Here is a 144,179-nt window from a genome sequence, read left to right on the forward strand (position 1 = left end):
AAAATTCAGTCAGTTTACTAATTTGAAACCTTAAGTGCTTAGATTGAAGGAATGTATACTAAGAACTGAAGTCTGTGCATTTAAAAGCTGGAGACAGTCTATTTCCCCCTTATGTTAATTAAGTAGTGATTCATAAGACTATAATAGGAGTATATATTAACACCATTACTGCCACCAAAGTTCTGTGTCCCTACCCCCCACCCCAATACAGTGGAGCTGAAAATCTACCCTCACCGTCCACTCAGTTTTTTACTTTGATGCAATACTACAAATTCAGACAATTTCTGTTTTAAGGGAAAACCCTTTCTATTCTTCTTTCTCAACTTCTGTTTATGAGTGGGCTAGCCCATGCTCTTTCTCTCTCTGGCTTAACTCACTTAACATAATTCCTTCAAGCTCCATCCAAAATGGGTCAAAGAAGGTGAATTTGTTATTCTTTATAACATTGTGTATATATACTACAACTTTCTCAGCCACTCATCTGTTGTTGGACACCTGGGTTGCTTCCAGATTTTGGTTATTACCAATTGTGCTGCTATGAATGTAGGTGTCCACATACTTTTTTGAAAATTTGTCCAACCTCTGTGGAGAGCAGTCTGCAGAACCCTCACAAAACTAGAAATGGATTTTCCTTTTGACCCAGTAATTTATCTCCTAGGAATATATCCGAAGGAGTCAAACTGATCCAGAAACATCTTCTTTGAGTGAAATCATTTTCTGGATTAATCCGTATCCATGAACTCTTGTGAATTTTTTTGGTAATACAAATCATATATTTTGAAAAGTCATGCAATAAATATTATGGTTTAAAGCAACATAAAATAATATTTTTTTAAAAATGGCTATATTTCCTAGAAGGAGGAATGCTTTCTGAACACAGAAGATTATTATTTTATCATCCATGGGAAGATTGGCTTTAAAACAGAATTACTTATGTATTTTCTGATGAAAAAAATTGATTCCATATTCACTATGTTAAAATTCTTGTCTCTGGTATACATTCATTAATTTTCTTGGTCAAAATCAATGAACAAATCAGATCATTTAGTTATCTGAGGCTCATTTTTCCATTAACTCATCCTAGCTGGTACTATAGTTTTTCATTTAGCAAAAATTCCACTATTTTAAAAATTTTTAAAAAAATTTATTTTCCCTTTTGTTGCCCTTGTATTTTTTAAATTGTTGCAGTTATTATTGTTGTTGCTATTGATGTCGTCGTTGTGAGATGGGATAGAGAGAAATGGAGAGAGGAGGGGAAGACAGAGGGGGAGAGAAAGATAGACACCTGCAGACCTGCTTCACTGCCTGTGAAGCAACTCCTTTGGAGATGGGGAGCCAGGGTTCAAACCGGGATCCTTACTCTGGTCCTTGCGTTTGGCACCATGTGTGCTTAACCTGCTACACTACCGCCTGATTCCCAAATTCCACTATTTTATTGGACCATGATGGAAGCATTCCAATGCTCATAGTATTTGACCAATACTACTTAGGAGGGGTGTTTTTATTTCTCTCTCTCTCCATGTTATTAGTGATTAAATATTGATTTACAAAATTATGAGATAACTTTGCATTGTTTCCACTACCAGGGTTCTGGATCACCAATTGGAGGGGTATTTTCAGACCAACAAAAATGGCTATCTATCTCATGGTTTTGATGGACTCTACCAAGCCTTCATTAAGATGTTTGTTTTTAACATAAAACTAAGAGAAAAAAGCTTTCATGGTCTTGTTCTTTAATCCTCTTTTAGATAAAATTATTACTTTAACTATCTCAAGATCATTCTTTGACCTCTGACTCTCTAGGCTAAGAGTCACATATACAAGGCACATACCTGTTCATGGCTCTTGATAGAGAGGAATTTGATAGAACTTCAGTTTGCTAGATAATGCCAACATGACTGGCATCAGAATTACTGTCCCCTACTTTTTTTTTTAATTTATAAAAAGGAAACACTGACAAAACCATAGGATAAGAGGGGTACAACTCCGCACAATTCCCACCATCAGAACTCCATATTACCTCCCTTCCCCTGATAGCTTTCCTATTCTTTAACCCTCTGGGAGTATGGACCCAAAGTCATTGTGGGATGCAGAAGGTGGAAGGGCTGGCTTCTGTAATTGCTTCCCTGCTGAACATGGGCGTTGACAGGTCAATCCATACTCCCAGCCTGCCTCTCTCTTTCCCCAGTGGGGCGAGGTTCTGGGGAATCAGAGCTCCAGGACACATTGGTGGGGTTGTCTGTCCAGGGAAGTCTGATTGACATCATGCTAGCATCTGGAACCTGGTGGTTGAAAAGAGAGTTAACATATAAAGCCAAACAGATTGTGGACAAATCATGAACCTAAAGGCTGGAATAGTGCAAATGAAGAGTTGGGGGGGTTCTTCATTTTGTAGATAGCTAGTAGGCATATTTTAGTTATATTCCAAAAGGCCTGTGGCTATACTAGTTTTTTTCCCCCACCGAGCCTAAAATCTGATATGCAGGTGGATCCAAGTTATTGTCTAGGGAGATGATGTCATGGCTGGAAAAAGGACCAGATAACTTTCCCCTCCTTCTTTACCTCTTTTACCTCCGCCCCTTTTTTTAACCTTTTTTTAAGTGTTTGCATCAAAGGGTTAATTTGTAGTGATGTTGTGTAAGGAATATACTATTATTTATTACTGTAATTTATCATACTACTATATATTCATTTCATTTATATATAATATATTCATTATTTTACATTAAGCCAGTAATGTCTATAAAATTGAACTAGTTAGCTTCTTGTAGAGACATCTTGATGGAGTTATAATTTGAGGTTATGCCCTAAGATGTGGCTGAGACACTGCAAAATTTAATCTATTTTGGACTTGTTCTATGCATTACATCATTTTCTATCTTATATAGAAAGCTTCAGAAACATAGTCCTTTAGAAGTTATCAGAGGAAATGCTATTTTTTACATTAGTGCTTTCCTTTTTCAGTAATGATTTATTCACATTTCCAATAACGTAACTCATTATATTCCCATTTATTTTGCCTTGGTTGCTTGGAAGCTCAGAGAAAAATGTGGTTAAATATAACATTTGATATTCTAGTTTGTATAAAATATTTACTTTTTCCTCTTCCTATTAATTTTATATTAGCTATTTTGTGCATGCCAATCTCAAACCTGATTTTGAAAAATTCAGGATACTGTATGATTTCAAAATGTTTTTCTTAGTAGTTCTCTTTCTTAAGAAACATATAGTTGGGAGTCAGGTGGTAGTGCAGCGGGTTAAGTGCAGGTAGTGCAAAGTGCAGGGACTGGCATAAGGATCCCAGTTCGAGCCCCAGGCTCTCCACCTGCGGGGGGGGGGGTTGCTTCTTAGGCAGTGAAGCAGGTCTGCAGGTATCTATCTTTCTCTCCCCCTCTCTGTCTTCCCCTCCTCTCTCCATTTCTCTCTGTCCTATCTAACAACAACAACATCAATAACAACAACTATAATAACTACAACAACAATTAAACAACAAGGGCAACAAAAGGGAAAATAAATAAAATAAAAAAAAGAAAGAAACGTATAGTCTATGGGACTTACTACTGAAGTTTCCAGAGATTCCTTGAAGGATTCCATAATATTTGTTCCATTTTGAATTCTTGGATACTTACTTTGCACATGGCATGCTACTACATACTAACTCATGCCCCAAATAAATTAAAGAAAATAAAACACAGCTTCTTGTGTCTGGAAGGTATTATAGTGGCTATATCACTTCCTTTTCAATTATGCAGTCCTAAATTTAATCTCTGGTAGCACATACACCAGGGTTCTTTTCTCTCTGCCTCTCATGAATATATCTTAAACAAACAAACAAACAACCCCCAGCTTCTTTCCAGTTGTTGAAAAAAATACTCTGCACAAACAGTAAAGATTTTAGATCAAATAAGCATAGATAGACTTGTATAAGCCTGAAAAAAATACACAAAGAAGGGGCAGTAAATTCTCATGGAGAAATGGGTTCATCTTTATCTGAGATCTATAACATGGATGACTTTTGAGTACGTGATGTGGAGAGATGAGGGCAATAGTGTACTGGTAAAATAGCTACCCTTCACTTCCACAAAGCCCTGATTTGTAGTGTTTTTTTGTTTCCATGGTGAATGTATTTCTCCCATGACCAATTTCAAGCTATCAATGATTTAACAAGAATTTTGAAAAAATCCTAAATATTTAAAAGATAGCTGTCATGAGTCTATTAGGTCTCATATAAAACTGGATAAAGGGTTCAGAGAATTTGATGTTATGAGTAAAAGTTCAGATTTATGATGTCCAATTAAGATAGAAAATAATCCTGTGGTCCTGGAACGTGATGGCAGAGGAGGATCTAGTGGGAGTTGAATTGTTATGTGGAAAACTGAGAAATGTTAGGTATGTACAAACTATTGTATTTTACTGTCTACTGTAAACCATTAATCCTCCAGTAGAGAAATAAAAATAAATAAAAGAAAAGAATTCTAACTGGGGCCACCTGATGGTGCACCTGATTGATAACACATGTTACAATGCGAAGGACCCAGGTTTGAGCTCCCCGTCCGCACCTGCAGGGGGAAAACTTTACAAGTGGTGAAGCATGGCTACAGGTGTTTCTCTCTTTCTTCCCCTCTATTACCCCCTTCCCTCTAGATTTCTGCTGTCTTTATCCAAAAAATAAATACAAATAATTAAAAAATAAAGAAAAGAATCTTCACTGACTACATCAGGAGGTCCATATAGGAAAATGATGATCACAAGATGCAAGAAATAAGTTGGGGGAGAGCTTAGAGCATTTGATATGTAGTTTTACTTTATACTTTAGTTTCATTTATTTATTTATGTATATATGTATTTATTTATTTATTATTGGATAGAGACAGAGAAATTGAGAGGGAAGGGGAGACAGAAAGGGAGAGAGACAGAGATACCTACAGCCCTGCTTCAACACTTGTGAAGCTTTCCCCCTGCAAGTGGGGACCAGGGGCTTGAACCTGGGTGCTTGCTCACTGTAATGTGTGCACTTAACCAGATGTGCCACCACCTGGCCCCGGCTTGGCTTTATACTTTAGTATGTCAATAGCTCTTGAGTGTCTTTTAAATAGAAGAGTGACAGGATAAAAATAAATATTTTAGGAGAAATGTTTTGTTATTAGTTATGTGTTGGTTGGTTTCAGGGATTAAAGGAGATCAGAAGAGTTAATTAAAAATTTACTGGAAAACTATGGTTGTATTGATAATTTTTAGAGAAGGAGCTGCTTGAGTGGGAAAGAAAGAAGAAGAGAGCACAGGAAGATCAAGGGGACAATGTGTTTCTCCTTGACTTGGTTTTAAATCTTTTTTTTTTTTTTTTTGGCTCCAGGGTTATTGCTGAGGCTCTGTGCTAGTACTAGGAATCCACTGCTCCTGGTGGCATTTTTTTTTTGTTTGTTTGTTTGTTTTCATTTTTGAATAGGACCAAGAGAAATTGAGAGAGGACAAGGAAAATAGAGAGGAAGAGAGAAAAATAGAAAACTTGCAGACCTGCTTCGCTGCTTGTGAATCATCTCTCTTGCAGGTAGGGAACAGGGGCTGAAACCTGCATCTTTCTGCTTAGTACTGTGTGTGCTTAATGGGGTGTGCTACCACCAGGCCCTCAGTTTTAAATCTTTAAGTGTAATCAACTCAGAATCCTTTTACAGAATTTAATTTTTTTATTTATAAAAAGGAAACATTGACTAAACCATAGGGTAAGAGGGGTACAGTTCCACACAATTCCTATTACCAGAACTCTGTATCCCACCCCATCCCCTGATAGCTTTCCTATTCTTTAACCCTCTGGGAATATGGACCCAAAGTCATCATGGGATGCAGAAGGTGGAAGAGCTGGCTTCTTTAATTGCTTCCCTACTGAACATGGGCATTGACAGGTCTATCCATACTCCCAGCCTGCCTCTCTCTTTCCCCAGTGGAGCGAGGTTCTGGGGAATCAGAGCTCCAGGACACATTAGTGGGGTTGTCTGTCCAGGGAAGTCTGGTTGACATCATGCTAGCATCTGGAACCTGGTGGCTGAAAAGAGAGTTAACATATAATGCCAAACAAATTTTTGATTAATCATGAACCTAGATGCTGGAATAGTGCAGATAAAGAGTTGGGGGGTTCTCCATTTTGTAGATAGCTAGTAGGCATATTTTAGTTATATTCCAAAAGGCCTGTGGCTACACTAGTTTTTTTGTTGTTGTTCTTTTTTTTTTTTTTTCCCCTGAGCCCAAAATCTGATATGCAGGTGGATCCAAGTTGTTATTTGGGGAGATGATGTCATGGCAGGCAAAAGGACCAGAAAGCTGGATCAGGGAAGAGAGTAGCTCCCTAATATGGGAAAGGGGTATAAATATTGTTGACTGTAAACCCTATTGATTTGATTTAAAGACTTAGAAGCAATTGGTAATGACCAGTACTAGACATTCCACTGGGGTTATGGTAAAGACAACAGCACATAATATTCTCATGCCCTGATTGGCTTCATTCAGTATAGTAGTTGAGTTAATACAGTAAATATCCCAAGGGATACACACACCATTGCTAGGCACTTCACTGAGTGTTGTCTCTTTTCTTCAATGTATATGTTGGTTTTTTGTCTAATTGCAATGTCTTTGATTCATCTGAGTAGATTTTTCTGTTAAGTTCAGACATGGTGGTCCTATTTCAAGCTTCTACATATCTCAAACCAATTTTCCTAACATCATTTGTTAGAAAGAATACCCTCCATTTGATGCTCTGAAACTTCTTGTTAAAAATTAGTTGTCCATAGGTATGAGTGACTATTTATGAGCTTTCACTTTTTTTTGTAAAATTTTTTATATTTATTTATTTATTTTCCCTTGTTTAACATTGTTGTGGTTATTAATGTCGTTGCTGGTGGATAGGACAGAGAGAAATGGAGAGAGGAGGGGAAGACAGAGAGGGGGAGAGAAAGATAGACACCTGCAGACCTGCTTCACCGCCTGTGAAGTGATTCCCCTGCAGGTGGGGAGCCGGGTGGCTCAAACTGGGATCCTTATGCAGGTCTTTGTGCTTTGCGCCACATGCGCTTAACTCGCTGCACCACCGCCAGACTCCCCACTTTTTAAATTTTTAAATAATATATTTATGTATGAGAAAGATAGGAGGAGACAGAGAAAGAACCAGACATCACTCTGGTACATGTGTTGCCAGAGACTGAACTTGGTTCCTTGTGGTTGAGAATCCAATGCTTTAGCTGCTCCCCCACCTCCTGGACCATGATTTCTCACTTGTATTTCCCTGGTTCTTATGTCTCTTTTTATTTTAATACCATGTAGTTTTTATTATAATAGTCTTTTAATATAGTTTGAAGTCAGGATTATGATATTTAAATGCTTTTAAATACTCAAGTCCAACACCTAGAAAGAAAAAAGAAAAGAAAAACTAATGTAGTTACGTCAAACTGAAAAGCTAGATCATTACTCAAACAGAAGGGCACTTTATTGAATAGGGAAAGCTCTTTATATTCATACATCAAACAGAGGGTTAATAACCAGAAATATATAACAAACTCAAAAATCAGTAACAACTCTGCTAAAAGTGGAGAGAAGGTATGGACAGAATCTTCACCAAAGACGTCTAGATGATCAAAAGATGTGAACAAAATGCTATAAAACATTAATTATCAGAGACATGCAAATAAAGACAACAGTGAGATATCATACCTATGAAATGTCATACATCAGAAAGGACAGAAACAATAAATTCTGGTGGAGATATGGGTAACATTTCTACATTCCTGGTGGGAATGTAAATTGGTTCAACTCCTGTAGAAGAGAGTTTGGAGGTACCTCAGAACATTAGAAATGGACTTCCTCTATGTCCCCTATCTCTTTCCTAGGGATCTGACATGAAAAAACGCCTATCCAGATATCTTTGTACGCCTTATTCATAGCAGTTTGGAATAGCTCAAGCCTGGAAGCAACCCAGATATGCAATGACAGATGAGTGGTTAAGAGATTTGTGGTCTATATACACAATATTATTCAGCTGTAAGAAATGGTGGATTCTCATATTTTTGAAGGAACTTGAAATTATATTAAGTGAGATAAGATAGAAGAAGGAAAAATGTCAGTTCTCACATATAGGTGGTACTTAAGAAGCAAGTAATGAAAAGAGAAGCACCACATGTATCCTGGACTAGGTGTAGTGTATTTCAGCAAAACAAAGGACTGAACTATGGGAAGATGAGGTGGGACTCTGGGGAAAGAGGACATCCTGTAACGAGTTCATGATGGTGAAGAGGAATCACGGGGAGATAACAGATTGTACCCATGTGTCAACAACTATCCTGTAAACCATTATTTAGCTTAAAATGATTTGGAATAATAATAATAAAACATGACATTCCTTTTCATGGCCTAGCTTTGAGTGTCATGTGATGTTTCTTCTGCTGCGTTCAATTTTTTGAATCAGTCACAAGAGTGCAACCTTCTTCCCCTCTCCCTACCACTAGGGTTATTGCTTTGACTTCATGCCTGCTAGATGACTTTATTATACCTAGAGCTTCTTTCTTTTTCTTTGTTTTTTAAAAAATTTTTTGTTATCTTTATTGATTGAATAGAGACAGTCAAATTTAGAGGGAAGGAGGTGATAGAGAGGGAGAGGGACAGAGAGATACCTGCAGCCCTGCTTCACCACTCATGAAGCTTCCTCCTCTGCAGGTGGGGGCTGGGAGCTTGAACCTGGGTCCTTGCGCACTGTAACATGTGCGCTCAACCAGGTGCACTGCCACCCAGCCCTGCTTCTTTCTTTCTTTCTTTCTTTCTTGCTTTCTTTCTTTCTTTCTTTCTTTCTTTCTTTCTTTCTTTCTTTCTTTCTTTCTTTCTTTTTCCTTCTTTCTTTCTTTCTTTCTTTCTTTCTTTCTTTTTCTTTCTTTCCTTCCTTCTTTCCTTCCTTCCCTCCCTCCCTCCCTCCATCCCTTCTTTCTTTCTTTCTTTCTTCCTTCCTTCCTTCCTTTCTTTCTTTCTTTTCTTTCTTTTCCTCCTTTCTTTATCTCTCTTTCTTTCTTTCCTTTTCTGATAGAGAGGAAGAGGAGTAGAGGGGGAAGAAAAAGACTTTTTTAGCCCTTCTCCACTACTCATGACACTTCTGCCCACAGGTAGGTGTGGGGACTTGGATCCAGGTCCTTATCCATAGTAACATTATACTAGATGCCCCACTCCATAGCCCTGAGTGATGCTACTTTTAAGAGGAGAGGAAATAAAACTCAACTTCTTGATGAGATTAGAACAAGGTTTAGAGTGAACACAAGGGAATGCGCATAAGCATTTTTCAGTAAATCATATTATTTTTATTAAATGTAAGCATTTAATGTAATGTTTTATTGTTTGTAAATTCCTTCATATGAAATATTTTCCTTTGATATATTTCTGCTAAGTGTATGGTATGGATTAAACACCTTGAAGATATTAGTTCTGTAGCTCCTTTTAAGTAGCTAATATGGTTAGTGTTTGGTACTGTTGCGCTACACTGAAGATAATATTGTTCTTTGAGCTGAAGAGACAAAATCTTTACTTAAATGATAAGCCTAGGTTGACTTGCTGAGTGAAACAACAATAATAAAACTTCAGACTCTCTTGAAAGCTTATCTTTTGAGTACATAAGTAAATCATTTTTTATAAATTATCTCATTTAATCCTCAAAAAAAGCCTAAAAAATAATTATTTTTAACTCCACTTACAATTGACAAACAGGTTTAGAGGAGGGAGAAAAATTGCCTTGGGTCATATAATGAAATCTGGATTTAATTCCAGGTATATATTCTTATGAAATATTTATCAGTTTATTTTAAGTCAGAGAGAGAGAGAAAGAGAGAGAGAGAATGTGCTTAGTACCACTCTTGTCATATTAGGTGCCAAGGATTGAAATTGGAGTCCTTTCCTTTTTTATTTTACTTTTTGGTGCTTTTTAATCTAATGGAGTAGCAGAAAAACTTGTAGTAGTAACACAGAAACAGTGATATTTTTTTTTGAAACAGTACCAACTTTTAGAGATTTACTTAATTAACTTTCATTGTTCTTTAATAGTACTTTTAATCACTGCAGAAGACAATTATAGTAACATATTGTGATTCATGAAACTGTATAGAGATACAATTTTCATAGTCTGAACTTTGAAGCAAAAATACTAAAATATGAGAGGGTAAGACTTTCTGTTTTTTTAATTAATTAATTAATTAATTATTGAATAGATACAGAGAGAAATCAAGAGTGGAGGGGGGGTTAGAAAGGGAGAAAAAAGTTACATGTAGCTCTTCTTCACTGCTTATGAAGCTTTTATCCTGCAGATGGGGACTAGAGGCTTGAACCCACATCCCTGTGCATGGTTATATGTTCCCTCAACTAAATGGGCCACCTGGCCACAAATTTTCCATTTTCTTAAACTGTGTAGTAGAAATAAAAGCCAACTTTACTGCAGTCAAAATGTTGGTATATGAAAAGAGAAACTTGAACTACTTATCTCTCTGTCATACTTACAGGTATCAAACTTATGGCATACTTTCTTTGTAAACAACTATAAAATTTGTACATTCTTAAAAAAATCTATTGAGGGGTCAATGGCTTACAGTATAATCTTCACCACATAATCATAACTTCTTATCTTTCTCTCTCTCTCTCTCTCTTTTTTTTTTTGAGTTATTGCTGGGGCTTAGTGCCTGCACTTGAAGAAGTTTCTGGGAGTTCATTGATGTAAATATTAAATAGCATAGGAGCCAGAACAGAGCCCTGGGGGAAGCCACTTGAAACAAGTCTCCATCTGCTAGACTTGTCATCCAGATGCACCCGGAATCTTCTCTTTTGGAGAAGAAACGATATAGTGTTGGCCACTCATGGAGGCAGGCATCTTGAGATCTTGACTAGGAGACCACGGTGCCAGACCATGTCATAGGCTGCTGTGAGATCAACAAAGACAGCACCCATCTTTAAATTCTTCTGGAATCCATTCTCAATGTAAGTTGAGAGGGCCAGGGCTTGTTCGCATGTAGATCTTCCTGGGCGGAAACCAGCTTGGGCGAGTGATAGGAATTTCTCTGTAAGATGAGAAATACGTGACAGAAGCAGCCTTTCAAGGAGTTTGAAAGAGGAGAGAAATTGGTCTATAGCTGGTGGCCAGTGTTGGGCCTTTCTTTGGTTTCAAAACCGCTATAATCTTCACACGATGCCAAACTTTGGGCATAGACTCAGATTCCAAGATGTGGGACAGCAATGAAGCGAGCCACTTCTTTGCCGCGGGACCCAGGTTAAGAATGAGTTCTGGGGTGATGTTATCATAGCCAGCAGCTGTTCCCGGTTTAACCCTCTTCAAAGCGTCTTCCAGTTCAGACAGTGTAAAGGGAGAGAGTTTTGGAGATGGACAAGATAACCGGAAGTGGGATGACCACTCATGGGAAATTTCTCTTTTCCAGACTGGGTCGATCTTAGCACGTCCAACTTGAGTTAGGTGACTGGCCACTGAGTTTGGAGATACGGGAGGATGGGAGACGGGAGGGGGTTGGCTGCCGGCACCCAGTCTGTGAAGAAGCTTCCAGGCCTTCCTACTTGAGTGGGTGAAGTTCAGACTTTCCGTGAGTTGTTGCCAGCGGGCTTGGAGTGCTGCATCCAGGGAGGCAGTGAGATGGTCAGCCACATCTGGGTCGCCTGACTCATCATACTGCTTTAGTAGTTGCTCGCATTCAGCATCAAGACAAGGCATATAGATAGCATGTCTCCCACGAGGAATGGCTTGGGAAGCTGCTTTGAAGATGGCTTGGCGGAAGCATCTGTAGGAATCTTCAGAGGGGATAGAGTTAATTGAAATTGCAGGAATAGATTTGTTGGTAAGATCACTGAACAGACGCCAGTTTGCTTTCCGAAGGAAAGTTCAAGGAAGTTCATCTACGCCGATGACATCTGCTGTGCTACTCAGGCATCCAAGTTTGACATCCTCGAGGAAACACTCATGAAAGACATGTCTCTGATATCTGATTACTGTAAAAAATGGTGACTAATCCCTAGCACTGCAAAAACGGTATCATCTGTTTTCCATCTACACCATGCCTCGGCCTCGCGTGAGCTTAATGTGCAGCTTGGCGATACTAGAATCCGGCATGAAGCCCAGCCAGTCTATCTTGGCGTTACTCTCGATCGCACCCTGTCATTTCACGAACATCTCATAAAAACTGCAGCAAAGGTGGGTGTGAGGAATAACATCATTGCAAGACTGGCCAGCTCCTCATGGGGCGCGAGCGCTTCCACACTACGATCATCATCTCTGGCATTATGCTATTCCACTGCAGAATACTGTGTCCCAGTATGGTTCCGTAGCCCCCATGTCCACTTGGTCAATTCCAAATTATATTCCTCCATGAGGATAATTTCTGGAACCATCCGTTCCACCTGGTTCCATGGCTGCCAGTCCTTAGCAACATCGCCCCGCCAGATATTCGTCTGGATGCGGCATCATCTAAGTTCATTTCCCACGTCTATGCTCGACCGGACCTGCCAATATATGCGGATATCTTCGCCCACCCTGTCCAACGCTTGACGTCTCGTCACCCAGTCTGGTCTCCTATGCCTACACTGAACTTCTCTGTGCCAGACTCTTGGAAACAGAGTTGGCAGTCAGCTGAGGTAAAGAACAAACACCTCATCACAGACCCCTGCAAGCGTCAACCCAGCTTTGACCTAGCACATTATGATTGGGCCCTCCTCAATCGCTATCGAACAGGCCATGGCCGGTGCGCCACTATGTTCCATCGCTGGGGAGCGATGACCCGAACTGCCCCTGCGGCTACAGACAGACTATGACCCACATAGTCAAGGACTGCCACCTTTCCAGATTCAAAGGAGGTCTCGAAACTTTACATCAGGCTCAACCTGATGCTGTTGACCGGCTAAGGAAGAAGGGCAAACACTAGAAGAAGTGCCTGCACTATGAATCCACTGCCCCTGGAGGCCATTTTTTCCCATTTTGTTGCTCTTGTTGTTTTTATTGTTGTTGTTGTTGGATAGAACAGAGAGAAGTAAAGAGAGGAGGGGTTAGATAGAGAGGGGGAGAGAAAGATAGATACCTGCAGACCTCCTTCACCGCTTGTGAATCGACCCACCTACAGGTGCAGAGCTGGGTGCTCAAACCAAGATCCTTAAGCTGGTCTTTGAGCTTTGGGCCATGTGTGCTTAACCCACTGCACTACAGCCTGACCACCTAACCTCATTGCTGGGAAATTGTGCAAATGCAGTCACATCTGCCATGTTGTCCCCTCAGGCTATTGCTAGTTCCCTCGAGAGTTGGGACATTCTTGCTATGTTGTGCCCTCAGGGCATTGTCAATTCCCCTGCCATAGTTGGAGTGCTTTGGTTACTCCTCCCCTTCCCATTCCCGTGAAAGTTATTATCCTACCCTGGAGTGCTATGGTTACTCCTCCCCCTTCTCATTCTCAGGAGAGCTATTCCCATAAAAGCCCTTCTTCTTCCGCCCCTCACTCTCTTGCCTACTTTTCACCTCGGTGATGGAAGGGTGCTACGTGTAGCAGGAGGCGGCCCCAACTGCTGCGTTCCCACCCCCACCCTGAGGTCCCCGCGTGAATAAAGGATTGTGTTCCCTGTTGCTCCAAACCTCCTTTTTCTGCGTCCCACCGCCGCCACCATCGTAGCAAGCAACACCTCATCTTTCTTTGATTAGTGTCTAGGAGACCAGTGCCTCTTTCTCTCCTGCCCCAGAGTCCTATGCTTTGGTGCGATATGCCACATCCAGTTCAAACTTTATTTTAATTTCAAAGAAATAAGTTGAGGTATTGGATTGTTGAAGTTGTTCATGAAATGATACTTAAAATGCTTCAGGTGGATTGAATGTCAGAAATTGATAAGAGTTTAGCTAGTGCCTGTGAAATTTCAGCGCCTGAAATTAAAATGTTCAAATTGGAAGATAGCATGAGGTAAGGTTAAAGAATCTTGAAGCCTGCTTGAAGATGAGTTCAATCTCCACACATTTGTTTTAGTCCTGCAATTCAGTGTGCTTATTTGCTGTAATCAATAGTTCTGAGTGCTTGACAAAATGTATATAGGGCAGTAGATAGTCAATGCATGTCTGAGAAAAGTGAAATAGAAAATAATTTCTTTATTTAAACAGTTTATTCTGCTTTGACATTTTATTTTCATTATGTTCACCTGATTTTATTTTATAGCTTTTTTTCAAAGTCTCAGTGATTCTAAGTGATTATGGAATAGAGGACTTCTCTGTGTTTCTTTTTTTTATCATTATTTACTCAGTGGGTATAAGTGAGAGAGGTATATCCTGAATACCCATTTCTTGATTTTTGATGATACCAGTTGAAGAACCCTAAGAGGAAGATGGAGGCAGTGCTATTTATGATCCCTAGAAAGAGTCGTTATTCTTGTCCACAATACTATGTCTGCAATAAGAACACAGATAAAAAGTTCAGTCATTAATCTGGACTGTTAGGAACTACATGAATCTGTGTTCTTTAAGGTATCCAATTTACTGATTCTGAAATTCTATCAGTTCTTATGTTTTGACATGCTATTATCATCTCTAGTGATAGTTGAAATTGAACACAAACTGAAAAGATTCAGGCAGAAGAAAGATAATTTTCTTTTTTTTTAATTTAAGAGGGGAGACATTAACAAAACCATAGAATGAGAGGGGTACAGTTCTGCACAATTCCCATAACTCAATCTCCATATCCCATCCCCTCCCCTGATAGCCTTCCCATTCTCTACCTCTCTGGGAGTATGGATCCAGGGTCGTTGTAGGTTGCAGAGGGTGGAAGGTCTGGCTTCTTTAATTGCTTCCCCGCTGAACATGGGCATTGACTGGTAGATCCATACTCCCAGTCTGCCTCTCTCTTTCCCTAGTAGGGTGGGTCTCTGGGGAAGTGGAGCTTCAGTACATATTGATGGGGTTGTCTGTCCAGGTTGTCTGGCTGGCATCTAGAACCTGGTGGCTGAAAAGAGAGTTAACATACAAAGCCAAACAAATTGTTGAACAGTCATGGACCCAAAGACTGGAATAATGCAGATGAAGTGTTGGGGGTTATTCCCTGCATGGTCTTGTGTACTTTTGCTTTCAGGCATATATTTTTCCCTAGTTTATGGGAATGTGTGAACCTATGCTCTATCTCAGGGGACCTGGACTATATCTAGGTTTGGGGACTTTATTGGGGAGTGGAACACCTGGAATGGAATTAGAGAATACTATGAAAGGAAATGTCTCACCTGAGTGATGAAACTAATGGGTTGTCATTCCACACCTGAAGTCTCTGGTTACAGTCTGAAGTGAAGCATGTTGGGGTGGCACTCGTGTTGATTAGGTTGTGATCCGCGGATGCAGTATTATTTGATTTGGACTGAGAGCAGCATATAGGAAAGTGGGCCCCACTGTAAGGTTCCAGGACTGGGGGAAATATAGGCTTTATATTGGAAATGTGAGGTTCCTGCTGTCTTAGGGTTCAAGAAGACAATGGATAGTTATTGTTATCATCACATTATTTGGTGATTGGGTTAACCTTGGCAAGTCCCTTTGTCAGGGTTTGGGGTATAATACCCAGCATCTTGTATATAGCTGTGCTACTGGTTGCTTCTATTCTCCCTGGTCTAGGCTTTTGAGACAGTCAATATATCAAAGACAGCCTATGTACTAAAAAGACTCAGTCTGTGTTTTAAGAAGTTCAAGACATATGATCACTTTTCCCCTCTCATATTAATTAAATAGTGGTTTATATGTTTACACTTTAATAGGAATGTACATAAACACCATTCCCACCACCAAAAGCCCAATGGCCACCCTCCCCTTCACCACAAGGTTTTTACATTGGTGCTCTGCTCTTGATTTAATCAGATCCTGCTTTTAGTTTCCCTTTCTGTTCTTCTTTCTCAACTTCTGTTGATGAGTGGGGACATCCTATACTCATCTTTATCTTTCTGACTTAGCTTACTTAACATAATTCCTTCTAGCTCTGTCCAAGATGGGTCAGGTAAGATGGGCTCATTGTTCTTAATAGCTTCATAGTATTCCGTTGTGTGTTTGTACCACAGCTTTCTCAGCCACTCATAAGCTGCTGGGCAGCTGAGTTCCTTCAAGGTTTAAGCTATTATGAATTGTGCTGCTATGAACATAGATGTACACATATCTTTTCGGTTGGGCATTATGGAATCCTTGGAGGATATCCGCAGGAGAGGAATTACTAGGTCATATGGAAGGTCCATGTCTAGCCTTGTGAGAGTTCTCCAGACTGCTCTCCAGAGAGGCTGGACCCATTTACATTCTGACCAGCAGTGCAGAAGGGTTCCTATGTCCCCATAGCCTCTCCAACATTTGTTGTTGCTGTATTTTTTTAAAAATTTCTTTATTGGGGAATTAATGTTTTACATTCAAGAGTAAATACAATAGTTTGTACATGCATAATATTCCCCAGTTTCCCATATAACAATACAACCTCCACTAGGTCCTCTGTCATCCTTCTTGGACCTGTATTATCCACACCCACCTATCCTAGAGTCTTTTACTTTGGTGCCATATGCCAATTCCATTTCAGGTTCTACTTATGTTTTTTTTTTTTTTTCTGATCTTGTTTTTCAACTTCTTCCTGAGAGTGAGATCATCCCATATTCATCCTTCTAATTCTGACTTATTTCACTTAACATGAATTTTTGAAGGTCCATCCAAGATTGGCTGAAAATGGTGGAGTCACCATTTTTTAAAACTGAGTAGTATTCCATTGTGTATATATACCACAACTTGCTCAGCCACTCATCTATTGTTGGACACCTGGGTTGCTTCCAGGTTTTGGCTATTACAGATTGTGCTGCCAAGAACATATGTGTACAAAGATCTTTTTGGGTGGATGTGTTGGGTTCCTTAGGTTATATTCCCAGGAGAGGAATTGCAGGATCATAGGGTAGGTCCATTTCTAGCCTACTGAGAGTTCTCCAGACTGTTCTCCACAGAGGCTGGACCAGTTGACATTCCAACCAGCAGTGCATGAGGGTTCCTTTGACCCCACACCCTCTCCAGCATTTGCTGCTATTACCTTTTCTGATGTATGACATTCTCACAGGAGTGCAGTGGTATCTCATTGTTGTCTTTATTTGCATTTCTCTGACAATCAGAGACTTGGAGCATTTTTTCATGTTTCTCGGCCTTTTGGATCTCTTCTGTGGTGAATATTCTGTCCATGTCCTCCCCCCATTTTTGGATGGGGTTATTTGTTGTCTTGTTGCTGAGTTTGGCAAGCTCTTTATATATGTTGGTTATTAAACTTTTGTCTGATGTATGGCGTGTAAAGATCTTCTCCCATTTTGTGAGGGGTGTCTCTTGGTTTGGGTAGTGGTTTCTTTTGCTGTGAAGAAGCTTTTTAATTTGATGTAGTCCCATAGGTTTATACTTGCCTTAGTCTTCTTTGTAATTGGATTTGTTTCATTGAAGATGTCTTTAAAATTTTTGCGGAAAAGAGTTCTGCCAATATTTTCCTCTAAGTATCTGATAGTTTCTGGTCTAACATCCAAGTCCTTGATCCACGTGGAATTTATATTTGTATTTGGTGAAATACAGTGGTTCAGTTTCATTCTTGTGCATGTTTCAAACCATTGTTTCCAACACCATTTGTTGAAGAGACTCTGCTTTCCCCCTTTGAATAGTCTGGGCCCCTTTGTCAAAGATTAGATGTCCATAGGTGTGGGGGCTCACTTCTGGCCTCTCAATTCTATTCCACTGGTCAGTGTGTCTATTCATGTTCCAGTACCAAGCAGTTTTGATGACAACAGCCCTATAATACAATTTGAGAACTGGGAGTGTAATGCCTCTGGTTCTGTTTTTTTTTCTCAAGAATGTTTTGGCAATTTCTAGGTCTTTGTAGCATTTGTTCTATTCTCCTAAAAAATGTGCTTGGGATCTTGATGGGGATAGCATTAAAAATGTATATGGCTCTGGGTAGTATATTCATTTTGATGATGTTAATTCTTCTAACCCATGAACATGGAATATCTTTCCACTTCTTTGTGTTTTTTTCAATTTCCTTGAGTATTGACTCATAATTTTCAGTATACAAGTATTTCACTTCTTTGGTTAGGTTTACTCCTAGATATTTTTTTTGTTTTTGTTGCTATAGTAAAAGGAATTGATTTCTGTATTTCAATTTCTTCTTAGTGTTTGCATAGAGGAATGCCACTGACTTTTTTATGTTAATTTTATAGCCTGACACCTTACTGTATTGCCTGATAATTTCCAAAAGCTTCTTGCTGGATTCCTTAGGTTTTTCTGTATATACTATCATGTCATCTGCAAATAGGGAGAGTTTGACTTCTTCTCTTTCAATCTGTATCCCTTTAATTCCTTGCTCCTGCCTGATTGCTATGGCAAGAACTTCCAACACTATGTTGAATAGTAATGGTGATAGTGGGCAGCCTTGTCTAGTACCTGATCTGAGTGGAAATGCTTCCAGTTTTTCACCACTGAGTATGATGTTGGCTGTAGGTTTGCTATATATAGACTCCACTATCTTCAGCAATTTTCCATCTATTCCCATTTTTTGTAGTGTTTTGATCATAAAGGGATATTGGATTTTGTCAAAGGCTCTCTCTGCATCTATTAATATGACTATATGGTTTTTGGTCTTGATTTTGTTGATGTGGTGGATCACGTTGATTGATTTATGTATATTAAACCAACCTTGCATGCTTGGGATACATCCCACTTGGTCATGATGAACAATCTTATAATATACTGCTGTAACCGGTTGGCTAGAATTTTGATCAATATTTTAGCATCTATGTTCATCGGAGATAAAGGTCTGTAGTTTTTTCTTTTTTGGTTGTGTCCCTGTCTGCTTTTGATATCAGAGTGATGTTGGCTTCATAGAATCTGGCAGGGAGTATTCCAGTGTCTTCAATATTCTGGAAGACTTTTAAAAGTAGAGGTATTAGTTCTTCTCTGAAGGTTTTGTAGAATTCATTTGTAATACCATGTGGTCCAGGAGTTTTATTTTTGGCGAGATTTTTGATAACTGTTTCAATTTCATTAGCTGTCATGAGGCTGTTCATGTTATCCACTTCCTGTTTACTTAGTTTTGGAAGTTGATAGGTATGTAAGAAATTGCCCATTTCTTCCAGGTTCTCTATCTTGGTGGCATATAGTTGTTCATAGAAGCCTCGCATGATATGTTGAATTTCTGCGTTGTCTGTTGTGATATCTCCTCTTTCATTTAGTATCCAATTTATTTGGGTCTTCTCCCTTTTTTGTTTTGTGAGCCTGGCTAAAGGTTTGTCGATTTTGTTCACTCTTTCGAAGAACCAACATTTACTTTCATTGATCTTTTGTATAGTTTTCTTATTCTCAATGTTATTTATTTCTGCCCTAACTTTAGTGATTTTGTCTTTCTGGTTGCTATAGGGTTCCTTTGTTCTTCTTCTTCTAGGTCTTTAAGATGTGAAATCAGGCTTTTTCTTTGTGCTTTTTCTTGTTTCCTAATATGTGCTTGTATAGCTATGAACTTGCCTCTCATTACTGCTTTAGCTGTGTCCCAAATATTTTGATAGCTTGTGTCTTCATTTTCATAAAAGTCTCGAAACATTTTGATTTCTTCCTTGATTTCCTCTTTGACCCAGAAGTTGTTGAGAAGTGTACTGTTGAGCTTGATTCCACTGTGCTCTGAGAAGTTTCTTGGGATGATTTCAATGCTCTTGAATTGGCTGATGCTGTCTTTGTGGCCTAACATATCGTCTATTCTTGAGAATGACCCATGTGGATTTTAAAATGTGTATTCCAGTTTCTTGGGATGAATGACTCTGAAAATGTCCAATAGTTCTAGTTTATCTATCTCTCCATTTAGCTCCCTTATGTCTTTATTGATTTTCTGCCTGGATGGTCTGTCATGTTAAGAGAGTGGGGTGTTGAAGTCCCCTACTATGATGTGTTGCTGTTAATATATTGCTGTAGCTCTTTCTGTAGACGTTTGATATATTTAGATGGCTTCTTATTGGGTGCATAAATGTTAATAATTGTTAAGTCCTCTTGATTGACTGATCCTCTGAGCATTAAGCAGTGTCTATTCTTATCTTTTTAAATCTAATCTATTTTAAAGTCTATCATGTCAGATATGAGAATAGCTGTTCCTGCCCTTTTTTGTGGGCCATTGGCTTGTATGATAGTTTTCCATCCTTTCTCCTTAAGTCTGTTTTTGTCTTGTTAAGTTAGGTGAATTTCCTGTAGACAGCATATTGTTGGGTTGTATTTTCTCATCCAACTTCCTACTCTGTGTCTTTTAATAGGTGCATTCATGCCATTGACATTTATTGATATCAAAGTTTGAAGTTATTTTAACGCCATTCTTGTAGAGTTTTAGAGTGTTCTGATATATGTCCTATTTATGGTGTTCTGATTGTTTATAGGAGACTTTTCAGAACTTGTTTCAGCGCAGGCTTGGTGGTAGTTGATTCCCTTAACTGTTGCTTGTCTGAGAAGGTTTTGATGCCTCCATCTAGTCTGAATGACAGTCTAGCAGGATATAGTATTCTTGGTTGAAAGCCTTTCTCATTGAGCACTAGATAGATATTTTGCCATTCTCTTCTGGCCTGTAGTGTTTGTGTGGAGAAGTCTGCTGCTAATCTTATGGGTTTTCCTCTGTAGGTGACTCTGTTTTTTTTCTCTTGCAGCCTTCAGGATCCTTTCTTTATCCTTATTCCTTTCCATTCTAAGTTTGATGTGTCTTGGTGTCTTTAAGTCTGTGTTAATTCTGTTTGGGACCCTCTGGGCTTCTTGAATCTTTATGTCTTTGATGTTGTCTAGACTAGAGAAGTTTTCAGCTATTATGGCCTGAAGAATGCTTTCTTCCTCTCCCTCTCTTTCTTCCTCTGGTATAAATAATGCATAAATAAAGCCAATAATGCATATATTGTTTCTTTTGAAGTCATCCCATAGGACTCTGTTGTTGTTTTCAGCATCTCTTAATCTCTTTTTGAGATCTCTTACTTCTTTTTTAGTTGTCTCTAATATGTCCTCAATCTTGCTAATTCTGTCTTCAGCTTCATTGATTCTATTCTCTCTGCCCTCTCCTGTTTTCTGGAGTTCATCTATTTTGTTACCCTGTGCTGATACTGTTTTAGTTTGTTCAACTAGTTGTTTTCTTAGCTCAGCTATTTCAGCTTTCAGCTCTCTAATAACCTGGAGATAATTAGTGTTTTCTTCCAGAGTCTCATTTGTTGTTCCTGTATTTCTGATTATAATTCTTTCAGACTCTTTACTCACTCCTGTGATTATTTCCTTAGGTAGTGTTTGGATGTTGAACTTGTTATTTTGTGCTTCACCCTCTGGGGGGCTTTTAGCTGGACTTGTCCTGGTTCTTTCCTCCAGTATTTCTTCTTATTGGTTTAGCAGTTTTGAAACCAAAGAAAGACCCAACACTGGTCGCCAGCTATAGAGCAATTTCTTTCCTCTCCGTGTGTTACAAACTCTTTGAGAGGCTGCTTCTGTCACGAATTTCTCCTCTTACAGAGAAATTCCTATCACTCGCCCAAGCTGGTTTCCGCCCAGGAAGATCTACCTGCGAACAAGTCCTGGCCCTCTCAACTTACATTGAAAATGGATTCCAGAAGAATTTAAAGATGGGTGCTGTCTTTGTTGATCTCACAGCAGCCTATGACACGGTCTGGCACCGTGGTCTCCTAGTCAAGATCTCAAGATGCCTGCCTCCATGAGTGGCCAACACTATATCGTTTCTTCTCCAAAAGAGAAGATTCCGGTTGCATCTGGGTGACAAGTCTAGCAGATGGAGACTTGTCTCAAGTGACCTCCCCCAGGGCTCTGTTCTGGCTCCTATGCTATTGAATATTTACATCAATGACCTTCCAGAAACTTCTTTAAGGAAGTTCATCTACGCCGATGACATCTGCTGTGCTACTCAGGCATCCAAGTTTGACATCCTCGAGGAAACACTCATGAAAGACATGTCTCTGATATCTGATTACTGTAAAAAATGGTGACTAATCCCTAGCACTGCAAAAACGGTATCATCTGTTTTCCAACTACACCATGCCTCGGCCTCGCGTGAGCTTAATGTGCAGCTTGGCGATACTAGAATCCGGCATGAAGCCCAGCCAGTCTATCTTGGCGTTACTCTCGATCGCACCCTGTCATTTCACGAACATCTCATAAAAACTGCAGCAAAGGTGGGTGTGAGGAATAACATCATTGCAAGACTGGCCAGCTCCTCATGGGGCGCGAGCGCTTCCACACTACGATCATCATCTCTGGCATTATGCTATTCCACTGCAGAATACTGTGTCCCAGTATGGTTCCGTAGCCCCCATGTCCACTTGGTCAATTCCAAATTATATTCCTCCATGAGGATAATTTCTGGAACCATCCGTTCCACCTGGTTCCATGGCTGCCAGTCCTTAGCAACATCGCCCCGCCAGATATTCGTTGGGATGCGGCATCATCTAAGTTCATTTCCCACGTCTACGCTCGACCGGACCTGCCAATATACGCGGATATCTTCACCCACCCTGTTCAAAGCTTGACGTCTCGTCACCCAATCTGGTCTCCTATGCCTACACTGAACTTCTCTGTGCCAGACTCTTGGAAACAGAGTTGGCAGTCAGCTGAGGTAAAGAACAAGCACCTCATCACAGACCCCTGCAAGCGTCAACCCGGCTTTGACCTAGCACATTATGATTGGGCCCTCCTCAATCGCTATCGAACAGGCCATGGTTGGTGCACCGCTATGTTCCATCGCTGGGGAGCCAGAGACTACCCAAACTGCCCCTGCAGCTACAGACAGACTATGACCCACATAGTCAATGACTGCCACCTCTCCAGATTCAAAGGAGGTCTCAAAACTTTACATCAGGCTCAACCTGACGCTGTTGACTGGCTACAGAAGAAGGGAAAATGCTAGAAGAAGAAGAATTGGTTTTATATATTATGTTATGAGTTCCCTCTCTCAGTACTTTTCAAATTACTGGCCACTATTGCGTGGATTGACTTGTGTCTAAGTAAGTTAATTAAAGGGTTCAAGTGGAAGTTAACAGTTGTTTCAATAGTATGTTAATCCCTGAGTTGGAGCTCAGTGGTTTAAAAGCCTCTTTTTTTTCTTTTTCTTCTCTGTAGGCTATGAGAGCCTGAGGGCTTTTAAACTATAAGTAGGCTTCTTAGCTTAATTACTGACTCCTGACCAAGAAATAAAGCAGGGTGTGGCAGAGATAATCCAGTTGTTATGCAAAGAGACTTTCAGAGCCCCACTGCTATGCCACCTAGGTATAGTTCTTCTCCTGAGTTTCCTGGTTAGATCTCTGTTCCCTGGTGTCCCTCCCTGCCACTGCTGCTCCAGATTCTGAGGACAGTAGCAATGGAGACTCAGAGTAGCACTTTGTGAGTCTCTGGGGAATCCTCTCCTCCCTTCACCTGTCCCCTTGTTGGTGGAACAGAATGGAGGTGTCTTAACTGATAAACTGCTGGACTGTTACCAGCCACTTACTCCCTCCCTTGGCTCCTCTCTGTCACCAGCCACACATGTTTGCACTCACCGGTGATTTGGTGGGTTCCTGTAGTCATTCTAGTCCTGTCTTGTTTCGGTCCCAGGTGGTCTCCTTTGGTATTCCTAGTTGACCCAGGAGAGGACGTTGTTGTCCTTTTTGATGTATGCCATTCTCACAGGAGTGACGTGCTATCTCAGTGTTGTCTTTATTTGCATTTCTCTGACAATCAGTGACCTGGAACAGTTTTTCATATGTTTGTTAGCCTTTTGGATCTCCTCTGAAGTGAATGTCTTATTCATATCCTCTGTCCATTTATGGATGGGTTCATTTGCTTTTTTGGTGCTAAGTTTGCTGAGTTCTTTGTATATTTTGGTGATTAATCTCTTGTATGATGTTTGGCATGTGAAGATCTTCTCCCATTCTGTGAGGGGTCTTTTTGTTTTTGTGATAGTTTCTTTGGCTGTGCAGAAGCTTTTTAGTTTGATGTAGTCCCATTTGTTTGTTTCTGCTTTAGTCTTCCTTGCAATTGGGTTTGTTTCATCAAAGATGTCCTTGAGGTTTAGGTGGGAAAGTGTTTTACCAATGTTTTCCTCTAAGTATTTGATAGTTTCCAGTCTGACATCCAGGTATTTACCCATTTGGAGTTGATTTTTGTTTCTGGTGAGGTAAGGTGGTTCAATTTCATTCTTCTGCATGTTACAGCCTAGTTTTCCCAGCACCATTTATTTAAGAGAGATTCCTTCTTCCATTTAATACTTTGACCCCTCTTATCAAAGATTAGATGTCTATAGGTGTGGGGATTTAGATCTGGGCTTTCAATTATGTCCCACTGGTCTGTGTGCTTATTTTTGTTCCAGTACCAGGCTGTTTTGATGATGATGGCCTTATAATATAGTTTGAGATCTGACAGTGTGATGCCTCTATTTCTGTTTCTTTTCCTCAAGATGATTTTGGCAATTCTAGGTGTTTTCTGGTTCCACATAAATGATTGTAGTTTTTGTTCTATTTTCTTAAAGAAGCTTGGTGGAACTTTGATGGGTATTGCATTAAATTTGTATATGGCTCTTGGGAGAATATTCATTTTGATGATATTTATTCTTCTGATCCATGAGCATGGGATGTCTTTCCATTTCTTGGTATCAGTTTCTATTTCCTTGAAGAGTGACTCATAGTTTTCACTATACAAGTCTTTCACTTCTTTGGTCAGCTTTACTCTTAGGTATTTTATTTTTTTTTGCAACAGTGAATGGGAGTGATTTCTGGATGTCTTCTTCAGATTTAGTGTTTGCATATAGAAATGCCACTGCTTTTTGTACATTGATTTTGTAGCCTGACACCTTGCTATAATGCCTAATAACTTCCAGTAGTTTTCTACTGGATTCTTTAGGTTTTTCTATGTATACTATCATATCATCTGCAAATAGTGAGAGCTTGACTTCTTCCCTTCCAATCTGTATTCCTTTGATTTATTTCTCTTGCCTGATTGCTATGACAAGAACTTCCAATACTATGTTGAAGAGTAATGGTGATAGTGGACAGCCCTGTCTATTCCCTGATCTGAGGAGGAATGCTTTCAGCTTCTGTCCATTGAGTATGATGTTGGCTGTAGGTTTGCTATATATGGATTCCAATATCTTAAGGAATTTCTTGTATATTCCCATTTTTTGTAGGGGTTTGAGCATGAATGTGTGTTGGATTTTGTCAAAGGCTTTCTCTGCATCTATTGAGATAATCATGTGGTTTTTGGCTTTGCTTTTATTGATGTGGTGAATGACATTGATAGACTTACGTATGTTGAACCAGTCTTGCATTCCTGGGATGAATCACACTTGGTTGTGATGAACAATCTTTTTGATATGCTGCTGTATCCGGTTGTCCAAGATCTTGTTTAATATTTTGGTATCTATGTTAATCAGAGATATTGGTCTGTAGTTTTCCTTTTTTGTTTTGGTATCAGGGTGATGTTGGCTTCATAGAAGGTAGAAGGGAGTATTCCTGTTTCTTTGATCTTATGGAAAAGCTCTAGGAGTATGGGTATTAACTGTTGCCTGAAGGTTTTGTAGAATTTGTTTGTGAAGCCATCTGGTCCAGTACTTTTCTTGTTGGGGAGATTCTTAATAACAGTTTGGATTTCTTTGTCTGTGATTGGTGCATTTAGGTTTTGTAGTTCTTCTTCTTGGTTCAGTTTTAGAAGGGCATATGCTTCTAGGAATTCTTCCATTCAAGATTTTCTGGCTTGGTGGCCTAAAGTTCTTCATAGAAGTTTTGCATGATTTTTCTGGATTTCTGTGATGTTAGTTGTGATATCTCCTCTATAATTTACAATTCTATGAGTTTGAGTCTTCTCCATTTTTTGTTTAGTGAGTCTGTCTAGGGGTTTGCCAATCTTGTTTAATTTTTCAGAGAACCAACATTTGGCTTCACTGATCTTTTTTATTGTTCTCTTATTTTCGATGTTGTTTATTTCTGCTCTAACTTTAGTGATTTCTGTCCTTCTGGTTGCTTTAGGGTTCCTTTCTTCCTCTTCCTCTAAGTCCTTAAGGTGTGCAGTAAATTTTTAATTTTCTTAGAGATTAATCTATCCCTTTCAAAATCGTAAACCCATTTTTTTTCTTAGTTTTATTTTTTCACTTAAAAGTCCTTCTTAATTTTTTTTAAAGCTCTGACCTTTTTATATTATTTATCTATTTATTTGTTATTGGATAGAGGCAGAGATAAATTAAGAGGGGAGTAGATAGAGGGAAAGATACAGAGAGATACCTGAGGTAGGGGAGATAGCATAATAGTTATACATAGAGTTTCCTGCCTCAGGCTCCAAAGTCCTAGGTTCAATCCCAGCACCACCATCAGCCAGAGCTGAGCAGTGCTCTGGTAAAAGAGACACATATGTGGCTCTGCTTCACCACTCCTGAAGCTTACCCCCTGTATGTGGAGACCAGGGGCTTGAACATAGGTACTTTTGCACTGTACTGACCAGGTGCGTCACTGCCTAACCCCCCCAAAAGTCCTTTTTATGTTAAAAATAGTAATGAAAATTAAAGTACTAATGGCGAAAATTCAGTCTGATTCATGACTTCTGATAGGAGTTATTTTCTGCAAGTTGCTTATTGTTCCTTTCATTAGAGGATGCTTCAGGCACTGGTGACTATTTTCCAGTTAGAGGTAGTCTCCATGGGAAGAATTATATTCATGAAAATATTTGAGGTTAAGGCACAACAGAAGGCCAGAGGGACAACTCACTGCACAGGGCAAATATCTTGCCATCAGTGAAAGCTAGTTTTGAGCTCTACCACTACATATTATATAGGACCAGGGGAAACTCTAGTACTATGATATCTTTCCATCTATCTCTATTCCTTTATCTGTTTAACTGAATGAAAAAGTGACTCAAGGGATGGGGTACAAGCCTCTAGAGCACACATTACAATTTAAGTCCTTGGTCTCCAACTTTATTGGGGAAGCTTCACTAGTGGTAAAGTAGTGCTCTGTCTCTCTTTTTCCTCTACTTCTCAGTTTCCTTCTACCCTCTCAATTTCTCTCTATCTTTATCAAAAAAAAAAAAAAAAGGAAGAAAATAATATCCATTTGGAGTGCTGGGTGTGTTGTACAGATACCAAGCCCCAATGTTAACACTGGTGGCAAAAAAAAAAAAAAAAAGGAAGAAAATAATGTCGATTGGGAGTGCTGGGTGTGTTGTACAGATACCAAGCCCCAATGATAACACTGGTGGAAAAAAAAAAAAGGAAGAAAATAATGTCCATTTGGAGTACTGGGTGTGTTGTACAGAAACCAAGCCACAAGGATAACACTGGTGGAAAAAAAAAAAAGGAATTAAGAACTGTGAAATCACATTTGTGAGATGACACTGGCTTCACAAAGAAATTTTAAAAAGAACACATTCACATTAGAAAACATTAAAAAAAAAGTAAAGATAATCAAGTCAGATCACTACCTAGGTTTTAAATGCTAAATCCTTACATTTTTAAGGTGAGTTTTGATGCCTCATGCTCCTTAAGAATGATGATGTAAACCTCTCAAACAAAGATTTTCATTAAAGATGACATCTTCCTTTGGGAAATCTCAGGAATTATCGCTTAATAAGCATTCACAAGCCAAGCAAGCTCTTACAAACTATGGATTCATGTTACCGTTTTAACCCCCCACATGTCTTTGATATGTATATTATTATGCCTATTTTGTAGAGAAGGACACAAACTAAGAGATTCAGTACTGTGCTCAGGAAAAACATAAATGGAAAAACCACATCCAGGAGTGTAGTTTATCCTACTCTAAAGCCTCTCAGAATTTTTCTCCCCCACTCCATTTTTTGATCCAAGAGAGTACAATTTGTCCATTAATCCTTCCCTTACTTCCTGCGAAATGTCACTGATTTCTACAAGCTTCCTACCTCCTCTTCTTCCTTCTATTTTTCTTTCTTCCCCTCCTTCCTTTCTTCTTCTCTCTGTCTGTCTTTAATTGGAATAAAACTGATTTACAACATTACTAAGGGTAAAGCTTCACACCTCTTCAAGTGTGTGATAACATAACCTTACTTACCACCACATTTCTAGTAACCTTCTACTACTTTTGAACAACCCCATCTCACTGGTTTCTCTCACCAGACACTTTCCTCTCTGGTAATCATGCGATTCCACTTCTAGATATCTATGTAAATATAAGAACATATATGCACCTTTATGCTCATTACAGCACTGTTTATAAGAGACAAGACATGAAAAGAACTCAAGTATTCATTAACAAAGGATTGGGCAAAAAGATTATATATGTGTATATATAAGATGTATATATAATATATAATTCTGCTCAGCTATGAAAAAGATGATGTTGTTTGTGACAACATGGATTGGGCTTGAGGCAATTGTGCTAAGTGAGATAAGTTACAAAGAGAGGCAAATATATTATTTTATTCATATGTACAATATTAAAAAAATGAAAGTAATCAAGAAGTTGATATTAAGTGCTAATAGGCCTTGCTTCTTTCTTTAAGAAGTCAATAGCTTATCTTTTAAATTTTTAATGTTAAAAACACACTTTACCCATATTTCATGATGTTATTGATGGAAGACATATCATTGGACTATGTTCTGATAAGGAAAAATGCTAAAAACTGACCTGTGACATAATAGCTTCAAAGATATGATGAATTAACCTGTTTCATCAGAAGCACTAATGTCTTTAACCAATGATAAGGGATTTTTAGTACCTAAAAATATTCAAAACTTTATGTAAATTATGAAAATGTAAATATTTATAATAAAGGCAAACATTAAGATTGCAATCTTTGCAATTAATATACAATAGTCCACTGAGTCATATATTTACCTCAATTTCAGAAATATTGAAATGTGAAAAGCTGTACTTGGAATCAGTGCAACATCTGGGGAAATAGCATAGTATTAATGTATGGGACTTGTATGGAAATGTCTCCAGGTCAGTCTCCACCAATAGCTAGAGGTTAGTTGTGCTCTGTTAAAAAACATAGATAAAGTAAAAAGAAATATTAGATATGTCATTTGATAGCCTTTGTTCTTATTCTCAGGTTCTAATCAGATCCCTCTTCTTTTATACCCTAGATGTTGCTATCTGCTTCCATCTCATACTATAGAGAAATACTGCTAAGCTCTATGTCTCTATCACTATGATATATTCATCCCTATAATCTAGGATATATGTTAGCATTTATCTCAGGTACTGCTTTATCTGGTCAGGAAATTAAGTTTTACTTTTTCATCTTAGCCAGAGAAATTCTAACTACATTTTCAACTTACTGGCAATGTACATTTCCCATTTCCACTGAACCATGGAGATATGTAACCTTTTGCTGATGATGTGGAGAACATAAAGGGATTTAATTCACAATTGGATGATTTAACTCAACATGTAACTTAATTTTAAATGAACTCTATAGTAATTTGTATATAAGAATGATATTCACTATTGAATATAGTTTGGGAACATTTTTGTATGTAATGAATACTTTTTCCTTTATTAAGTCTTTACCTTTCTGAGTTGATTTTTTTCATATATATAGATTAGATAGATGATATATAGCTAGAAAAAAAGATACCATAACACCAGTTCTTCCTCCAGTGGACTCTAACCAGGGTCTTTTGTTAATGCACTAACCAGATAAGCAATTTTTTTTCTGATGACTACTCTTTGATCTATTTGAGAAAATTATGTGGAATAGTTGATTTTTGACTTTCTTACATATTCATAATGTCACTTATTTTGTTCATTTTCATAAGTTTTCAATTCTTAGAAACATAATCTGATAGTTTTTAATTTTTTTTTTTTGCCTCCAGGGATATCGCAGGGGCTTGTTGCCTTCACTATGAATCCACTGTTCCTGGAGGCCATTTTCCCCTTTTTGTTGTCCTTGTTGTAGTTGTTATTGTTATTGTCATAGATGGTTTTGTTGGATAAGACAGAGAGAAATAGAGAGAGGAGGGGAAGACAGAGAGGAGGAGAGAAGGATAGACATCTGCAGACCTACTTCACTGCTTGTGAAGTGACCCCCTGCAGGTGGGGAGCCAGGGGCTGGAACTGGGATCCTTACACTGTCCTTTATGCTTTGTACCATGTGCGCCTAATCTGCTGTGCTACCACCCAGCTCCCCATTTTTTTCTTTTTAATCCTATTCTCTAATGTAACCATATTAAAATTATGTAGGTAATGTAAATAAAGAAAACAGAGTCTTAGGAGCTGAGCGGTGCTGCACCTGGTAGATCATGCACATTGTTATGTACAAGGACATAGGTTGAAGCCCCAGTCTCCACCTGCAGGAAGGAAGCTTCATAAGAGGTGAAGCAATACTGCAGGTGTGTCTCTTTTTCTCTCCCTGTCTCCCCCATCTTTCTCAATTGCTTTCTGTCTCTAACACAAACGAACAAACAAGAAAACCTTGAAAAAGAAAGAAAGAAAGGAGAGAAAGAAAGATGAGAAAAAAGAATGATGGAGTCCTAGCAAGATTTGTTGCCATTGTTGCTTAATAATATGTTGTAGACCTATTCCTAAATTAATGTGTAATCATCTTCATCATTATTCTGATAGCTGCCTAGTGTTCCATAATATTGTATATCATGATTTAGCAACCTTTTCTCTATATGTAAATATTCTAGTTCTTTACAAAGATTTCTCTTATAAATCTTTTAGATTTTTTTTTTCTGGTAAGGCTTGAAAATAATAGGCATTGCTTACTTCTTTTTAACTTCTTTAAAAAAATATTTATTTATTTATTTATTTTTCCCTTTTGTTGCCCTTGTTGTTGTTATTGATGTTGTTGTTATTGGATTGGAAAGAGAGAAATGGAGAGAGGAGGGGAAGACAGAGAGAGGGAGAGAAAGATAGACACCTGAAGACCTGATTCACTGCTTGTGAAATGACTCTCCTGCAGGTGGGGAGCCAGGGGCTTGAACTGGGATCCTTAGACTGGTCCTTGTGCTTTGCACCACATGCCTGTAACCCTCTGCGCAACCTCCTGACTCCCTTTAACTTCTTTTTATGTTTCTGTCAAATAGAATCTCAGAAGAGAATATGTGTAGCCACATTATAAAGTTATTCTTTTAATATTCTTACATTTGAAAAATATACAGCAATAAATGAAATATGTTTCTCCAGGATTTTTTAAAATTTATTTTTTATTTAAGAAAGGATAAATTAATAAAACCATAGGGTAGGAAGGGTACAATTCCACACAATTCCCACCACCCAATCTCCATATCCCATCCCCTCCCCTGATAGCTTTCCCATTCTCTATCCCTCTGGGAGCATGGACCCAGGGTCATTGTGGGTTGCAGAAGGTGGAAGGTCTGGCTTCTATAATTGCTTCCTCACTGAACATGGGCGTTGACTGGTCTATCCATACTCCCAGTCTGCCTCTCTCTTTCCCTAGTAGGGTGGGTCTCTGGGGAAGCGGAGCTCCAGGACACATTGGTGGGGTCTTCAGTCCAGGGATGCCTGGCCAGCATCCTGATGGCATCTGGAACCTGGTGGCTAAAAAGAGAGTTAACATACAAAGCCAACCAAATTGTTGGAGAATCATGGACCTAAAGGTTTGAATAGTGGAGATGAAGTGTTGGGGGGTACTCACTGCTAACTCTAGTGTACTACTGCTTTCAGGTATATATTTTCCCCTAGTTTATGGATACGTGTGAACATATGCTCTATCTCATGGAATCTGGTGTATATCTAGGTTTTGGGACTTTGTTAGGAAATGAACCACCTGGGATGGAATTAGAAAATACTATGCAAGGAAAGGTCTCACCTGTGTAATGAAGCTGAAGGGTTGTCATTCCACACCTGAAGTCTCTGGACACAGTCTGAACTGAAGCATGTTGAGGTGGCACTCGTTGTGTTGATTAGGTTGCGATCAGAGGATGCAATATTATTTGATAAGAATTGGGAGAAGCATATGGGAAAGTGGGCCCTACCATAGGGTTCCAGGACTGGGGGAAGTTTAAGCTTTATAGTGGAAATGTGAGGCTCCTGCTGTCTTAGGGTTCAAGAAGACAATGGATAGTTATTGTTAACATCACGTTATTTGGTAATTGGGTTAACTTTGAAAAGTCCCTTTGTTATACATACAATCAGCTTTTCCCCCTCTCATATTAATTAAATAGTGATTTATATGACTACAATTTAATAGGAGTGTGCTGGGAAATTGTGCAGATGCAGTCACATCTGCCATGTTGTCCCCTCAGGCTACTGCTAGTTCCCACGAGAGTTGGGACATTCTCGGAGTGCCTGTTCAGCCATGTTGTGCCCTCAGGGCATTGTCTATATCCCGGCGATATCCAGAGTGCTTTGGTTACTCCTCCCCCCTCCCATTCTCACGAGAGTTATCATCCTATCCTGGAGTGCTATGGTTACTCCTCCCCCTTCCCATTCTCGTGAAAGCTGCTCCTATAAAAGTCTTTCTTCTTCCGCACCTCTCTCTCTTGCCAGTGCTTCACTCCGGTGTTCAGACGCAGGAAAGGTTACTGCGTGAGGCAGCCATTTTCACTACCTCCACGTGGCCCAACCTGCTTCTCTAGCACCCAACTCTGAGGTGCCAGCGCAAATAAAGATTTGTGTTTCCTCTTCGCTCCGGACCCCCTCTCTCTTCTCCGCGGCCCATGCTCAACAACATCGCGCTCAACAGCAGGAGTGTACATAAACACCATTCTCACCACAAAAAGATTGTGTCCCATCCCCCCCACCCACACGCCAGCCCAGGAAGCCACATGTCCACCCTTCCCCTCACCACAGGGTTTTTACTTTGGTGCCCTAGTTTCAATTTAGTCAGATCCTGCCTTTAGTTTCCCTTTCTGATCTTCTTTCTCAGCCTTTTTTGATGAATGGGATCATCCCATACTCATCTTTATCTTTCTGACTTAGCTCATTTAACATAATTCCTTCTAGCTCTGACCAAGATGGGTCAGAGAAGTTGAGTTAATTGTTCTTAGTAGCTGCATAGTATTCCATTGCGTATATATACTACAATGGAATACTATGTATATATACATTGTATATATATATACCACAATGGAATACTATACTTTCTCAGTCACTCATCTGTTGTTGGGCACCTGGGTTACTTCCAGATTTTAGCTATTATGAATTGTGCTGCTGTGAACATAGGAGTACACACATCTTTTTGGCTGGGTGTTATGGAGTCCTTGGGGTATAACCCCAGGAGAGGAATTACTGGATCATGTGGAAGGTCCATGTCTAGCCTTGTGAGAGTTTTCCAGACTGCTCTCCAGAGAGGGTGGCCAATTTACATTCCCACCAGCAGTGCAGAAGAGTTCCTCTGTCCCCACAGCCTCTCCAGCATTTGTTGCTGCTGTCCTTTTTGATGTATGGCATTCTCACAGGAGTGAGGTGGTATCTCAATGTTGTCTTTATTTGATTTCTCTGACAATCAGCGACTTGGAGCAGTTTTTCATGTTTGTTAGCCTTTTGGATCTCCTCTGGAGTGAATATTCTGATCATATCCTCTGTCCATTTTTGGATGGGGTCATTTGCTTTTTTGGTGGTAAGTTTGCTGAGCTCTTTATATATTTTGGTGATTAGTCTCTTGTCTGATGTATGGCATGTGAAGATCTTCTTCCATTCTGTGAGGGGTCTCTTTGTTTAATAGTTTCTTTGGCTGTGCAGAAGCTTTTCAATTTGATATAGTCCCATTTGTTTGTTTCTGCTTTAGTCTTCCTTGCAATTGGGTTTGTTTCACCAAAGATGTCCTTGAGGTGTAGGTGGGAAAGTGTTTTACCAATGTTTTCCTCTAAGTATTTGATTGTTTCTGGTCTAACATCCAGGTCTTTAATCCATTTGGAGTTGATTTTTGTCTGGTGGGTTAAAGTGGTTCAATTTCATTCTTCTGCATGTTTCAACCCAGTTTTCACAGCACCATTTATTGAAGAGAGCCTCCTTATTCCATTTAATACTTTGGGCCCCCTTATCAAAGATTAGGTGTCCATAGGTGTGGAAAATTTACACTTTCTAACTATCATCTTTCTCTCCTCTATTCCCCTCCCCCTCCTCTTCTCTCCTCTCCCTGTCCCCCCTCCCCTCCTCTCCCCACCACTCTCTCCTCCCCTCTACCCTCCCTTCCCCTTTCCTCCACCCTCCTCTCCCCTCTCCTCCACCTCCCCACCCTCTCCTCCCTTCCTTTTCTTTTTTATTTCCAGGGTAATCGCTGTGACTTAGTGTAGACACTACACATCCACTGTTCCTGATGGCCATTTTTTCCATTTTACTGGATAGGACAGACAGAAATTGAGAAAGGAAGAGGCAGGGTAGGGAAGAGAAAGATAGACACCTGCAGACCTGCTTTGCAACTTGTGAAGCGCACCCCCCCACACATACACACACACTCTGAGCTGGAGGATTGAATCTGGATCCTTGCATGGGTCCTTATGCTTAGTACTGTATGTGCTTAACCTGTGCCACCACCAGGCCCCCCTAACTAACCTTTTATATAGTCATTCTTTTGACCATTTTAACCCCTGGAGTCCCAAACACTTTGGTAGATTTGATGGCAGATCAGACGTCTATGTTTGCTCCAGTACATTCAAACTTAAATATTGATTCCATTTTTTAAGTTAACTTTATTTAAAATTATTTATTTATTTATTTAAAAAGGAGACATTAACAAAATCATTGGCTAAGAGGGGAACAATTCCACACAATTCCCACCACCAGATCTTTGTATCCCATCCCCTCCCTGATAGCTTTCCTATTCCTTATCCGTCTAAGAGTATGGACCCAAGGTCATTGTGGGATGCAGAAGGTGGAAGGTCTTACTTATGTAATTGCTTCCCCAATGAACATGGGCATTGACTGGTTGATCTATACTCCCAGCCTGCCTCTCTCTTTTCCTAGTAGGGTGGGGCTCTGGGGAATTGGAGCTCTAGGACACATTGGTGGAGTCCTCTGTCCAGAGAAGTCTGGTCTGCATTATGCTGGCATCTGGAACCTGGTGGCTGAAAAGAGAGTTAACATACAAAGCCAAAGAAATTGTTGAACAATCATGGACTTAAAGGCTGGAATAATGCAGATGAAGTGTTGGGGGGTACTCACTGCGGACTTTTGTGTACTTTTGCTTTCAGGTATATATTTTGCCTTAGTTTGTGGATATGTGTGAACATATGCTCTCTCTCACAGAACCTCGTCTATATCTAGCTTTTGGGACTTTGTTAGGAAGTGAATCACCTGGAATGGAATTAGAGAATACTATGAACGGAAAGGTCTCACCCGAGTAATGAAGCTGAAGGGTTGTCATTCTACACTTGAGGTCTCTGGACACAGTCTGAAGTGAAGCATGCTGAGGTGGTACTTGTTGCAATGATTAGGTTGGGATCGGTGGATGCAATATTACTTGGTATGAATTGAGAGAAGCATGCAGGAAAGTGTGCCCTACCCTAAGGTTCCAGGACTTGGTGATTCCATTTTTTGAAGGTAAAAATGATTTCAAAAGAAACTTGGAAAACAAATCTAAATCAATTGAATTTAAGGACCAATTAAAGGTAAATTTAAAGACCAATTAAAGGAGATAGCATAATGGTTACACAAAAAGGTGTCTGAGGCTCCAAGGCTCCAGGTTCAGTCCTGTGCATCACCATAAGCCAGAAGTGAGCACTCTCTGGTACAATAACTAAATATACAGATAAATAAATAAATAAATACCAATAAAAGTCTCTGGATATGTTTTCCCCACCAACAAATTGAATATTGAATACTTTATTGTACATAAAAGATGGTTAATGTAGTCATAGGTTCCACAATCAACTTTATAGCCTTCTATGTGCTTAGTATCTAAGAATCAAACAGTAAAAGGTCAAACATTGCTTAGTTTCCACCCTCTTCTTTTACTCTTCACCTCCAGAGAGTTCACAGTGTACTTAGTGCATCAGCCAAGTCAGGAGTTTTAAGAATAATCCACACACTCATTCTTATTCTCTCTCTCTCACTTTGTGGTACAGAAAGGAGAAACTAATTTTGTCTATTGGAATATGATACAGATGAGAGATTTGCTATTGCTTATGAACTGTTAGAGTTTCAGGGGAAGCATAGTTGAAATGTATCTACAAGAATGAGAATGGTTTGTAACATGGATTGTGGGTGGGAGGATGGAATGGTCAGGAAGAAAGGTACAAATCCTGTTCAGAAGAAATAACATGTGCAAAGGCAATTAGCTGTGTTCTGACATTGTGGTTTTTGAGTGCTTCTTGTGGTTATCCAGGAGGTAATGATAACAGTACAGGATCTGTTGAGGGAGTGGCAAGTTATTAGGTTCAAAGAGTAGGGAGAGATAGGGGCAAACATTTTTTTTTTAATATAAAGTCATTAAGGCTTTTTAAGTTTACCTCATAGTCATTAGGGAATATTGAAGAACTGCTGGTTTATATCAGACATAAACATTAGCATCAGGAAAATCTCAGTAAGGAATGTAGGATTTGTATGATTACAGGCTTGATTATTTCTCACTCTGCCTTGAAGGAAAGTAACTGTCAAATAAGGCATTGCAGATTAATTGTTTTTCATGTATATGAATCTGAGAGTTCACTGTAATGTGGCATTTCATAGTCTTAATATCCATCACGTAACTTTACTTGATACACTTAACAGTTCACAATTAAGTCATATTCCTCTCGATTTATCCTGTTATTTTTATAAATACTTTTATTGGGGGAGATTAATGGTTTACAGTAACAGTAAATACAGTTGTTGGTGCATGTGTAAAATTTCTCAGTTTTCTGCAAAACACTTTAACCATCCCTGTAGATCTTCCTCCATCCTCGTGCACCAGGATTTGAGAGCTGCCCCCCTCCCCAGAGATCTTTACTTTGGTGCAATACACACAACCCAGTCCAAGTTCTGGTTTGTGTTTCCATTTCTGTTCTTATATCTCAGTTTCTGTCCATGAGTAAGATAATCCCATATTCATCCTTCTCTTTCTGGCTTATCTCACTTAACATGATTCCTTCAAGCTCTATCCAGGATATATATTCATAACTTTCTCAGCCACTTATCTGTTGTTGATTACCTGGGTTGGGTTGCTTCCAGGTTTTGGCTATTACAAATTATGCTACTATGAACATAAATATGCACGAATATTTTTGGATGGTGATGTATGGCTCTTTAGGATATATCCCCAGGAGAGGAATTGTAGGGTCACAAAGCAGGTCCATTTCTAGCTTTCTGAGAGTTCTTCAGTCTGCTCTCTACAGGAGTTGGATCAATTTACATTCTCATCAGCAGTGTAGGAGGGCTCCTTTGCCCTCACAACCTCTTGAGCATTTGTTGTTCCTATCGGTTCTGATGTATTATATTCTCATAGGAGTGAAGTGGTATCTCATTGCTGTCTTTATTTGTATTTTTCTGACAATGACTTGAAGCACTTTTTAATTTTTCTGTTGGCCTTTTGGATCTCTTCTTTGGTGAATATTCTGTTCATATCTTTTCCCCATTTTTGGATGCAGTCTTTTGGTTTTTGATGTTGAGAGAAAAATAAATGTATATTCCAGGTTTTTTTTTGGGGGGGTTAAGGATTCTGAAATTGTTCAGAAGGTCTTATTTATCCATCTCTTCATTTAATTCTCTTGTTTCTTTAGTAACTTTCTGCTTAGATGATCTGTCAATTTGAAAGAGTGGAGTGTTGAGGTGTCCTGCTATTACTATATTGTTATTGATTGATTTTTGTAGCTCTTTCAGTAGATGCATGATGTATTTTGATGGCCCTTCATTGGGTGCCTAAGTGTTCCTAATAAATTCTCTTGGTTTATTAATCTTCTAAGTATTATGTAATGTTCATTCCTATTTTTTCATAGTTTATTATTTTTTAAAATCTTTTTGCCAGATATGAGATTAGCTTTTCCTACACTTTTTTTGTGGTCCATTAGCTTGTAATAGTTTTCCGTTCTCTCACTTTGAGCCTGTGTTTGTCCTGTTGAGTTAGGTGGGATCCTTGCAGACAACATATGTTTGGGTTGTGTTTGCTGATCCATCTTCATACTCTGTGCCTATTAATGGGTAAATTCAGGTCATTGAAATTTACTGATATTGTGGATTTAAGAAATTGTAATGCTATTCTAAACTTTTCAGAATGTTCTTATATATGGCATGTTTTTGTTGATGTTGTTATTGTTTATAGGAGACCTCTTAGAACTTCTTTCAGGTCAGGCTTGGTGATAGTTCATTCCTTCAATTGTTGCTTGTGTCAGAAGGTTTTTATCCCTCCATCTAGTCTGAATGATAGTCTAGCAGGATACAGTATTTTTGGCTGAAAGCCTCTCATTGAGCATTCATTATTTATCTTGCCTTCCTCTTCTGGATTTTAGAGTTTTTATGGATAAATTTATTGATAATCTTACTGGTTTTCCTGTTTGTTACCTTGTGGTATGTCTCAGAAGTGGACAGAGCTATTGTTTTAATGGTGACAAGAATGTCTTTGGAAGATAAAGGTAGGGTCTCCGTGTTAAATTTGAAGAGAGTTTCTTTGTTTTTTCTTGTAGCTTTCAGAATCCCTTCTTTATCCTTAGTCCTTGTCATTTTAACTGTGATGTGTCTTGGTGTAGGTAGGTCTAGATTAGTTCTGTATGGGACTTCTGGGCTTCTTGAATCTTTATGGCCTTTCTTTTGTTTAAAGTGGGAATGTTTTCTTCTGTTTTCTCCTCTGGTATGCTTTCTTCAAACCTTTCATCTATTTCTTCTTCTGGCAAGCCAGTAATGCATATATTACTTCTCTTGATGTCATCCTATATGTCTTTTGCTTTCAGAGTCAGTCTCTCTCTCTCTCTCTCTTAGCTCTCTTAATTCTTTCCTGTTTTTCTCTAATTTATCCTTGAACTTTATAATTCTGTTTTCTGCCACAGTTGTTGTCTCTCATTTCCCTCAGCTTCATTTCTTAATTCAAGTATTTTGTTACTATATTGTTACAGTATTAGCTTGTTCAGCTAGTTGGGCTCTTAAATTAGCTATTTCAGCTTTTAGCTCTATACATTTAGATAGTTCATGTTTTCTTTCAGAGTCTCACTTATTTCCCCATTTTTTGATAATATTTACCTTAAATGCTTTTCTTACTCCTATGATTATTGGATCAACCATCAATTAATGTTTGGATGTTTTCCTTATTCTTATTTGCTTCTGGATTTTTGGGATTTTTTTTTTGGGGGGGCTTTTATCCTAATTCATTACTGCACTGCTTCATTTTGGTTTGACCATTATATTTGGTGTCTTATGAAGTTTTTGTCCTGGGTGTTGCTGTTCAAGTATGGTGTGGTAGGTGGCCTCTGTTTTTTGGTTTCTGGACTCCTGAAGCCAGTCACCTTGTGGTATGTCTCAGAAGTGGACAGAGCTATTGTTTTAATGGTGACAAGAATGTCTTTGGAAGATAAAGGTAGGGTCTCTTGTGTTCAATTTGAAGAGAGAAATAGATGAGTGGAACAGCTACAAAAAAAAAAAAAAAGGAGGAGAAGAAAGAGGAGGAGCAGCAGTAAAACATAACAATCTCCCCTGCCCCAAACAAACATAGAATATAAGAAATAAACAAACAAGGAAAAACAAAACAAAAGAGAAGCAAAAAGGAGCCAGTCGCAGCAAACAGAAGTATACACTGAAAGCAAATGAAGGAATTAACTAAAAGAACATTTATCCTCACAGTTGGGGAGGATCTTTGTTCTGATCTGGATTCCCCAAGTTCCCAAAGTATACCTATTTTTGTAGTTCTCTGCTGCAGTGGTGAGTGACTCGTCTAGCTTGATGCTGTGCCTGCTTGGTTGTTTCAGTGGGCAGACCAAGTAGTCAGCCAAGTTGTTCAGGGCTATCTGTAGTTCAGCTTCAGTCATAGACATCCATCCTGTACTCTGACAAAAGATGCACTCTCTGGGAAATTCAGTCCCGGAATCTTCCCAGACTAGTTTGTTTCCACTGGGTTCTCTGTCTCACTGGCTATTACTGCTTTCCAAATAATCCACATATGGGCTGGAGAATTGAGTTAGGAATATGGTGGGAGACTCACCACTTGGGTCTTCTTTGTCCTTTTAGCACTCTTTTTGCCAGTTCATAAATGAGTTATAATTTTTCCATCATGGTTTCTCTTTATCCCCTCTGTATTTTCTCTCCTCCTAGCCCTTGGAAATCCTGCTCTCATTTAGAGATGCCAGGACCTGAAGAGATTTCTTGAGGAGAGTCAGCCTATGTGTTGTCTTCATTCAGCCATCTTGCTTCTACTTTTAATTTTATCATTGTATTGGGGCTTAATGCTCACAGTACAGTTGTAGACATGTAGGTCGAATTTCCTATTTCTCCATAATAGGTGCCTGCAGAATATTTTCACTCCCAACTTAGGTCCTTTTCTAACATCATGTGCCAGGACTCAAGGTCCATGTCACCCTCTCTCTCCCACTCCTTCCCCAAGGTCCTTTGCTTTGGTGCAATACCCCACATGGAATCCAAGTTTCACATTATGTTTCTCCTTCTGTACTGAAGGTAATTTTAAAGTTGCCTCTTAGACTTTACACTTTTGACTAAATAATTCTATCTCATTTACTTTTTTTCTCTGTTACAACTATTTAAGCTATTTAAGTTGCTATTTTTTGGCTCTATTCCAGCTTTTTGATATCTACTTGATATGTGGTAAAATAAAAAAGGCAACATAGTATTTTAAAAAAGAATCTAAGTGATGTTAAACCTAGTATAAAGGATTATTCTCAGCGATTTCACATTATAGCGCTATTAGGAAATGTCTAGTATCACAGAATATTTTAAAGGTATCTCTGCACTGGTGGAACATGCAATTATTTTTTGATATTTTGATCATCTTTTTCCCCTTTTCTCTTTTTGTAGTTAAAATGGTTTAAAATCAATCCTCACATGCTCTTCCTGATAGATGATCACCTCGATAGTCTTTACACTCTATCAGTACCCCCTTACACATTTTGAGGTATAGTGGCATATATTAATAAAATTGTAAGATATTTAACAATTGTAAGATATTTAACAACCAGTGAATATATATATATATATATATATATATATATATATATATACTTTATGGATGACATCATTTTATCTTAACATTTAAATACTAGTCTTTAAAATAAGATCTAATAAAACAAATGAATAAACAACAACAAAAAAGAAGATCTAATGAAAAGAAGGCAGGTTGTATTAAAAAATATCTGAACATATGTTGGAAAAGAAAAAGGGAGGGAAAAGAAAAGTTTTTCAGTATTATCCTAATTTGAATGGTAACCTTCATAGTCATACTGGGACCTGTCTACTAATATATCTTGCTCTGACTCTCAGCTTCTTCATTGGGATGAAGGAATAACAACATACACTCAATGTAATTGTTTATAAATTTAAATGCTATACATAATTTCTAGCATGAAAACTGACACATGGTACTTGCAAAAAACCCCTTCTTCTTCCATTTTAAAAAATTTATTTATTTATTTATTTATTTATTACCACAAAGGTTATTCCTGCAGTTTACTGCCAGCACTGTGAATCCACTGCTCACAATGGCCATTTTCTTCTTTTTTCTCCCCTTATTTATTTATTTATTTATTTATTTATGTTGGACAGATAGAAATTGAGAAGGGAGGGGGAGGTAAAGAGGGAGAGAGAAAATTTTTCTCCACTTGTATGAAGGAATAGAAAATTTTTCTATGTCATACTTTGGAAAAAATCCCGATAGCCAAAATAATACAAAGAACTTTCCAATCAGCAATAAAAGGACAAACAATCCATTGAGAAAGGGTGGAGATGAAGGCGGGGCCTAGGGAAGGAAGGGAGATAGGCAGAATCTTCTCTATGGGAGAGATCCAAAGGGCCAATCACCATATGAAAAAAAAAATGCTCAAAGTCACTGATCAGGAGGATATGAATAAAATCAACGGTGATATTCCACTTTACACCTGTGAGGAGGTCATACATTAGAAAAGACAGAACACCAACTGTTGGAGTGACTGAAGGAGGTGGAGGGAAGGGAATCTCCTACTCACCTACATTGGGATAAATTGGTTTAATCCCTATGCAAAACAGTCTGGCAATTCATTGAAACTCTAGGAATGGACCCAACTTGTGATCCAGCAAAGTCTCTTCTAACACTATACCCAGGAAAAACAAAAACACCAATCTGCAAAGACCCATGCATATCTATGTTCACAGCAGCACAATTTGTAATAACCCAAACTTGGAAGCAACTGCAATACCCAAAGGCAGATAAATGGCTAATAACCCATCATGGTGCATATACACAATAGAGTACTATGTAACTGTTAATGTATGAGATCATCACCTTTGTAATATTTTGGTCAGAACTTGAAGATATGCTGAATGAAACTGACCAGAAAGAGAAAGACCAATAATATAAGCTCACTTATAGGTGTAATTTAGGAATTAAGGACAGTAGCAGAAGGAATAAGATAAAACTCAGACTGGGTGTGGTGTATTATACCAATGCAAAGGACACTGGAGAAGGAGAGGATGGGACAGGATGAAGGGACATTGAAGCCACTGGGGTTGTGTCTCCTAGACACCAATCAAAGGAAAATGAGAGGTTGTGCTTCTATGTTAATGTTGAGACCTGAATAGACACTTCACTAGAGGAGACATACAAATGAAGAGTTGGCACATGAAAAAGATGTTCATTGTCACTTACTAGAGAAATGTAAATCAAAACAAGAATGAGCTAGACCTCACACCTGTGACAATAGGCTTTATCTAAAAGACTCAGAACATTCATTGCTGGTGAGGGTGTGGGGAAAAAAGAAATCTTGTTTCACTGTGAGTGGGGATATATATTGGTTTATTATAGATCCTATGGAAAATAGTATAGAGGATCTTTCAAAAATTAAAAATTATATTGTTTTATAATATAGTAATTCTACTCTTAGGGAATCTAACTAAATAACAACAGCAAAAACAAAAATACTTCTCTCAAAAAATACATGTTTATGTTCAGTATAGTGCTATTTATAATACTGCCTAGAGAACCTAAAGACTACAGTATACTTAAATTTGTGGAATTTCTATACAGAAATGACTGTTTTGGATATTCATGCTTCCCCCCCCCCCCGTGGCTCCACACATTTTTTGGGGGGCTAAATTGTTAAATTTATATCAAAATGTCATTTGATATTTGATAGGGAATATGTTGAAGCAGTAGATTGCTTTTGGAAGAATTGTCATTTAAAAAATATTCTTTAGTCCTTGAACAGGGGTTGTTCTTTCATTTTACTGTGTAACCTTTTAATTCTTTTACCAATATCCTATAGTTTTCATTCTAAAATTTCTTCACTTCCTCTGTTAGATCCAATCCAAGTTATTTTGCCTTTTGGGTTAAATTGTAAGTAGGATTTCTTCCTTCATTTTCCTTTCCTCTAATTCATCATTTGTGTATAGGAATTTATGTGTATTGATTTTGTATCTTCATACTTTACTAAACTTATTGATAATTTCTTGTGGTCTTTTGGGAGTCTTCGGGTTATTTAGGCACATTATCATGTGTTCTGACAAAAGTGACAGATTTTTAGGGGAAAAGTTTTCAGTTTTCCCCACTGAGTATGACACTAGCTGTGGGTCTGTCACATATGCCCTTTAAAGTGATGAAGATTTTTTCTTTGATTCTCAGTTTCACAAATGGTTGTTGAATCTTGCCAAATGTCCTTCAGCATTTATTGAAATAACTGTGTGCTTTTGTTGATATGGTGTATTATGTGAATTGATTTTCATATGTTGAACCAACCTTGCATTTCTGGGTTGAGTTCTACCCTATTTTAGGGGATTATTATATGTTGTCATATTCAATTTGCCAAGATTTAGTTGAGGACTTTTGTATTAATGTTCACCAGAGATAAAGTTTTATAATTTTCTTTTTTGGTAGAGTCTTTTCTTGTTTTAGAGATGATAGTGATATTAACCTTGTAGAATGATTTATTTATCTAGCTCATATTTTGAACCAGGTTTATAACAGTACTATAGATTGATACATGGAAAGTATTTGAAATGGTAATTTATATGTAAATATATTACATTCTTTAATTTATTTCATTTTTACTTGGATGATAATGATTTAGTGTTCTATCACTAAATTATCTAGGCTATCCTAATGCTGACCTTTGTTCTTCATACAACAGATGCACATATTAGTAATCATGCATGATAAATTATATATGTAATTCAGATGCCTTAAAAGAATGTGATAAAAAACAGAAATAAAAGTCCAGTATGTACTTTCTTGCCAACCTTTGGGTTTTATTCCTGTCTCTGCTTCATTTTGCCCTTTTGGTGACCTTTCCCTTAGAAACCTTCACTTAAGTAGAAAAGAAAGAAGCATTTTAAATCATGTTACAGATTTGGTGAAAGTATCTTTTATGAATTATACTTAGTATTTATTAAGGAGAAAATTTATGAAGGTCCTGGGGTCTTGAAGTTGGGTGTGGGCTAACTTGTATAGTGCTCTGCTTTGCCATGTGTGCTAGCCAGGTTTGAGCCTGACCTCCACCACACTGAAAAAAACGTTGGTGCTGTGGTCTTTTTCACTATGTTTCTCTGTCTGTATCTAAACAAACAAACAAACAAAAGTGAGTTGTACACGTGACAAGGAAGGCACCCTACCTGATGCAAATGTGCTCTCTGGTCCCTGAGATTTTTTCTTTTTTTGAGGGGGGCATCTGTCTATCTATCTATCTATCTATCTATCTATCTATCTATCTATCTATCTATCTATCTATCTATATTTCTGTCTGTCTATATATCTACCTACCTATCTATCTATCTGATTTAAAAAAAAGACAAAATAACAGGGGTTTGTACACCATTCCCACCACCAGAGTTATGTGTCCACATTCCCTACATTGGAAACTGCAGTGATTCTCCCAAGGTCACAGATAAAGGTTGCTTAACTATCCTTCCTTCTTTCCTTCTTTCCTTCCTTCCTTCCTCTCTATCTCTTTCTTTTTTATTAATGACTTAATATTGATTTACAAAATTAAAAGTTAACAGGGATATAATTCCACACCAGTCCCACCACCAGAGTTCTGAATCCCCAATCCTTCTATTTTAAACTACAGCAGTTTTCCTAAGGTTGCAGATATGGGTCAACTATTATTTCTATAACTGTTTATATTTGTATATAATTGCCCTCCCCCTTTTTATAAGGGTCCACCATCTCTTCCTCTCCAGGTTACACATTAACCCTATTACTACATCCAAATGCCCCTCTCTTTTCTTTCCGGTTTGTGATGGAGTTGGAGTTCAGAGCCCTCTGATCCTCTCCCCCCTATCACTTCTCCCCCACAACAGTATGGCTCAAATTTATTTTTAGGGTGCAGAATGTGGGAGTTTTGGCTTCTGTAATTGTGTTGTCAGGTCTATTCATATCCCCACTCTGTTTCTTCTTCTTCTTCTAGCATTTGCCCTTCTTCCGTAGCCAGTCAACAGCGTCAGGTTGAGCCTGATGTAAAGTTTCGAGACCTCCTTTGAATCTGGAGAGGTGGCAGTCGCTGACTATGTGGGTCATAGTCTGTCTGTAGCCGCAGGGGCAGTTCGGTCTCTGGCTCCCCAGCGATGGAACATAGCGGTGCACCAGCCATGGCCTGTTCGATAGCGATTGAGGAGGGCCCAATCATAACGTGCTAGGTCAAAGCCGGGTTGACGCCTGCAGGGGTCTGTGATGAGGTGTTTGTTCTTTACCTCAGCTGACTGCCAACTCTGTTTCCAAGAGACTGGAACAGAGAAGTTCAGTGTAGGCATAGGGGACCAGACTGGGTGACGAGACGTCAAGCGTTGGACAGGGTGGGCGAAGATATCCGCGTATATTGGCAGGTCTGGTCGAGCATAGACGTGGGAAATGAACTTAGATGATGCCGCATCCTGATGAATATCTGGCGGGGCGATGTTGCTAAGGACTGGCAGCCATGGAACCGGGGTGGAACGGATGGTTCCAGAAATTATCCTCATGTAGGAATGCCGGGATAGCCTGAGGGTACTTCTTCCCGAGCCGGTGCTCTCTGGGTTGGAGAGAACTCAACTGGAGCTGATCTAGGCTGCTGTGTGGGAGAGGGATCAGGAACGCGTGCTGCACCAACTTCCGCAGGAGATACACTCTGGAACTCTCGGAGCCGGAAAGCAATTTCCAAGTGTCTTTAATCAGAAGAGCAGCTGTTTTTATACTCTCCAAGTAGGGTGGAAACAGGATGTGATATAGAGAGGGTGGAGAGAAAAGTGACTGGTGAAAATCAGAGTGTGACAAGGAGGGGGCGGAACAGGCGAGAATCCTATAACTGAACCACCAATGCCCTGGAGTGCTTTATGTAAAAGTGATTTATGTAAATAGACCAAACCTTTGGATCAGTAAATCCCTATATAGCCATATGGATAAGAAGAAGCCAGGGGGAGATGGCAACTACCCAACATCTCCCCCTTTCTTTTTAACTTTTTGCCATAGTATCAGGAGTGTGGGGCACTTTGTGAGGCAGGGAGACTGATAAGAGGCACACCTTTTTTGGGGTTCTACTGTCCCTCCTTGCTCAACCTCTCCGTGGAGAGAGAGACTAACAGGATTGACACACCCCTCAGGCTCAAGCCCTTCCAAGCTCAACCATATCCTCACAATTCCCCAACATCTTCCTCTTACTTAATGGCCATATATAACTGGGTCAATGTCTGTAAAAGGCTTCATCTCTGTCAGGGGAATAGCAGTGTAGGGGTGAACGGAAACCTGTTGGGAAGAAAGCAGAATGATAGTGTGTAAGTGTCTTCAAAAATAACTAGCACAAGACAGGGAGGGATAAGTAAGAGTAGCAAGAGACATAGTGAGCCTGATGGGTGGAGGAGTGGGGGCCTGATAAGCCGAGGGGCTAGAGGGGTGATCTGGCATTGCAAAATCCCGAGTCAGCCTGCTACAGTCATTCTTCAAGAAGTCCAGGAGTATAAAAGGAGTGTCCAGCAAGTTCTATAGAAGCATCAGTCCAATGTCAACGGCCAGGAAATAAATGCCACACGTCTATCTTGATGGAGGAGGACGGCCACCGGAACTTTTCTTCTCTGTAGAGAGTGACCTGGAACCGCCAAAACATGATGGGCGAAACAGAAGCAGGAAGAGCAGACACCGATGGTTGAGAGAAAGGCAGTAGGAAAGTCTTGTCCTTCGGAGTCTGTGAATCAGGTTCTCCAGATCGTGTCAGGTCACATCATGGGTTTCTGGGGATGGCTGTAATTGTGGGTGATGTCAGAGGTCAGGGGTCCAAGATGGATTTCTGGGGATTCTATATGAGCAGATGCTTCTTTATGCGAAGGCTTGTCATAGCTGTAGTCAATTACTTATGAAAAAACTTTGTAACAAATTAGAAGTTTACTACAATTGATAACTCAATGATTATAACTGGTTTAGGTATCTTTATAATTTTGTGTAAAGGTCATCTTACGTGACCTCATGTAGCAGTCTTTATATAGCAAAGTTTTCATACCGAGTTTAAGTTACATATATTGATTCTTGACTATTTTTACATTGGGTTTTTAAGCAAACTCAGGTTACTAGAGTTAACACATTTTAGTGACAATTTTTTTTTTTTTGGTACATTTACAATATCAGATTGATGCCAAATTTGTTGTGGATTAATTTCCACAAGATAGCTTACAGGACATTTTTGGGGGCCCTCCAAAAATGTCCTGTATAGAGAATTTGTATTTTAACTTAGGAGATGATGAATTGTCACATTGAATATTTAGAGTTTTACCTTAAACACTCAGTTACTTAAATGAATTGATTTTACCTCTTCTCGTAAAAATGTAACTTCGAAGTTACGATTTAACTGTCAAGTTAATGTTTACCAAACTTGAAACACGCATATTAAACATATAGTTTATAACACACAGGAGGAGAAAAACTTGTAAATAAGATATATCATTTCAAATGTGAATTTAGAACTACTGTCATAGTTGAACCATCTTTACTCACACAGTTTAAGACTAAACATTTCATATTGATATCAAGACTTAAAAAAGAAATCAAAAGGGGGAATGAACAATTTTTGGACTGTTTCTGGACGTCTCCAGAAACCATGGCTGCGTCCAGCCGTTTGATATAAAGTCAGTTAACTTTCAGAGTACTCTGAGCACAATGGGTCATACAAAAATTTTGGTCACTCAACTCACTCAATTTTTTTTTTTTTTTTCACTCACTCACTCACAAAACACAACTGGCCAGTCATAGCATAAGACATTCATTCGGGGGGGGGGAGAGTTCTGTGAATCAGATTTTTTTTTTTTGATTCTGCCATGCTGTATTATGGATCCTGGGGTGCATCCTGTAGCCAGTCCTCTTGCAGCCAGTCTTCTTGCAGTGTTTCTTGTTCTTCAGGGATATCAGCACCATCATGTGGGTATTGCCGGACATGGCGGGCAGGAACCCAAACAGGCTTGGAGTAATTTTGTGGAAAAATACATGCGAAACCCCTCCCCATAGTCAACAGGGGGTCAGGTCCTTTCCAAATTTTATCAAGTGGGTCTTTCCATTTGACTTTAATAGCTGGGAGGGTGGGTGGTGTTTGCCAATGAAGAATTATAGGAGGTTGGTCGGAGTTTTTGTAAATATTAAAGAGATTTAATGTAGTTAAGGCTTTTGCCAGCTGGATATTAGGGGGGTACATTTCCCCTTTTTCTTTATTTAATTGAGCCTTAAGAGTTTGATGGGCCCTCTCAACAATGCCTTGTCCCTGTGGATTATACGGAATGCCTGTAGTATGAGTAATGTTCCAGAGGGAACAAAAATCTTTAAATTGTTTGCTGGTAAAAGCAGGTCCATTATCCGTTTTAAGTTGAAGAGGTAAGCCCATTACAGCAAAACAGGAGAGCATATGGCTTATAAGCTTTTTTGAGTTTTCTCCAGTTTGAGCTGTAGCCCACATAAACTTAGAGAAGGTATCAATTGAGACGAACACATATTTTTGTTTGCCAAAGTTAGGTATGTGGGTAACATCAATTTGCCAAAGAGCGTTGGCTTTTAAACCTCGAGGATTAACCCCTAGAGTCTGAATAGCAGGTGTTTTGATTAGACCTGCACAGGAGGAACATGTAGCAAGAATACGTTTTAACTGTGGCAGAGGAATATCAGGAAATCGAGCTCGAAGACCTTTAAGATTAACATGGGTTAGGGAATGAAAGTCAGCAGGATTAGAGACAGAGGCTAGGAGAATTCCTGTGGAGGCAAGGCGGTCAGCTGCAGCATTCCCTTCGGACAGGGGACCAGGAAGAGGGCTGTGGGAACGTAGGTGCTGAACATACAGTGGATGGGTTCGAGAACAGAGCATAGAGGCAATTTGAATTAAAAGAGGAGAAAGTGGGTTGTCATCAATTCTTACATAAGATCGAGCAAGCCATGGAAGTAAGTTAACAGTATACACACTGTCAGAAAAAAGGTTGAAGGATTCTGGTACAGCTTTTAATGCAAGGAAAACAGCATAAAGTTCTTTGTACTGAGGGGAATTATCAGGAAGTTCAGTAAAGGGAGGTTTGGGGTATTGCTGGTCTGGATAATATATAAGGGCAGCAGCTCCCTTTTTTCCACCATCAGTGAACACTGTAGGAGCAGAGGGGATGGGATCTCGAGAGAAAAGTTTAGGTACTAGTAGAGGCAACAGAGGTAAAGAAGCTATCAAATTATTAGAGGGAAAATGATTATCTAATTGTCCTGGAAAACCCATTAAACTTATGGCAAAACGAGAATGGTGGCGTATGAGCCATTCTGTATCAGTGAGAGAAAAGGGAAGAATGATTGAATCTGGTTCCCTTCCTAAGACCTGAACCGATCTGTTTCTTCCTTGGCGAACCATAAATGCTAAGGCATCAATCTCGGTAAGGAGTCTTGGAGCTCCGCCTACTGGCGTATGAAGCCATTCGAGAACGCCATGTTTCTGCCACAATGCTCCCACTACCGTGGGGGTGGAGTTAAAGATTAGAAGATTTACTGGAGAGGAGGGGGAGAATCGAACGAGGTGCATGTCCTGGAGAGCCTGGTTAACTTTTTCCAGAGCCAAGGATGCTTCGGGGGTTAACATACGCTTTGAGGAGGGCTGTTTGTTTCCTTTTAACAGATCGAACAGTGGTTGCAGGCAGCTCGTAGGCAGATAAAGATACTGCCTAAGCCAATTCAAATTTCCAAGAAAACTTTGTAAAGAAGCAAGAGTGAGATTAGAAGGAAAAGTAACACAAGGTTTTAAAGGACGAATCTGCGTTAGGGAAATCTCTGAGCCTAAGAAAGATATTGGAGGGATTAGCTGTATCTTCTCAGGAGCTACATTAAGTCCACTTCTCTTTAAGGCAGGGATTAGAAAATCACATAGGGCGGAGAGATCTGTATCTAATTCTCCCCATATTAACACGTCATCCATATAATGAAAAACCTTAAGGCCCTTATGAATATATGGAAAAAGGGCAGATTTAACAACCTCTTGACAAATAGTAGGACTATTAGCCATGCCCTGGGGCAGTACCACCCATTCAAATCTATCGGCAGGGCTGGCATTATTAATAGAAGGAACAGAGAAAGCAAAACGTTTACAATCTTGTGGGTGTAAGGGAATAGAGAAAAAACAATCCTGTATATCAATAGCTATGATTGGAATTCCTGTGGGAATTGCGGAAGCAAGAGGCAAACCCCTTTGGGGGGGAGCCCCAAACCTGCATGGTTTTATTAACTGCACGAAGATCTTGGAGGAGGCGCCATTTTCCTGAGCGCTTTTTAATTACAAAGACTGGAGTATTCCATGGGCTCCGAGAATGACGAATGTGTCCCAACGATAACTGCTCTTGGACGAGTTTTTTTTAAAATTTCTAGCTTCTCCCTAGGCAAAGGCCACTGTTCCACCCAGACAGGCTCATTAGAAAGCCAATCTAAGCGGGGAGTTCTGTTACGAACAGTGGCAGTTAGTATTGGGGGTGCTGGTTGGGTCTAGCAGTCTCACAGGAGTGAGTGTGGTGTCCTGCAGAGGTGTCTGAGGATATCACTACATCTAAAGATTCCAGCAAGTCTCTTCCCAATAAATTGGTGCTTATATCAGCTATTAAAGGCTGAAAGCGTCCGGTAGTCCCTTCTGGATCTTCCCACACAAGGGAATCTCGTGTGCGGAATGCCTGAGTCAATCCTCCAACACCATGTAAGCGTGGTCCTGGGAGGAGTTCCCAACTCTGGGGAACCTCTGCTTGTCTTAATATTGTCTTATCTGCTCCCGTGTCAATCAAACACTTAAAAGGAATATTACCAATCTTTACTGTCATAGTTGGGTGACCCCTTTCTAAAACAGGGGTGGTCCATAAAATCTCAGGCTCTGAATTCGAGCTGTTCTCTTGCTCCAGCCGGTTATTTCTATGCTGGAAGTTCCCACATACCACGGGTTCCTCCTTCTGCTCACCCTCTGTTATTGTTACTTGGCGTGGTGGGTATAGCGATGGATTGGGTCCCAAGCTGGGCTTCTGTTTGTGGAAGAAGGGCACAGCACCAAGCGGGCGACCTGCTTCCTTCCCTCTTGGGGGCGGGGCTAAGGGAAGCCCCATACCTAGTTTAAATCCCTGTTTACATTTGGCAGAGGCGTGCCGTTCCTATGGAACCTTGACCAACAATCTCTCCTCCAGTGAAATCCTTTCTGGCATCTTGGACAAGGCATTCGTGGTCTCTGATTCCCTGTCTGGAGTCGGGGTTGCCCTGATTGGAGGCGGGGTCGCCCTGACTGGAGGCGGGGTCGCGGTCTATTTTCTGGACATTGGTTACGCCAATGCCCTTGGCGACCGCACTGAAAGCAAGCTCCTTTTTGCTTATGTAAGGTAGCTGCATAGGCCTGTAACATAGGTCCTTGAAAAGAGCTTGATCTGAGATCCTGTGTAGCTAGAATCCAAGTATCTGGGTGTTCATTTTTAAGAGTGATACAGGCCTGTCGAAAATGCGGAAGCATTCCATCCCAGACTATGGATCGCAGAAGGAGAAAACGAGCGTCAGGATTATAAATCTTCCTTTCCAAACTCGACTGGACCCTGGCAATGAATTTAGCGAGGGATTCATCAGGTTCTTGTTGCAGGGAGAGAATGGGGGCTGAGGCTGCTCCCATGGGTGGTGTTAATCGCTCCCATGCTTTTAATGCACACAGGCGTACTTGATCAAAATACCCCGCTGGAAACTTGGCTTCCGCCTGTTGAATCCCTGTTTCTAATTGGCCTGTTCCAAACAATGCATCAAAATTACCCTCTGGCTGATTTTGAATATTTTTCCGCGATTGTTGTAAACATTCATCGCGAAAGAATGCCTCCCATTGCAGGAAGAGGGGGCCTGGGAGCGTAGCACGAGTCACATCTCTCCAATCTTGAGGGGTATTAAGGTTCTGAAGCAGGCCTTGTAAAATGGACCTGGTCCATGGGGCATGAACACCGTCATCTTTGATAGCCTGGCGTAGTTCCTTCAGGTCTGTGGCGGAATATGGATACCAGGCCTGAGGTTTTTGACTATTGGGGGCAACATTGACCGGAAATGTGTGAACTTCCTCTGATAAGTGTGTAGTGGTAGGAGGAGTCACTGAAGTGGAAGCTTCTGGACAAGTGGCCGAAGAAGTGGTTTTGGAGGCTACAGGAGAATTCGGACATGTGTCTATCAAAACAGGGTGGGGTGAAGAAGCAGCCGTGGAGGCAGCAGGAGGTTCCGGACACGTTTCTGCCAAAATGGGGGTGGCCGAAGAAGTGGCTGTGGAGTCCAAAGGAGAATTCGGACACGTGTCTGCCAAAATAGGGGCCTCAGGGCAAGATGCCAAAATAGGGGCCTCAGGGCAAGATGCAGAGGAATTAGGGTGGGTCAAGATCACAACAGGCCTTTGCTTCTTCTTGTTTTTAAGGTGCTGGTTAAGTTCTATGATTGCTTCCTTTATCTCTTGGACCTCAGCCTCTAGTTTCTTAAGCCTTTTGAGAGGTTGCCCTATATATCCCTTAAAAGCTGCTATGATGATCAACAGGATGTAAGGTGAAGCCCCGAGAAAAATGTCCCAGATATATAAAAATTGTATACTGGAAAAAGAATGCAGGATTTGGAAAAGATTTTCCATGGTGGAAAGATCTCCGGAAAACAATAAAAAAGAAAAAAAATCACAGTGCCTTAACACAATATTGCAGATACCCAAAAGGTGTGTACTTATCTAAGATGTCTTCTTGTAAATCTGCTGCTTACGGGTCCCTGTTCCGGGCGCCAGATGCCGGGATAGCCTGAGGGTACTTCTTCCCGAGCCGGTGCTCTCTGGGTTGGAGAGAACTCAACTGGAGCTGATCTAGGCTGCTGTGTGGGAGAGGGATCAGGAACGCGTGCTGCACCAACTTCCGCAGGAGATACACTCTGGAACTCTCGGAGCCAGAAAGCAATTTCCAAGTGTCTTTAATCAGAAGAGCAGCTGTTTTTATACTCTCCAAGTAGGGTGGAAACAGGATGTGATATAGAGAGGGTGGAGAGAAAAGTGACTGGTGAAAATCAGAGTGTGACAAGGAGGGGGCGGAACAGGCGAGAATCCTATAACTGAACCACCAATGCCCTGGAGTGCTTTATGTAAAAGTGATTTATGTAAATAGACCAAACCTTTGGATCAGTAAATCCCTATATAGCCATATGGATAAGAAGAAGCCAGGGGGAGATGGCAACTACCCAACATAGGAATATAATTTGGAATCAACCAAGTGGACATGGGGGCTACGGAACCATACTGGGGCACAGTATTCTGCAGTGGAATAGCATAATGCCAGAGATGATGATCGTAGTGTGGAAGCGCTCGCGCCCCATGAGGAGCTGGCCAGTCTTGCAATGATGTTATTCCTCGCGCCCACCTTTGCTGCAGTTTTTATGAGATGTTTTTGAAATGCCAGAGTGCAATCGAGAGTAACGCCAAGATAGACTGGCTGGGCTGACTCTGTTTCTATCTTTTTCTAGTGGGGAGAGGTGAAGTTTGACACATTGGTGAGGTTGTTGCCCAGAGAAGTCAGGATGGAATCATGTTAAAACCTACAAGTGGTGGCTGAAAGGCAGCAATATATAAAGGGGAACAAATCATTAATGAACAGGAATCAAGAATAGGAACAGAAAATATGAGAATAGGGATTTTAGGATCGAAGGAAGCTAGGAGGCCCGTTTTAGGCACATTCCTAGGGACCCACAACTATTGTAGTTTTTGCTTGAGTTAGATAAATATTTGTCTGAGAAGATGGTGTCAGAGTAGAGAAAAGAGCTAGAAAATTGGATTAGGGCAGAGGATTAGGGGTCTCCTTCTTGGAAAAAAAATCCGTGAATAACATTAACTATTTATCCCATCTACCTAACTCAGGGCCTAAATATATAAATATTTAGCACAGGAGCCTGTGTAACCTCTGAGTCCCTATTGTCTGAGCTTATAGTTCATGACCACAGCTGGGGAACATTGCAGGCTGCACTCATTTTAGGACTAGTCTTCCTCAAGTGGCAGGGCAGGATACCCTAGCTTCCCTTTGAGATTGGGGAAGTCCCAACCTTTATGGTGAGGGAAGGCCTGCAAGTGGGTTTAGGATGATGTTCTTGATGGAAGTGACTAGTGATAGTGGAGAGAGGGATCCATTAGAGGTCTAGGCCCATCATATTTGTGTGGGGATACAAGAATTCCCTGACTAAGGTGCCAGATGATGGGGTGGTGTGATATTGACCACAAAGGCCATTATTAAGTGAACCAGTCTCTTGCCCTTACCTAACTTTTGTAGTCCTTTCTTTTTTTTAGTTTTTTAAATATTTTATTTATTTTCCCCTTTTGTTGCCCTTGTTTTTTTTTTTTTATTGTTGTTGTAGTTATTATTGTTGTTGTCATCATTGTTGGATAGGACAGAGAGAAATGGAGAGAGGAGGGGAAGACAGAGGGGAAGAGAAAGATAGACACCTGCAGACCTGTAGTCCTTTTTTTATCTGATGATTTTAGATTTTCTCCCACTTGATTAAGCATTGAGTATAATTTGATAATAATCTAAAGCTAATCACCTCTTTAATTATTGAGCACCTTTCTTCTAAGTTATGTAATTGCCCCTTGCTTTGTTTTTTTTGCCCCTGGCTACATGTACACTTGTACCCAGTACCCTAAACCCCAGCCTGTATCTAGTATCTGCAACTTTGTTAGATGATGTGACATCTAAGATGGTACTAGGTACACAGACTTCTGTGTTAGGAAAGAGCTCACCAAATTTGAGGAGTTGGGAGGTTGACATCTCAGGCTCAGTATCTCTAGCTACAGGCCACAGTAAGAATTCTGTAGCAGCATCAGGTGGGATGGATAGTAGCATTAATTTTGTTTGACTGGTAGTATGACAGTAACAAATCAGAGAGAAGAAATATCGAGAAATATGGGCATAGTCCTAGGAGTTCCAGAACTAGGAGAAATGTACATCTTGGAGAGAATGGGAAGGGTTTCTTGTAGTCCTAAAAAAGTTTAAAATAGCAGTAGTTAATTATCATTGTAATCGACTTAGTTGGGAGTTTGATTTCTGTGAAAATGCAATGATTAGTATCTACAGTAATATACTTAACCTCATTGTGCTTTGTGCCTTTTATGGGTCTCTGGTAATCTCCCTATCTTAGATAGTGACAGGGCCAAATAGTTTTGGTCTATCTGACTTAAAATTGTAGTTAACTTAGGTATTTAACAAACTAAATACACAGATATATTTTTAGAGTTCCTTGAGCAATTTGAGCCCAGTGGGTTGACCATTATTTCTATAATGATCAGCCTATCTATATTTCTCTATATTTTTTCCATTTTTTAAAAATAATCCTGCCTTCCATTTTAAGTCACAGCTACATCTATTTCTACTTATGAATGTCTCTTCTCTCTCTCTCTAGGTCTTGATTGAATTGGAGTTCAGAGAACCTCTAGTTATCTTCCCCTAACATTTCTCACCCACTGGGAGTATGGACCACAATTCTTTTTGGAGTGCTGAAGGTAGGAGGTTTGGCTTCTGCAATTTCTTCTCTGCTGTACATGAATGCTGGAAGGTTGATCTGTACCCCATCCTTTTTCTATCTTTTCTTCCTGTGGTATGGCTCTGTAGAGGTGAAGTTCTGGGGCACATTGGTTAAGTCATCTGCCCATGTATTTCAAGATGGTAACATAGTTATATCTGCCACTTTGTGTTTGACAGGCAGTAAGTATGAGTCAAGACAAAAATGTTTAATGAATAGGATCTGGAAAATAGGAATAGAGCAGGTGAGAATTTTATTCTTAGGCAAGTAAGAAGCTAGGAAATCTATTTTAGGTATGTTTCTTGGGGCCCATGATTTTAGCAATTTTTTTTTGAAGCTTGATAACTAACATTCAGGTGGACTAAAAATATTGTCCTGGAAGATGTAGTGAGAGTTGAGAATAATACTAGAAAGCTGAATTAGGTCAGAAAGTAACTCCAAAATTTGAAGAAATACATAAATGCAGTTAAATGCTTACCACATCAATCTGACTCAGGCCTGTCTATATTCATATTTAAATCAGGAATCTGTATAACCATCTAGTCTTTGTCAATCTGAGCTTGCAGTCCATGTTCACAGCTGGGAACATTTCTAGGCTGCACTCATTTCAGGACCAGTCTTCCTCAAATAGCAGAATAGGCTGACCCAGCCTCCCTTCCAAAAGTAGGACAGTCTCTACTATTACTACTTTATAGTGAGGGCAAGGTACTGGAGAGGCCTTTGAAAGGAACATTACTAATGGAAGTTACCAGTGATGGCAGAGAGAGTGGTGCAGGCACACTGTGCCTATGGGAGAATCCTAGAGTACACTGACTTGGGCCCCATGTGATGGGTTGGCCTGATAGTTTGTCCTTGATTTTGCCAACAGCAATAGCATGTTAAAAAATTTATTACCAATTTAATGTTGATTTACCAAATTATGAGATTTCAGAGGTATAATTCTACATCATTTCTACCACTAGAGTTCTGTGTCCTCATTCCCTCCACTGGAAACTGCAGTAGTTTTCCCAGTGTCACAGATATGGGTTGACTGTTATTATTATTTTTTAAATTTTTAAAAAATATTTTATTTTATTTATTTATTCCCTTTTGTTGCCCTTGTTTTATTGTTGTAGTTATTATTGTTGTTGTCGTCGTTGCTGGATAGGACAGAGAGAAATGGAGAGAGGAGGGGAAGACAGAGAGGGGAGAGAAAGATAGACACCTGCAGACCTGCTTCACCGCTTGTGAAGCGACTCCCCTGCAGGTGGGGAGCCGGGGTTCGAACCGGGATCCTTATGCCGGTCCTTGTGCTTTGTGCCACCTGCGCTTATCCCGCTGCGCTACAGCCCGACTCCCTTTAATTTTTATTTATAAAAAGGAAACACTGACAAAAACTATAGGATAAGAGGTTATAACTCCACAGAATTCCCACCACCAGAACTTCGTATCCCATCCCCTCCCCTGATAACTTTCCTATTCTTTATTCCTCTGGGAGTATGGACCCAGGGTCATTATGGGCTGCAGAAGGTGAGAGGTCTGGCTTCTGTAATTGCTTCCCCACTGAAAATGGGTGTTGGCAGGTTGATCCATAATCCCAGCCTTTCTTTCCCTAATGGGGCAGGGTTCTGGGAAAGCAGGGCTCCAGGACACATTGATGGGGTCGTCTATCCAGCGATGTCTGGTTGGCATCATGTTAGTATCTGGAACCTGGTGGCTGAAAAAAGAGTTAACATATAGAGCCAAAAAAAAAAATGTTGACTAATCATGAATCTAAAGTCTGGAAAAGTTCATATGAATAGTTGGGGGGGGGGGTCTTCGTTTTGTAGATAGTTAGTAGTCCTATTTTACTTATATTCCAAAGATCCCATGACTATATTAGTTTTTTTTTTTCCTCTGAGTCTGACATCTGATATGCAGGTGGATCTAAGTTATTGTCTGGGATCTAAGTTATTGTCTGAGAAGATGATGTCGTGGCTGGAAAAAGGGCCAGAAAGCTGGATCAGGGAAGAGAGTATCTCCCAAATATGGGAAAAGTGTATAAATATTGTTGACTGTAAACCCCACTGATTTGTTGTGATCTGGGGCCCATATTCAGCTTAGGAGCCTATATGAGCTCTGCATCCCTATAGGTCTGAGCTCACATTCAGTGGTCATGAGTAGGAACATTTCAAGCTGCCCCAATTTCAGGACCCATCTTCCTCAGGTGGAACATAGAGTATGTTGTCCAGCCTACCTTCGGAGGATGGAACATTCTCTGCTGTTGTTGATCCATGTTGAGGTCAAGGTCCTATTGACTATTATATATATATGTCCTTTGCCCTCCTATAGTCCTGCCCTTTTTTCTTTTACACTTATTCCAGGACAAAAATGGAAGGCTTACCTGAAAAACTACTTTTTTAGTTTATGAATGTTTTATTTTGTTTAGGATTTTGTCCTGTCCAAGTATTCTGGGGAAAAACGGATCAGTTTTTAAGAAGGATGTCAGAACGCTCTTTTCCATAATTTTCCTTGAATCTTATTCTGATAACTCTGCATGTTTCTGGATATCATGTGCTATTTTATATGTATTTAAGTGTGTGAGATATCTCATCTCTTTTAAGATATTGTTACTAGTCCTGCTGTGCTATTTCTCCGAATTAGCTGCCCTTTAATGTCAGTGAATTGGCTATTCAAATCTGTCCCCTTATCAGATTCTGTGTTTACTTCACAGTTACCTTCCATTTCATCTTTTGTCACGATCATGCCAATTTATTACTTTAGATACTTTTTATCATTGTGACGCTAAATTTTAGTAGGTATCTTCTTAAATTTGGTCACATTTAGTCTTCATTAAAACTACTCAAATGCATATGACTTTAGAATTTTTCCAAAATGTATTTGATAACTTCATTTTATCATTGACTCACATTTGTATACATAAAACATTGCTATTTAAGGGATGAATGTAACCCCATAAAAGGATTTCTCAGGTTTCTAGTTTTATTTTTCTGAAACATTTCACTTCAAATAGAGTTTTAATTGTGTTGGCTCTAAGTGAATGTAAACCAAGTTAGTATTGAACCAGCAGATGGAAAAATCCTTATCATTGAACAATGAAACAACTTGCATTCTTTTTTCCCCCCCTTTTGCCATCTGGTATCTGTGCTCCTATTTGAATCATTATCCATTCAAGAAAGAGTTGTTTTCTGTATCCAATAGTCAGAAGCTTCCTCTGAAGACTGGTGCTTATCTTTTCAGAAAAAAAAAGATAAAATTCTGTAAATACAAATGGAGCCCTGAACTAATATTTGACAGTCACATAAAAAGCTTAGGAAAATGCAGAGTACAAAGTGAGTCTAAGGAGATGCCATTTTCAATTTATTTTCATAATCTAATTCTGCATTGCTTGTAAAGGTTAATCTAAATCCAGCAGAACAAAGCCTGTCCAGTGTTTACTTGTTATAGGCACTGCTACAATATTCGAAACACAGAAAAATGAACAGGGCCCTTGTTCACAACCTATTGCTATTTTCCCGAATTGTATGAGGTATGATTTTTTTGTATGACCCTCAAATTATTAATCGCCAGTGGTGTCTAAAATTGTAAAATGCTTCCAAGAAAACATCTAGAAAAGAATTTATATTATTCCTTTTGAAAACAAGGACATAGCACATTAGTCTCTAGTTCAAATAACCTTGAGGATCAACCTTTCTAGATTTTTAGCAGTATTTTTAACACCTGATTTCGGAATGAATGTCAAAAGACCTCAACTCATTTACATATGATGTATAAATATTAGCTTAAGGATATATCTTGGTAACATTCAAGACTTTACCCTTAAGAATAACGCATTACAATATCTGCTGTAATGTTTTTAGAATATTTGATGTTTTCATTATGTATAAAATTATTTATATTCTTTGAAATTTTCTTGTGTAAACAAAACATAAATAATTAATGTGGTGGTTCAGTTGTCCTTGAAGCAAAATCCTTGATGTAATTTCAGATCTTTTAAGGTGTGGAGTATTTACGGTCTCCTTTCAGATTGACTTATCCTTTGAGTGGACTTGAAGACTATTTCCTCCTGTGGTTTGTATATTCCATTTGGGGTCCTCCCAGCAATGCTTCAGTTTGTGGCTGAGTGGATCAATTCCAGCTTACTCTCTGGGGGCAGCTAAGAAAATTTAAACTTCTCTTTAGGTTTAAGAATCACTTGTTCACTGAACAATTAATTTCTGATGGACAAATCTAAAAAGATAACAAATAACATGTGTTAGGTTAAAGTAAAGTGCCGCCTTCTATAAACTCAAGCCTGTATCCTGCCTAAACAAACTCTAGGATAGTTGTATTTTTAGACAAAGTATTTGACTTTCTTTCCAAATTGGTCTTTTAGATGTTAAAGAGCTTTTGGGAGTTGGAGATATTCACAATTTAATTGTGTAACATGCAAAAGAAGGAGATTGCTCTCAGCAGTGATAGAAGAGGCATCCTGGGAAAATCTAGCTTCTATTAAGCTGAATTCTCCACCCAAAATGTTCTGATTGTGTTAAGTCTGAAAATTTTATCTCAGGGGACACAACTTAGAGAGTTGCTATGCCTATTACCTAAATCATCCCTCTTAGATTTCTATGTTTGGTTCTGACAACCAAGTTGACTCTGCTCACATCTTTCCTTTCATGATCTCTGCGTACATAAGTCCTATCACTTTATGGATTCTTCCACTCTCACTGAATTCTTTCTCTATCCATATTTTGCATTCACTCCTACCACTGAGAATGTGCAACTGGACAGATAAAGTACTTACGTAGTCTCTTGTTCTCATTCCAGTCCCATCTTAGAGCAATGGACTTCCTAGGTCTTTGAGTCAAATTCTCCATTGGCAGTAAAATGACAAAGAATATTTTCAGTGTGGGAATTGATCTAGGGCTTCACACATTTAAGGCACACTCTGGCACTGAGTCACCTTCCCACTACTAATTATTTGCTGTCGGTCAGGAGCTTTGATAGTTGCTTCTCTGAGCCTAAGGTCACAAGTGTGACTCTTGTATCTTGGAAAAAAATCATTGATGACTCAAACTCAAACTCAACACTAACTCCAACCCCCTGTCTTTTGCCATTAAAGTATGTAGAGGTCAGTCCTTAGCATCATGTCACTTAACTCCTAGAGACTTTTGCAAAGGAAGACCGCAGAAGGGGCCTGTAACACCTGGTTGTACTCTAGTCTTGGAGCTAACTAACTTTTAAACTTTGGGCAAATATAGTTTTACTCATCTCCTCTACCTTTACTCATTTTGAAAACTTCATTGATATTAATTTTAAAAGGAAAATTTCACTCACTTATCTATAGAAGATTAAATTGTTTTGATACTGTGCTTGGTTTTTAGTAGGAGTTGAGTATGTTAATGACCGCTTCTTATTTCTTCAAAGAGAGTCTATATCTGGCCACTTAAAAAAAAGAAAGCTTAATTGAGCTATAACATACACATAAAAGTATAGAAACAACAAGTGCTCAGCTGAATTAATTATTTTGAAGTGAACCCACTTGTGAAACTACCTCTCTACTCAACAAACTGGATATTGTCAGCCCTCTGGGCACCCCACTTAGGTCCCCTCCCAAGCAAAGTACCATTAACCCTGTCCAGGAGTAAGTATTGTGTTGATTTTTTTTTTTTTTAACACTGTAGATTGGTTTTGGCTGACACTATTTAAAAAAAATCTTTCTGTGATATTATTTTGTATTCTTTTGTGTCTGGCTTCTTTTGTAAATTTATGTTAGTGAGGTTCACTACTATTATTGCACGAGTGTGTAGTTCTTCATTTTGATGGCTATAGTTTGTCTCACCACATACATTCGTTTATTTTAAAGTTGATGGGCAGGTGGGTTGCTTTCAGCAATTGCAAATAGAGTTGTTATGAATGTTCTTGCATTGTCATTTGGTTCATATGTGTACATATTGAGCTGTTGCTTCACTAGACATGATATCTTTAATCTGACTAGGTAATGCACACAGAAACCCAACACAATGCTCCATTTCTGCTTCTAGTATGTGATTAATTGTCATTGTTTAAACCAGTCACTTTCAAGTCATTTTAGTCACTAGATATGTTTTGATCTGCTTTTCCCCACTACTAATGTGGCTGAACCTCTAACCTATGTTTTCACAGCACTTGGATATCTTCTTCTTTTTTAAAGATTTTTTATTTTTTATATCACAAAGGGGAGAGAGAGAGAGAGAGTGGGAGAGAGAGAACCAGAGATATTACTCTGGAATATATGATTTTGTGGATCAAACTTAGGATCTCATGCTTGAGAGTCCAGTGCTTTATCCCCTGCCCCACCTTCCAGACTGCAAGAGTATTCTCTTTGGTAGAATACTTACCATCGACTCTTGTCCAAATTTTCTAGTGAGTTCTGAATTTTTCTTATTGATAGTTTGAATTTCTTTTTTGTTTTATAGGACAGAGGGGAACTGAAGAGCAGGTGGAGATAGACATAACACTGCCTCACCATTCCTGAAGTTTCCCCATTCCAGAAGCTTCCCCACTGCAGATAGGGACTGAATGGTTCTTGCACATGGTAATATGCACACCACTGCCCAGCTCCCTGAATTTCTTAATTTAATCTTTGTTACATTTCTGTGATGCAAATATTTTCTACCTATCTGTAGCTTTTTTTTTTACTTTCTTAGTTTTTTTTAGTTTTTTTTTACTTTCTTAGTTTTTTTTTTACTTTCTTTTTTTTTTTTACTTTCTTAGTTTTTTTTACTTAGTTTTTTTTAGTTTTTTTTTTTTTACTTTCTTAGTTTCTTATTTAATGAAAATATATTTTAAATTTAATGTAGCTCAGTTTACTGATGTTTTTTGTTGGGTACTGCCTTTTGTCTTCTGTTTGGGAAACCTAACTTTCTTCCATTCTTTCTCTCTTCCTGCTGTTGTGGTGGTTCTCTTTTTCATTCTCCCTTTCTTCTCCTCCTCCAGCTCCTCCTTTTCCTTCTTATTGCTCTTCCCACTCTTCTCCTTTTCCCTCTTTTTTTCTCCTCCTCTTCTTCTTTTTTTTTTTTTGCTATCACTTTTGTCCTCTGCTTCAGGATGATTTTTTTTTCAGATGGAAAGAAAAAGGCAGAGAGAAAGATACAACAGCAATGAAGCTATTCTCAGTATGGTGGGAGCTGAACTCAAACCTGCGTTTGACACAGCACAGTATCCTAGTGAACTAGTTTTCTGAGTTTTTTTTCTCTCTTTCTTTTTTTTATATTGTTGTTGTAGTTATTATTGTTGTTGATGTCGTCGTTATGGGATTGAACAGAGAGAAATGGAGAGAGGAAGGGAAGACCGGGGAGAGGAAGACAGACACCTGCAGACCTGCTTCACCGCCTGTTAATCGACTCCCCTACAGGTGGGGAGCAGGGGCTCGAACTGGGATTCTTGAGTCTTTCCTTGTGCTTCGCACCATGTGCACTTAACCCGCTGTGCTACTGCCCGACACCCTCTCTGTTTCTTTAATAAGAGGCCTGAGAATGAATCCAGAACATTATGCGTAAACTGTAGTATTGACTAATTTCTCAGCCCAATATTAATTACATACAGTTATAAATAACATCCTATATATGCTATTATTATTTTAGAGATACGGGGATAGGGAAAAGCAGAGAGAAAACGAAGAGGAGACTGAGAGAGGGTGAAACACCAAGACACTGCTTCCTGTTAAAAAAAAAAATTGGGTGCCGGACGGTAGTGCAGTGGGTAAAGCACACATGGCACAAAGCGTAAGGATCCTGGTTTGAGCCCTCAGCTCCCCACCTGCAGGGTGGTGGCTTCACAAGCAGTGAAGCAGGTCTGCAGGTGTCTTTCCCTCCCCATCTCTGTCTTTCCCTCCTCTAACGATTTCTCTCTGTCCTATCCAACAACGACAACAGCTGTGACAACAATAACAATAAAACAACAAGAAGTGCAACAACAAGGGCAACAAAAAAGGGAAAACTGACCTTCTGGAGAAGAGGATTGGTGGTGCAGGCACCAATCCCCAACAATAACCCTGGAGGATACACAGGCACGCACGCACGCATATATATATTTTTTAAATATTTTTTTCATCATTCTTTTGTTTTTTTTTTAAGAAAGGATTAATTAACAAAACCATCCCACGCACGCATATATTTATGGGTAAGAAGGAGAACCAGAGCATCACTGTGATGCATGTGGTACAAGGGACCAAAACTTGGGACCTCAAGCTTGTGAGATCAACACTTCATTGACTGTGCCACCTCTTGGATCATCACACTGCTTTCTTATTCACCGAGTTCCTTGGATTTGTCCATAGTGGCCATGCAATGCTAGGAATTAAGCCTAGGTTCTCATGTATGGTAAAGTTTGTGTTCTACCTACTGAAACTTCTCCCTGCCCTGGGAAGTATTACTTAACTTCAAAATTATCTTAAGATATTTACTTGGGGTGGGGGAGATAGTATAATAGTTATGCAAAAAGACTTTCATGCCTGAGGCACTAAAGGTACCAGGTTCAATCCCCAGCACCACTATAAACCAGAGCTAAACAGTGTTCTGGTCTCTCTCTCTCTCTCCCTACCCCCTTCTTATCCTCTCTCTGTGTCAGTATCTCATTGAAACTTAAATAAATAAAAATGTTTAAAAAGAGATTCACTTGTACTACCTTCTAGAAGAAATGTCGGTTTTATGGTCACATTTACAGCTGTAATTCTCCTAGAATGAATTTTCACATATGGTGTGAAATAAAAGTATCTACTACATCTTATGCATTTTTAATATTTATTTATTTTCCCATTTGTTGCCCTTGTTGTTTTTTATTGTTGTTGTTGTTGGGTAGGACAGAGAGAAATGGAGAGAGGAGGGGAAGACAGAGAGGAGGAGAGGAAGACACCTGCAGACCTGCTTCACCACCTGTGAAGCAACTTCCCTGCAGGTGGGGAGCCGGGGGCTTGAACCGGGATCCTTATGCCGGTCCTTGTGCTTTGCGTCACAATGTGTGCTTAACGCACTGCATTACCGCCCGACTCCCCTATCTTATGTATGTTTTTTTTTTGTTTTTTTAAAATGTTTTTTAAAAAGTATTTTATTTATTTTATTTTTGAGAGAGATACAGAGAGAGAAAGACACAGAGAGAAACACCAGAGCACTGCACAGCTCTGGTTTATTGTGGTGTGGAGGACTGAACCTGGGACTTTGGAGCCTCAGGCATGAGAGTCTCTTTGCATAACCATTATGCTATCTACCCCAGCCCCATGTATGTTTTTTTTAATCCTATGTCCTATTTACTGTATGAGAATGAAATGTAGCTCTTCACACATTTATTCTTACTATTACTGTCCTTCTCCAGTACCATATTTTTCTAAATTTAGCTCTCATTTCTCTTGAACTTATTTGAGATGCTGGTATAGTTTCTATCTTTTCTTTATTTTTAATTTTATTTAATTTTATTTATTTATTTTTTGCCTCCAGGGTTATCACTGGGGCTCAGTGCCTGTACTATGAGTCCACTGCTCCAGGAGGCCATTTTTTTTCCATTTTTGTTGCTCTTGTTGTTATTATTGTGTTATTGTTGTTGTTGGATAGGACACAGAGAAATCAAGAGAGGAGGGGAAGACAGAGAAGGGCAGAAAAGACACCTGCAGACCTGCTTCATCCATTGTGAAGCAACACTTCTGCAGGTGGGAGCCAGGGGCTGGAACCAGGGTCCATATGCCTGTTGTGTGCTTCACTCATGTGCACTTCACGCCATGTGCACTTCCCCTGGTTTAGTTTCTTTCTATTTTTCTGTTACAAGGATGTTCCTGGGACTTTGAGTCATCTGTATGATTCTGCTTTTCCCAGAAGACTGTTTTTTCACCTCTTATTCATCTAGAGGGTAAACAGAGAGGGAGAGGGAGAGGGAGAGGGAGAGGGAGAGGGAGAGAGAGATTGACCACAGTGTTGGTTCCCTGCTTGTGAAAGTTCATGTTTGCCAAGGGCTCTAAACAAAGTCTTCACACATGGGAAAAGGTGGGCTATCTCCTGCTTCCCAAATTGTGTTTCATAAAAACTTTTTAGTACGTTTGCTTGCTTCAGTGTTGTTTTTTTTTCCGTGTGTGATTCTGCCCTTTTAGGTGGATGTTTCTTCCATTTCAATATCAGATAGAAAGTGATAAAAAGGGAGAGATATTATAAGAAAGAATGAAAAGACACCATGGCACTGCTCTGCCCCACTGGATACCTTTCCCCATGCATAGTGCTCTCAGGCTGTTTTGGGGGCTTGAATCTGGCTCTTCATGCATGGTAAAGTGTGCTTTACTGGCTAGTTATCTCTAGACATATATATATATTTTATCATTGCTGTTGTTATTATTGTTGTTGTTATTACTAGGCCCATATTTTAACTCCTTGATGAGACTAGGGCAAAAACATACTACACTATCCTTGAAAAGAATAGAGCTGTTAAAATAGACATATAAAATGATTTATTTGCAGAGTTGCAGGTCATTCTTGCCTTTCAAAATCCTTCCCATTGTTCTCTGTTATTCAGCCTCTAGCCAAGCACCACTCTCAATACTTGAACTTAATCAGCAACGACATCTCTCCTATTTGATGCTGAATAATATAAAGAAGGAAAGAGGCTTCTCTTAGACTCCTATATTTTACAGTAGAACTTGATAGTCATTATAAAAACACACTTAACGTGTAGAAGAACATATCTCAATTCAGTGCTTGTTGGCTTCTTTTATTTTGTGAAGAGTATTTCCACTAGTTAAAACATAATCACAGCAAAGGTTATATTGTTGACAGATACTCAGTCATGTAATAGACATCCGTTGGTACTATTACTTTGTTTTCTAAATTAAACTCTCTTATCAACTCAGCCTTTTGATTTAGTGAGGAAACATGGTGAAGTACACAAAAGTGGTAGCTGGCACATTTCTCACCATTTGTATTATCATTTTGGCTTTCTTCTGTGTATCTGGTATGGTGATTTCAATGCTAACTTTTTTTTTAATGAGAGCTTTATATATATATTTAAAATTTAAAATTATATTTACTTATTTTCCCTTTTGTTGCCCTTGTTTTTTTTATTGTTGTTGATGTCATCGGTGTTGGATAGGACAAAGAGAAATGGAGAGAGGAGGGGAAGACTAAGAGGGGGAGAGAAAGATAGACACCTGCAGACCTGCTTCACCGCCTGTAAAGCGACTCCACTGCAGGTGGGGAGCTGGGGGCTCAAACCAGGATCCTTACTCTGGTCCTTGCGCTTTGTGTCATGTGTGCTTAACCGCTGTGCTACCACCCGACTCCCAATGCTAATGTTTTTATTTTTCTGTAAATAGCACTATTATAAAGAAATATTGAAATTACAAATATCCCCCCCCCCACTGTGTAAAAGGAAAGACTGTCCAAGGAGCAAGGTGTGTGTGACTCAATCAGGGACCAGTCCTAGTCATCTTTCTTGGACTCTTTGGAGAAGAGTTTCCTTATATCTGTGCACTTAGCAGTTTTTGAAGGGCACGTTAATAAAAGTGAACTTGAAGGGAGATAGAGAAAGGTCAACTAGTGTTTCTTAACTAGTTTTAGAAAAACTTCTGATTCTACACTTATGTGGGTATGTACATAGATATAATTATAAGGAGTTCACCCTCCAACTTAGTAAAAAATTCTATCCTTTTTCTCTGGTTTTGGCCTTTTCAAATGCCAATAACTTTGTTAATTCCAACCCAATTATTTTCAAACTTTTCAAAGCACTCACACTAGTCTTATACTAAGATTCACTAAATATATACTTATAAAATATATATTATGTATATTATAATTAAATATGTACTTAAATATATATGAACATATATATATATATGAATGAGGAAATATTTACTCATTATTTTAGTTACTAAGGATGATGCCATTGTTCTCATTGCTTTAATTTTATATATTCATGATTAGCCAGTGTTAAATGCTAATGACAAGAATATAAGTAAGAGAAGGGTTCTGACCTTAAATACTTCTTATCTTGTAAAATATGTAGGGGCCACATTGTGGTGCACCTAGTTGAGTGCACATACTACAGCTCTCAATACAACTACCATCCAGTAGTTGTATTTTATCTCCCTGCTTACTTCACTAAGCATAATCAACTCTGATTCTATCCATTATATCCTGAAGGATACAATATCTTTTTAAATTGCATAGTAGCCTTCCATTGAATATATGTCCCGTAACAATGTCTCCTTCTCCTTTTCCTTATGTTTGATACTATCTAATGTGACTTTTGTTGCAGAGAAAGAAAATTACCTAGTAAAGTATTTTGTCATAGCATATTTTCCATTTTCCCTTTTCAATTATTAAAACAATGTCTATCTATGTGTAGATATGTGAAATAAATCATCTATCTTTTAGTTATCTAGAGAGAGAGAGAGGTGTCAACAGCACTAGAAATTCTGGTATCATAGCGCTTTCATGTGGTGCTGGAGTTCAAAACTAGACAGGTGAGCGGCAAGGCATGTGTCATACCTTGTAAACTAGGTCTCCAGCTCTGTAATCCTAATATTTGATCTATCTATCCATCTACCTATTATATATGCATATATATATTTGGAACATTTACTATGACAACATACAGAAACTATATAAGAGGATCTACAGAATTTTTTGAATGGCATCAAACATTTATAAAATTATTTTACTGAATGTTATATGATATTATTTATGAAATTATTACATGTGAAAATGCTTTTGGGCTATATGAATTTTTACAGAACTTGTAACATATAGCCTAGCATCTAAAGTAAGTATTCAATAAATGTTTCCTAAAGAAATAAACACAAAAAAGTGTGATGCTTTATATATAGTCAATAGTTGGAAAGCTTATATCATTATGCAATGAAACTGAAATAAATATAGATTTATAAAGAGCAATTAAGGTAACTGGGGAGACTATTTTGTCTTAGTCCTTTGCCTGAGGGCAATATACCACAACCTGTTAAAATTTCACCTTGTGTTTCCTATTTCTTTCCTTGTTTCTTAAGTTTTACCTATAAGTGAAATCATTTGGTATCCGTTCTTCTCTGCTGGACCTGCCTCACTTATCACGATTCCTTTGAGGTTAATACAAGAAGAGACAAAAGAAAAGACTTCACCATTGTTAATATCTGAATAGTATTCCACTGTGTGTATATATACCGCAGCTTCCTTGGCTACTCATCTGTCCATCATTCTTCTTTTAGAGATTTATCCAAAGAACCAAATATATCTATCCAGAGAGATCTTTGAAAACCTATATTCATAGCAGTATAATTTGTATCAAAAACCTGAATAATAGCAACAAATTTGAAAGCAACCCATATGCCCAACAACAATTTTCTGCTCTCAAGAAAAAACATGGGCATACTGCAGAGTGCATTTTGTTACGCCCAAAGAATATGGTACAAGAAATACGTAGTAACTGCAAAATTTAGATATAGGTCATCTTCTGTGTGTAGACTACATGACATTTAAGTCATAATAAGGATTTGAGACTAAATACTAAGACAAATATGGCACTATTAGAAGGTATTGTCCCCTTTCCTTCCTGAACTGTGATTGTGACAGTGGGGGTGAAGACTAAATGAGGGAGGGAATTTGAAGGACTTGTAATTGGATGTGCAAGACGAAAGAGGGAACTCATTGAAATTTCTGGTTTAAGCAATCAACTCAGTAGATAGAGGGTCTGTTCACTGAGCTACAAAACAGAGTGTATTAGATATTGCTGGCAATATAAGCTTTGTATCCACATCAGGTTGAAGTGCTTGACATTCAGTGTTGAAGCTCATGATAGTGGAAATCATTTTGTTTCTGATGTGACTCAATTAATTTTGGGAACTCATGTGTTCAAAATCCTGAGGATAAGCATAATATTTATCTAATGTGGTTTCTAAAGTTTATGTAGATTTAAAACCTGCATAACTAGTTAAGTGATTGTTACTTTGCAGAACTATTGTGTAGTTCTGAAAATTTAATGCTGGACTATTGGGGTCTTTCTGCTCTTCTTACCTTTAATGTAGTACTTTTGAGGATGAATTTTTTTCTGGTTCCAATACCATAATATTGGAATGAGTGCTGCTTAACTAGAATGTTACCCAGCAAGCTTTTAGTTTTCTTTGGATGGTGAACTCCTGGTTGTGTGTATAGGGTTTCTCTATTGTAGGTCAGTATATGAGCTCCCTTTGATTGCTAATTGATAGTCTTTAACTGATTATGCAATACATTAAGGACATGCTAAATATAATATTTTTTAAAATTAGTGATTTAATAATCATTGACAAAATATAATATTTTTTTAAATTAGTGATTTAATAATCATTGACAAGACTGTGGGCTAAGAGGGGTACAATACTATACAATTCTCACTACCAGAGATCCCATCCCTTCCACTGGAAGATTCCCTATTTTTTTATATCCCTCTGGGAGTATGGAGTATGAACCAAAGATCTTTATGGGGTGCAGAAGGTGAAAGGTCTGGCTTCTGTAATTGCTTATCCACTGGACATGGGCGTTGACAGGTTGATCCATACTACCAGCCTGTTTTTAACTTTCCCCAAAGGGTAGGGCTTTGAGAAGGTGGGAATTCCAGGACATATTGGTGAATTTGTCTACCTAGGAAGTTTAAGTTTGCTTGATGGTAGCATTTACAATTTGGTGGATGAAAGCATCAAGATATAAAGCAGAACAAATTGTTTAATAATCAGAAACATAAAGGTAAGAATATAGCAGATTACATTTGGGGACTTCATGTTGAATGAAGCTAGGAAGCCTATTTTAGTAATATTCTAAGGAGCCCATGGCTTTACTAAGTATTTTTTTTTTAGTTTTTTTTATATTTATTTATTTTCCCTTTTGTTGCCCTTGTTGTCTTTTATTATTGTTGTAATTCATGCCATCGTTGTTATATAGGTCAGAGAGAAATGGAAAGAGGAGGGGAAGACAGAGAGGGGGAGAGAAAGATAGACAACTGCAGACCTACTTCATCACCTGTGAAGTGACTCCCTTGCAGGTGGGGCTTGAACCGGGATCGAACAGGGATCCTTAGGCCTTATGAGCCACATGCGCTTAACCCGCTGTACTACCACCTGACTCTGGACTTTACTAAGTTTTGCCTGGGCCAAACAGCTAATGTGCAGGTGGGCTAAGAGTATTGTCAGAGGAGATGGTGTCAGAGTTGAGAATAGGACTAGAAAGCTGGTTCAGGGCAGAGAGTAGCTCCAAATATGGGATAAGTATATAAATACTATTAACTGTAAACCCGGTCAATCTGACCTAGAACCAATGTCTATTTATATTTAGCATAGGAGACTGTGTAACCTCTGCATGCTTGTCAGTCTGAGCTCACATTCTATGGTCATAGCCAGAAACATTCTAGGCTGCACCCATATTCTTCCTCGAGTAACAGAGTATGTTGTCCCAGCCTCCCTTTAGAGAGTGGGGCCATTTTTACCATTGTTGTTCTATAGAGCTAGATCCTATAGAGGCCCACAAGAGGGCTTATGATATTGTTCCTGTTGGAGATGACCAGTGATGTTGTAGAGAGGGATCTGTTAGAGGTCTAGGCCCATCATATCTATGTGGAAATCCAAGGATTCCCTGACTAGGGCCCTGGAGGATGGGATGACCTGGTAGTGACCAAAAGGCCATCATTAAAGTGTGCTGGTCTCTTGCCCTTGTTCAGCTTTTGTAGTCCTTACTTCACCTGACAAAGTTAGGTTTAGAGTGACTGAGGGAAGTGAAATAGGAAGTAGCTGAAGATGGTATCTAGGTCTAAGTAGAATATATTTGATTAAGTACTTTATGGTGTCTTTCTTAGGTCTCTCTACTTGTTTGCTGCACTTGTGGAGTCACTGAAGACTACTGTGAATTTTTACTTTAAGATACCTATTTTCCCCTAACTTATGGAAATATATGCATATGTGCCCTATCTCATGGGCCCTGGTCTATAGCTCGGTTCTGTAACTTTGTTAGGAAGTGCACCATTTGAAATAGAACTAGGAAGTCCTATGAGTTAGGAAAGGTCTCACCATAGTACTGAGCTGGAGGTTTGACATCTCAGGCCTGGCATCTCTGGACACAGTCTGAAGTGAAACATGTCGAGGTGTCACTGATTGCATTGATTTGATTGAGATCAGCAGATGCAGTGTCATATGGTTTGGATCAAGAGAAGCATGAAGGAAAATGAGCAAAACCCCAGAGGTTCCAGGAATTAGAGAAATACGGATTTTACTGAGAATAAGGAAGGTTCCTTGCTGTCTTAGAGTTTAAGAAAGCAGTAGTTAATTATTATTATAACAAAGTTATTTGACAACTTGATTTACTTTGAAAATCCCATGGTTAGGATTTACTGTACCATACAAGACCTTACCATGATTTATGTCATTTAATGCTATTTACAAATAACAATATCTTAGATGTTGACAGAACAGGTTGCTTCTGGTCTCCCTGGTCTAAGATTATAGGTGATATAATCTTTCAAAAAAGTTATTATTATAAATTTATTCACAATTTAACTCCAGTGTTAGAATTCAGTCAGTTTATTAATCTGAAACCTTAAATGCTTACATTAAAGGAATATATATTCACAAATGAGATCTATGAATTTAAAAGCTTGAGACATTCAATCTATTTTTTCCCCTCTCTTACTGATGAAATAGTGATTTTTAAGACTGTAAGTTAAAGGAGTATATATTAACACCAAAGGCCTGTGTTCCTACCTCCTACCTTCCTACAGTGGAGCTGAAAGTCTACTTTGATTTTTTACTTTGGTGCAGTATGCAAGCTAAGTCAAATTCTGTTTTGTGTTTCACTTCCTGTTCTTTTTTCTCAACTTCTTTTTATGAGTGGGATCATTTCATACTCATCTTTATCATTCTGATTTACCTCACTTAACATAATTCCTTCAAGCTCTACCCAAGATAGGTCAAATAAGGTGGATTATTATTCTTAATAGCTGAGTAGTATTCCATTATATGTATAGCCACAACTTTCTCAGCCACTCACCTGTTGTTGGGCACCTGGTTTGTTCCCAGGGTTTTGTCTATTAGGAATTGTGCTGCTATGAAAAAAAAAAATGTATATGTGTGTGTGTGTGTTTCCCCCAAATTTTGTCTTTAATTAAAAACAAACAAACTCTTCCACTTCTAGGTGTGTACTTTCTTTTTTGACCTATTTTCCTTTAAACTGTCTGCAGTGTCCCTATATTTTTCTTAGTGCAATAAACAATGCAATCAAGTAAATGGAAAAACAGGGTTCCACTCTTGCCCTAAACAGGGAAGATTGTCAAAGAGAGGGAATTACCATATGAAAAATGGTCCAGCTCTAGATATACAATGTAAAGAGTAGGAAAACAAAGTAACCCTTGCCCTCCCCTCGCCAAAGACATTATTGTTGACATTACTGGTATATTTCCTATAATATAATGTTGCAGATAATGCTTCTTTTCAGGGAGTCCAGGCTCAATTAGGAGGAGGCTTCTACTTTGTACCTCAGATGGACTGGGAGGTGTTGAGAGTCTTCTCTGCCAAAGCTAAGGCATTTTATTTATTTATTTACTTACTTTTATTTATTTTATTTTTATTCATTTTATTTATTTGTTTATTTCTGCCTCCAGGGTTATTTCTGGGGCTCAGTGCTTGCACTACAAATCCATTTCTCCTGGAGGCCATTTTTACCATTTTGTTGCCCTTGTTGTAGTTATTATTGTTATTGTTGTCCTAGATGTTGTTGTTGTTGGATAGGACAGAGAGAAATTGAGAGAGGAGGGGAAGAAAGAAAGGAAGAAAGAAAGATAGACACCTGCAGACCTGCTTCACCCCTTGTGAAGTGACCCCCTGCTGGTGGGGATCTGGGGCCTTGAACTGGGATCCTTATGCTGGCCCTTGTGCTTTGCACCATTTGCTCTTAACCCGCTGCACTACCTCCCAGCCCCCTAAGGCATTTATTTTTATAAACTCCATATTCCACAGAAACATCTGTGTTATAAATGGTAAAAAGAAATCTAAAAGATGATAAAGGCAGTAAGGCACCTGTTCTCCAAATCAGCTCAAGTGATGAAAATGGTAGGATTCAGGAGAGATGTCATTAACAGTTGAGGTAGAACAAGAGGAAGCACAAGCACCAAATGAGTTTTTTTGTTGTTGTTGTTCCAAAGTCAGAAGGAAAAATGAAAAAGAAAAAAGAAAGGCACACCAAAAGGGGCAGATGAGCTGGACAAGGAACTCCTCTGCTCTTGGAGCCTCACAAGTCCACCCCACAAAGTCACAGTCCAAGAAACAGAGCAATCTACGTCACATCACACAGTCTGGAAATGAATGGACTGATCTGACTTGAGCAGATAAGTGCTTTGACAAGTAAGCACATAAGTGGGAGACAAGTCAACTACTACCTTGAATTCCAAACCATAGCTGTGACCTTTTGAATATCTATTTCTGCAAGACCACAGCCCCTTGATGTCACTTTCTTATGTACATGTATACCCTCAAAATGGCACCAATGGTAGTAGCCCTTAGAGATATCTGGAGCCACAGTTGCACTTTTGGAACTAAGATAATTTCCTTGTCTCATCCTATCCAAAACACTTTTCTTGTTAAGTTGCTGCCAGTATGCAATCTTTCTTCCAAGCAGAGGGGAGTTTGTTTTGGAATTTAGTGCTAGCCTCTGAAGGGACTCTTCTGGGATACAAACAAAAATATTCTGCTTCTACTTGTGAGTAGATTGCCTTCCAGTGCCAGATTTGTGTTCCAGAGTTTGATCTGTGCATTTCTATGAGAAAAAAAGTACATGAATACACAGACAGCCTAGCCTTGAAAGGACTTTCCAGACAGGATTTCTTCATGTCTTCTCTAAATGAAACACCTTTCTTGGTGTGAGAGGATCAGGACATTGAGTGACCTACTCTTGAATTCGAGAGGGGGACAGCTTGGTTTTATCCATTTTTTCAGTGACAGGGTGAAAGGAACCCAACATTTTCAGTTACAAAGAGATTATGTTAAAAAAATCCCATGTAGAAACAAGTGAGATAATGACAAAATAAATAATTAAAACCCAAATCAAAACGTATCTTCTGGCCCTGAGATTGCCAGTTAGTCTCCTAAGACCCCAATCTCTACATTGTGGTCTTGATGCTGGTGGTCTTTCATCTCACCCACAGTTATGAACTTCCCTCTAAAAACTGCTTGAGTTGTGTTCCAAATTTTTGATAGCTTGTGTCTTCATTTTCATAGAATTCTCAAAATATTTTGATTTCTTTCTTAATTTCCTCTTTGAGCCAGTAGTTTTTAGGTAGTGTACTGTTGAGTTTCCCTATCTTGGGACTTTTATTAATTTTTTGTTTGTTGTTAAGTGGTAATTTAATTCTACTGTTGTCAGAGAATATTCTTAGGATGATTTTAGTGCTTTTGAATTTGTTGACTCTGTCTCATATGGTCTATCCTTGAGAATCACCCATGTGGACTTGATTAAAATGTGTATCTGAGTTTCTTGGGGTGTATGACTCTGAAAAGATCCAATAGCTCTAGTTTATCTATCTCTTCATTTATCTCCTATGTTTCTCTATTAATTTCTTTGCTGATTTTCTGCCTAGATTATCTGTCTGTTGGGATATGTGTAAGCTTGATAGAGTTTAGGGAGAACTCCCCCCATCCTTGGATGGAGGTCTGAGAAGATACCCCCATGTGAGTCTCTCTTGCCAAGGTGAGTAAAGGGGAAAAACCATCTCTCAGACTTAGTTCTTCCCTTCTTGACTCTCAAGCCCACAGAAACCTCACTACCTCTCTCCATTAACCTCAGGCCACATGGCTGCCTACCTTAAGGTTCATTTACTCAAAGTTCACCTCACCTTCTGATGACAGAGGAGAACACACCTTATCATACACTCCATCATACACCTCAGACCCCAGACAAGAGAAATTCCAAACTATATGGCCTTTGATATCCATCTTCTCTCTGTCTCACCCTACTGGTTTAACCCCTATGTTTCTGTCAAATAACTTTGGATGATAACTTCATGGAAAATAACTGTCTTGTATCTTATCAATTCCTGTCATACCATCCCTCTACCATAGGGGCAAGCTGACCTTTAAGAAACCTGTAATTTCTGACATGTTTGAATAATGTCCTTTGTTTGGTTTTCTATTTAAACTCATGTACACCTGCCAATAAACGAGATTTGAGAGTTCCTCCATTCTCCCTGGTGTCTCTTGTCTGTCATCGCATCTGTCAAGTTGAGAAAGTGGGGTGTTGAAATCCCTTACTCTTACTGGGTTGTTGTTAATATTTTGCTGTAGCTCTTTCAGTAGATGTTTGATAAATTTAGATGGCCTTTCACTGAGTGCATAGATGTTAATAATTGTTAAAGCCTCTTGAGTGACTGATCCTCTGAGCATTAAGTAATGTCCATCTGTATCTTTTTTAAATTTATTTTTATTTATTCATTATCAGAGAGACAGAAAAATTGAGAGGGGTGGGGGAGGGGAAAGTCAGAGAGACACCTGCAGCCCTGATTCACCACTTATGAAGCTTTCTTCCCTGCAGGTGGTGACCTGGGGCTTGAGCCTGGGTTCTTGTGCACTGTAATATGAACACTCAACCAGTTGTCACTGCCTGCCCCTCCATCTGTATCTTTTTGTTGTTGTTGTCTTGTTTTGTTTTTAACCAGAGCACTGCTCAGCTCTGGCCTCTGGTGGTGTGAGGGATTGAACCTGGGACTTGAGAGCCTCAGGCATGAAAGTCTGTTTGCATAACCATTATGTTATACCCCCACCCCATCTGTATCTTTTTGATTTTATTTATTTTAAGGCCTATCATGTCAGATATGAGAATAGCTATTCCTGCCCTTTTTTGTGGTTCATAAGCTTGTATGATAGCTTTCGATTCTTTTACTTTGTGTCTGTGTTTGTCTTATTGAGTTAGGTGGGATTCCTCCAGACAGCCTATGGTTGGGTTGTGTTTTCTTTTTAATTTATTTTTTATTTAATAAAGGATAAATTAACAAAACCATAGGGTAGGAGGGGTTCAAATGCACACAATTCCCACCACCCAATCTCCATATCCCATCCCCAACCCCTGATAGCTTTCCCATTCTCTATCCCTCTGGGAGCATGGACCCAGGGTCATTGTGGGTTGCAGAAGGTGGAAGGTCTGGCTTCTGTAATTGCTTCCCACTGAACATGGACGTTGACTGGTCGATCCATATTCCCAGTCTGCCCCTCTCTTTCCCTAGTAGGGTGGGTCTTTGGGGAAGCAGAGCTCCAGGACACATTGGTAGGGTCTTCAGCCCAGGGAAGCCTGGCTAGCATCCTGATGGCATCTGGAACCTGGTGGCTGAAAAGAGAGTTAACATACAAAGCCAAACAAATTGTTGAGCAATCATGGACCCAAAGCTTGGAATAGTGGAGAGGAAGTGTTAGGGGGGGTACTCACTGCAAACTCTAGTGTACTACTGCTTTCAGGTATATATTTTTCCCTAGTTTATGGATATGTGTGAACATATGGTCTCTCTCACAGAACCTGGTGTATATCTAGGTTTTGGGACTTTGTTAGAAAGTGAACCACCTGGGATGGAATGAGAGAATACTATGAAAGGAAAGGTCTCACCCGAGTAATGAAGCTGAAGGGTTGTCATTCCACACCTGAAGTCTCTGGACACAGTCTGAGCTGAAGCATGTTGAGGTGGCAATCGTTGTGTTGATTAAGTTGCGATCGGCAGTTGCAATATTATTTCATATGGATTGGGAGAGGCATGCGGGAAAGTGGGCCCTATCCAATGGTTCCAGGACTGGGGAAAATATAGGCTCTCTAGTGGAGATGTGAGGTTCCTGCTGTCTTAGGGTTCAAAAAGACAATCAATAGTTAATGTTATCATCACATTATTTGGTAACTGGTTAACTTTGAAAAGTCCTTTTGTTAGATTTTTCTGTATAGTACCCAGTATCTTGAATGTAGCTGTGCCATTGGTTGCTTCTGATCTACTTGGTCTAGGCTTTTGAGAGAGTCCGTATATCAAATACACAGCCTATATATTAAAAAGACTCCGTCTGTGTTTTAAAAACTTTGAGACATACAATTAATTTTCCCCCTCTTGTATTAATTAACTAGTGATTTATATGACTACACTTTACTAGGAGTGTACATAGACACCATTCCCACCACCAAAAGACTACGTCTCATCCCACCCACCCAACCCCACCCCCCACCGGCCCAGGAAGATGCATGTCTACCCCTCACCACAGGGTTTTTACTTTGGTGCCCTACTCCATATTTAGTCAAATCCTGCTTTTAGTTTCCCTTTCAGATCTTCTTACTCAACTTCTGTTGATGAGTGGGATCATCCCATACTCATCTTTATCTTTCTGACTTAACTCACTTAACATATTCCTTCTAGCTCTGCCCAAGATGGGTCAGAAAAGGTGGCTTCATTGTTCTTGATAGCTGTATAGTATTCCATTGTGTATATATATCACAGCTTTCTCAGCCACTCATCTGTTGTTGGGCACCTGGGTTGCTTCCAGGTTTTAGCTATTATGAATTGTGCTGCTATGAACATAGGTGTACACACCTCTTTTTGGTTGGGTGCTATGGAGTCCTTGGGGTATAACCCCAGGAGAGGAATTACTGGATCATATGGAAGGTCCATGTCTAGCCTTGTGAGAGTTGTAACATGCAGAAGAATGAAACTGAACCACTTTATCTCACCAGAAACAAAAATCAACTCCAAATGGATCAAAGACCTGGATGTTAGACCAGAAACAATCAAATACTTAGAGGAAAACATTGGTAAAACACTTTCCCATCTACACCTCAAGGACATCTTTGATGAATCAAACCCAATTGCAAGGAAGACTAAAGCAGAAACAAACCAATGGGACTACATCAAATTGAAAAGCTTCTGCACATCCAAAGAAACTATTAAACAAACAGAGAGACCCCTCACAGAATGGGAGAAGATCTTCACATGACAGACATCAGACAAGAAACTAATCACCAAAATATATAAAGAGCTCAGCAAACTTAGCACCAAAAAAGCAAATGACCCCATCCAAAAATGGGCAGAGGAAATGAACAAAACATTCACCTCAGAGGAGATCCAAAAGGCTAACAAACATATGAAAAACTGCTGCAGGTCACTGATTGTCAGAGAAATGCAAGTTAAGACAACACTAAGATACCACCTCACTCCTGTAAGAATGGCATACATCAAAAAGGATAGCAGCAACAAATGCTGGAGAGGCTGTGGGGACAGGGGAACCCTTTTTCATTGCTGGTGGGAATGTAAATTGGTCCAGCCTCTGTGGAGAGCAGTCTGGGTTGTGTTTTCTGATCCATCTTCCTGTATAACTTTTAATGGGTGATTTAGGCCATTGACATTTATTCATATTATAGATTCAAGGTATTTCAGTTCCATTATTCAACACTTTTTGTGTGTGTTTTGGTATATGATAGGTTTTTGGTGATGTTGTTATTTACAGTTGGCCTTTTAGAACTCTTTTCTTGGTTGAATTGGTGATAGTTGCTTCCTTTACCTGTTGCTTCTCCGAGAAGCTTTTTATCTCTCTACTTAGTCTCAATGATAATCCAGCAGTATATATTATTCTTGGTTGAAATCCTTTTTAATTGAGTCCTCGATAGATATCTTTCCATTCTCTTCTGGCCTTTAGAGTGTGTGTTGAGAAATATGTTGCTAATCCTATGGGTTTTCCTTTATAAGTGACTCTTTTTAGTCTCTTGCAGCCTTCAAGATCATTTCTTTATCCTTATTTCTTTCCATTGTAACTATGAATTGTCTTGGTGTCTTCATGTCTGGGTTGATTCTGTTTGGGACTTACTATACTTCTTGAATTTAATGGCCTTTCTGTTGTTTAGGGTGAGGAAATTTTCTTCTTTAATTTTCTCTAGGATGCTTTTTTCCCCTTCCACTGTTTATTTCTCTAGTAGGCCAGTAATTAATATGTTACTTCTTTTTAGGTCATCCCATATGTCTGTGTTTGTTTTCAGTGTCTCTCAATCTCTTTTTTTGGCTCTTTTACTTTTTTCTTAGTTTTGATGTGTTTAACTCCATGGGGGATGGGGGCTCTTTGTCTCTAACTACTTCTCTTTCTCAAATATGCTACCTGTGGCCTGGGGGATGTGTTTGGGGGGTGCAGAGGAAAAACAGCCGATCTGTTCTCCTTTGTCCATTTTGTGCCCTTTTGCCAATTTATAGTTCCACTGTGGTTCTTCTTTGTTCCTTCTTCTATAGTTTCTCTCCTACTGGACTGGAATTCCTTATCTCACTTGGAATTACCAGGTTTATAGGTTTTTTTTTTTGGAGGGTCAGTCAGGTGTTGTTGTCCTTGAACTGCCATCTTGACTCTGTCCCCTAAATATAATGTTTTAAAGCTCAGTGACAAACTTCCTTTTCCATGGTCCTTTAATTTGACAATGGTTGAGCAAAGTTTTGTTACCCTTATCATGGAAATAAGGAAACATGAATTTCAAAAGGATAAAAAAATCCTACTAGGACTGTTTTAGACAGTTATCAAGTGCGTTAATACAAGAGATAATAACAGATACTATTTTGCAATGTAAAATATAGCATTTTATACTGTGAACACTGTAATTACTATTTTCAGCTAGATTATAGGGAAATCTGTGGGTGTCATGGAATTTAGTTTCAGAATTATGGAAACTGTTTACATAATTAAAGGGATAGTAAATTCCCTCCTATTTTCTAACCTATTTATGCAGATCACATACATACCAATATTCTTTGCTAACTATGGTGAAGAAGGCTACCAACTTTAAATCTTCTATTGCTGAGTAATATCCATAATAACTGTGTGTAATATATGGTTCATAATTGGTGAATATGCCAAGGTTTTTCAAGAAGTACATTAGATAAGACATAGATACAAATTTCTGCTTCATTAAATGAATTTATAGACTATATTTTGCCACTTTTGCATATTTGATTTTTCCCGTTTGATAGCAGTATTACTTTACTGCTTCTTAATGAGAATACCTTTTTTTACTGGAACCTTTTCTGAAGTTTTATTGAAACTCTTGCTGACCTATTTCTAATGATTTTAGAGCTCTAAAATTCTCTCTCCCTTATTTAAGAAGTTTTAACTTATGTTTGATTAATGGCTTTGGAAATATATTCATAATCTAATTTTAGGAAGAAAATCTTTTCTCACAGTAGAAACATTCAGAAATAACCTTGAATACCATAGGATGTTTACAAATTATGGATATATCTCACATCCCCACACTGCTTATTAGGTAAAGAGAGGGTAAAAATCAGAGGTGATTCACTTAAATACTTTGTTCTTAGTTGCATTTGTATAGGAGCCTTTTCTTTATTAACTTTTTAAATAAAAACTGAGAAATCAAATAAATAGGTTCTCTGGTAGGTATTATAATGCTAATTGTTTTAATCTCCTATGTATACAGATGGCATGCGAGAATTGGTAGGTTATAGAATGAGTGAGGGGGGTAGCCAGGAAGATGGTGGACTGAGAAGCCGCTAGCGGCGTGAGCTCTGATTACATATTCTGGAAATGGTAGGATTCTCTGCCTAACTGTCTATCCTTGCTATCCACTCTTTCTTTTCTCTTTCTTCACTGGGATTTGGTTACTATTATATCACGGACTGGAGAAATTGTTGGGCTAACTGGTAACGATTAAACTACTTCAATTGCTTCTGTAAATCCTGAGCTTGGTGAGTGCAATTGTCATAAAGGTATTTAGTACAGTGTTACTTGTACTCAAGACACAACAACTGAGGAACAACAGAGCATAAAAAAAAGAAACACATAAATAAAAAAAATGGGTAATAAATAATAAAACTGCTACTCCAATGAATGAAGACGAGAGCCCAGAAGAAACTACAAATCAGTCAGAAGTAACCACAGATAAGAAAATTATGCAAGCAATAATAAACTTATTAATCACAGAAATGAAAACAACATTGGAGGAAAGGAATGGCAGTATTAGGGAAACAACAGTTGAGACGCCCAAGGGAAATACTGCTTATCTTGAAGCAATTAGAGAACTGAAAGCTGAAATAGCTGTAATGAAGAAAGAAGCTGAGGCAAGGGAAAGCAGACTAACAGAAGCAGAAAACAGAATTAGTCAGACAGAGGATGAGTTAGAGAAAATGAAGAAAGAGGTGAAAGGGTTAAAAAGAGATTGAGAGACACTGAAAACAACAACAGAGACATATGGGATGATCTCAAAAGAAGTAACATTCGTATAATTGGCCTGCCAGAGGAAGAAAGAGAGGAAGGGGAAGCAAATATTCTAGAGGAAATAATACAAGAAAACTTCCCAGACCTGAATAACAGAAAGGATATCAAGGTTCAAGAGGCCCAGAGAGTACCAAACAGAATCAACCCAGACCTGAAGACACCAAGACACATCATAGTCACAATGAGAAGAAGTAAGGATAAAGAAAGGATCCTAAAGGCTGCAAGAGAGAAACAAGAAGTCACATACAAGGGAAAACCCATAAGATTATCTGCAGACTTCTCCACTCAAACTCTAAAAGCCAGAAGGGAGTGGCAAGATATCTATCGAGCCCTGAATGAAAAAGGGTTTCAACCAAGGATAATATATCCTGTTAGACTTTCATTCAAACTAGATGGAGGGATCAAAACCTTCTTAGATAAACAACAGTTAAAGGAGGCAACCATCACCAAGCTGGCCCTGAAAGAGGTACTAAAAGACCTCTTATAAACAAGAACATCACTATAATACTTGCAATATATCAGAGCAAACAAATTTTTTTTAGAACAATGGCACTACAATACATTAAATCCATAATATCAATAAATGTCAGTGGCTTAAACTCACCCATCAAAAGGCACAGGGTGGGGGGATGGATCAGAAAACATAACCCAACCATATGCTGCTTGCAAGAATCCCATCTGTCACAACAAGATAAACACAGACTTAAAGTGAAAGGATGGAAAACTATCATACAGGCTAACAGACCACAAAACAGGACAGGAACAGCCATTCTCATCTTAGACACGATAGATTTTAGATTAAATAAAGTAATAACAGATAGGCAAGGGCATTACATAATGATTAGAGGATCAATAAGCCAAGAAGACTTAACAATTATTAACATCTATGCACCCAACGAGGGACCATCTAAATACATTAAGCATCTACTGAAAGAATTTCAAAAATACATCAATAGTAATACAATAATAGTGGGAGACTTCAATACCCCACTCTCACACTTACACAGATCAACAAAGCAGAGAACCAATAAAGATACAAGAGAATTGAATGAAGAGATCGACACACTAGACCTCTTGGACATTTTCAGACTCCTCCACCCCAAAAAACTGGAATACACCTTCTTTTCAAATCCACATAACACATACTCAAGGATAGACCACATGTTAGGCCACAAAGACAGCATCAATAAATTCAAGAGCATTGAAATAATCCCAAGTATCTTCTCAGACCACTTGGAGTAAAACTAACATTTAACAACAAACGGAAAATTATTAAAAGACACAGAATTTGGAAACTAAACAACATGCTCCTTAAGAACCACTGGGTCAGAGACTCACTCAAACAGGAAATTCAAATGTTCCTGGAAACTAATGAAAATGAAGACACAACCTATCAAAATATATGGGACACAGCTAAAGCAATACTTTAGCTGTGAGAGAGGGAATCTTCTAGCCGTACAATCACATATTAAACACCAAGAAGAAGCTCAAATGAACGACCTTACTGCACACCTCAAGGACCTAGAGGAAGAGGAACAAAGGAACCCTAAAGCAACCAGAAGGACAGAAATCAGTAAAGTTAGAGCAGAAATAAACAACATCGAAAATAAAAGAACCATACAAAAGATCAATGAAGCGAAATGTTGGTTCTTTGAAAGATTAAACAAAATTGACAAACCCCTAGCCAGACTCACCAAACAAAAAAGAGAGAAGACTCAAATTAATAGAATTGTAAACGATGCAGGAGGTATCACAACTGACACCACAGAAATCCAGAGAATCCTGCGAAACTTCTATAAAGAACTATATGCCACCAAGCTAGAGAATCTGGAAGAAATGGAACAATTCCTAGAAAACTATGCACTTCCAAAACTGAACCAAGAAGAACTACAAAATCTAAATGCACCAATCACAGACGAAGAAATTGAAACCATTATTAAGAATCTCCCCAACAACAAAAGTCCTGGGCCAGATGGGTTCACAAACGAATTCTACAAAACTTTCAAGAAACAGTTAATACCCATACTTCTTAAGCTATTCCATAAGATTGAAGAAACAGGAATACTCCCTTCTACCTTTTATGAAGCCAACATCACCCTGATACCAAAAGCTGATAGGGACAGAACAAAAAAGGAAAACTACAGACCAATATCTCTGATGAACATAGATGTCAAAATATTAAACAAGATCTTGGCCAATCGGATACAGCAACACATCAAAAAGATTGTTCATCATGACCAAGTGGGATTCATCTCAGGAATGCAAGGCTGGTTCAACATCCATAAGTCAATCAATGTCATTCACCACATCCATAAAAGCAAAGCCAAAAACCACATGATTATCTCAATAGATGCAGAGAAAGCCTTTGACAAAATCCAACACCCGTTCATGCTCAAAACTCTACAAAAAATGGGAATACATGGGAAATTCCTCAAGATAGTGGAGTCTATATATAGCATACCTACAGCCAACATCATACTCAATGGACAGAAGCTGAAAGCATTCCCCCTCAGATCGGGGACTAGACAGGGCTGTCCACTGTCACCTTTACTCTTCAACATAGTATTGGAAGTTCTTGCCATAGCAATCAGGCAAGAGAAAGAAATCAAAGGAATACAGATTGGAAGGGAAGAAGTCAAGCTCTCACTATTTGCAGATGATATGATAGTATACATAGAAAGACCTAAAGAATCCAGTAGAAAATTACTGGAAGTTATTAGGCAATATAGCAAGGTATCAGGCTACAAAATCAATGTACAAAAATCAGTGGCATTTCTTTATGCAAACACTAAATCTGAAGAAGAAGACATCCAGAAATCACTCCCATTTACTGTTTCAGCAAAATCAATCAAATACCTAGGAATAAAGTTGACCAAAGAAGTGAAAGACTTGTATGCTGAAAACTATGAGTCGCTACTCAAGGAAATAGAAACTGATACCAAAAAATGGAAATATATCCCATGCTCATGGATTGGAAGAATAAACATCATCAAAATGAATATTCTCCCAAGAGCCATATACAAATTTAATGCAATACCCATCAAAATTCCACCAAGCTTCTTTAAGAAAATAGAACAAACACTACAATCATTTATCTGGAACCTGAAAACACCTAGAATTGCCAAAACTATTTTGAGGAAAAGAAACAGAAATGGAGACATCACACTCCCAGACCTTAAACTATAATATAAAGCTATCATCATCAAAACAGCCTGGTACTGGAACAAACATAGGCACACAGACCAGTGGAACAGAATTGAAAGCCCAGAAGTAAATCCCAACACCTATGGGCATCTAATCTTTGATAAGGGGGCCCAAAGGATTAAACGGAAAAAGGAGGCTCTCTTCAATAAATGGTGCTGGGAAAACTGGGTTGAAACATGCAGAAGAATGAAATTGAACCACTTTATCTCACCAGAAACAAACACCAACTCCAAATGGATCAAAGACGTAGATGTCTGACCAGAAACAATCAAATACTTAGAGGAAAATATTGGTAAAACACTTTCCCACATACACCTCAAGGACCTCTTTGATGAATCAAACTCAATTGCAAGGAAGACTAAAGTAGAAACAAACCAATGGGACTACATCAAATTGAAAAGCTTCTGCATGGGAGTCGGGCTGTAGCGCAGCGGGTTAAGCGCAGGTGGCGCAAAGCACAAGGACCGGCATAAGGATCCCGGCTCGAACCCCGGCTCCCCACCTGCAGGGGAGTCGCTTCACAGGCGGTGAAGCAGGTCTGCAGGTGTCTATCTTTCTCTCCCCCTCTCTGTCTTCCCCTCCTCTCTCCGTTTCTCTCTGTCCTATCCAACAACGACGACAACAACAATAACTACAACAATAAAACAACAAGGGCAAAAAAGGGAATAAATAAATAAAATATAAAAAAAAAATTAAAAAAAAAAAAAGAAAATCTTCTGCACATCCAAAGAAACTATTAAACAAACAGAGAGACCCCTCACAGAATGGGAGAAGATCTTCACATGACAGACATCAGATAAGAAACTAATCACCAAAATATATAAAGAGCTCAGCAAACTTAGCACCAAAAAAGCAAATGACCCCATCCAAAAATGGGCAGAGGATATGAACAAAACATTCACCTCAGAGGAGATCCAAAAGGCTAACAAACATATGAAAAACTGCTCTAGGTCACTGATTGTCAGAGAAATGCAAATTAAGACAACACTAAGATACCACCTCACTCCTGTAAGAATGGCATACATCAAAAAGGACAGCAGCAACAAATGCTGGAGAGGTTTTGGGGACATTGCTGGTGGGAATGTAAATTGGTCCAGCCTCTGTGGAGAGCAGTCTGGAAAACTCTCAGAAGGCTAGACATGAACCTTCCATATGATCCAGTCATTCCTCTCCTGGGGTTATACCCCAAAGACTCCATAACACCCAACCAAAAAGAGGTGTGTACTCCTATGTTCATAGCAGCACAATTCATAATAGCTAAAACCTGGAAGCAATCCAGGTGCCCAACAACAGATGAGTGGCTGAGAAAGCTGTGGTATATATACACAATGGAATATTATGCAGCTATCAAGAACAGTGAATCCACCTTCTCTGACCCATCTTGGACAGAGCTAGAAGGAATTATGTTAAGTGAACTAAGTCAGAAAGATAAAGATGAGTATGGGATGATCCCACTCATCAACAGAAGTTGAGTAAGAAGATCTGAAAGAGAAACTAAAAGCAGGACCTGATCAAATTGTAAGTAGGGCACCAAAGTAAAAACCCTGTGGTGAGGGGTAGACATGCATCTTCCTGGGCCAGTGGGGGGTGGGAGTGGATGGGAGTGGGTGGGAGGGATGGGTCACAATCTTTTGTTGGTGGGAATGGTGTTTATGTACACTCCTAGCAAAATGTAGACATATAAATCAGTAGTTAATTAATATGGGGGGGAAAATCAGTTGTATGTCTCAAAATTTCTCAAAACACAAACTGAATCTTTTTAATATATAGGCTGTGTATTTGATATGCGGACTCTCTCAAAAGCCTAGACCAAGTAGATTAGAAGCATCCAATAGCACAGCTATATACAAGATACTGGATACTGTACAGCAAACCATAACAAAAGGACTTTTCAAAGTTAACCCAATTACCAAATAATGTGATGATAACATTCACTATCGATTGTCTTTTTGAACCCTAAGACAGCAGGTACCTCACATCTCCACTATAGAGCCCCTACTTCCCCCAGTCCTGGAACCCTTGGTCAGGGCCCACTTTCACATATGTGTCTCCCAATCCAAACCAAATAATATTGCATCCGCCGATCACAACCTAACCAACGCAACGATTGCCACCTCAACATGCTTCACCTCAGACTGTGTCCAGAGACTTCACATGTGGAATGACAACCCTTCGGCTTCATTCCTCGGGTGAGACCTTTCCTTTTATGGTACACTCTAATTTCATCTCAGGTAGTTCACTTTCTAACAAAGTCCCATAACCTAGATATACACCAGTTTCTGTGAGAGAGAGCTTATGTTCACACGTATCCATAAACTACTGCAAAATATATACCTGAAAGCAGAAGTACATTAGAGTTTGCAATGAGTACCTCCCTAACACTTCCTCTCCACTATTCCAAGCTTGGGATCCATGATTGCTCAACAAATTGTTTGGCTTCCTATGTTAACTCTCTTTTCAATCACCAGGTTCCAGATGCCACCAGGATGCTGGCCAGGCTTCCCTGGATTGAAGACCCCACCGATGTGTCCTGGAGCTCTGCTTCCCCAGAGACACACCTTACTAGGGAAAGAGAGAGGCAGACTGGGAGTATGGACTGACCAGTCAACACCCATGTTCAGCCGGGAAGCAATTACAGAAGTCAGACCTTCTACCTTCTGCAACCCTTAATGACCCTGGGTCCATGCTCCCAGAGGGCTAGAGAATGGGAAAGCTATCATGGGAGGGGGTGGGGTATGGAGATTGGGTGGTGGGAATTGTGTGGAGTTGTACCCCTCCTACCTTATGTTTTTGTTCATTAATCCTTTCTTAAATAAAAAATTTACAAAAAAAAATGAATGAGTGAGATGTTTACAGGCATCAAAATTCTCTGTACATTGATGGGATTACAGCTCAACTGACAGATTTCCAGACTTGCATGTCTGAGGTTCCCAGGTTGATCCCCAGCACCACTTGCACCAGAATGGCACTCTGATTTGTCTCTTTCTTTCTCTTTTCCTCTCTATCCCTCCTCTCTTCCATTCTTTTTATTTCTCTTATAAAGTTATTTGTGTATCATATGTACTAAATAAAAATATTTTATAAACTCTAAAGACATCAATAAGATTTATTGCCTTGACAAAACATTGCAAAGTGAAATTGTCCAGAATTACAGTGTATCTTTTCTCTTTGAAGTCACTTCAAGTACCCAGACCTTACCTGTGGGGGGAAGCTTTGCCAGTAGTGAAGCAATGCTGCAGGTGTCTCACTTTCGCTCCCCCTCTTTTCATTTTTTTTAATATTTATTTTTTATTTATTTATTCCCTTTTGTTGCCCTTGTCGTTTTATTGTTGTAGTTATTATTGTTGTTGTCGTTGTTGGATAGGACAGAGAGAAATGGAGAGAGGAGGGGAAGACAGAGAGGAGGATAGAAAGATAGACACCTGCAAACCTGCTTCACCGCCTGTGAAGCGACTACCCTGCAGGTGGGGAGCCGTGGTTTGAACCGGGATCCTTACGCTGGTCCTTGTGCTTTGCGCCACCTGTGCTTAACCCGCTGTGCTACAGCCCGACTCCCCTCTTTTTCTTTTTTATGGGAGGATTAATTGTTTACAGTAAGTACAGTTTTTAATTCACATATAAAATTTATCACTTTTCTGTAAAACATTCTCATTCATGTTCTGGGTTGAATAGTCATTCTGATGATATTTATTCTTCCAGTGCATGAATATGGAATATCTTTATACATTTGCATCATTTTCTGTCTCCTTGAACAGTAACTCACACTTTTCAGTATATAGCCTTCAACTTCACTTACTAAGTTTATTCCTAGATATTTTATTGTTTTTGCTGTGATAGTGAATGAAACTGATTTCAGAATATCTTCTTTTTATGACTTGGTGTATGCATAAAGTCATGTCACCATTTTTTTAAAAAGAATTTATTTATTTATTAATGAGAAAGATAGGAGGAGAGAGAGAACCAGATGTCACTCTGGTAAATATGTTGCCGGGGACTAAACTCAGGACCTCATGCTTGAGAATCTAATGTGTTATCAACTGCACTACCTCCCGGACCACCCAATTTTTGTATATTAATTTTGTATCCTGACACCTTACTATGTTGCCTGATAATTTTGAGGACCTTCCTGTTGGGTTCTTTCATTTTTTTCTATGTAACTATCATATCATCTGCAAATAGTGATAGTTTGACTTCTCTTCCAATTTGTATCCCTTTATTTCCTTTCTCTTGCCTGATTTCTTTTTTTTTTTTTTTCCCTCCAGGGTTATGGCTGGGCTCGGTGTCTGCACCATGAATACCCCGCTCCTGGAGGCCATTTTTCCCCCTTTTGTTGCTCTTGTTGTTGTAGCCTCGTTGTGGTTATTATTATTGCCATTGTTGACGCTATTCGTTGTTGGATAGGACAGAGAGAAATGGAGAGAGGAGGGGAAGACAGAGAGGGGGAGAGAAAGATAGACACCTGCAGACCTGCTTCACTGCCTGTGAAGCAACTCCCCTGCAGGTGGGGAGCCGGGGGCTTGAACTGGGATCCTTACGCTGGTCCTTGCACTTTGTGCCACATGCGCTTAACCCACTGAGCCACTGCCCCACCCCCTCTTGCCTGATTTCTATGGCAAGAACTTCCAGCACTATGCATAATACTGGGGATAGTGGGCAGCCCTTTTTAGTACCTGATGTAATTGGCAATGCTTTCAGTTTCTCTCCATTGAGTATGATATTGGCTGTAGGTTCCCTTTATATGGACTCCAGAAGGTTATGGAATTTTCCACCTATTCCCATTTTTTGTAGTGTTTTTGAGTATGAAAGGATGTTTTCGTCAAAGGATTTCCCTGCATCTATTGAGATAGTAATGTGGTGTTTGGTTTTCTTTTATTGATGTAGTGGATTACCTTTTCATTCATGTATGTTGAACCTTTTGCTTCCCAGGGATAAATCCTGCCTGGTCATGATATATAATCTTTTGAATGTACTGCTATATCCAATTATCTAGAACTTTGTTTAACATTTTGACATCTATGTTTATCAGAGACATTGGTCTGTAGTTTTTTTTTGTTGTTGTTGTATCACTGTCTCCTTTTGGTATTAGGATGATATTGGCTTCATATAATGTCTTCCTGTGTCTTCAATATTTTGGAAGAGTTTAAAAAGTTTAGGTATTTAAAAGTATTATACTGAAAGCAAAAGTACACAACAGTCTGCATTGAGTCAGTATAAAGTTCATAATGAAAAACTGTCTACTTAGACTTAGATATCCTTCTCACCTACTTCCTATTATACTTCCTTCTTTCACTCCAAAGCTAACCTTATCAAAGAAAAGACTGCAAAAGCTGAATAAGGGCAAGAAACTGGCATACTTTAATGGTGACTCTTTAGTCACTATCAGGCCACCCCATCAGCTTGGGCCCTAATTGGGGAGTCCTGAGATTATCAAACAGACATGATGGGCCTAGACCTTGAATCAATCCAACTCTCCATTGTTACTGGTCATCTCTATCAGGAACAACAAAATAGACCCCCTTAGTGGGCCCCCATAGGACCTTGCCCTCAGCTTGGATCAGCAAGGTAGAGAATGTTCCATCCTCCGAAGGGAGGCCGGACAACATACTCTATGCTACACCTAAGGAATATGGGTCCTGATATTGGGGCAGCTTGGAACGTTCCTACTCTCATGACCACAGACCGTGAGCTTATATCTACAGTGATGCAGAGGTCACATAGGCTCCTAAGCTAAATATGGGCCCTGGATCAACAAATCAATGGGGTTTACAGTCAACAATATTTACACCCCTTTCCCATATTAGGGAGCTACTGTCTACCCTGATCCAGCTTTCTGGTCCTTTTCTAGCCATGACATCATCTCCCCAGACAATAACTTGGATCCACCTGCATATCAGACTTCAGACTCAGGAAAACAAACAAACAAACAAACAAACAAAAAAACTACTATAGCCACAGGCCCTTTGGAGTAGAACTAAAATATGCCTACTAGCTATCTACAAAATGGAGACTCCCCCGAACTCATCATCTGCACTATTCCAGCCTTTAGGCTCATGATTAGTCAGCAATTTGTTTGGCTTTATAGGTTAACTCTTCTTTCAGCCACCAGGTTCCAGATGCTAGCATGATGCCCATCTGACTTCCCTGGACAGACAACCCCACCAATGTGTCCTGGAGCTCTGATTCCCCAGAACCCTGCCCCACTAAGGAACGAGAGAGTCAGGCTGGGAGTATGGATTGACCTGTCAATGCCCAGGTTCAGCGGGGAAACAATAACAGAAGCCAGACCTTCCATCTTCTGCATCCCACAATGACCTTGGGTCCATACTCCTAGAGGGTTAAAGAATAGGAACGCTATCAGGGGAGGGGATGGGAAACGGAGTTCTGGTGGTGGGAATTGTGTGGAGTCTTATCCTATGGTTTTTTCAGCGTTTTCTTTTTATAAATAAAATTTTAAAAAAAATGAAAAAAAGTTTAAGTATTAGCTTTTCCTTGAAGGTTTTGTAGAATCCATTTGTAAAATCGTCTGGCCCTGTAGTTTTATTGTTGGGAAGGTTCTTGTTGACTGTTTCAATTTCTTTGGCATGCCACATTTTGCATATATACACTAGTGTTCATTTTCCACTTATTACATATCAACCCCAAACCTTGCATAAACTTAGCACATACTGGATATTGAGTAGAGTTGAATAACTTAAGTATTTGAATAAGTTGAAAAACTTATTTGAATATGTTAAGTAACTTAAGTATTTTAGTTGAATAACTTAAGTATTTGAGCAAAATTTGACAAGTATGTATTAACATTATAGGTTTATGAATGGGCATGTTTTCAAATCTTATTTCCATTAAATTTGGCCTGTTATTTAAATACAAAAAAAATTACTGATGTCATTTAAATGTGTAGACATTACAAACACAACTAATTAAGAACATGTTAGGTGACCTGGAAAAGAAGGGGTTGAAGGGTCCAGGCAGTGGTGCACCTGGTTAAGCATATATATTACAGTGCACAAGGACCCAAGTTCAATTCTCTGGGCCCACCTACAGAGGGAAATCTTTACCAATGCTGCATCAGGGCTATAGGTCTCTTTCTGTCTCTCTCCCCTCTCAATTTCTCTCTGTCTCTAACCAATAATAAACAAATAAAATATTAAAAAAGAAAAGAAGGAGGCTCTGCAGTACTGTAGTGGGTTAAGTGCACATGGTGCAAACAAAGCACACAGATTGGCATAAGGTCCCAGTTTGAGCCCCTGGCTCCCTGCCTGCAGGAGGGTTGCTTCACAAGTGGTGAAGCACGTTTGCAGGTGTCTATCTTTCTCTCCCCCTTTCTGTCTTCCCCTCCTCTTAATTTCTCTCTGTCCTATCCAACAACAACTACAGCAGTGACAACAACAGTAATAATAATAACAACAACGATAAACAAGGGCAACCAAAAGGAAAAATAGCCTCCAGGAGCAGTGAATTTATAGTGGCAGGCACCAAGCCCCAGTGATAACCCTGGAGCTAAAAAAAAAAAAAAGAGGTTGACTCTCAGGAATCTTTTTTTTTTTTTTGCCATCACATAAGTTTTATCATGTAAATAATGATATAATATAACTATGTTTTCCTTCATAACCTGAGAGACACTGATTATACCCTTTGTTATGTAGAAAGTAAGTATCAAATCTAACAGAATTGCATAGGGCTCCATTACAAATGTTCCATTCCTATTCTATCCAAATACCATTTCTTTAAATATAGGTCTGGTCAAAAGCAAAATGACACGGTGTATAATTTTATAGAAGCTGCAAATCTTTTCTATCACTACCCAAATTTGGTGTATCTTTTTAGCCATCAGGAACAAACAGTTCACTCAAATAGTATGTGAAGAGTGTTTTATAGAAGATAATTGAAATTGTGTGACCAATATTTATGGAACCAATAAGGGATGCTGATGTACATCCCTTAACAACCCTGAAATGAAAGGCTGAGGAGATAGAGTAGTTATCAAAATGTAAGATTGGGCCCTTTGACAGGAGCTATGGCATAACTAAGCTATGATACTATGGCAGAGAGTGAATTAGGGAAATTAATCCTTGCTCTTAATTTCCTTTTACCTTATGATTATATCCTGGACACTTAGTTGAACCCAGTTAGAAACTAGAAGGGAAGGTGGCTTCTTCTTGTCATTCATGGAGATCATAAAGTTGATACCTAACCTGTAGTGTTACTGTGTAGAGAAAATTTAGGGTAGTTGAATAGAAAACATCTAACATTCTCTAATTCACCCAGAATTATTATTTTTTGGTGGTAAATAGGTAAAGTACTTATTGATAGAATATACTACTAACTAGTAGCTTTACTTTCTGTATTTCTTGCTGAGTCTTATTTGAGTTATTTGTACTGTGGTCTTTTTTGGGATATGTATTTCTCAATATTATGTTCACAGCTTATAGTAGCTTTATAAAATAAATGCTATTTGATTTATGAAGCTGTAGATTTTTTTCAGTTAGGGTTTATTTTAGCATTTATGGATTGAAACACAGTTTTAATATATACCTAGATCACTCAGAGATTTCAAGTTGTAGAGGAAAGTATATGAGGAGTTTTTCTCCCATTATGTGTGACATCATTTGTATATATGGAGAACACAGTGTCTACTATATCAGAGTTATGCATAAAGGATTAAGAGTGTCTGAATAAGTTAACAAATTTATTTAACACTATATTGAAGTATATATGTTCTGAAAGAGTAAGAAAGCATTATGTACTACAGATAAATCTGGAAGACATCTAATGACATTTACTGAAATAGGAAAAGACATTTACATTTTCAAATACTAGGAAAGTAGATTTTTATGTGACTAGGACAGAACAAATGAATCATAATGCTGGTCAATTTGATGTTATTAAATTGATCATGCTAGAAGTTCTCACCAGATTGTAAGAGTATAGCGCACTAGGAACTCATATTAGCTGGATCTTATGTCCAGATACAAGGATTTCTCAAGGAGTCTGGGGGCTTACCCTGACATCACACCAAGGAAGACATCTGGTTCATGGCTTCCTGTAGATTTTGAAGGGACCCTAAATTGCTCAAGCTAAAGGGGTGAAGCCTTAAAACATATCTATCCAGGGCATTTTTTAAATTCCCTTTCCTCTTTATATCGCTAATTATTTTGTTAATCACTTAAGGGTTATGAAGCTAGAACACTAGACTTGCATGCCTGAGGACAGAGAATTTGAGGATCAGAACTCCTATACCACCATATTTCATATCTGAGCTATTCTCTGACCTTTATTAAAATAAAAAAATCTTTAAAAATATGTTTTAAAATATAAATAAAATTTTATCTTAGCTTTAATCCATTTTATTGGACCCCCTCTCCACTTTTTCTTTCTATATAAATCTGCTCCCTATCTCCATTTGTGTTATTTTTTTGTGTGCTTAAAGATAAATCATTATCATCATAACCAACATAATTTTTGTTATTTTTATCTGATACTAATACTTTAATTGCTAAATCCAAGGGATTTTTCTAAAGAATTTATGTGGAATATTTCATTTAATTCTTATTATGAAATTAGGTGATAAAGTTTCAAATATCCCCAATTTGAAGATGCATATGGCATAGTGTTTTCCCAAAGATTTTGCTTGTCTTTCTCTCTAATGAGCTCTTTTTTAGTATAGGCACCATCTTATTATATTATATTATATTATATTATATTATATTATATTATATCCTCGCCACTAAGAGCAATGACCATTCATCTAGGTATACCCTAAACAACTGTCTTAGTTAATCTAATTTCTGACTGTGGCTCTGACATATTCATTTTAAAGTAAAGTAACACTAGGATCCTTATCATGAGAAGTCAGTACATGTGTGGAACAATAATTTATCTCATGACATTCACTAAAATATTTGCCAAATTAAAACATACTTCCTTTTGGGCTTTGGTTCTCTGTATGTATGTTTAATTCAAATTGGATGAAAGACTGATAATCATGGATTTCTACTCTTGACGGTAATGGGACAAGAGATTTCTTGGCAAAATAGGAGTTTTTCACCTTGCAAATTAAATTATAGCTTAAATGTGCTATCTTGCCCCCATTAACTTCTTACCCTCTTTGGCTTTCTGAGTTCCTTGGGGATTAGATTTCCTAAGGCCCTGAATAACAGGTTATTGATCATCTCTTCTGTCTTTCTGTCCACCCTCCCCTCTCAATATAAATTGACCTGTGTCAACTGGAGGGGGAAGATAATTAATTTATACTCACTCTGAAATTAGATGCATTTTCAAAAGTGGCAATTACCTAGACTTGTATCATTCAGCTCTACTAATTGGGTAAGAGGATTCCTGAACTATCTTTCAAAAGCAGTAGAGGGATAGGAAAGTAAATTATATACCCGCAGGTACTAAGGTAAGAAGGCATGGAAGGTACTCTGCAATAAGATCAAATCTGACAGTGAATTTGTAAAGTTTCTACAGTTTTAATCACATTGTGTCTCAAAATTGACATTATATACACTGAAACTACTGTCAACTTCTTTAAAACCATGGGAATAGTATGTGAGATAACTGGTTAGTAGAGCCTTACCTATTTTAATACTATTGTGTTCTTTCCTTGTTAGGATCAAAACTATATGTTTATAAGTAATTTTCTCCTAGTTATGGATTTGAGAACATCACTACTTTAGGATTATAGATGTTTATATGAGATAAAGTGCAAGTCATAGAACTCATTTATGATATGCTTATGAGTGTTTTTTTCTGCTACCTATAGGTCTTCATTCACATTAAATAGTATATTCACAGTACCAAATTAGTAATCTTTGGAAGCATAATGATAGGCTCCTCCAAAACATAGGCCAGTGGTTTCCTGTTCTGATGTTTCAGATGCTTGTCATATAATGAAATACAGACAAATTAGCCTGGAGTAATGCTTCTAGGAGATGTGATATCATTCCCAACACTAGTAGTGAAGAAATGAAGTTAATAATTATAATCTTCCCAGTTGGTATATTTTTTTATTATAGTTGTAAAATCACTTTTAAAGGGTTAGTGGATATTCTATTCTCCAGGACCTGGTAGCAGTTCCTAAGCATTATTCTCGCGATGAGTCCCTAATGTTTAAAATACTCTCATAAAGTGGTCTAGAGCAAGATTTTGAGTTCATTATTGAAAAGTATTAATTTGTACATCAGGAGTCCCCTGTTGTTTTTGCCTTGAATTTGTTATGTCAGCAAATTATTGACTAAATGACCTGTAGATTCCTTAATTAACATGAATAGTAAGAATTATAAAGGTAAAAAGTTGATTCAGCACACAGAGAACAGGACTTGCATATGTAAGGTCTGGGTGCTATCCTTGGTGCCACATATGGCAGAACATGCCTGAGTGGAGTAGATCTAGTCTCCTATTTTCTTTTTTTAATTTTTTTTCTTGTTTTAATGTTAATTTATTTATTCCCTTTTGTTGCTTTTTTATTGTTGTAGTTATTATTGATTCCGTTGTTGTTGGATAGGACAGAGAGAAATGGAGAGAGGAGGGGAAGACAGAGAGGGGGAGAGAAAGACAGACATCAGTAGACCTGCTTCACCACTTGTGAAGTGACTCTCCTGCAGGTGGGGAGCCGGGGGCTCAAGCCGGGATCCCTACACCGGTCCTTGCTTTGCGCCACATGTACTTAACCCGCTGCGCTACCACCCAACTCCCTAGTCTCCTATTTTCTTCCCATAGAAATAAGGTAAGAACTCTTTAAAAATAGTAAGAACAATAGTATTGTTGAGCTGGGTGTGCCACCAACAGCCTCTGTTCAGCTCACAACCACTTCCAGAACTTTTTCATCGTTGACATTCATAGATTGATTTTTTTTTAAATAGTGGTTTAATAATGATTAACAGGATTGTAAGATAACAAGGTTACAATTCCACACAGTTTCCACCACCAGAGTCACACATCCCATTCTCTCCATTAGAAGCTTCCCTATTCTTTATCTCTCTGGAAGTATGAACCAGAATTCTTTATAGGGTCCAGAAAGTGGAAGGTCTGTCTTCTGTAATTGCTACTCCACTGGACATGGGTGTTAACAGGTCGATCCATGACCCATACCCCTAGTCTGTTTCTTTCTTTCTCTAGTGGGGTTGGGCTCTAGACATGTGAGGTTCTAGGACTCATTGGTGAGGTCATCTGTCTGGAGAGGTCAGAATGGTGTCATAGTAGCGTCTACAACTTGGTGGCCGAAAGGTGGTAAGATATAAAGCAAATTGTTCAATAAACAGGAACCCAAAGGTAGGATTAGAGCAAATGAAACTAGGGGTTTTCATGTGGGAAGAAGCTAGGAAGTCTATTTTAGGTATGCTCCATGTAGCCCATGATTTTAGTAATTCTTGCCTGAGCCTGATGGTGGACATGCAGGTGGACTAAAAGTATTGTTTGGGAAGAGGATGTCAGAGTTGAGAATAGAACTAGAAAGCTGGATTAGGGAAGACAGTATCTCTCCCAAATGAGGAAAGTATATAAATACCTAGGCTGTTAATCCCATCGATCTGAGTTAGGGCCCATATCTAGTCATATTTAGCACATGAGCTTGTGTAACCTTGGAGTCCCTGTCCATCTAAGCTTGCAGTCCATAGTCACAGCTAGAAACGTTCTAGATTATATTCATTTCAGGATTTGTGTTCCTCAAGTGGCAGAGTAGGTTTATCCAGCTTCCTTTCAGAGAGTGGAACAAGCTGTTTCCCATTGAGGGCAAGGTACTGGAGAGCCCCAAATAGGCTTATGATATTGTTCCTCTTGGAAGTGAACAGTTATGGTAGAGAGAGGTATCTATTAGAGGTCTAGGTCAGTCATATCCATGTGGGAATCCAAGGGAATCCCCTCATTAGAGCTCCAGATGATGGGGTGGCCTGGTACTGACCAAAATGGCCATCATTAAAGTATGCCTGTCCCTTGCCCACATCCAGCTTTTGTTGTCCTTATTTTATCTTATGAGGTTAGACTTAAAGTGATTGAGAGAAGTGAGGTAGGGGATAGGAAAGGAGGGTTTCTAGGCTTAAGTAATAAGTATTTGATTAGGTACTTTTGGTGTTTTCTTTAGGTCTTTCTACTTGCTTGTTGAACTTGTTGAATCAAAGTCTACTCACAGAAGACTGAGCACTTTTACTTTGAGATATGTATTTTCCCCTAATTTATGGATACGTGTGCACATGTACCCGGTCCCTTAGGCACTGGTTTACATTTAGGTTCTGTGTTTTTTTTTTTAATTTTTAAAATTATCTTTAGGGTTTTTTTCCCCCTCCAGGGTTATCATGGGGGCTTGGTGCCTGCGTTAAAAATCCACGGCTCCTGGGGGCCGTCTTTTTTTCCCATTATTGTTTTGATGCTGTTATTATTGTTGTTGTTGCTGCTGCTATTGTTATTGTAGAACAGAAAGAAATTGAGAGAAGAGGAGAAGACAGAGGGGGAGAGAAAGATAGACACCTGCTTCACTGCTTGTGAAGTGAGCCTCCTGCAGGTGGGGATCCTGGAGCTAGAACTGGTTCCTAGCATGGGTCCTTGCACTTCACACTGTGTGAGCTTAACCCAACGCACTACTGCCTGGCCCCCAATTATCTTTTTTATTGGATAGAGACAGCCTGAAATTGAGAGGGAATGGGGTGATAGAGAGGAAGAGAGACAGAGAGACACACCTGCAGCACTGCTTCACTACTTGCAAAGCTTTCCCCCTGCAGGTGGGGACCAGGGACTTGAACTGGGGTCCTTGTGCATTATGTGTGCTCAATTAGGTGCACCACCACCTGGCCCCTATTCTGTAACTTTGTTAGGGAATGTATCATTTGAAATGGAACTAGAGCATACCATGTGTTAGGAAAGGTCTCACTGTATTATTGGAGTTGGAGGGTTGACATCTCGGGCTTGGCATCTTTGGATACAGTCTGAAGTAAAATATGGTATGGCGGCACTGGTTGCATTGACTTAGTTGAGGCCAGCAAAGGCAGTATCTCATCAGGTGGGGGATCAAGGTAAGAAGCATGAAGAAATACAAGCAAAGACATCAATTATTTAATAGGTGCACAAAAACATATTTAAACATGAAACAGCATGTTTCTAGGTCAGTTCAGATGATTTTTAGTAATCATTTATTTTAAGTTAGATTTTTCCTGAGACCTGATGAAAGTCAGTACAATATAATAAAAGTCTATCTTTTCACAAAGAGCTAGTATGCAGAGTTTTGGTTTACTGTTGCATCACACATCAAACTGGACCACTTTTTATTCAGGTAGAGAGACAGAAACAGAAAAGAAACAACTTTACAGCACTGGAGTCCCTTCATTGCTGTAGCATCTTCTGTGAAAATGCAGTGGAGACATTCTACCTTGTTGGCCATTTCTCTGGCCCAAGAGTTAGCTCTGAAAATATGAAACTAAAAAATCAGAGTCTTGAACTCTGCTGAAGTAATATAGAAGAAACTACTAGTATGGCAAAATCTCTCTCTCTCTCTCTCTCTCTCTCTCTCTCTCCCTCTCCCTCTCCCTCTCCCTCTCCCTCTCCCTCTCTCTCTCTCTCTCTCTCTTTCTCTCTCTCTGTGTATAAACAGAGAAGACACATTTTACTTCTTAATGAAGTTGTAATATGTTTTCAATCAAGGCCATTGTTGACCTCCAAGATTTTATAATTCTCAGTGACCAGCTTATTCATTGCAAAAAAAACCAAAAAACTAGTAATTAAGTGTTCTCAAAGCACCCAGAGTGGTTGTGTCAGCAGTGGCTCTAGTGTCTATAGAATACTGTGGAACAGGGCGTCCGGCGCTAGCGCAATGGGTTAATTGCACATGGCACAAAGTGCAAGGACCTGCATAAAGATTCTGGTTCCAGCCTCTGGGTCCCCACCTGTGAGGGTGGAAGGGGGGCTCGCTTCACAAGCAGTGAAGCAGGTCTGCAGGTGTCTATCTCTCGCCTTCCCCTCCTCTCTCAATTTATCCAACAAGAATAATAACAACAATGATAAACAACCAGGGTAACAAAAGGGAAAAAATAGCCACCAGGAGCAGTGGATTCATAGTGCAGGTACTGAGCTCCAACAATCACCCTGGAGGCATAAATAAATAAAGAAATAAATAAAATAATACTGTGGAACTAATCCTTCCATACAATATTTTAGAGCTTGAGTTTATTTGCTAATCCAGAATACCACATAGTTTTTCTCTGGGGCCAACTGTACTTTCGCATGACTAGTTTTAGATAGATTACAATAATGTTAGGTATCCTTGAAGAAATACAGTTCTTTTGAAGACTGCTTGATTCTACTGGAATTTTTAGAGCATCTGCCTTTACAGAAGAGAAGTAGCGTCTTCCTTCCTTCCTTCCTTCCTTCCTTCCTTCCTTCCTTCCTTCCTTCCTTCCTCTTTCTCTTTCTCTTTCTCTTTCTTTTCCTCTCTTTCTCTTTCTCTTTTTCTTCCTTTCCTTTTATTTATTAGAGTGTTAAGTGTTCACAGTATAGTTGTGGACATAAGGGTATAATTTCTCATCTTGCCGTGATAGTTGTCTACAAAACACTCTTACGACCCCCAATTTAGGTAATTTTCTGTCATTGTGCTTCAAGACCTCAAAACCACCCCCCCCCCCCCCACCCTCATCACTCTTACTGCCCTCTTTCCCCAGAGTCTTTTGCTTTGGTGCAATATACCAAACAAGTCCAAGTTTTACTTTGTGTAAACCTTCCAAGTTTGGGCTGTTACAAATTATGCTGCTTTGAACATAGGTGTACATAGAGCTCTTTGTATGGGTGCATCTTTCCTTAGTATATATTACTTTTAAGTCTTAGAACTTTAATTTTATTTTTTTGCAAATCTGCTATATTGTCAGGTAGATGCATGTTGCTTTATGTGGTATACTAAAGCTTTATTTTCTTAAAAGCAAAAGATTTTTGATATTTTTACAAGGAATTGCTAGTAACTTTCATAGGAAGTTGTTTTTTTTCTCTGTTAAAGTGTATAATCTGTCACACTGAGCACATCACCTCATTAGTGTACAAAATGGACATAGTTAAAAAATAAAAAAATAGAATAACAGCAAAGTAAACTAATATGTATACTTACTTGAATATTATAAAGGCATCAAAATTAGGTTATAAAGACTATATTGTTATTAATAATATTTTTGAGTTAGTGACTAAAGCAGAAGCAGGCCACAAATTTTTGTATACTTCAAATCCCTCTCCATATATATTGTACAACCACTTGCTATGCCCTTAATTTTTGGAAGGACATATAATTGATTGCTGGAAAGTCTTAGATGATACAAATCACACATACGCGCGCGCGCGTGCACACACACACACACACACACACACACACACACATACACGCCAGAGAATGTTGTAATATAACTGTTCCCTGTTTTTTTTTTTTGTCTCAAGTCTCTTTTTGATCCATTATGGGCCCATTTGGATGGAGATTTAGAATTCTCCCTCAGGATTAGGCTGGTGTGTGTGTGTGTCTCCCAGCAGGAGTGCAAATGACACATTTTAATACTTCCTCAGAGTAGACATCTAAAAGACAAAGAAAGAGGGTGTAGAGACAGGATATAGCATAATAGTTATGCAGAAAGACTTTCATGCCTGAGTCTCAAAAAGCTTAAAATTAGTTCTCAGTTCCACCACCATAAACTAGGATTGAGCAGTGCTCTGGTTACAAGTAAGTAAGCAAGTAAGTAACATGCTAAGCATTAAAATGGTGTTGAGGAAGTTGGAAGAGAAAAGGTCAGACTAAAATTTTACTACCTAGCAGCTAGCTGACAAAAGGGAACTGCTTGGAATATAAGATATGTGCCTGATTGTGTTTGTAATTGCAAGAGATAACTACCATAAATCAGCTTCTACAAACTGGCTTGCCTGCTTGCTTACCTGTATGCATTTCTCAGTCCCTTATAAAAACCCAGCAGACAAAGGAATCTGGACTGGGTGTTTCTCAGAGAGATCAGATCCCAGTCTGCTAAGGTTAATAATGTTTCTCCTTGTTGACTCCATCGGCTGGCTCTCATTTGTGATCCCACAACAATGGGCTGCATTTTATTATTTTTTTCTTTTGTTTTTCTATTTTGCTAACACAGTCTGAATCCTATAATGATAGGGCTATTTACTTTCCTTCAAAAATGAGTGAGGCAAGAAGGGATTTTTTTTCCTAAATTCAGGGTCCTGGAACCTGACAAGAATCTTACCAAAAGATGTATTTATCAGTGTGGCATGTTGTTTTTAGTATCTATATATTTTTTCTGTTTATTTCCAAAGTATATGCAGAGCATTATCTTACTTTTACAATGAAGAGAAAACATAATAGGATATTCTCATAGGAAAACTCACTGGATAAAGAGACTTATTATTTTAGTTAGTAGGAAGTTGAATTCCAGGATAGCTTAATGAAATACTCAAGAATAATACTAAGTAAATATCAGGGTCCCTAAAGAACTGGGTGGGCTGCCTCATAAGACCCTGGCATGGGGTGGGGAGTCATTTGAGTGTGATGAACCCTGTTAAATTTAACTGTAAGTGCTCTTTCAGCTTTTAGTATACTAAAAGTAAATTTGGAAAATAAAAGGAAAGCACCAGTGACTCCAGTCCCTACAAAGTTCCTGCAGACCGTGTCTTTTTGATATAATAAAACAAGTGGTCCACACTTAGTGGTCTGGTTCCATTCCTGAAATTTGTCATAAATTTGTCAGTAAAAGAGGAGCTGCCCTTACCAGTGTAAAACACTGTACCAGTAATAGGATTGTCAGTCGTCTTTAGGCAGCTTATTGCCACTTTTGCATCATTAATAACATTTAAAGTATATTTTAAATGTTTAGTTGTGTACTGTATTATAAAATAGAAGGAATAAATGTATCGCATGACACACAATGAAATACAAACATATAGATGAAAAAATGTACCCACTATGGGAATGAGACCAAAACTAAGAGAGGCGAGGGCAGATGAAATGTTTGAAGCTAAGCTGCTGCGCTTCATTTTCCTTGACCAAAGGACTTCCCTGCACAATACCAACTCCCCAGACACCTGATCATGACTCCTACTGGCTGTCAAACAAGTAGTTTACTAACCAAGAATTAGCTATAGTTATGGCCAATTATATAATTTGTTCTTGGGGGAAGTTTGAGCAGTTAAAGTCCAGGAAGCAGGAAGAATTTGTTGAGGGCCAGAGGCTAAAGGGGCTCTCTCCTATGGTTTCTAGTTTGCTCCCAGAGAATCGTGGAGGAGATCATAGTTTCAGGAATTTTTAAGCTTTTATTCAGGAAAAGTCGAAGCACATGCACAGAGAAATATGTGGACAAGAAGCCAAAGTGGCAGTGAAGCTCATCCCTTTTATGTACTTTTTTTTTTTTGTCTCCAGGGTAATTGCTGGGGCTCAGTGCCTGCACCATTAATCCACTGCTCCTGGAGGCCATTTCCCCCCCTTTTGTTGTCCTTGTTGTTGCCCTTTTATGTACTTCTAAAGTCCTGCCTTCGTTTTCTTTTCTAAGCAATGCCTGCTTACACTTATTACAACTTCTGGTGTTCCTCTTTTCCCTCTTTCCGTTTAATTTGATGGAAACAATGCCTGGCTTCCTCAGGTGTTAAATAAATTCTCCTCCTTCTCAGTGACAGGGCAAACACAAAAAATTCCTGGTCAGAAAAGTTCTAGGTATAGGTGGAACTGGGGTTTAGTGTCTTCTGGCCATCACCTTCCCTTAACAAACTGAAGACCTTAGATCCCTGCCTGTTGCCACTAAATTCAACTCCTGGCTTTCTAAGCCTTTCCCACTTCCACTTTAATAAATTCTGTTTTTAGAAAGTGAGGCTGATGATATGGGCAATGTACTCAGTCAGACCTCTGATTAAATGAAGCTTTTCTCTCTTCTTGTAAAAGTTAGTGTAACAGTGTTTGGCTTTCTGTAGCAGTGGTTAGTGGGTCTATGCTCATCTTCAGAACAAAACCTAACACCTCAGAGGAAACATTCGTGTGGCAGGCAGGTTCTTCTTCTAGTGTTTGCCCTTCTTCCGTAGCCAGTCAACAGCGTCAGGTTGAGCCTGATGTACAGTTTCGAGACCCCCTTTGAATCTGGAGAGGTGGCAGTCGTTGACTATGTGAGTCATAGTCTGTCTGTAGCCACAGGGGCAGTTCGGGTCATCTCTGGCTCCCCAGCGATGGAACATAGCGGCGCACCGGCCATGGCCTGGTCGATAGCGATTGAGGAGGGCCCAATCATAACGTGCTAGGTCAAAGCCGGGTTGACGCTTGCAGGGGTCTGTGATGAGGTGTTTGTTCTTTACCTCAGCTGACTGCCAACTCTGTTTCCAAGAGACTGGAACAGAGAAGTTCAGTGTAGGCATAGGGGACCAGATTGGGTGATGAGATGTCAAGTGTTGGACAGGGTGGGTGAAGAAATCTGCGTATATTGGCAGGTCCGGTCGAGCATAGATGTGGGAAATGAACTTAGATGATGCTGCATCCTGTTGAATATCTGGCGGGGTGATGTTGCTAAGAACTGGCAGCCATGGAACCGGGGTGGAACGGATGGTTCCAGAAATTATCCTCATGGAGGAATAAAATTTGGAATCGACCAAGTGGACATGGGGGCTACGGAACCATACTGGGGCATAGTATTCTGCAGTGGAATAGCATAATGCCAGAGATGATGTTCGTAGTGTGGAAGCGCTCGCGCCCCATGAGGAGCTGGCCAGTCTTGCAATGATGTTATTCTTCGTGCCCACCTTTGCTGCAGTTTTTATGAGATGTTCGTGAAATGACAGAGTGCGATCGAGAGATAGACTGGCTGGGCTTCATGCCGGATTCTCGTATCGCCAAGCCGCACATTAAGCTCACGCGAGGCCGAGGCATGGTGTAGATGGAAAACAGATGATACCGTTTTTGCAGTGCTAGGGATTAGTCGCCATTTTTTACAGTAATCAGATATCCAGAGACATGTCTTTCGTGAGTGTTTCCTCGAAGATGTCGAACTTTGATGCCTGAGTTGCATGGCAGATGTCATCGGCGTAGAAACTTCCTTGAAGAAGTTTCTGGGAGGTCATTGATGTAAATATTAAATAGCATAGGATCCAGAACAGAGCCCTGGGGGAGGCCACTTGAGACAAGTCTCCATCTGCTAGACTTGTCACCCAGATGCACCCGGAATCTTCTGTTTTGGAGAAGAAACGATATAGTGTTGGCCACTATATCGTGTTGGCAGGCAGGTAAAAGGTAGTGAAAAACCTACATTTCTCCTCCATTTTATTTGGGGGTTAATGGTTTACTGTTGTTGACATATAGGTACATTGATACACTGAGGCTCTTTTCATCCCCTCTTCCTACCTCCCTCCTCAGTCTTGCTTTCATACCCAGTCCAAGTTTCATTTTGTGTGGTTTTTTTTTTCTAGCCTTGCTTCTTTTTCTTAACTAAAAAAGACATATTATCATTATTATCATTAATTATTTATTGGGTAGAGACAAAGAGAAATCTAAAGGGAAAGGAGAAACAGGAAAACCTATAGCCCATCTTCACTGCTTATGAAAATTTTCCCCTGCAGGTGGGAACCAGGGGCTTGAACCTATTTCTTTGTGCATTGTAATGTGTGTGATCAACTGGACATGCCATAGCCCAGCCCCCCTGGTCTTGTTCTTAAATTATATCTATAAGTGAGATGATCTGGTATGTGTCCTTCTCTTTTTGACTTATATCACAACATAATACCTACAAGATCCATCCAAGATGAAGTAAAGGAGATGGAATGATCATTTTTAACAGCGAGTGGTATTCCACTGTGTATATATATCACTTCCAACTGTGTAAAATGCTGACACTCCTTGGAGTAGAGAGGTTGATTTGAGTTAATAGTTTCTGGATTCCAAAGGAAATAAAATTACTTTCTCATCAAGCAAAAAAAAAAAAATGGGGAGGAAAATCAGAAGTTGGTTTTCTGTGGCACCATTCTATGGATCTTGTTAGGTTTTATGTGTACAAATACTAGAAGAGGTAAAGTATCTAGTAGATACTATCAAAATGATGCAAAATCAATAAATATTGTCTTCTCTCCCTTCTAGTTGTTTTTAATACTCATTGCAAAGCCTTACCAGTATGCCAGCAACATCTTATCAAAAGTTAGTGGAATATATTATGCTTTATTATTTTTTATATGTTATGCCCTATGTTGTGGATTGAATTTGTCTCCCTTTCTTATTCATGTTCTGAAAGCCTACTTGTCAAAACTTCAGAATGTGACTATATTTAAATAAATATCCTTAAAGAGATAACTAAGTTAAAATGAGGTCATTAAGGTGAGAGCCTTAATCTAGTCTTACTGGTTCCCCTATATCAAGTAGGAGCTCAGACAGTGGAGAGACACCAGGGATGCATGTGCACAGAGAAAAGACTGTGTGGAAAGACTGCAAGAGGGTGACCATCTGTAAGTCAAAGAGAGAGAACTCAGGAAATACCAAACTTTCTAATAGCTTGTCTAGGATATAGAGACTCCTTAAAAATCCCCACTTTTTAAGTCCTCCTTATTAGTTATGTATGGGAACCCTAACCTTTATATCTCTTTTTAAAAATTTTATTAGTGATTTAATATTGATTTACAAAATTACAAGATTATGTGGGCACAATTCCACACCATTCCCACCACCAGAGTTCTGGATCCCCATTCCCTCTGTTATAAACTACAGCAGTTCTCTCAAGGTTGCAGAAATGAATTAGCTATTATTTTTACAACTAATTGTTTATATTTTCCCATTTTTTTCCTATGCCTCATCTTCTCTTCCTTTCCAAGTCACACATACACCTAGTACTACCTATTACTACCTCCAAATGCCCCTCCCTTTTTCCTCTTCCCTCTCTGGATCCTCATGGAGTTGGAGTTCAGAGCTCTTTGGTAATCTTCCTCCTATCATTTCTTCCCCACTGAGAGTACAGACCAAAATTCTTTTGGGGGTGCAGAAGATAGGAGGTCTGATTTCTATTATTGCTTCTACATTGGATATGAGTGTTGGCAGGTTGATTCATACTCCCAGCCTGTTTCTGTCTTTCCTTAGTGGGGTAGGGCTCTGGACATGTGAGGTTCCAGGACACATTGGTGAATTTGTCTGCCCAGGGAAGTCAAGATGGATTCATGAGTGTGTCTGTAACTTGGTGGCTGACAGATATAAAGCAGGACAAAATGATTAATAAACAGTAACCAAAAAGTAGGAGTAAAGCAGATAAGAATAAGAATCTTAGAGTGGAAAGAAGGGTGGAAGTCTGTTTTAGGTATGTTCCTAGGGGCCTATGACTATTGTAGTTTTTGCTGGAGCTTGATAGCTAACGTCAGGTGGACTAAAAAGTATCGTCTAAGAAGATGATGTTAGAGTCGAGAAAAGGGCTAGAAAGTTGGATTAGGGCAGAGCGTAGCTCCCCATCTTGACGAAAATCCATGAATGAAATTAACTGTTTACCCCACTGATATGACCCAGGCTCCGTACACAGGAGCCTGTGTAACCTTCAAGTTCCTGTCAGTCTGAGCTCACAGTCCATGGTCATAACTGGGAACATTCTAGGCTGCACTCATTTCAGGACTAATCTTCCTCAAGTGACAGGGTAGGATGGCCCAGCTTCTCTTTGGAGAGTGGGAAGTCCCTACCATTGGTGCTTTATAGTGAGGGCAAGGTCCTGGAGAGGTCCATAGGAGGTCTTATGATGATGCTCTGATGGAAGTGACTAGTGATGGTGGAGAGAGGGATCTATTAAAGGTCTGTAGCTTTTGTATCTCTATATAGAAGCTAAGTCGAGTGAGGGAAACACTACACATTTCTTTGTAATCAGCAGATAGATGATCAGTAATCTTTGTTGAATGCTATGGCTTTAATTTTTTAGAGAAATAATAATTTATAAGACAACTGTTCTCATATGGGTACAATTTCTCATCTTTCCTTAATAGGTGTCTGCACACCACTCCCACCACCAATCTACACGCTCCTTCAGCATTGTACACAGGGTCCTCACACCCACTCAATCTGCTCCTCTACCCTTTTTTCCCAGTACTTGGCCTTGCTCAACAGACTACATCCCTGTTTCATGAATTTTATCAACACAAGAACTATGTTTTATATTTCTACTATGTCCCCCATGGAGTCCCAGCTATCAAAGCTATGAACAACTACAGTCTGATAATGAAGATTATATATATGATCTTTGTTCTATTGCAAATAGCTACAAGAATCGTCCTTTTATGAAGTTATAGGAGTAAACGAAATTAAATCTGATAAGATTATTCCTCATTGCCTGTCTAGACATAGGAAGATGGAATTAAATCTTCAAATGTAATTTTTGAAATTAAGATAAATGACCAGGAGTATATGATTCCCTCATATGCTGATGACCTCATGTTGTTTGAAACTAAATAAGAGGACTTCTTGCTATTTTAGTATTAGTGAGTATGATTGAGTTATTTTAAATATAGTCAGGATATATTATTGTAAATGTGGGAAGTTTGTCTTGCATTTTTTTCAGAGGATCAAAAACAGGATATCATAAAAGAGAAAGTCGAAGGACTTTTTCTGAGTTTTAAAATTACATTTGATCCTCATTTTCTGGATTATGAGAAGTGTGGAAGAAAATGAGTTATCTTAGTTTATGGAAAGGACACAAAGAGATGAAATAATTTTGCAGGATTTTCAAGGTTTTTCAAGTCTAAAGACTCAATGGGGAATTTAAGATAGATGAGAAATTCAAACAAATAAAAAAAAAGAGAGAAATTCTCTGTTCAGTAAGATAAAGTTGATTACTGGGTAAATGCAGAGAAATCATATTTAAGGAAATATGGGGCTACCTGTTTTTGAGTTGAAATAGTTTTTGTATGTCCTCTCAGCACACACATACACATACACACACACACATATACACACACATATATATACACACACACATACATGCATGCATACAAGGAATATTTTTCCAATGTTATATAATTAAAATAATTAAATGAATAATTTTTGATTGTTAATTTAAAACTTCTGGCCCTTTTCCACACATCTATAAATAAAAGGCATTCAAATACATAATCTAGATAACCTCTAACACACCCTTCAACTCTAATATTCTGTGTTTCTATTTAGTCTTGGGATCTGAAGAAACTAGGATACATACGGCTGAATGTTAGAAAGGCTATTGGTCATATTGGTTCTGCTAGTCTCCTAAACTTAATTTCCACGGAGGGACAGGTCAAGCTCTTAAACTAAAAATCAAGCTTTGTGTTTCAAAATGACTTGTGATGTTGTTCACTGCTTAAATTTCAGAATTAGAAGAGTACCTACAACATAGAAGACAATTAGTATTTGTTGAATGGATTGATGTTTTCTTGTTTTTGGGATATGTATATGTATATACACATAAATAACTATATATACATATGGTCTCTATACACAAGTGAGTATATATACATATATACACACAAATATATATATGGCATAATATCTATTACATGTTATTATATGTGATATTAGGTATATTTATTATTTAGAGTGTATACTAACACATAACTATCTATATATCACATATATTATGTACAGTATATATATTTTAATGTAACATATCCATATTTTCCTGCATTATGTTGACATATGTTTATTCAAATATTTGATTAGAGGATTAGAAAATAAGAGAAACAATGATTTTTCATATTGTTAAACTGAGCAAAATGGCTTGAAGCAAAGGAATATTTTTCAGATACTTTTAATACTTTGCTTTATTTTCCATTAGGAAAACAAGCTTTGATTTGTTCTTTCTCTCCCTAATTTTAATTTTTATCACAATTCACTGTTATTAGGAGAAAGATGAATTTTCTGAATGTTAACTCAATGAGGGTAAGGACACTATCTTTTTTTTTCATGCTTCTACTCATCAGTATTTATTAAATAAATCATTAAATTATAAAATATATAGTAATATAAAGGTAGTCTGATTTTTCACTTACTTTTCGGTAGTACTGGGGAAAGGTAGCCTGAAAGAGGTAGTGAAGTATACACATATGTGTGTGCATTTATATACATAATGCATCTAGAGAAATGTACACTCAATTTTTGAGTAATACAGAAGTTACTTACACTGACCTCCCCACATCTGCCTCATCTCAGGCCACATATATCTACTGACTTCCTATAAACAACTACTTATAGACTCCTGCTGAACAAAACCCTTACAAAAATAATGTATTAACATATGTTTCATATTATGTGTATTATATATTATATTACCAAAGTATTCTAGAGAAGAGAACTTTTATTAAGAAAATCATAAGAAAGAAAAAATATTCTTACATATTTATCAAAAAACAGCTGCACATAAGTGGACCCATGCAGTTTACCCCCTTGGTGTTCAAGAGTCAACTCTACTAGCTATTTTATTTTAAGAAATATGAAAGCTCTGTGTGTCTGATTATTCTCTTGGTTAAACTGAAGAGTGGGGAAAAAAAGACAAGTTAAAATATTTAAATATTTTACCCTTTGAAAAGTCTGATTAGTTTGAGAAGCAAATATTCTAAATATTAGCCATAAAGGATGAGTTAGAGACAACAAAATTATGCTGAAACATGGTTTGCTTCACGTGCTTGAGCTTTCAAGCAGGTAGCTTAACGTTTTCCTTTTCTCCTAGGTCATTTTCACAGTGTTTCTCTACATGTCTGAGCTTTGTTCCTACTTTGTGTGATTTAGGAGCCTGATGTAGTTGAAAAGCTATGTAAGAACAATCATCAGAATGGGAACCAGCCCAGCAGTCTGACTCAATAGGGATAAAGAGGAAATCAGCTGCCTAATGAAGCTCTTTCTCTGCCCCCTGCCATTGTGAAAAATAGAGGCTACAGTTTTTCATTATGTATCTGAGTGCTCCACTTCTCACCCTTTCTTGGTCAGAGAATCAAAGGCCATTTAAGTCAGATTTCACACTTGGAGTTCTCATCTTCACTCAGGTCTTCAACTATTGCTGCTATGCAGATATCTTTTCAAATCTGTATTTTAAGTTACATCTCCCTTTGCTCTTGCTACGATTCCAACATAACATTTTTTCAGTTTTAATTTTTGCCTATTTCTAACTTGTAGGTGTTTTTTTTTTCAGAGTCAAAATCTCATAGAATATTTTATTTTGTTTTTTGTCATAATCAGACTATTAAACATTGTGAATTGGACCTGTGCATTTTTTTTTCTCTTCACAGTTGTGTTGCAGGAGACTGAGCACTTTTTATTTTAAGAGTGTGAAATGTCAGATACATTTGTTGGCTTTCTTTTAGGTTTCCTAAATAAAAATATTGAGTAAGTGTGACATGTATATCACATTAATGTTGAAACTACAGAATAAGAATTAAGAATAAAAATCTTTAAAGTTGATTCTGAAAATAATTTTTTTATCAGCATTGAAAATTTATATCCTTATAATCACATGATTTCCACATTCAAATTTACCATGGTATTTGCAATTGAGAAAAAAGCGTCTTATGGGGGCAAAAGCATACATTTTTATTAAGACTGTTTAGAGATGCATTTGGATTTTATATTAAAAATCTGTTTTTGATCAAGTATATCTAGGTACTATTCACAAATCTCAGACTAATCTTAAATATCTATGTTTCAGGAATTCTGAAGTTTTATATACTCGACAGTACATTTTATAATTACATCAAGGCTTACTGAGTATATCTCTGATTTACTTAAATCCTGAAATTGAAAGAGTGTTTTATCTGCCCATTTATGGTATGCAGTGGTTGAGTGATAGATGATGTGTGGTGCTGCAACTTTACTTCTGAATAAAATAATGCCCTTCTGACCAGGCCTTTATCATTTCCAAGGTACTTTCTTTACCACTGTAACCAGCCCTCCATTAGCCTCTCCTAACACTGGCTGAAGGAGATTGTAAGCTTGTCTTTTAAGTTTTAAATATTCTACAAACTTTTTTTAAAAATTTTATTTATAAAAGGAAACACTGGCAAAACCATAGGATAAGAGTGGTACAACTCCACACAGTTCTCACCACCAGAACTCCATATCCCATTCCCTCCCCTGATAGCTTTGCTATTCTTTATCCTTCAGGGAGTATGGACCCAAGGTCATTATGGGGTGCAGAAGGTGGAGGTCTGGCTTCTGTAGTTGCTTCCCTGCTGAACATGGGCACTGGCAGGTCGATCCATACTCCCAGTCTCTCTCTTTCCCTGGTGGGGTGGGGCTTGGGGAATAGGATCTCTAGGACACATTGGTAGGATTGTCTGTCCAGGGAAGTCTGGTTAGCGTTATGGTGGCTGAAAAGAGAGTTAACATACAAAGTCAAACAAATTGTTGACTAATAATGAACCTAAAGGCTGGAATAGTTCAGATGAAGAGTTGGGGGTGTCTCCATTTTGTAGATAGGTGGTAGGCCTATTTTAGTTATATTCCAAAGTGCCTGTGAGTATACTAGTTTATTTTTTTCCCTGAGCCTGAAACATGATATGTAGGTGGATCTAAGTTATTGTCTGAGGAGATGATATCATGGCTAGAAAAGGACCAGAAAGCTGGATCAGGGAAGAATGTAGCTCCCAAACATTTTTACTCATTTATAGCCACATAATAGGTGATTGTCTCTATTACTATCTCTGTGTCATAAACATTTAAGCTCTGAGTTTGTTTTTGTTTACCTGTATGGTTCTACTTCACTATGGCTGACTATATTTTCTATCTCTATGCAATATCTCACTCTGGCATCTCTCCACAAGGTTTTTGCTTTGCATCTTTCTAGAATGAATTCCCCTCGTCATGTAGTTTTGACCCCAGTAGCCACCAGAGATGTATATTCATCTGTGGAACAGCTGAATGGTTTATAGATTTTAGGCATAAAATGAATCTTTTTAAAGAAATGGATTTTGAAATAAAATTACTGAGTTGTATTAAGATAGATTTTGGAATAATTTAATGAATGTGTTTGACAGAATATTTGGCAGTGAGAGACCACAGTAATGAATTCCTCTACATTACTTTCTTTGGAACCCTAGATTCTCTCTCTTTGCTATATTTAGATATGTGGCATGTCTAATTTTCTGCTTCTGTGCCTCACTGTGCATAATCCATAATCATAATCCAGCTAGAGTGTTAGGTCAAAGTGTGAAGAGAACCTTAAGTTCTTACTTGAGTAAATCAACGTGGAGTTAAGAGGACTCTCTGTGCTGGATCCTTCTCTCTCATCCTGCTTTTCCCCTCATGCAGTTCCGACACTGTAAATTGAAGTCAGTGTGATTTTTTTTTCTCAGTAAAGTAGTTTGAAAAACTTCACTCAAAATGTTTTATTAATACTACAAGATTGAAGTGACTGGAATGTTGTTGGTGATATAACTGGACTGATCAGATGATACCAGCTACCAGTTAAATTTAAATTCACTTCAAGTCAGATTGGTTCAGTGAGACTCATTTAAACATTCATCTGTTGAGTATACCTCCATATACTCTGTTTATTTCTAAATGTAAAGAGACAAACTATTTACTACTTATAATCAGACAATGAGAGTAAACCTATAATCAAGCAAAAAATGCAATTTTGTTAAATGAGTAGAATAGTAGAGTGATGCACATGATGCTGAAATTACCGTAGTTAATGCTGGGGGCGGGGAGATAAAACATTTCAGTGAAGGAATGATATACAAAGAGGATTTTGAAAGATAGCCATGAGTCAGGATGTTAAGTGTAAGGTTTGGGGTCATGTTTAGACAGAGAAAGGCAAGTGTCTACTCCATCTTCCTCTATGGCCCTGGCTAGGTACTTTTGTATATAATACTGGTTTGTGCTGTTTTCACACCAATCCTTTATCACTTAAGCTTTTACAAAGATAAATACTTGATTGTGATTATGTTAAAAACACAAGTTTCTAATATTTATTTATTTTAATTGAAGAGATACAGAAATAGTGAGATTGAGGTAGAGAGATATACAAAGATAGAGAGAGAGATAGAGATAGAATCACTAGAGCTATGGCTTACTGTGTTGGTAGTAGTGGTTGAACCTGGTACCTCAGAGACACAAGCATGATGATCTTTTGAGTAACTGATATGATATTTCTACAGTTCAAAAACAAATGTTTAAATAGTTTAATTAAGAGGCAATGTCTTTGATCTGGGATATTGTATTATGATATGAACAGCATCCTCTGAATTTGTAAAATATAGGGTAAAATATAGGGAGCCAGGTGGTGGCACACCAGGTTAAGCATACATATTGCCAAACACAAGGACCTGGGTTCGAGATCCTGCTCCCCACCTTCAGGGGGCTCACTTCATGTGCAATGAAGCAGGTCTGTAAGTCTTCAGGTGCCTGTCCTTTTTTTCTATCTCCTGTCCTCTCTCAATTTCTCTCTATCCTATCAAATAAAAATTAGAAAGGAAAAAAATACAGCAGTAACCTTGGTGGCAGTAAAAAAAAAAAAGAATTTGTAAAATATAGTAAACATTGTTTTAATCAGATCTTAAGTAGAACATCTATTTTGTAGCATTATTAGAATTAATATACTTAAACAAAATAAATAACCACAGATTTTCTGGCACATAGCAATTTAGTATTAAGTTTTGTTCGTAACTTACTTTATGCTGATTAGCAAAAGTTAGTCAATATCTTAAATAGGGAGTTTCCAGTATGTGGGTGCCAAATTCTAATCACGGATTCATAATACTATGGTCAAGACATGCTAGAGTGATGGAAGCAAAGAACCAAATTAAGATATTTGATTTTTTTTTTAAAGAAAAAGTCATTAAATAAAATCATGCCACAATGATCTCAGCTGCTTCTCTATCCTTCATGACCTTTCAGATCTGTCTAATTATTTATACTGATACCATGAAACCTGACTAGTCAGTACATTTGCTAGCAAAGGGATATTTCTTGTACAGTGATTCTCTTGCATTTCACTTTACAGTTAAGATTTATTAACCAGGAATTAGAGGGTGACGTCCTCATATGAAAACTTGATGTGAAGAATTGGGGTGGAGAATATCAGTATGGGAAGGTGGAATAAAAATTTACTGTCTCTGAGATAATTTGATTTTGCTGTAAATTTCTCAGGAAGCCACACTACTGGTGATATTGGTTTTTGTAAAAACAACCAGTAGTTTCAGTTCTAACGATTTCAACCCCAAGCTTTAAAATTGTTACATTCTTTAGACCTGCACTTAAAGGCATTCAATAATTTAAAGGGGGGATTTCCATTGTCAAATAAATTCAGAAAAGCTGAATATTTTATTTCTAGCATGAAATTTCAGAATTTCTTTTTTTTTTTTTTTTTGGCCCTTACCTTGTGTGTTTATTTCTTTTTTTATTTTTATTTTTTATTTAAGAAAGGATTAATTAACAAAACCATAGGGTAGGAGAGGTACAACTCCACACAATTCCCACCACCCAATCTCCATGACCCACCCCCTCCCCTGATAGCTTTCCCATTCTCTATCTCTCTGGGAGCATGGACCCATGGTCATTGAGGGTTGCAGAAGGTAGAAGGTCTGGCTTCTGTAATTGCTTCCCCACTGAACATGGGCGTTGACTATCAGTCCATACTCCCAGTCTGCCTCTCTCTTTCCCTAGTAGGGTGTGTCTCTGGGGAAGCTGAGCTCCAGGACACATTGGTGGGGTCTTCAATCCAGGGAAGCCTGGCCAGCATCCTGGTGGCATCTGGAACCTGGTGATTGAAAAGAGAGTTAACATACGAAGCCAAACAAATTGTTGAGCAATCATGGACCCAAAGCTTGGAATAGTGGCGAGGAAGTGTTAGGGAGGTACTCACTGAAAACTCTAGTGTACTTCTGCTTTCAGGTATATATTTTGCAGTAGTTTATGGATACGTGTGAACATAAGCTCTCTCTCACAGAAACTGGTGTATATCTAGGTTTTGGGACTTTGTTAGAAAGTGAACCACCTGACATGAAATTAGAGTGTACTATAAAAGGAAAGGTCTCACCCAAGTAATGAAGCTGAAGGGTTGTCATTCCACATGTGAAGTCTCTGGACACAGTCTGAGGTGAAGCATGTTGAGGTGGCAATTGTTGCGTTGTTTAGGTTGTGATCGGCGGATGCAATATTATTTGATATGGATTGGGAGAGGCATACGGGAAAGTGGGCCCTATCCAAGGGTTCCAGGACTGGGGGAAGTAGAGGCTCTATAGTGGAGATGTGAGGTTCCTGCTGTCTTAGGGTTCAAAAACACAATCGATAGTTAATGTTATCATCACATTATTTGGTAATTGGGTTAACTTTGAAAAGTCCCTTTGTTATGGTTTGTTGTACAGTACCCAGTATCTTGTATATAGCTGTGCTATTGGATGCTTCTAATCTACTTGGTCTAGGCTTTTGAGAGAGTCTGCATATCAATTATACAGTCTATTTATTAAAAAGATTCAGTCTGTGTTTTAAAAACTTCGAGACATACAATTAATTTTCCCCCTCTCATATTAATTAACTAGTGATTTATATGACTACATTTTACTAGGAGTGTACATAAACACCATTCCCACCACCAAAAGACTGTGACCCATCCCTCCCATCCACTCCCTCCCCCAACTGGCCCAGGAAGCTGCATGTATACTCCTCACCACAGGGTTTTTACTTTGGTACCCTATTTACAATTTGGTCAGGTCTTGCTTTTAGTTTCCCTTTCAGATCTTCTTAGTTAACTTCGTTGATGAGTGGGATCATCCCATACACATCTTTATCATTCTGACTTAGCTCACTTAACATAATTCCTTCTAGCTCTGTCCAAGATGGGTCAGAGAGGGTGGGTTCATTGTTCTTGATAGCTGCATAGTATTCCATTGTGTATATATACCACAGCTTTCTCAGCCACTCATCTGTTGTTGGGCACCTGGGTTTCTTCCAGGTTTTAGCTATTATGAATTGTGCTGCTATGAACATAGGAGTACACACCTCTTTTTGGTTGGGTGTTATGGAGTCCTTGGGGTCTAACCCCAGGAGAGGAATTACTGGATCATATGGAAGGTCCATGTCTAGCCTTCTGAGAGTTTTCCAGACTGCTCTGCACAGAGGCTGTACCAATTTACATTCCCACCAGCAATGTAAAAGGGTTCCTCTGTCCCCACATCCTCTCCAGCATTTGTTGCTGCTGTCCTTTTTAATGTATGCCATTCTTACAGGAGTGAGGTGATATCTTAGTGTTGTCTTAATTTGCATTTCTCTGACAATCAGTGACCTAGAGCAGTTTTTCATATGTTTGTTAGCCTTTTGGATCTCCTCTGTAGTGAGTGTTTTGTTCATATCCTCTGCCCATTTTTTGATGGGGTCATTTGCTTTTTTGGTGCTAAGTTTGCTGAGCTCTTTATATATTTTGGTGATTAGTTTCTTATCTGATGTATGGCATGTGAAGATCTTCTCCCATTCTGTGAGGGGTCTCTCTGTTTGTTTAATAGTTTCTTTGGATGTGCAGAAGCTTTTCAATTTGATGTAGTCCCATTGGTTTGTTTCTGCTTTAGTCTTCCTTGCAATAGGGTTTGATTCATCAAAGATGTCCTTGAGGTGTAGATGGGAAAGTGTTTTACCAGTGTTTTCCTCTACTGTTTGATTGTTTCTGGTCTGACATCTAGGTCTTTGATCCATTTGGAGTTGGTTTTTGTTTCTGGTGAGATAAAGTGGTTCATTTTCATTCTTCTGCATGTTACAACCCAGTTTTCCCAGCACCATTTATTGAAGAGAGCCTCCTTTTTCCATTTAATCCTTTGGTCCCCCTTATCAAAGATTAGATGTCCATAGGTGTGGGGATTTATTTCTGGGCTTTCAATTCTGTTCCACTGGTTTGTGTGCCTATATTTGTTCCAGTACCATGCTGTTTTGATGATGAGGGCTTTATAATATAGTTTAAGGTCTGGGAGTGTGATGCCTCCATTTCTGTTTCTTTTCCTCAAGATGGTTTTGGCAATTCTAGGTGTTTTCAGGTTCCATATAAATGATTGTAGTGTTTGTTCTATTCTCTTAAAGAAGCTTGTTGGAACTTTGATGGGTATTGCATTAAATTTGTATATGGCTCTTGGGAGAATATTCATTTTGATGATATTTATTCTTCCAATCCATGAGCATGGGATATCTTTCCATTTCTTGGTATCAGTTTCTATCTCCTTGAGTAGCGACTCATAGTTTTCAGCATACAAGTCTTTCACTTCTTTGGTCAACTTTATTCCTAGGTATTTGATTGATTTTGCTGAAACAGTAAATGGGAGTGATTTCTGGATGACTTCTTCTTCAGATTTGGTGTTTGCATAAAGAAATGCCACTGATTTTTGTACATTGATTTTGTAGCCTGATACCTTGCTATATTGCCTAATAACTTTCAAGTAATTTTCTGCTGGATTCTTAGGTCTTTCTATGTGTACTATCATATCATCTGCAAATAGTGAGAGCTTGACTTCTTCCCTTCCAATCTGTATTCCTTTGATTTCTTTCTCTTGCCTGATTGCTATGGCAAGAACTTCCAATACTATGTTGAAGAGTAAAGGTGACAGTGGACAGCCCTGTCTAGTCCCCGATCTGAGGGGGAATGCTTTCAGCTTCTGTCCAGTGAGTATGATGTTGGCTGTAGGTTTGCTATATATAGACTCCACTATCTTGAGGAATTTCCCATCTGTTACCATTTTTTGTAGAGTTTTGAGCATGAAGGGGTGTTGGATCTTTTCAAAGGCTTTCTCTGCATCTGTTGAGATAATCATGTGGTTTTTGGCTTTGCTTTTATGGATGTGGTGAATGACATTGATTGACTTACGGATGTTGAACCAGCCTTGCATTCCTGGGATGAATCCCACTTGGTCATGATGAACAATCTTTTTGATATGTTGCTGTATCTGGTTGGCCAAGATCTTGTTTAATATTTTGGCATCTATGTTCATCAGAGATATTGGTCTGTAGTTTTCCTTTTTTGTTTTGTCCCTTTCAGCTTTTGGTATCAGGGTGATGTTGGCTTCATAGAAGGTCGAAGGGAGTATTCCTGTTTCTTCAATCTTATGGAATAGCTTAAGAAGTATGGGTATTAACTGTTTCTTGAAAGTATTTTAGAATTCATTTGTGAAGCCATCTGGTCCAGGACTTTTGTTGTTGGGGAGTTTCTTAATAACAGTTTCAATTTCTTTGTCTGTGATTGGTGCATTTAGATTTTGTAGCTCTTCTTGGTTCAGTTTCGGAAGGGCATATGTTTCTAAGAATTGTTCCATTTCTTCCAGATTCTCTAGCTTGGTGGCATATAGTTCTTTATAGAAGTTTCGCAGGATTCTCTGGATTTCTGTGGTGTCAGTTGTGATATCTCCTGCATCGTTTACAATTCTATTAATTTGAGTCTTCTCTCTTTTTTGTTTGGTGAGTCTGGCTAGGGGTTTGTCAATTTTGTTTAATCTTTCAAACAACCAACATTTGTCTTCATTCATCTTTTGTATGTTTTTTTTTATTTTGGATGTTGTTTATTTCTGCTCTAACTTTAGTGATTTCTATCCTTCTGGTTGCTTTAGGGTTCCTTTGTTCTTCTTCCTCTAAGTCCTTGAGGTGTGCACTAAGGTCGTTCATTTGAGCTTCTTCTTGGTGTTTAATATGTGATTATATGGCTATAAGTTTCCCTCTCAGTACTGCTTTAGCTGTGTCCCAAATATTTTGATAGGTTGTGTCTTCATTTTCATTAGTTTCCAGAAACATTTGAATTTCCTGCTTAAGTGAGTCTCCGACCCAGTGGTTCTTAAGGAGTATGTTGTTTAGTTTCCAAATTCTGTGACTTTTCATAATTTTCAGTTTGTTGTTAAATGTTAGTTTTACTCCACTGTGGTCTGAAAATATACTTGGGATGATTTTCAATGCTCTTGAATTTATTGATGCTGTCTTTGTGGCCTAACATGTGGTCTATCCTTGAGTATGTGTTATGTGGATTTGAAAAGAAGGTGTATTCCAGTTTTTTGGGGTGGAGGAGTCTGAAAATGTCCAAGAGGTCTAATCTGTCAATCTCTTCATTCAATTCTCTTGTATCTTTATTGGTTCTCTGCTTTGTTGATCTGTCTAAGTGTAAGAGTGGGGTATTGAAGTCTCCCACTATTATTGTATTACTATTGATGTATTTTTGAAATTCTTTCAGTAGGTGCTTAATGTATTTAGATGGTCCCTCATTGGGTGCATAGATGTTAATAATTGTTAAGTCTTCTTGGCTGATTGATCCTCTAATCATTATGTAATGTCCTTGCCTATCTTATATTACTTTATTTAATCTAAAATCTATCGTGTCTGAGATGAGAATGGCTGTTCCTGCCCTTTTTTGTGGACCGTTAGCCTGTATGATAGTTTCCCATCCTTTCACTTTAAGTCTGTGTTTATCTTGTTGTGACAGATGGGATTCTTGCAAGCAGCATATGGTTGGGTTATGTTTTCTGATCCATCCCCCCACCCTGTGTCTTTTGATGGGTGAGTTTAAGCCATTGACATTTATTGATATTATGGATTTAATGTATTGTAGTGCCATTGTTCTAAAAAAAATTTGTTTGCTCTGATATATTGCAAGTATTAAAGTGATGTTCTTGTTTCTAAGAGGTCTTTTAGTACCTCTTTCAGGGCCGGCTTGGTGATGGTTGCCTCCTTTAACTGTTTTTTATCTAAGAAGGTTTTGCTCTCTCCATCTAGTTTGAATGAAAGTCTAGCAGGATATATTATCCTTGGTTGAAACTCTTTTTTATTCAGGGCTCGATAGATATCTTGCCACTCCTTTCTGGCTTTTAGAGTTTGAGTGGAGAAGTCTGAAGATAATCTTATGGGTTTTCCCTTGTATGTGACTTTTTGTTTCTCTCTTGCAGCCTTTAGGATCCTTTCTTTATCCTTACTTCTTCTCATTGTGACTATGATGTGTCTTGGTGTTTTCAGGTCTGGGTTGTTTCTGTTTGGGACTCTCTGGGCCTCTTGAACCTTGATATCCTTTCTGTTATTCAGGTCTGAGAAGTTTTCTTGTATTATTTCCTCTAGAATGTTTGCTTCCCCTTCCTCTCTTTCTTCCTCTGGCAGGCCAATTATATGAATGTTACTTCTTTTGAGATCATCCCATATGTCTCTGTTGTTGTTTTCAGTGTCTCTCAATCTCTTTTTAAGCTCTTTCACCTCTTTCTTAGTTTTCTCTAACTCATCCTCTGTCTGACTAATTCTGTTTTCTGCTTCTGTTAGTCTGCTTTCCCTTGCCTCAGCTTCTTTCTTCATTACAGCTATTTCAGCTTTCAGTTCTCTAATTGCCTCACGATAAGCAGTATTTTCCTTGGGGGTCTCAACTGTTGTTTCCCTAATACTGCCATTCCTTTCCTCCAATGCTGTTTTCATTTCTGTGATTAATAAGTTTATTATTCCTTGCATACTTTTCTTATCTATGGTTACTTCAGGCTCATTTGTAGTTTCTTCTGGGATCTTGTCTTCATTCATTGGAGTAGCAGTTTTATTTGTTTTTGATTTACCCATTTTTTTGATTTATGTGTTTTTTTTATGCTCTGTTGTTCCTCAGTTGTTGTGTCTTGAGCACAAGTAATACTGTACTAAATATCTTTATGACAATTGCACTCACCAACCTCAGGAATTACAGTACCAACTGAAGCAAGTGTTGAAGTAGTTTAATCGTTACCAGTTAGCCAATTTCTCCAGTCCGTGAAAAAATAGTAACCAAATCCCAGTGAAGAAAGAGAAAAGAAAGTAAGGATAGCAAGAATAGACAGTTATGCAAATCTACTATCCACTGTATATTCTAGGGGTAACAAGAGGGGAAAGCGAAGTAGAGCAGAGATATTCACATAAAGAGTCCACTGTGAGTCAGATTTCTTCCCCCCAAAAATTCACAAATTCAGAAAGGCAAAGAAGAAGGAAGAAGTGTATGACAAGATTAAAAAAGAAAAAAAAAGAGAGAGAGGGAGACAAGAGAGAAAAGGGAAAAGATAAGAAAAAGAGCTGTAATTAAAGAGCTGTGAAAGGAAATTCCCAAATGTGTATCAGTGAATTCAAAAAAGCACACTTTTGTTGGTGTGGGGCTGGGGGCTGTGACTTTGGAAGCTTTAGGATTAAGGAAGAAGGGATGACAAGAATGAGAAAAAGAAAAGAAAAAAAAAGAAAGTTAGAGAGCGAAAAAAGAAAAAGATAAGAAAAAGAACAATAGAACAATCATAAAAGGTCAGTGAAAGGAAAGGGTTTTTTTTTAATGCATTTATTTTTAATCATTTAATTAGCTATGCGGGGTGAGGTGGGGGGGTTGGCTACTTAGAAAGAAAAAAGGCCAGAGGTTTCAGAAGGATATAGACTTAGAATTAATGATACTCCCTGGTGGAACAGAAGTTTGGTAAAGAAAAGGACTGGTTATGGGGAGGGGGGGCGGGGCCGGGAAGGAGGTATGCTTGAAAATTAAAAGGAAGAAAAAAAAATTTTTTTCCCTTTTTTTTTTCCCCCTTTTTTCCCTACTCTAATTCTTAACCCAAATTAAGTTATAGTCACCTCATTGATGTCGCCGCTAGGACCCCTTATTGGCTGGCCTGCTAAAGGCAGAAAATCCTACCGTTTCCAGGAGATGTGGTCAGAGCCCAGCCACTAGCAGCTTCTCAGTCTGCCATCTTCCGGGAAACACCCCCCCCCCGGAAGCTTTTTTAAAGAATTTCTCAAAGATGAAAACTAGCTCCAAGTCCTTTTGATCCAATGAGAGCTGTACTCAAGGATGTCCTTGGATCAGCCCTCAGTGTCATGGTGGTCCCCGGAGACTCCCAAGAGAAAGCCCCCAAGCTACAGTGCTCCCTCCCGGTCCTCTGCCAGCCACCCAGCAGCACTCTGCAACCAGAAGAGGAGCCGCCTTCCTGGGCCAAGGACAGTGCCCGGCGCACCCGCCTTGCCTGCTGCAGCCTGGGAAGTCTGGAGCAGCCCGCCTGCTAGTCCGCGCCACCTCTACTCTAATCCTTAACCCAAATTAAGTTACAGTCACCTCCTTGGTGTCACCGCTAGGACCCCTTATTGACTGTCCTACTAAAGGCAGAAAATCCTACCGTTTCCAGAAGATATAATCAGAGCTCAAGCCGCTAGCAGCTTCTCAGTCCACCATCTTCCCATGTGTTTTGAAATTTCAGAATTTCTATTAGCATAGCAAAAACCCTGAGAAGATCCTGCAGTTAAAAAAAAATCTAAACAGGGCATAACTCAATGATTTCTGAATTTTAACATTGGCATTTTTTTGGCCTGTTTTTTACTAAGAAATTTTAAAATAAATGTCTGTTGAGCTACTGATCTGGAAAACAAACTGGGGAATCCTATAGTTGGCAATCATATGAAAAATGTTCTATATATTATAGTCTAAAGATGTGAGTTGGGTAGACAGACATTTATATTTTCAAAGTGGAATATGGAAAACATTCCTTATGTTTCCTCAGTGATGATATTTTAGACTCTGCTAAAGAATATATTGGAGTCTTTTGGTTCTGGTGTATGAATAGTTAAAATAATTTTCTTGTGTTATAACAACAAGTGTATTCCAGTTATTTTTAAGTTTTGTTTTCTTTTTCAAGATTTAGGTACCAAAGATAGATTTTATTGTCTGGCAAAGAGCTGAATTTCATTTTTTATTCTACAGCTTTCAAATCTTGATGCAGCTTTCATTTTTAACTAAAACTATTTTCTTAATTTGAGCAATTCACCAGGTTGAAGAAAACTTGTAAGCACTGTTAGTGCTTGTCAGGAATAGATGGGACTCTAGAGAGTTTTTTGAAATAGGAAACATTTGAACAGAATATTATCTTGCTTTCAGCTATTTGTATAGATGCAATTTCTGTAATTCTATACCTTACAGCTCTATTTCCTCTTCTTCTGTGTCTCAGGCTTCCATCAATAATCCTGCTGAAACATACTTGACAAGAGAGGTAGAGTAGACGTCTCTGCAATATCTTCTGGATGTCACTCAGCAGTGATTTGTAATCAGGTCCATAAATCTGAAGAAGAAAAATGTAAAACTAAATAGGAGATTCAATCCATATAAATCCAAATTGGACAAGGAGGTTGTTTGTAGTATTTTATGAGATTTATCTTTTGATTAGTCAGTGGAAAACTTTTACAACATGAGAAAAATCAGCAAAAATAAAATAAAATCAGTGAAAAAATATACACACTCCTGGAATGTACCTTAATGTATGGATGAATTGGTTGATTTCTGGAACTGATAGATGTATCTACTATATCTGCCCAACCTAAAATTTTTCTAGTAATTATTATAACTTCTCGTAATATTTGTATTGGATAAAAGAGCTAATCTGTTTGAAATATAAAGAAGAAACTAGATTCCTAATACCCTTCTGAAATTCAGGAGAACTGTATGCTATGGTCTAAGTTGTTTATTATTAAATTTTGAGAAATAAGAAGCAATAAAAGACATTCTCTGTTAAAATAAAAGATGTTAAACAGCCTTTATTCTATTTACTTGGTGAAAGTTGCAAAATATTCTGATTTTGAACCAAGCACGAAAAGTATTTTTAAAGTCATGCAATACATTTATTTTTTGAAGGGTTCATCGGTACATTTTTGTTCACTTGGTATAAAAGCCATATATTCACCTTTTTTAGAAAAATGAAATAACATTAGAAATTTGTGGGAAACAATAAATTTAGGTACATTTATTCTGGACCATTTATTTCAACTTTAATAGGTTTTTTATCTTTATGTTATTAATTATAAAAAATATTTTTTTCTAGAGCAAGTCAAACTGATGAGTTCCTTTATGATCACAATTATTACAGATAAATGTGATTTTTGTTGATAAAGGAGGGTACTTTAAAAGTATGAGATTTAAAGGCCCATTTAATACAAATTATACATTTCCCTCCATTGAATCTGTAGCATTCTTCTTTCACCGAACTCTTCTGGCATTAAAGAATTTCAGTCTGTTCTAGAAGAAGTTACTATGAGAAAGGATACTTTGCTCTCTATGTTCATTTAACCTTTCCCTGTCCTGAGATCTTGACAAATGTCAATCAGGGCTGATTGGACACTGGTGTCAAGGGACCAGGACAGAACAAATCACTTCACCTAGGTCATCAGACAATCTCCAGATAGCAAAGAACTTCTGAAGTTGTGAACTGATTTGCTTTTGATGCAAATTAGTAACCTTGGCAAGCTGCTTCATTAATGTTCATTCTCCTCTTGAGTCACCAAGGTATTCAAGTTGGCCTGCTTACTATCATATATTTTCTCCTCTATAACTTGTGTTAACAACTATTTATTCCATAGAAGTAGATCCATCAATTTCTCAAGGATAGTACTTAAGCTAGAAAAGAAATAAAAATTACGGGGTCGGGCAGTGGCGCAGTGGGTTAAGTGCATGTGGCGCAAAATGCAGGGACCGGCCTAAGGATCCTGGTTCAAGCCCCCAACTCCCCACCTGCAGGGGAGTCACTTCACAGGCAGTGAAGTAGGTTTGTAGGTGTCTATCTTTCTTTCCCCCTCTCTATCTTCCCCTCCTCTCTCCATTTCTCTCTGTCCTATCCAACAACAAACAGCATCAACAATGGCAGTAATAAAGACCACAGGAAAAAATGGCCTCCAGGAGTGGTGGATTCATGGTGCAGGCACCGAGCCCGGCAATAACCCTGGAGGGAAAAAAAAAAGCAATGAAAATTAGACTATTTAAAAGAAAACAATATTTACCTTTGCCTGTGGACATGGGTGAAAAAGAGAATATTCTATCACCATATGAAGTCACAGAAGAGATTGTGATTATAAATAATAAGTGGGAGAAGTATGATTTTTGTATTCATATAACTATTTTAGTTATTATTCAACAAATTATAAGAAAAATTATGCAAACCTGTGATATGATTATATTATACTAATGCTGGTTGAAAATATTCTACTCTTACTTAGACTTAAAATTTTGTCTCTTGACTATAAATATAAATCTAAAATTGGCCCAGCTTATTTTTCCTCTCTGAGGTCACTTTACCAGTTATTCTACCCCCGACTTATTTTTTGTGGTCTCCTTTTTTTTATTAGTATCACATTCTCAAATTTTTGACACCTGGGTGTTTCTCCCTGTGATTTGTAGTTATTATCAATTCATATTTTCAGTAAAATGCTAAGGTAAGCTAATAAGGTTTTGCCTCTTCTTTGTTTACTATAAACAGAAGGGAGGAGTTCTGGGTGATGCTGCACTTGGTTTAGCACACATTACCTTGTGCAAGGAACCAGGTTTGAGCCCCCCCCCTCCACTCCCCACCTGCAGAGAAGAAGGTTTCATGAGTAGTGAAGCAGGTCTGCAGATGTCTTTCTTTCACTCTCCTCTCAATTTCTTTCTGACTTTTAAAATAAAGAAAAATGTATAAATATAATGGGCATTGTCTAGGTATTTCATTTACAAGTAAATTTGGGGCCATGAAGAATGGATTATGCCATCTGATGAAATATCTTTGCAATGAAGAAATATCTTACAATCCATTAATGGCTGTGATCTTTGGGCTCATGTAATACAAACCAAAGCAATCTTGATAATATTTGAAAAAGATGAAAATTTATCCTTAAAAATAAAAGACACTATCTCTGTTTGTAAGTGGAAATAGACCTGAGTCTATCATGACTTGAGAGATGATGTAGTGAATTGAGTATTGTTCTTGGAAGCATAAATAAAAATAACAAACATTTGGACTGGAGCTGGTGTATTGCACCAAAGTAAAAGACTCTGGTAGGGGAGAGGGGAGGATTCATACCTTGGAACATGATAGCAGAAGACCTAGTGGGAGTTTTATTGTTATGTAGAAAATTGGGAAATGTTATGCATGTACAAACTATTGTATTTACTGTTGACTGTAAAACATTAATTCCCCAATAAAGAAATTAAAAATACCCAAATATTTGAATATTTAATGCATTTTAAATACCACGTAGATCATTTGTTGAGCTTTTCAGTCGAATACATCAGTTCATTTAGTGCCAGATTATGAAACCATAAAATATATTTTCTTTTTTTTTTTTTTGCCTCCAGGGTTATTGCTGGGGTTCAGTGCCTGCATCATGAATCCACTGCTCCTGGAGGCCATTTTTTTCTCCTTTTGTTGCCCTTGTTGTTGTAGCCTTGTTGCGGTTCTTATTGTTGTTGATGTCGTTCATTGTTGGATAGGACAGAGAGAAATGGAGAGAGGAGGGTAAGACAGAGAGGGGGAAAGAAAGATAGACACCTGCACACCTGCTTCACCGTCTGTGAAGTGACTCCCCTGCAGGTGGGGAGACGGGGGGCTCGAACTGGGGTCTTTAGGCCGGTCCTTGCGCTTTGTGCCACTTGCACCTAACCTGCTGCCCTACCACCTGACTCCCGAAATATATTTTCTATAATGATTGGGAGGTTCAGTTTCTGCTTATACTGAATAAAAGTACACTGGCAGATATTCAAGTCATAGATAATCCTTTATTGTAAGTTAGGTGAATGAAAAGAATGAAATCAGAGCGATCTTTCAGTCATTAGGTGACTTTTTGGGAAGTATAAATAGTGGCATATTTCTTTATTCTATTCTAAATACTACTTTTGAAAGATTAATTTATTTTTTATTTTTTTCTTTTTCTTTAAGAAAGGAGGCATTAACAAAATAATAAGATGGGGGGGTACAACTCCACACAGTTCCCACCACCCAATCTCCATATCCCATCCCCTCCCCAAAAGCTTTCCCATTCTCTAACCCTCTGGGAGCATGGGCCCACGGTCGTTGTGGGTTGCAGAAGGTGGAAGGTCTGGCTTCTGTAATTGCTTCCCCGCTGAACATGGGCGTTGACTGGTCAATCCATACTCCCAGTCTGCCTCTCTCTTTCTCTAGTAGGGTGTCTCTGGGGAAGCGAAGCTCCAGGACGCATTGGTGGTGTCTTCAGTCCAGGGAAGCCTTTAACAACTTTAGCTGACTACATACATACATGGCAATAATATGTTGCATTATTGATGTTATCATGTCAGTTTCAGAGATTCTAGTTGCTACCAATAAGAGAAGACAAAGATGGAGCAATTTAATAGAAATAGGAACATATAGGGTTCCATCTAAGTTATCTAAAATTTTTGACAGAGAAAATGCAAGAAAGGACAAATAATGATAGAAAAATGAGAGGAATAGAATTGTGAGTGATAGTTAACCATGAATGAAAATTAAAAAAAAAACACATGAAAATCATTTCTCATGATTGACTAAGATAATTTACCTTCTAGGGAAAAATAAATGCAGTTGGGGAATAGGGAGTCAAGCTCTTATTTACAGAGTCTCTACTATGTTTAAGGGCTTTAGTCTGTTCTTTCATTTAATCCTCAGAGCAATACAAATAAGGTGGGTATTTAATAGATGATAAGGCAGAGGCTCAAAAAGATCAATAATTTGACTCAGTTAATATAGTGTGGATAGAGAATCTACGTTGTTTGACTCTAAAATGATGGCCTTATCATCATGATGCATAAGACCAGGTGCATAACTGAAGTACTACTGCTCCTAAACTTTTAAAAGTTTTGTAATGCTTGAATTAAAAAAAAATATTTACCAGTGTTCTTTGAAGAATTATTTGAATTTATAATGATCCCAGTACCTATTTTGTCATCATTGTTTTAAATAATAGCACTGCTCTATAGAATAAACCTAACTGTATGATTCAATAAATGTATTTGAGATATTGGATGATAATTGGAAAAAAAACACATGCAACAAGACCACTATAGACTTTGGGTGAAGATGATATATCAGTATAAGTACACCAATTGTAATAATTGTGTCACTGTCAGAAACAAATCTTTGTCATTAATTTTTTTTCATTGATCATGCCATTGGTATTTTATTGAAAAACTTGTTGCAATAACTTGCTGTGTTGTTGGGGCTCAAGATGAAGGACAACTGAGTTATTATTTAGAAAGATAAGTTCTAGGTCTTACTTGGTGGTGACTTCCAAGCCAAAATGCACACTGTAGGAGTCAGCATAACCTAGAAAAGAAACAAACAAACAACAACAACAAAAAACCCTTCTTTGGGGCAAGGGCCCTTTTATTAATGAGATTTCTAAAACCTCAAAATTCCTAAGTGTAGGTTCAGGTGTGCAGCAGAACAAATAAATTAATAAATGATTTAATGGCTTGCACAACGTAGCCTGTGGTAACTGAATCTAAAGATAGTAGATTCACACTTAGCAATTGAATGGCTGTTGCATATCACTAATTTACTGACACAACTCTCTTATATCTCTGGTTAAGATTCATGTGCCCGGGGAGGTGGGGGGAGAGGGAAGGTATTGCTACCAGCTGGTTGGTGCCCATAACTATGTTTGAGGAATATGCAGATAGTTTAATGGAAATAGAGTCTTTCAGGGACTGCTTTAGTTAGTCTGAAGTTACTGCCATCTGATATAAACATTCCCAAACACTAACCAGGGAAAATTAGGTTTTTCCTAAACAAACTATGTAGGTTCTAATTTTGTATTTAAATCTGAGATGCACTATGAGATAATTTTCCTGAGGAATGTGTTTCCAGGTTCCTGTTTTCTGTATGTAGGGTACCTACTAGTTCCAGCATCATTTGTAAAAGAGACTATCTTTGCTCTTTTTTTTTATTGTTACCTTTGCTCTTTTTTTTTATTATTGTTACCTTTGCTACATTATCAAGATCAATTGACTTTATTTATGAGTTTACTCTGGTTTCTTTGCCCCTTTTATTTTTTATTCTTTCTCTATATCAATTTCTGTAATTTTATTTAAGTCTTGAAGTTTAGTATGTTAAGTTTTCTAATTTTGTTCTTGTTTTCCAATACTCTGTTGTTCATTCTACATCTTGTGTTTGTCTATATTGTTTTCTGGGTATTGAATTGGCCTTACACTGAATCTATAGATATTTTGTTTTTCCTTGGAAGGAAATATGCAAAGTTTCTGTATCTCTTTGAAATGTATTTTTGTCATTACATTTCTGTAGATTTGCTTTGCTATCTTGTAATTTTATCGATTTATCCTGCTTGCTCTTACTGACTTTCTCAATTCACTTTTTAAAAAATTTTAGATAAATTCTCATTGGAAATAAATTAGAGTTTTTCACCATATACTATACTCTTTACCCCTTATCTCCTCTTATAGTCTTTTTTAAAAAATTTGTCTTTCCAATATTGCTTTGGTTGATGAACTTCTTTTGGATTTGTTTTTCTTTTCTTTTTTTTTTTTTTTACATTTTAAAAAAATTATTTATAAAATGGAAATTTTGACAAGACTATAAGAGGGGTATAATTGCACACAAATAAAATAAAAGTCCTGGACCAGATGAATTCATACAATTCATACAAATGAATTCTATAAAACCTTCAAAGAAGAACTAATACCTCTACTTTTAAAAGCCTTCCAGAAGATTGAAGACACTGGAATACTCCCTACGAGCTTCTATGAAGCCAACATCACTCTGATACCAAAAGCAGACAGGGACACAACTAAAAAAGAAAAAACTACAGACCTATAATTCTGATGAACATAGATGCTAAAATATTGAACAAAATTCTAGCCAACCAGACACAGAAGTATATTAAAAAGATTTTTCATCATGACCAAGTGGGGTTTATCCCAGGGATGCAAGGTTGGTTTAATATATATAAATCAATCAACGTGATCCACCACATTAATAAAAGCAAGACCAAAAACCACATGGTCATATCAATAGATGAAGAGAAAGCCTTTGACAAAATCCAGCATTGCTTTATGATCAATATGCTACAAAAATGGGAATAGATGGAAAATTCCTGAAGATAGTGGAGTCTATATAGCAAACCTACAGCCAACATCATACTCAATGGTGAAAAACTGGAAGCATTTCCCCTCAGATCAGGTACTAGACAAGGCTGCCCACTATCACCATTACTATTCAACATAGTGTTGGAAGTTCTTGCCATAGCGATCAGGCAGTAGCAAGGAACTAAAGGGACACAGATTGGAAGAGAAGAATTCAAACTCTCCCTATTTGCAGATGACATGATAGTATATATAGAATAACCTAAGGAACCCAGCAGGAAGCTTTTGGAAATCATCAGGCAATACAGTAAGGTGTCAGGCTACAAAATTAGTATTCAAAAGTCAGTGGCATTCCTCTGTGCAAACACTTAAGTTAGATGAAAATGAAGTCCAGGCATTTATTCTTTTTACTATAGCAATAAAAACAATAAATATCTAGGAGTAAAAGAACCAAAGAAGTGAAAGACTTGTATACTGAAAACTATGAGTCAATACTCAAGTAAATTGAAAAAGAGACAAAGAAGTGGAAAGATATTCCACGTTCATGAGTTGGAAGAATTAACATCATTAAAATTTATATACTACTTAGAGCCATATACAGATTTAATGCTATCCCCACCAAGACCCCAACCACATTTTTTAGGAGAATAGAACAAATGCTACAGATGTTTATCTGGAACCAGAAAAGACCTAGAATTGCTAAAACAATTTTGAGACAAAAGAACAGAACTGGAGGCATCATACTCCCAGATCTCAAATTGTGTTATAGGGCCATTGTAATCAAAACTGCTTAGTATTGGAACATGAATAGACACACTGACCAGTGGAATAGAACTGAGAAGCCAGAAGTGAGTCCCCACACATGGACATCTAATCTTTGACAAAGGGGCCCAGACTATTCAAAGGGGAAAGCAGAGTCTCTTCAACAAATGGCGTTGGAAACAATGGGTTGAAACATACAGAAGAATGAAACTGAACCACTATATTAAACCAAACACAAAAGTTATTCCAAGTGGATCAAAGACTTGGATGTTAGGCCAAACTATTAGATACTTGGAGAAAAATACTGGCAGAACTCTTTTCCGCATAAATTTTGAAGACATCTTCAATGAAACGAATCCAATTACAAAGAAGACTAAGGCAAGTATAAACCTATGGGACTACTCAAATTAAAAAGCTTCTTCACAGCAAAAGAAACCACTACCAATACCAAGAGACCCCTCACAGAATGGGAGAAGATCTTTACATGCCATACATCAGACAAGAGTTTAATAACCAGAATATATAAAGAGCTTGCCAAACTTAACAACAAGAAAACAAATAACCCCATCCAAAAATGGGGGGAGGACACGGACAGAATATTCACCACAGAAGAGATCCAAAAGGTCGAGAAACACATGAAAAAATGCTCCAAGTCTTTGATTGTCAGAGAAATGCAAATAAAGACAACAATGAGATACCTCTTCACTCCTGTGAGAATGTCATACATCAGAAAAGGTAACAGCAACAAATGCTGGAGAGGTTGTTGGGCCAAAGGAACCCTCCTCCACTGCTTGTGGGAATGTACATTGGTCCAGCCCCTGTGGAGAGCCGTCTGGAGAACTCTCAAAAGGCTAGAAATGGAGCTACCCTATGATCTTGCAATTTCTCTCCTGGGGATATATCCTAAGGAACCCACACACCCACCCAAAAAGATCTGTGTATACCTATGTTCTTAGTAGCACAATTTGTAATAGCCAAAACCTGGAAGCAACCCAGGTGTCCAACAACAGATGAGTGGCTGTGCAAGTCGTGGTATATATACACAATGTAATACTACTTAACTATTAAAAATGGTGACTTTACCATTTTCAGCCGATCTTCGATGGAGCTTGAAAAAATCATGTTAAGTGAAATAAGTCAGAATCAGAAGGATGAATATGGGATGATCTCACTCTCAGGAAGAAGTTGAAAAACAAGATCAGAAGAAAAAATACAAGTAGAAGCTAAACTGGAGTTGGTGTATTTCACCGAAGTAAAGGACTCTAGGTTGAGGGGTGTCTAGAGCACAGGTCCTGGAAAAGGTTGACAGAGGACCTAATGGAGATTGTATTGTTATGTGGACAACTGAGAAATGTTATGTATAAACTATTGTATCTACTGTCAATTGTAAAACATTAACCTCCAATACAGAAATTAAAAAAAAAAAAATATATATATGGCTATCAAATTCTTATTGTGAGAACCTCTATATTTTCTTTATATTTCTTATATTGTTAGAAGGTGACTATTTGTTTTATTAGGGAATCAGAGAAATAATTATTTTCTGCACTATTGATTCTGCATAAGTATATTTAATAGTGTATTAGTAAATATGTTAAAGGAAGCTCCTGCATATTTTTGAAAGATAAAGTTAGATTTGAATTCCAAACACTCTTTTACATTTGCATAGCCTCTCTTTTGTCTGACAACTAAATTTTTTATTCTAGGGGTTATATTTAATTTCCCTTATAAATCTTTCACTCTCAATGTTAGATGCCTACAATAAGCTATTCATTACATCCTTGTTAGCTTGGTGAAATGTAAGTTATAGTGACAATAAAACATCTAAATTGTTGATCTTAGTATTTGTGCTCATTTATACATGTGAATTTGGGACAGCTTAGTAATACATTTTCTTTGGCTTAAAAGGGAGGAGGAAGAAGTGAGGGTAAAACTCAGTGCTATCCACGCATGAAATTGATTTTGGTAATTGGCTTTGGTAGTACTAAGGTATTAAACTACATAGATTCACAAAATGTGAAGCTGTGAAGAGAAGGGTATGCAGTAATTAGTCAGTCACTTTGACTTTTTCAACATGACTTAGCATTTATTACTGTTTCCTTCATTGCTCTGACCTAAATCAATGACCTTTAAACTGAGATGTAGTTAACTGTGCCTCTGTAGAGTCATCCCCACCTTGTTACACACACACACACACACACACACACACACACACACAATTCAAACTACAGAGGATACCTAGCAATTTATGGATTAGGGATACTTTTTAACTTCACTGAATCATCAACAAACTGTCAGTATAAAAACAAGAACAACAACAACAAAAGTGCCTCTTTTAACTTTAGAAGTATAAGCTATGTGTGCCATTTATGATCAAGGGGAGAGGGATAATCTCATTTCTCATAAGACTTGTTCGCAATAATATATATATATATATTTAAATTTATTTATTCCCTTTTGTTGTACATATTGTTGTATTGTTGTTGATGATGATGTCGTCTTTGTTGGATAGGATAGAGAGTAATTCAGAGAGGAGAGGAAGACAGAGAGGGGGAGAGAAAGATAGACACTTGCAGACTTGCTTCACCGCCTGTGAAGCGACTTCCCTGCAGATAGGGAGCTGGGGGCTCAAACTGGGATCCTTAACACCCATCTTTGCGCTTTACACCATCTGTGCTTAACTCGCTTCGCTACCACCCAACTCCCATATAATTTGTATTTAAACCAATTTTACACTAGACAATTAAGCAAACTAAGAGAAAAAAATTTAAACCTTGAAAGAAAAAGAAAAGGGACTCTTCCAATAGAAATTACAATTTTTTCTCATTTGCCATAAGGTAACATGGGTTCAAGATAATTATTTAAACCTAGTACTGCAAAGTTCAATTTATAGTAATTAAAAAAATAGAGTGTATTACTTGGGCTTCACAAAAATTGTTCTTTTGGACCAGCCAGTGGCACACCTGACTGCGTGCACCTGTTACCACTCACAAAGACCTGGGTTAGAGGCCATGGTCTCTGTCTGCAGGGGGAAAGCTTCACAAGTGGTGGAGTAGGGCTGCAGATCTCTTCTGTTTTTCTTCCTGTCTTCTCTCTCTCCCCTGTCAACCTCTCTCTGTCTCTAATAAAATAAAAATAAAAATGAATAAAAACAATGAAAAAATACTTAATAAAGAAGTTGTTCTACTCTCAGTGATTTAACACTTGGTTGACAAAATCAGAATATTTTGGACCAGGACCATGAATTATATATATATTTAACAGGATACTCAGGTCATTAGAAAATACATACATTTTGGGTGGGTGGGGAAGATATTATAATGGCTATACAAAGAGGTTTCAGGCCTGAGGCTTTGAAATTTGATGTTCATTATCCAGCACTACCATAAGCCAAAGCTGATCAGTACTCGGATTAAAAAAAAATGAAAGTGCATATATTTTGAAAACTGAAAACTGCTGGCTATTCTTTATTATTAATGACCTGCTGGCATTTTTCATACAAAATAATGACCCTTCCTGTCTCTTTTCCTCCATTTCTACATTTTATTTACTTATTTTAGTGAGATAGAGAAATAGAGATAGAGAGGCCAAAGTACTGTTCAGCTTTGGTTTATGGTGGTGTTGAGATTAAACTGGGGACCACAGAGACTCAGGTATGAAAGTTTTTTGCATAACCATTATGCTTTCTCTAGTCCACTTTCTTTATTTCTTTAATTTAATTTTTTTGGCCACTAGGGTTTTTGCTGCAGCTTGCTACTTATACTACTCCACCAGCCTCAGTGATCATTTTTTACTTTTTTTTTCTTTTCTTTTTTCTTTTCTTTCTTCCTGTAGGTGGGGAGCCAGGGGCTCCAACCGGGATCCTTACTCCAGTTTTTGGGCTTTGTGCCACGTGCACTTAACCATCGCGCTACTGCTCGACTCCACTTTTTTTTTTCTTTTATAGAGGATAAGGCACAGAGAGAGATAGAAGAAAGAGACAGAGAAGAATGACACCTGCACTATTCCACTGTCCACCAAGCTGCTTCTTGCAAATGGGGGACTGGAAGTTTGATCCTGGGCCTTTGTGCGTGGTATTGTGGACACTTTAATGGGTGAGTTACTGCTTGGCCAGAAAAATACTAGCATTTTATTACTTACTTATTTATTTATTTAATTTTTACTTATTTATTCCCTTTTTGATGCCCTTGTTTTTTATTGTTGTAGTTATTATTGTTATTGATATTGTCGTTGTTGGATAGGACAGAGAGAAATTGAGAGAGAAGGGGGAGAGAAAGACATCAACAGACCTGCTTCACTGCCTGTGAAAGGACTCGCCTGCAGGTGGGGAGCCAGAGGCTCAAACTGGGATCCTTCCGCTGGTCCTTGTGCTTTGCGCCACTGTGTGCTTAACCTGCTGCGCTACCACCCCACTCCTAACATTTTATATTCTTTATACTTAATTCTAAATGCTTTTGTTTAATGAGGAAATGGAGAAATTTTATCAGATTTTTTGTGTGAAGATCAATTGTAGACACAAGTTCAACTTTTCATTTATTATGTGCTTCTGAAATTTTTTATAATCAATACAATTTATAACAGTGGAAAACCAAGTGAACTAATGGTGTTCAAACATAAGATCAACACTTCTGAGAACCAGTAAAAATTCATTTAAAATATTACTGGAACTTAGCAATTGACCATTTCGAATCTTTACCCATTACAGAAAGCAACAGCTGGAGATGTGATAGTTTACAGGTTTCTACAAAAGTAGAGCTCCATACAAGGAAAAAAAGAAGGAAAGGAACAAATAAAATGAACTTTACTACTTAAAATTAGGACTTTGAACAAGAATTTCTTATAGACAGTTAAATTAATAAAACATGCCAGAACAAAAGCAATTTGCATTGCATGTCTTTGATAATCATTCGGAATTTAGCGAAATGTCATATACTGGTAAAGATTGACAACGATACCTCTTTGAGATGAGATGAAAAAGCAAAAAAAAATTATTATAATGTATATCCTAATCTGCATTCATTTAAGTATTCAAGTATCAGTATTCATTCAAGTAGCCGCAGTCTTACAGATGGGCAGAAATTGTGAAGTATCATACCTGGCCTGGCTTCTGATTTGAGGTGAAGGACTGGGAAGAAACAAATAAAAAGTACTAGAGAGGACCAGGTGGTGGTGCACCTGGTTAAGCATTCGTGTTACAATGCACAAGGACCTGGGTTTAAGCCCTCGGTCCCCACCATGAAAATGACCTAGGAGAAAAGGAAAATGTTAAGCTACCTGCTCTCTGTCCTTCTCTCTCTCTCTCTCTCTCTCTGTCTCCCCATTCCTCTCAATTTCTGATTGTTTCTATCCCAATAATAAAGATAACAACAACAACAACAACAAACTTTAAAGAAAGAAAGATACTAGAGAGGAAAGGTGACCCAAAATACAGAATAATAGGTAAGTGGATAGATTGAGAGAATATTAAAAAATTCCCTTCAAAACTATTCCATAAAAATAATTTCATGTGGATTATTGTTGTTTTAGTTCTGAATGCATTAATATTAGATAGCCTCATGTAACTTCATTATTGAGGTCACTACTAGCAGGTATAATCTATAGCAATGAGTCCTTTGACACCCAGAAAACCTGAAGTATAAAACTTCTTGACTTTGCTTCTTCCCTACCCCCACTCCCATTTTTTTGTTTTAAATGCTGAGCCAGGGAGGTGGCAGATAACACTATCATCATGTTAAAAGACTTTCAGTACTTTGAGTCAGGGCTTCAGGTTTAATCACAGTTGCCACCAAAAGCCAAGGTGAAAGCTGCTCTTGTGAAAAGAAAAGAAAAAGAAAAGAAAAAAGGAAGAATTTTTAAAAAAAGAACAGAATCAGGATGAATTAAAGGTCTCTTGAAATAAGATACCACTGACATGTTTCATGTACTCAATATTTTCATTTTTAGTAAGAGAGGGGGGATAAACAGGCACTAAGGAGCTTCACTATCTGTGGAGGAGCTCCCTGGTACTTTCTGTGATGTTTCCTTGTAGTGCCCGGGCTCAAAACCAGACCTTCCCACATGGTAAAGCAAATGCATTATTATTATTTTTTACCCCTCTTTTTTTATAATTTTTTTATTTAAGAAAGGATTAATTAACAAAAAAATAAGGTAGGAGGGGTACAACTCCACACAATTGCCACCACCCAACCCACCGCCTCCCATGATAGCTTTCCCATTCTCTAGCCCTCTGGGAGCATGGACCCAGGGTCGTTGAGGGTTGCAGAAGGTAGAAGGTCTGGCTTCTGTAATTGCTTCCCCGCTGAACATGGGCATTGACTGGTCGGTCCATACGCCCAGTCTGCCTCTCTCTTTCCCTAGTAAGGTGTGTCTCTGGGGAAGCTGAGCTCCAGGACACATTGGTGGGGTCTTCAATCCAGGGAAGCCTGGCCAGCATCCTGGTGGCATCTGGAACCTGGTGATTGAAAAGAGAGTTAACATATGAAGCCAAACAATTTGTTGAGCAATCATGGATCCCAAGCTTGGAATAGTGGAGAGGAAGTGTTAGGGAGGTACTCACTGCAAACTCTAGTGTACTTCTGCTTTCAGGTATATATTTTGCAGTAGTTTATGGATACGTGTGCACATTAGCTCTCTCTCACGGAAACTGGTGTATATCTAGGTTATGGGACTTTGTTAGAAAGTGAACTACCTGAGATGAAATTAGAGTATACTATAAAAGGAAAGGTCTCACCCGAGTAATGAAGCTGAAGGGTTGTCATTCCACACGTGAAGTCTCTGGATACAGTCTGAGGTGAAGCATGTTGAGGTGGCAATCATTGCGTTGGTTAGGTTGTGATCGGCAGATGCAATATTATTTGGTTTGGATTGGGAGAGGCATATGGGAAAGTGGGCCCTATCCAAGGGTTTCAGGACTGGGGGGAAGTAGGGGCTCTATAGTGGAGATGTGAGGTTCCTGCTGTCTTAGGGTTCAAAAAGCCAATCAATAGTTAATATTATCATCACATTATTTGTTAATTGGGTTAACTTTGAAAAGTCTGTTTGTTATGGTTTGCTGTACAGTATCCAGTATCTTGTATATAGCTGTGCTATTGGATGCTTCTAATCTACTTGGTCTAGGCTTTTGAGAGAGTCGACATATCAAATACATAGCCTATATATTAAAAAGATTCAGTTTGTCTTTTGAGAAACTTTGAGACATACAATTGATTTCCCCCCTCTCATATTAATTAACTACTGATTTATATGTCTACATTTTGCTAGGAGTGTACATAAACACCATTCCCACCACCAAAGGACTGTGACCCATCCCTCCCGCCCACTCCCACCCCCCACTGGCCCAGGAAGCTGCATGTCTACCCCTCACCACTGGGTTTTTACTTTGGTGCCCTACTTACAATTTGATCAGGTCCTGCTTTTAGTTTCCCTTTCAGATCTTCTTAGTCAGCTTCTGTTGATGAGTGGGATCATCCCATACTCATCTTTATCTTTCTGACTTAGTTCACTTAACATAATTCCTTCTACCTCTGTCCAAGATGGGTCAGAGAAGGTGGGTTCATTGTTTTTGATAGCTGCATAGTATTCCATTGTGTATATATACACCACAGCTTTCTCAGCCACTCATCTGTTGTTGGGCACCTGGGTTGCTTCCAGGTTTTAGCTATTATGAATTGTGCTGCTATGAACATAGGAGTACACACCTCTTTTTGGTTGGGTGTTATGGAGTCCTTGGGGTCTAACCCCAGGAGAGGAATTACTGGATCATATGGAAGGTCCATGTCTAGCCTTCTGAGAGTTTTCCAGACTGCTCTGCACAGAGGCTGTACCAATTTACATTCCCACCAGCAATGTAAAAGGGTTCCTCTGTCCCCACATCCTCTCCAGCATTTGTTGCTGCTGTCCTTTTTGATGTATGCCATTCTTACAGGAGTGAGGTGGTATCTTAGTGTTGTCTTAATTTGCATTTCTCTGACAATCAGTGACCTAGAGCAGTTTTTCATGTTTGTTAGCCTTTTGGATCTCCTCTGAGGTGAATGTTTTGTTCATATCCTCTGCCCATTTTTGGATGGGGTCATTTGCTTTTTTGGTGCTAAGTTTGCTGAGCTCTTTATATATTTGGTGATTAGTTTCTTGTCTGATGTCTGGCATGTGAAGATCTTCTCTCATTCTGTGAGGGGTCTCTCTGTTTGTTTAATAGTTTCTTTGGATGTGCAGAAGCTTTTCAATTTGATGTAGTCCCATTGGTTTGTTTCTGCTTTAGTCTTCCTTGCAATTGGGTTTGATTCATCAAAGATGTCCTTGAGGTGTATGTGGGAAAGTGTTTTCCCAATGTTTTCCTCTAAGTATTTGATTGTTTCTGGTCTGACATCTAGGTCTTTGATCCATTTGGAGTTGATTTTTGTTTCTGGTGAGATAAAGTGGTTCAATTTCATTCTTCTGCATGTTTCAACCCAGTTTTCCTAGCACCATTTATTGAAGAGAGCCTCCTTTTTCCATTTAATTCTTTGGGCCCCCTTATCAAAGATTAGATGCCGATAGGTGTTGGGATTTACTTCTGGGCTTTCAATTCTGTTCCACTGGTCTGTGTGCCTATTTTTGTTCCAGTACCATGCTGTTTTGATGATGATGGCTTTATAATATAGTTTAAGGTCTGGGAGTGTGATGCCTCCATTTCTGTTTCTTTTCCTCAAGATGGTTTTGGCAATTCTAGGTGTTTTCAGGTTCCAGATAAATGATTGTAGTATTTGTTCTATTCTCTTAAAGAAGCTTGTTGGAACTTTGATGGGTATTGCATTAAATTTGTATATGGCTCTTGGGAGAATATTCATTTTGATGATATTTATTCTTCCAATCCATGAGCATGGGATATCTTTCCATTTCTTGGTATCAGTTTCTATTTCCTTGAGTAGCGACTCATAGTTTTCATCATACAAGTCTTTCACTTTTTGGTCAACTTTATTCCTAGGTATTTGATTGATTTTGCTGAAACAGTAAATGGGAGTGATTTCTGGATATCTTCTTCTTCAGACTTAGTGTTTGCATAAAGAAATGCCACTGATTTTTGTACATTGATTTTGTAGCCTGATACCTTGCTATATTGCCTAATAACTTCCAGTAATTTTCTACTAGATTCTTTAGGTCTTTCTATGTATACTATCATATCATCTGCAAATAGTGAGAGCTTGACTTCTTCCCTTCCAATCTGTATCCCTTTGATTTCTTTCTCTTGCCTGATTGCTATGGCAAGAACTTCCAATACTATGTTGAAGTGTAACGGTGACAGTGGACAGCCCTGTCTAGTCCCCGATCTGAGGGGGAATGCTTTCAGCTTCTGTCCATTGAGTATGATGTTGGCTGTAGGTTTGCTATATATAGACTCACTATCTTGAGGAATTTCCTATCTATTCCCATTTTTTGTAGAGTTTTGAGCATGAATGGGTGTTGGATTTTGTCAAAGGCTTTCTGTGCATCTATTGAGATAATCATGTGGTTTTTGGCTTTGCTTTTATGGATGTGGGGAATGACATTGATTGACTTATGGATGTTGAACCAGCCTTGCATTCCTGGGATGAATCCCACTTGGTCATGATGAACAATCTTTTGATGTGTTGCTGTATCCGATTGGCCAAGATCTTGTTTAATATTTTGGCTTCTATGTTCATCAGAGATATTGGTCTGTAGTTTTCCTTTTTTGTTCTGTCCCTATCAGGTTTTGGTATCAGGGTGATGTTGGCTTCATAAAAGGTGGAAGGGAGCATTCCTGTTTCTTCAATCTTATGGAATAGCTTAAGAAGTATGGGTATTAACTGTTTCCTGAAAGTTTTGTAGAATTCGTTTGTGAAGCCATCTGGTCCAGGACTTTTGTTGTTGGGGAGATTCTTAATAACAGTTTGGATTTCTTTGTCTGTGATTGGTGCATTTAGATTTTGTAGTTCTTCTTGGTTCAGTTTTGGAAGTGCATAGGTTTCTAGGAATTGTTCCATTTCTTCCATATTCTCTACCTTGGTGGCATATAGTTCTTTATAGAAGTTTCGCAGGATTCTCTGGATTTCTGTGGTGTCAGTTGTGATATCTCCTGCATCGTTTACAATTCTATTAATTTGAGTCTTCTCTCTTTTTTGTTTGGTTAGTCTGGCTAGGGGTTTGTCAATTTTGTTTAATCTTTCAAAGAACCAACATTTGGCTTCATTGATCTTTTGTATGGTTCTTTTATTTTCAATGTTGTTTATTTCTGCTCTAACTTTAGTGATTTCTGTCCTTCTGGTTGCTTTAGAGTTCCTTTGTTCCTCTTCCTCTAAGTCCTTTGGTGTGCAGTAAGGTCGTTCATTTGGGCTTCTTCTTGGTGTTTAATATGTGATTGTATGGCTATAAGTTTCCCTCTCAGTACTGCTTTAGCTGTGTCTCAAATATTTTGATAGGTTGTGTCTTCATCTTCATTAGTTTCCAGGAACATTTGAATTTCCTGCTTGAGTGAGTCTCTGACCCAGTGGTTCTTAAGGAGTATGTTGTTTAGTTTACAAATTCTTTGTCTTTTAATAATTTTCCGTTTGTTGTTAAATGTTAGTTTTACTCCACTGTGGTCTGAGAAGATACTTGGGATGATTTCAATGCTCTTGAATTTATTGATGCTGTCTTTGTGGCCTAACATGTGGTCTATCCTTGAGTATGTGTTATGTGGATTTGAAAAGAAGGTGTATTCCAGTTTTTTGGGGTGGAGTAGTCTGAAAATGTCCAAGAGGTCTAGTCTGTCAATCTCTTCATTCAATTCTCTTGTATCTTTATTGGTTCTCTGCTTTGTTGATCTGTCTAAGTGTGAGAGTGGGGTATTGAAGTCTCCCACTATTATTGTATTACTATTGATGTATTTTTGAAATTCTTTCAGTAGATGCTTAATGTATTTAGATGGTCCCTCGTTGGGTGCATAGATGTTAATAATTGTTAAGTCTTCTTGGCTGATTGATCCTCTAATCATTATGTAATGTCCTTGCCTATCTTATATTACTTTATTTAATCTAAAATCTATCGTGTCTGAGATGAGAATGGCTGTTCCTGCCCTTTTTTGTGGACCGTTAGCCTGTATGATAGTTTCCCATCCTTTCACTTTAAGTCTGTGTTTATCTTGTTGTGACAGATGGGATTCTTGCAAGCAGCATATGGTTGGGTTATGTTTTCTGATCCATCCCCCCACCCTGTGTCTTTTGATGGGTGAGTTTAAGCCATTGACATTTATTGATATTATGGATTTAATGTATTGTAGTGCCATTGTTCTAAAAAAATTTGTTTGCTCTGATATATTGCAAGTATTATAGTGATGTTCTTTTTTATAAGAGGTCTTTTAGTACCTCTTTCAGGGCCGGTTTGGTGATGGTTGCCTCCTTTTACTGTTTTTTATCTAAGAAGGTTTTGCTCTCTCCATCTAGTTTGAATGAAAGTGTAGCAGGATATATTATCCTTGGTTGAAACTCTTTTTCATTCAGGGCTCGATAGATATCTTGCCTCTCCCTTCTGGCTTTTAGAGTTTGAGTGGAGAAGTCTGCAGATAATCTTATGGGTTTTCCCTTGTATGTGACTTTTTGTTTCTCTCTTGCAGCCTTTAGGATCCTTTCTTTATCCTTACTGCTTCTCATTGTGACTGTGATGTGTCTTGGTGTCTTCAGGTCTGGGTTGTTTCTGTTTGGGACTCTCTGGGCCTCTTGAACCTTGATATCCTTTCTGTTATTCAGGTCTGGGAAGTTTTCTTGTATTATTTCCTCTAGAATGTTTGCTTCCCCTTCCTCTCTTTCTTCCTCTGGCAGGCCAATTATACGAATGTTACTTCTTTTGAGATCATCCCATATGTCTCTGTTGTTGTTTTCAGTGTCTCTCAATCTCTTTTTAAGCTCTTTCACCTCTTTCTTAGTTTTCTCTAACTCATCCTCTGTCTGACTAATTCTGTTTTCTGCTTCTGTTAGTCTGCTTTCCCTTGCCTCAGCTTCTTTCTTCATTACAGCTATTACAGCTTTCAGTTCTCTAATTGCTTCAAGATAAGCAGTATTTTCCTTGGGGGTCTCAACTGTTGTTTCCCTAATACTGCCATTCCTTTCCTCCAATGTTGTTTTCATTTCTGCGATTAATAAGTTTATTATTGCTTGCATACTTTTCTTACCTATGGTTACTTCTGGCTGATTTGTAGTTTCTTCTGTGCTCTTGTCTTCATTCATTGAAGTAGCAGTTTTATTTGTTTTTAATCTACCCATTTTTTTATTTATGTGATTCTCTTTTTTTTTATGCTCTGTTGTTCCTCAGTTGTTGT

Source organism: Erinaceus europaeus, chromosome 10 (assembly GCF_950295315.1).
Source record: "Erinaceus europaeus chromosome 10, mEriEur2.1, whole genome shotgun sequence".
NCBI lineage: Eukaryota > Metazoa > Chordata > Mammalia > Eulipotyphla > Erinaceidae > Erinaceus > Erinaceus europaeus.